Here is a 121,896-nt window from a genome sequence, read left to right on the forward strand (position 1 = left end):
CTTCCCTACGTCCGCACTTACCGTTCTGTCGACAAAGGAGTTATTCCTCGTAGAATGAGGTTTACCACCATCGACAAAACTGCCGCGTTCCGTCGACTTACTGGATAGGTATAGTTTCCTCAACAAACGTCAACTGTTGTCGACAAAACCCTCTAATCGAGACACACCCTGAGTCAGACTGTGGTGAAGAACCCTGCAGGAGCTAACATGGGGTGGAATCCTGGAAGCCAGAGTCCTGTGTTTCCAAAGAGGAAGAAAGAAGGTAGACAATAAGGACATAGTTAATAAAACATGTAGGAGGCTTTTCTTCAGTGTAGGCAATTAATGAAGTGAAGCCCCGCTAGCTGTGTAAAAGCACTGGATGTAGTAAGAGTGGCTGTGACAACGAGGACTTTTCTTTCCTCTTTCTGTGGAAGGATTGCTCACCACAGACTGAAGTCATCATTTTCATGACACAAAAAAGGTGGCGAGCACAATTCTATACCAGATTTCTCACTTAACCATCCCTTGTTGCTCAGAAAATAATTCTAGATTGGAACAAAGGATCGTTAGTTCTCCAAGGGTTCTGAAGATCTGATTGCAAACCTAGATGATCAGATGCTGTCTCCTAAAATGAACCACCATGTCTTAAACATCAGGGACTTGGGTTTTATTGTTGTTGGGGGCTTTTTTGTTTTGTTTTGTTTTGTTTTGTTTTTTGGAAAAAAAATGCTTAGATTCAAAGGCAAATTTTCATCTCCCGGGTAGGTACTGAAATAAGTTACCGCATTTAAAAATCTCAGCACGTTGAACTGGGCATGTGTTGGGTGCAAAGGTCTTTTGAAAATCTGCCCATAAATATCACAATAGGAGCTGATGAGTGCTGAATTCCCTTGAAAATCTGTCCCCAGTTGTGGGTGCTGAGCCCTTGAAAAAATAGCCTTGAGCCATGTTTGTCTTGAAAATCTGGCCTTGAGGGGGTTTATTCAGGAATCTCCTCTAGTAGGTACAGACAACCCTTTGGGTATGTCTACACTAGAAAGTTAGTTCGAACTAACGGACGTTAGTTCGAACTAACTTTCCTATGCGCTACACTAGCGCTCCGTTAGTTCGAACTTAATTCGAACTAACGGAGCGCTTAGTTCGAACTAGGTAAACCTCATTTTACGAGGACTAACGCCTAGTTCGAACTAGCTAGTTCGAACTAAGGGCTGTGTAGCCCTTTAGTTCGAACTAGTGGGAGGCTAAGGCTTCCCAGGTTTCCCTGGTGGCCACTCTGGCCAACACCAGGGAAACTCTATTGCCCCCCTCCCGGCCCCGGAGCCCTTAAAGGGCCACGGGCTGGCTACTCACTTTGTGCCAGTTGCAAGGCTGCAAGCACCCGTGCCTGCACAGCCTGCACCTGCCACACAATGAGCCAGCCATCCGAGGGCTCCCAGCCCTCCACTGCTCCCCAGGACCAGCCTGGCGGCTCCCAGGAGCCTGCCCGGGGGCGCAAAAGGCGGGCGCCCGCCTGGTCAAGTGCGGAGATCGTGGACCTCATCGAGGTTTGGGGGGAAGCCTCCAATGTCCACGATCTCCGCACTAGCCACCGGAATGCGGCCGTCTATGGACGCATGGCTGCCAGCCTGGCCGCCAGGGGCCACCAGCGCAGCCGGGAGCAGGTGCGCTGCAAGATTAAAGACTTGCGGCAGTCCTACTCCCGGGCCTGCCTGCCAGGGGCTGACCCGGAGGCCTGCCCCCACTTCCATGCCCTGGACCGCCTCCTGGGGGCTCATGCCGTCCCTGCCCCCCGGGACGTGATTGACCCCGGGGCAGAGGGACCGCTCCTGGACACCGAGGAGGAGGAAGAGGGCTCTGAGAGCCAGGAGCCTGCCGCCAGCCTGCCCAGGACCCGGGACCCCCGAGGCACCCCACAGAGCCGCTCGCCTGCATCATCAGAGGCCGGGGAGGCGTCCACCTGTGAGTACCCTCGTGTTCCCCTTATGTGTACGGGGGGCTGGGGCGAGAGGGAGCCCCGGGACCGTGCGCCTGGGCCTTGCCCACCACGGAGCAGCAGCTGGGGATCCTGCAGGGGCCCTGGCCTTGCAGAGGGGAGCTGGGTTTCACACACCTGGGCCCCTGGGGTAATTGACCGCTGGTCTTCTTGCACCACAGCTGCAGCACCGGGGACTGCAGGGCGCACCACACCGCCTGCAGCAGCCGCCCGCGCCCGGGCAAGCAGGACAGCCAGGAACCAGGAGGACTACCAGAGGCGGCATCTCCGGTTCCTGGACCGACAGCTCCGTCTCCAGGACCACTGGGTCCAGGAGGACCTCAGGCTGCGCCAGAGGAGTCTGGAGGCCCTGGAGGAGCAGGGCCGTGCCCTGCGAGGCCACCTCCAGAGCCTGCTAGACCGCTTTCCATTTCCTCCTCCCCCTGCTCCCCCTCTTGCTCCCCCTCTTGCTCCCCCTGCTCCCCCTCTTGCTCCCCCTCTTGCTCCCCCTGCTCCCCCTCTTGCTCCCCCTCTTGCTCCCCCTGCTCCCCCTCTTGCTCCCCCTCTTGCTCCCCCTGCTCCCCCTCTTGCTCCTCCTGCTCCCCCTCTTGCTCCCCCTCTTGCTCCCCCTGCTCCCCCTCTTGCTCCTCCTGCTCCCCCTCTTGCTCCTCCTGCTCCTCCTGCTCCTCCTGCTTCCGCTCCTGCTTCCTCCACACCCCCTGTCCTCTCTGCCCCCCCCTCCACAACCATTCCCCACCGACGCCCCCGGACCCGCAGTGTGGCGAGACGGGAGAGGCACCCAGACTCCCACCCCTGAGCTTTCCTTTCCCTTCCTCCCTTCCCTCCCCTCCCCTTCCAGCTCCCTCGTCCCAGGTTTCCCCCTCCCTTCTCCCACCTTCATTCCTCCCTCCCCCACCCCAGTTCTGTGAAATAAACAGACGTTTTTGTTGGAAAAACAGGTGTCTTTATTTGACAGTAGGTAGGGAGGGGAAAGGGGAAGGGGGGGGTAGGGTGGAAGAAGGCCCCGGTGGGGCATGCAGGGAGAGGTCAGTCCTCCTCCTCCTCCACCTGGAAGCTCTCCCGCAGGGCTTCCCGGATCCGGATGGCCCCCCGCTGGGCTTCCCGGACGGCGGCGGTGCGGGGCTGACCGTAGTGTCCAGCCATGCGGTCAGCCTCAGCCATCCAGGCTGGCAAGAAAGCCTCCCCCTTCCGCTCACACAAATTGTGGAGCACACAACATGCCGCCACCACGGGAGGGATGTTGTGCTCGGCCAGGTCCAGACGGGTGAGGAGGCATCGAAAGCGGGCTTTCAGTCGCCCGAAGGCCCCCTCCACCACGATGCGGGCCCTGCTCAGCCTGTTATTGAAGGCCTGGCGGGAGGGATTGAGGTGTCCCGTGTAGGGCTTCATGAGCCAGGGCTGCAGTGGGTAGGCGGCATCCCCCACCAGGCAGACGGGCATGTCCACGTCCCCGACCCTGATGTGGCGGTCGGGGAAGAAGGTCCCGTCCTGCAGCCGCTGGCACACGGAGGAGTTCCGGTACACCCGGGCGTCGTGTGCTTTGCCGGACCAGCCCACATTTATGTCCGTCAACTGTCCCCGGTGGTCACATACGGCCTGCAGGATGACGGAGAAGTACCCCTTGCGGTTCACGTACCGGGACGCCTGGTGTTCCGGGGCACGGATGGGGATGTGCGTCCCGTCGATGGCCCCCCCGCAGTTGGGGAAGCCGAGGGCGCCGAATCCCCGGATGACGGCATCCGGGTCGGCGAGGCGGACCACCCTGCGGAGCAGCACCCGGTTGATGGCCTTGACCACCTGCGGAGAGAGACACAGCAAAGCGTCAATCAGTGGGGCGCCCGGGTGGCTGGGAGCGTGCGTGCCCTGGCAGTGCCCCGCGCCCCACTCCCGGAAGCAACCCCCCTGGCGGCGTGTAGTACGGCCGGGACAGCCCGACCCCTCCGGTGCGGGGCGCTTTCGCCTCCTCCCGCCCCCCCCTTTGTCCCTGGGGCGGCCCATCCCCTCCTCGCAGCCCCCCTCCCCCCCGGCTCGGTGGCCGACGAGCGCCGTACCTGCATGAGCACTGCTCCGACAGTGGATCTCCCCACGCCGAACTGGTTCCCGACGGATCGGTAGCTGTCCGGCGTGGAGAGCTTCCAGAGGGCGATGGCCACCCGCTTCTGGAGGGGGATGGCGGGCCTCATGCGAGTGTCCCTTCTTTGCAGGGCAGGGGCGAGCCACTCGCAGAGCTCCAGGAAGGTGTCCCTCCTCATCCTAAAGTTCTGGGTCCACTGTCGGTCGTCCCAGCGCTCCAGGACGATGCGGTCCCACCAGTCGCTGCTGGTGTCCAGACGCCAGATGCGGCGGGGCACGCCGGTGCCGGGGCGCCGCCGCGGCTCCTCCACGGCCCCCAGGGCGGCCAGGCGGAGAGGCAGGGGGCTGACGTTCCCCAGGTGGTGCCAGGCAGCCTCGAGCCATTGCTGGCAGGCTTGCAGCAGCAAGTCCAGAACGTGCACCAGAAGGTGCAGGGCGAGCCGTGGCTCCATGTTGCCACCTGCGGCGGTCCCCCCCGAAGGGAAGCACCGACACAGACGGGCACAGAGACCGACGCTTTGCTGTCCCTCGGCGAGGTTGGCAAGCAAGCAGGAAAAGCTGAGAACCGGCTGTCCAGGGGGGGTCCCTTTAAGCACGAGCCTCAGATAGCCTCAGACAGCAGCCACACAAAGCAACTGCTGACCTGATGCCCTGCCAGAACCGGTTTCAGCTGCCCTTAAATGCCCCCCTGCGTCCAATCAGTGTGGACGCGCTAGTTCGAACTAGCAAAACGCTAGTTCGAACTAGTTTTTAGTTCTAGATGCGCTAGTTCGAACTAGCTTAGTTCGAATTAACTAATTCGAACTAAGTTAGTTCGAACTAGCGCTGTAGTGTAGACGTACCCTACCTGAGCTGCACAGCTGCCTCTCCTTTGCATGTTTGGTCTCTGCATATAGGCAGAACAAAGAGGAAATAGATATTTAAATAATTTTCATAAAGTCCCTGGGATAGTCCCTGAAACATCCAGATTGTTCTGCTGTGTTAACCAGAATATTTGACATGTTTCTATTGAACACGGAGTAGTTCCTTATTTCTTTGGCCCACAGGAAGGAAAACCCCAACCCTGATACTTAGGCTGGAAACCGACAGGAAGCAAAGCCTTGGAAAGTTGTAGGTTCTGTCCACGCCACCTCCTGACATGAGCTATACAGTGAGAAGAGCCACGCTGACGTTCAACATACCTCAGATTGGTTCTGGATTGCAGCACCACTTTCTCCAGAAAAGGAAGTGCTGTCAGAATCACATCTACTACAGACTGCTGCTGTAAAACTCTGTTTGGTGCTCCCGTCAAATCAAAGCGCCTAGAAGTAGCCACCCTTAATCTGCCACAGACAGTCAAGTCACATCACTGACAGGCCCGACGCCTTCTGAGTCTCACCTTCTGAACAGAACTTCTTTGGGAAAGCTGCTGGCTGGAATATGTGGAATGAATCTGTCGAAGAGTTTTCACTTCCTCCCCCTTCCCACCATACTGCAGCAATTCATGGTAACACATTTTCCCTATTATGAGCAACACAGCACAGCAATAAATTATTATTGGATCTCTCATTTTCCCTGTTCCATGTGAACACCTGTCCCCCTACACACCAGAGTCACTAACCTTTCGGGAAAGGACTACCTGGAGTGTCCCCCAGAGCTCCTCAAGGTCACTCAGTCTGGCCACATGCTTGCTCTTGAATCTTCTCAGCATTCTGGGCCCTGGAAGTTGAGGGATGAAACACCAGAACTGATCATGCGAGCCAGGGTTCCTTCATCGCAGCGCACAGCACCACTGTCACACAGCAAGAAAGAGAGCTGAGATCCTTCATGCTTGAAATCTATCATCTCCCCTTGGGGGTCCCATCCTACACACAGACCTGGTCCTTCTAGATCCCACAGCTTCTGAATCTTTAATTGGATTGAGCTGACATTGCATACAGCATCAGTATCATGCCCAGCCCCTGGGAAAAATCATACTCCGCTCTCCTACATGGCAGTGAGTATCTCTGTCACCGGAGTACAAAACTGGCCCTTGTTCTAGTTTTTCCCCTTAAATTAGTTCGTTACAAGAGAATAAAATAGATAATGTTTTTCCAAGCTTTTATAGTTTAAAGCATTTGCAAACAATGTACCTGTGCATACAAGAGATTCAGCAGCGCAAACAAGCCCAGCCTGCATCACTAGGGAGGCACGAGGAAATTTCCATTAGGCTGCACTGTAGTGGAATGATTCCGAATGCTAAGCCATGTGCAGGCCCCGCTTCCCCTTCCTGGTGCTGACTTGTTAACACTCACTACCACTATCTTGATGGAAAAGCCCCTTTCCATTCCTGCCGGGCACTTTCCAACTCTCTCAAGACAAGAAGAGATGCTGATCAGCTCCTTGTAAAGCAGGGCTGGGCAATCATCTCTGATGGGGGGCCCATCCCAAGACTGTGGGAAACAGTCAGGGGCCGCACTCTTCTATCAATGGAGGTGCTGTGAGCTCATTAACAGACGCTGGGTGCAGAAGGGACCTCAAGGTAGGAGACTGGAGTGCAGGAAGGTGGGCGGGGTCTGCGAGGGAGTTTGGTTGAAGGAGGGGTTGTGACCTGGGCCAGGGGATTGGCATGCAGGGTCCAGGAGGGGAGGTGGGTGCGGGAGGGGGGCAAGAGGGGCAATGTATATCATACGTGGGGGAAGGCATTGCCTTCCCAAACCACCAGGCATGGCCCTGCCCACACTCCCCCCAGAACACCCACTGTAGACATACCGCCCCCAGCACCCACCCTCCCTGTGCTCCAGGCCAGGAGATTGAGGTGGGGTGCTTCCTCCTTCCCTGGTGTTCCAGGGCCAGGGAGGTGGGGCTGCATGCTGCCTGCCCTCCCCTGTGCTCTGTGGCTGGAGAGGTGGGGCCACATGCCCTCCTCCCTCCCTGTGGTGCTGGAGCAGGGGGAAGCTGGAGCTGCACACCACTCCACCTCTTTGTGGTACTGGGGGTGGGGCCTGGGCAGAAGGTGTGGGGTTGGGGGCAGAACTGGGGGCTTGCCTCCCCCCAGCCCTACCTTCCACCACTGCCCATAGGTGTGGGAAGGAGTTCAGGGTCTGGAGTGGGTTGTGGCCTGGGACAGGGGTGCAGGGGTTTGGGTTGTGACCTAGGGCAGGAGGGGGTTATAACTTGAGGCAGGGGATTGGGTGCATGGTCTGGGAGAGGTATGGGTGCAGAAGTGGGGGGTGCAAAGGGTTTGGTTTGTGACCTGTGGAAGGGAGTGGCATGCCACATGCAGACTCGGGCTGGGAGGCACTTACTTTAGGCAGCTTCCAGCCAGCAGCCCAGCAGGACCCCTGTGCCTCTCAAAGCAGCCAGCTGCGAGGGCCTTGTTCATCTCTGCGTGCCATGTGCGGGGAGGGGAACTCCGCACATTGCCTGCACAGAAAGCATGATTCAGGCAGCTCCCATTGACCAATTTCCAACCAATGGGCACTGAGAGATTGTGCTGGGGGTAGGGGCAGCATGCTAAGCCACTCCCAGGTGTGCACTGTGCAGACACACATGGTCTCTGCAGCCAGCCACTTTGAGAGGTGTGTGAGAGCACAGCACACGGGGAGCCTGTACGAGGCACCCTCTGGGTGGCAGGACAGATCTGACCCGAAGGCCATATTTTGCCTTCCTCAGTTTTAAAGGACGTTACAGGTTTAACATCATTCTCCTAAGAATATTCAACAATAAATTGGGTGGTTTGAAGGCAAAAACAAAACAGCCAACTCCTGAGAGTGAAATGTAGGTCCCAGCTTGAACTCCAAAACTGCATCTGCCTATGTCTAGCTTTTGCACTTGTCAATTCAAATGTCTATGTTTTTCACCCACAAGTAAAGTTTTTGTGAATGCAGAAGCCAAGTGTTGTCCAAGCATGTCAAATCTGCCTGTGCAAATCGACTAGACACCGAGAGGCCTGATTTGCATACATACCTTTGTGATGTCAAGTGTGAAGCCTTTATATTGAATCCTATACGATACCATGCATAGCCCCACTGAAATCAGTGGGGAAGTACTTGTGAAGGTAGGCACTGTTCAATGTCAGAGAGCCGATCACAGGCTGGTCAAGAATAGAGCCTCTAGTGAATGCAGAAGCTGGAAAAACTAAGTGGAGTTTGAGACGCTGAGTGGAGAAAGCTCTCTGTAAATCTGGCTCTTTTCAGATAAAAGGTGAGTGCACTAAATACTGAAACCACTAAAGAATTAAACGTGCTCCTACTTGTAAACAAAGCCATGTGGCATAGTGGATAGAGCACCGGACTGGGCCTGCTCTGCCATTGGAGTCCTGTCTGACTTTGGGCAAGGCTCTTCATCATTCAATGCCTCAGTTTCCCCTCCTGTAAAATACTTTGCAAGCCGCTATGTGTTACCACTGAGGCTCTGATTTAACTATGTGTATTTCCTTTTCTTTTGCAATTGTGACTCTAGCACTAATGCAGCACAATAACTTGGGCTGTCAACAAAAGAGCTGATCAGAAAGTAAAATTTCCAGTTCATGAGAAATTCTGACGTTTTAAAGTGTGTTTTTGTCCCAAATCAGGACAAAAAGCCAAAATCTGGAAATATTTGCTGAATAAAAATTGTCAAATATTTTGAATCAGAAACATCCACATGACTTTATCAAACCAAAATGTTTACATTGCATCAAAATATTTTGCTTTGATTATAGTATACTAGCTGAAATAAAATGGGAAAGTCAAAGTGCAAAACTCCATTTCAAATGTGAATCATTTTAAAAATTATCTTTTGGAAAGGTCCTAAAAATAGACATGTTCCACTAAACATGTTGTTTTTGGTGAAATATTTTCCAATGAACATTTTTAGAACAGCTCTAGTCAACTGTTATGTTTGCCTTCCAAAAAGTTTAGCAGCTAAGGACCATACCATTAAAGGTACTTAAGAGCCTAATCCCCATTGAAATTAATGCAAATGAGGAGTCTAAATACCTTTAGCAATCGGAACCTAAGTCACAGCCTGGAATCCATATCTGGAGTAACTCTGAAATAGTCAACAAATTATATTTCATTGCAATGAGAAACTGGGAAAGTTTAGAGCAATAGGGTCTTTTTCTATATGCTGTATTGAATTCATGTCACTAAAGTTTAGCAATATATAAAGTAGCTATACAATTGTTTGATTTTGGAATGGTTTTCCACAAGACCCCTTGGAAGTCCCCTAACTTAGTTCATTTAAAGACATACAACAATCTCATGTGCGATGACATGGTAATGAAGAACTCTGCCTTGGCAAGGAGATGGGCAATATGACAATGGTTTTTTTCCCTATGATTCAAGGTTTCTGGAAGATTTTATTCTTTTGGAAAACACCTAATTGAAACTGCATTTAGTTCACCTTTGTCTGTCTGTCACAGCTAATAGCATGAGAGCAGACTGGTTGCCTCATTTTCTTGGCCAGAAGTCTTTGGGTAGCCAGTGACATTATCAGAGGTGAGAAGAGGAGAATGAAGGCCCTAAAAAACCAGAAGTGGGCTAGTGGTGCCAAAAGAGGGAAGGGAAAGCGTCAACAAAAGTCCCTACAGACCAGTAGCATCAGCTCATAAGGCCGGATCCAAAACCTATTAAAGTCAATAGGAAAACTCCCATTGCTTTCTAATCTAAATCTTTACAGTCCCATTTTCCAGTTTAATCAAGACAATGCTTCATTAAGGTCCAGAGATTCGCTATGGTATGGCCCTCGTCCAGTAAAGTACATCCAGTGGTACCCACGTTCTGAAAGCTAGGCATGAGCTGAAGGACCTTGTTACAACTCCATTACAGGCTGGTGTGAATTCTACCTCCCTCAGTGTCTAACCATAACCCTCCACTTTGCCAATGCTGTTATATATGACACTTGACATTTGAACACTGAACAAATATTAACAAATGAATCTTCATTATAGGCAACTAACAAATCTAACTATGACAGAAAATCAATGATTTACTGTTACCCTTGCTACTAAAAAACCCTCATGCATAGAAGAAAGAAAATACACCGAACATAATACACAGGACCACTGCTTTTCTTCAAGGGCAAAATACGAGAAGTTTGATTTTGTACATGAACAAATTTGGCAGCTGTTTACAGATCCATACATAGTTTAGATACAGGGAAACCTGTATTAAATATCAGTCCAAAGACTGGCATAAACTGCATCTTAAAAGAATCCAGAATTGTACTCAATCTGTTCTCAGGGAATCCCAGGAAGGAGATTTCATGCTGATTTAATGCAGCAATATTTTATTCTTTGTGCAGCACTTAAAATACAGCACCTAATGAAAATGGTATTAAACCTCAACCATGTCACATGCTAACAAAGTGTGTTCGAGTGAGAGGTTCAATATTCCCATGTAGCGTTGTAGTTCTGGCATCCCAGGCCACATTGTTCACTTGCAAAAGCAACACACCAAGACCCTGCAGATCTGAGCATTGTGGTTCTGCAGGATGGCTGCTCCAGATTGTACTCCCCTGCAAGGAGACCACAAAAGCTGCTGACACTTGCACACAGAACAGCTTCAAAAGTGCCAGAGGGACCATTTTAGGTAGCTGCTGGTCAGGTCAGTAAAGCAATTTCCTATTAATTGTTAGCTTGCATTGAATGTGCTCTGGGACACTCTGGGATGGTCACTTAGGATAGGCAATGGCCGAGGATGGCCACTATAGGTTACATTACACCTGGTAGCTGTGCTGAGTACCACTGTGCCCTGGGAGTCTAGCCCTAACAGAATGAAGTCAGTCCAGTGTCCCTGTGACAGAGCAGGTGCTGCCATTTGGCCAGCTGGAAGGAGCGGGGGCTGCACCTGAGAGCTAGAAGGGACTAGATGGAGTCCCAGTGAGTCAGAACAGACTGATTCCATTGGCGGCAGGCAAGAGCCACTGGAGACCAGGGGACTGGAGGAGTCCAGGAAGGAAGCAGGAGAGCAGCATGAGGAGTTTGCTGGCTGGCATCCCCATGCCAGAGAGCCAGAGCTGGAGAGGGCAGGAGACTTGAGGAGCAGTGGAGGGGAGGTGCCTGGAGCCAGAAGGCGGGCGATAGGCAGGGGGAGCAGTAGAGAAGCTTATCCACTGACATCACCTGGGTGGAGATCTGGGCCCACAGGGAGGGCGTAGGGGAGTGAAGGGTGTTCCCAGCAGAGAGGCTGTGAGAGTTCCTTCCTGGGGCGAGCCAGCCTACACTCCGTTAGGAAGGGCTGGGGTGGTCACCCAGATACAGGGACAGGAGAGGACTGTCTGAGAATCAAGGCATGTGTGAAGGTGCCAGTGCATGGCTGGTAGGGCAGTGAGGGTGCGTCTACACTGCAGGGCTTAACCCGAAATAAACTACACAAATTGAGCTATGTCAATTGTGTAACTTATTTTGAAATAGCTTATTTCAAAATTGGGAGTGTCTACACCGCATAACTGAAGTGTAGGAGCATAAGCTTTCGTGGGCAAAGACCCACTTCGTCAGATGCATGTAGTGGAAATTTCCAGAGGCAGGAATAAATATGCAGGCCAGGATCAGGCTGGAGATGACCAGGTGGATCCAATCAAGGAGGATGAGGCCCACTTCTAGCAGCTGATCTGGTGGTGTGAATTCCAAGAGAGCAGAAGCTGCTTTTGTAGTTAGCAAGCCATTCACAGTCTTTGTTTAATCCAGAGTTGATTGTGTCAAACTTAAAGATGAACTGTAGCTCAGCAGTTTCTCTTTGAAGTCTGGTCCTGAAGTTTTTTTGCTGCAGGATGGCTACTTTTAGATCTGCAATTGTGTGTCCAGGAAGATTGAAGTGTTCCCCTACAGGTTTTTGTATGTTGCCATTCCTAATATCAGATTTGTGTCCATTGATTCTTTTACGTAGGGACTGTCCTGTTTGGCCGATGTATATAGCAGTGGAGCATTGTTGGCACATGATGGCATATATTACGTTGGTGGATGTGCAGGAGAATGTACCAGTGACAGTATGGCTGATCTGGTTAGGTCCTGTGATGGTGTTGCTGGTGTATATATGTGGGCAGAGTTGGCACCGAGGTTTGTTGCAAGGATTGGTTCCTGAGTTCGAGTTATTATGGTGCGGTGTATAGTTGCTGGTGAGAATATGCTTCAGGTTGGCGGGTTGTCTGTGGGCAAGGACCAGCCTACCTCCCAAGGCCTGTGAGAGCGAGGGATCATTGTCCAGGATGGGCTGAAGATCACTAATGATGCGTTGGAGAGGTTTTAGCTGGGGACTGTAGGTGATGGCCAGTGGTGTTCTGTTGGTTTCTTTCTTGGGCTTGTCCCGTAGCAGGAGGCTTCTGGGTACACGTCTGGCTCTGTCAATCTGTCTCCTCACTTCCTCGTGTGGGTATTGCAGTTTACAGAATGCTTGTTGAAGATCTTGTAGGTGTAGGTCTCTGTCTGAGGGGTTGGAGCATATGCGGTTGTACCTCAGTGCTTGGCTGTAAACAATGGATCGTGTGGTGTGTCCGGGATGGAAACTGGAGGCATGCAGGTAAGTATAGCGGTCGGTAGGTTTTCGGTATAGGGTGGTATTGATATGACCGTCACTTATTTGTATCGTGGTGTCCAGGAAATGGACCTCCCGTGTAGATTGGTCCATGCTGAGGTTGATGGTGGGGTGGAAGCTGTTGAAATCATGGTGAAATTCTTCCAGAGTCTCCTTCCCATGGGTCCAGATGATGAAGATGTCATCGATGTAGCGAGGTAGAGAAGGGGTGTAAGTGGACGAGAGCTGAGGAAGCGTTGTTCCAGGTCAGCCATAAAAATGTTGGCGTATTGTGGGGCCATGCGGGTGCCCATAGCAGTGCCACTGGTCTGGAGGTATATGTCTGTGGACCCAGAACTTCAGGATGAAGAAGGACACCTTCCTGGAGCTCTGCAAGTGGCTCGCCCCTGCTCTGTGGCAACGGGACACACACATGAGGCCCGCCAGTCCCCTCCACAAGCGGGTGCCCATTGCCCTCTGGAAGCTCTGGAAGCCGCAAGGAGGACATTGGCTGCCCCAGGGAAAACGGGGGGGAGGTGGTGTAAGTGCCCTCCCCGGGAGGGTTTGGTCTGTCCTGGCCACGCTACAGATCGCCCGCGGCAGCCAGGATCGCAGCGGGGGCTGCTCCTGGGAGTGGGGCGCGGGGCAGTGCCAGGGAACGAACACTCCCAGCCACCCGGGTGCCCCAGTGAATTTGCGGTTTTGTGTGTCTCTCTGCAGGTGGTGAAGGCCATCAACAGGGTGCTGCTCCGCAGAGTCATCCGCCTCACCGACCTGGACGCGGTCATCCAGGGATTTGGCGCCCTGGGCTTCCCCAAATGTAGGGGGGAAATCGATGGGACGCACATCCCCATACACGCCCCAGACCACCAGGCCTCTCTCTTCATCAACAGGCAGGGGTACTTCTCCGTGATCCTGTAGGCCGTGTCTGACCACCGGGGCCAGTTCATAGACATTAAAGTGGGCTGGTCCGGCAAGTGTGCTGCATGCCGGGACTTTCTTCCCCGACCACCACATCAGGGTTGGGGACATGGACATGCCCGTGTGCCTGCTGGGAGATGCGGCCTACCCCCTACAGCCCTGGCTGATGAAGCCCTACATGGGGCACCTCAGCCCCTCCCAACAGACCTTCAATGCAAGCTCTCCTGCTGCAGCTGCAGGTCCTCTTACACCCACTGCTTCTGGCTGTGAACCTGCCATCCTTGCAACCGCAGCTGCTGCCTCTGGAACTCCTCCAGGTTGCGGATGCGCCGGCTGGCCCAGGTGCGGGTGCATGTTCCAGGTGGGGTGGTGCGCCTTGCACTCGTAGGTGCTGAGGCTGTGGTGAAAAAAGAGCAGTGGTCAGTTCTCCTTGGGGACACAGTGGGTGAAACCCAGCCCCCTTCTGCAAGGCGAGAACGGCAGGTCTCTGCACCATCACATCCTGCTATCCCCGGGAGTGTGAGCTGGCCCAGAACTGCACCCCAGCCCCTGTGCTGCCTACAGTGTGGTGTGTGGCGGGGGAGGGGAGATGCTCTGCCTCTGTGTAGCAGGGGCATCTGGAGGGAGGGCAGTGTGCAGTGTCTCTCCCCGGGATCAGGAGTGTGTCATGTGCCTTCGTGCATAGACACGTGTGGGGAACAGGCCAGGGACCCTGCATGGCACCCAGCTGGGGCCACATGTCCCGGATGGCTCGGCAGATGCACAGGTTGTCACCTGCTCCGTGGTCATCAAAGCCAATGTGCAAGGTCCCTGGGCTTCCCCTCCCTCCCCGCCCCTGCATAAGGGGACCGTGATATCACTCACATGTGAAGGCTCCCTGGCCTCAGATGAAGCTGCTGACGGGCTCTCCGGTTTGGCTCGGGGGGTTCTGGGTGCAGGGTATGCTCCCACGCTCCTGGCTGCCGTCCTCCTGCTCTTCCCCTCTGTCAGGGGAGGGCCCTCTGCCCCGGGGGCAATGATGAGGAGTGGGGCACAGACCATCTGACCCCCCAGGATGCGGTCCAGGGCCTCATACTGCGAGCAGGCCTCCGGGTCAGCCCCTGTTTGGGAGGCCCTGGCATAGGCCTGCCACAGTTCTTTAATTTTGCTGTGCACCTGCTCCTGGCTGTGCATATGGCCTCTGCTGGCCAGGCTGGCAGCCATGCGGCTGTAGACGGCTGCATTCCTGTGCCTAGTGTAGAGATCGTGGGCATTGGAGGCCTCCCCCCAAGGCTCAATGAGGCCCATGATCTCCGCACTAGACCAGGAAGGCGCCTGCCTTTTGCGGCCCCTGGCGGGCTCCTGAGAGCTGCTGTTATTTCGAATCAACTTTGCAGTGTAGACATACCCTATGTAATGGACCTCGGGTACACATCTGTGTTCTTTCAAGACCCTGGCATGCCATCCGTTGTCAGAGCTGTTCTACTGACAGCTCCTTGTCAGAAGCTGTATAAATCTTCATTCCTGTCTGTTTTCCGGATATTCCTGAGCAAAGCAGAATATTTCAATCTTAACTCTGGAGACAAGACTATGTGACACCACACTCTTTGAGTCACAACCTTGTCTTCCATTCTTATGGCTGGGGATGTGGGAGCTGCCCAACCCACAGTGTAATTCAGAACCATCTCAGGGCTGCTGTAATTTATGCTTTGCTTTCCACATCCCCCTAAGGGTCTAAGGCAGGGTGGGGATCCTAAGGCCTGGTGGCCTGATGTGGCCCCTGGCTTTCCTGGATCTGGCCCCCCGAGGCTCAGGCCCCCCAGCATTAGGGAGCTTTGCATTTGTGTGCAGCCCCTGACTGATTTTTCTGTGGGTCAGTGGCCCCCCGACCCAAAAAAGGTTCCCCACCTATAGTCCAAGGAGGAAAGAGAACAACCAGAAAGCCATGAATGTCCTTGCCATACCCCCAATCTCTCTCCCACATGGAAGAATTGGAGCAAGCCTGATGTAAGACACTCGAGCCAGCTGTGTGCTAGGGGGAAGCCCGTGACAGAGAGAGATCTCAGAATGTTTAAACCCATTGACCATGTTTAAACAACATTCCGGGGACTCTCTCTGTGCACACAGGCACTGTAGGTTTGCCAGAGCAGTTGAAAAGCTGCAAGTGAGAATCAGGCCCTGTATTGCGATGTAGGGATGATAACTGATAAGAGAGGCCACTTTCACTGAAATCAGAGAGATTTGGAAGTGAGGAGGGGTGAAATTCTGTGTTGACATACAGTTTGGCATCCATGGTATTAAAGTAATTGCAGTAAGTCCCCAAATCTGCCTCAGCAGCTCATTCAGCCAGTTACACTCTTCTATTTCAGTTTTGTGTGGTGGAAATGCTACGTCCAATTCTTGGATAATTGGGATAATGAATGGAGCTGCAGCTTTTCTTGGCAATAAATCCAAATGGGTTCTCTGTCTAATCATCTCCAACTGACTGTTCCATCCTCACAACATGAACAAAGTGGGCTGATTTCCTCTGAATCGGTAATCGTCACCATTGAATTAATCACCATCTCCTTGTTTTAAAGCAATTTTATATGAAAAAATGTAATAACCAAAAGATTAACCAAATGGAATGGTTACAGTTGGGTAATAAATCCCCACTCTGAAACCCTCTGCTGTCACTAAGAAGTAGCCCGATGTTCTGGATTTATTGTAATATTAATGTCAGAATAATTGGCTTGATTTAGCCAGGGCTTCTGTTGCAGCAGGTGGCACAGGCTGGGGAGAGGTGAGTTCATCATGCACAGAATCCAGCCCCCAGTCAGCCTCCTATGCAGCCCTGTCTGACACAGAGACCTGCTCTCCCCTGGTGGCAACCCTAAGGGATGGCAGCAGTATAAACACCACCTGGAGTGAATGCACAATGGTGCAGCAAGCAGCAAATTACAGCTGTGAATCAAGCCTATGGATTAGCACAGAGGGCCTGGTTCAGAGCCCACTGAACTCAGTCTAAGTCTTTCTGTTAATGTCTGTGGGCATGAGCAACTTTCATCCAGGAGGCTACCTAGGCATTTGTCTAATGTGCACATATGTGGTGTTAATACCCAGGGTATGTCTACACTACAGCGCTTATTCGAACTAACTTATTTTGAATTAGTTAACTCAAATTCATATTAGTCTAGACTTGCTTTCACTTTCAAAAGAAGATATGCAAATTCAGCATGAATTTGCATATCTTCTTCCGATCGCTTTTTTGAAAGAGGTTCTAGACGCAGTTCTTTCGAGAAAAACTCCCTTTTTTGAAAGAACCATGTAAACCTCATTTTTTTAGGCAGAACGGTTCTTTTGAAAAAGGGGTTTTTTCTCGAAAGAACTGCATCTAGACTACTTTCTTTTTTGAAAAAACCTCCTTCAAAAAAGCGATCGGAAGAAGATATGTAAATTCGCATCCAATTCGCATATCTTCTTTCAAAAGTGAAAGCAAGTCTAGACACGCCCAAAGTGCTTGGTCGTTCACTGAGGGCTTTTTACTGAAACTCACTAAAGCCAATAGAAAGACTCCCATTGACTTCGCTGGGATTTGGATGAGACCCTAAAATTAGACTGGGATTTTTTAAGACATTCAGCATTGGCCTAACTCTGCCCTATTTCACTTCAGAGGAGCTCGGTTAGGCCAACATGGTGTGCTTTGAAATTCCCACCCTACGTCTATGTGTATAGGTATGTATGTTTAGACAAGCATTACTTATGGCTAGAAAATTTTCCCCATTGACATATGACTTGGAATTTCAAAAATATAAGAGCGTTTCCTTTGACGCTAACTCTCTACAAAGGAGCCAAGCACTTATATGTCCAGAAATGTCCATTGCTTGCCTCCAGGGAATCCACCCCAACCAACCAGCGTGCCCTCTGTGGGTCTGGCGATATGTTTGACCTCTGAGGAGGTGAGCTGTAGAATCATAGAATCATAGAATAATAGGACTGGAAGGGACCTCGAGAGGTCATCGAGTCCAGCCCCCCGCCCTCAAGGCAGGACCAAGCTCCGTCTACACCATCCCTGACAGATGTCTATCTAACCTGTTCTTAAATATCTCCAGAGAGGGAGATTCCACCACCTCCCTTGGCAATTTATTCCAGTGACAGTTAGGAATTTTTTCCTAATGTCCAATCTAAACCTCCCCTGCTGCACTTTAAGCCCATTACTCCTTGTCCTGTCCTCAGAAACCAAGAGGAACAAATTTTCGCCTTCTTCCTTGTGACACCCTTTTAGATATTTGAAAACCGCTATCATGTCCCCCCCCCCTTAATCTTCTTTTTTCCAAACTTGGGATGTGAACGTTTAACTGGTGTATTGGAGCCTCCCCCTGCCTATGGCGGCTTGGGAGCTGCTCCAGTCCTGTGGGGCACACTGTGGGCAGGAGATGCTCCAGCCCAGCTGCAGTTGGCTGGGGGGGGCTTTCCAGCTAAGCCTTTTAACTGTTAACTGATTAGCCAGGATTTTACATCCCTACTCCTCACATGAGTATTCTCGGTTAGCCATGAAAGAGAATTCTTCTCATGTATTTAACAATTCTATTGACCTAAATCAGAGGTTTGTTATGGAAATTAATAAATATTTAGTTGGGACTGGTCCTGCCTTGGGCAGGGGGCTGGACTTGATGATCTCCTGAGATCTCTTCCAGTCCTAGGATTCTATGATTCTAAGTGCTTTGGCTCTTTGGATGAAAAGGTCTATAGAAGTACAAAAGTATTATTAATGTTAGGCAAAGGGAGTTGTGGTAGATTCTCAGCTGGGTAAATCAGTATAGCTCTCTTGACTTCCAAATTCTGCTTACTTATGCCAGTTGAGGACCTGGCTCAATGGAAAAATAAAAGAGTAAGGGCTAAATTCAGCTCTGGCATAAACAATTGTAACTGTTTGGACTTCAGTAGGGTTACAGGGCTCAGGGCTCTAAGACTTGTCTTGCATTCTGGGGATGATTCCATATATATAAATATTTACATTTTAAAGTCGGTTACTGTGGGAACCTCAATTTTCTGACTTCCAGAATCTCATACTTAGCCTTTGGTATGTCAGGTAGATGGGATGCTGTTTAGACGGAATGAGATGCTAATGGTTTGGCTTTTCAAAAGCATCCCAATGTCTCTGATGTCAATAAGTGTTTTAATATGGACTTCAATGGGAGCAGAGTTAGGCCAACTTTAGGAGCTTTTGAAAAATCCCATCCATGATGCTCAAATACAGATGGTATCAGGGTCCAAGGACAACTCTGAGATCTTATTGTGAATCATGGGAAAGGTATTTTTCCTATGACAAAAGAAAAACTCCAAAACTAAGAGTCTTTTATTTAGAAATAGCAAATAACATTTATTCTGTCATTTATTCAGAAATAACAAATTAGGCCCTGATCTTGCAAACACTTACTAATGTGCTTCATTTTAAATCTGGGAACAGTTCCATTTACTTCAAAGGAGCTACACACATGCTGAAAGTTAAGCCTGTGTGTGTTTGCAGGATCACTGCCTTCTGTTGTAAAGGTCTCACTTTAATAGCTGAATATTAGTCACATCAGAAATGATGACTTGCCAAGCTAACGTTTTCTTATGTTGGCACCTTACCTGGTTTTGTGCTACTTGTTCATGGAAATAGTAACAATGGGACTCCTTCAAAGTCTACTAATAAATTCAAAACAACAGTTTCCAAAAGCTCAGGAGACATGTGTCTTTCCACATCACTGGGTACTGGCACACTTGACCTTGAAAGTAGCATGGAGGTTATCAGTGGTGTGGGGTTTTTCTGAATTGACTAAGCTGAGCTGTTCTCTGTAAAAAGAGAAGACAATGGGCTAAAGCACTGAATGAAACAAACATCTATTCCAAAGATCTTCTGAAATGCTCTTCTGTTCTTTTCATTTTCTTTGTAGAAAACATTTGCCTTGCACAGCAGTAGCAACAGAAGCCCCTCATGCACATTAGTAATTAGATGCTTTGCTTGATTTGAATTCTTTCCAGCAGGCTCCTGTTCTGACATGACTCTCATAATTAATTGTCTTCTCGCTGGGCTACGGGAAACTGAAGTCTGACCAAAGTACAGCTTCTCTTCCCACACAGATGTCCTAGTTACTCCACAAAAGGTTAATAATCATAAGAGGTGCTTGAGAGCACAAGGTGCTAGAAGAAACTCAGAATGGGCTGCTGGTAATATGGAGTAGCTGGTAATTACACACACAGGCAGTAAAACAGAAGCAAATTTTAGATAGAGAGTTTACCCCCACAAAACAACAGAGATTGGCAGCTTTTGTCCTCTTTCATCTCCTAGATTTCATCTGGTTTGCAGAATTATTCACTAGTAGGATCTAATCTGAAAGAATCGGTAGTTTTTGTTTGGCTTTTCCCTTGACTCACTATGTCCCTAGAAAGCACACAGGTTCCATTAGATCAAGGAAGGGTTGGTTGGTTGTTTTTTCAGACACAGATGTTTATTAGCCCGGTCCTATAAACTCTCAACTTGCAAGGAAACCCCCGAGATGGGGCTAGGCAGTCTTTGCACAGAGAGCTTGCAGAAGTGCAGTTGTGAAGGCTGCCCTCTTGGCTGCTACACCTATGGTGGAACTGAGACCCTCCAGCGCTGAGGGCTGGGGCTGCGCAGGTTGTACTAAAGCTTTGTAGTCCATAGCCTCTGTGGATAGGGGTTGAGGGGGACTTGTAACGTGTATACACCACTGAGTTACTCCTGTCCCTGTTTATTTCAGTGCTGCACAAGGGGAATCCACCAGGAGCAGTTGCCATTGACTGTAACAGCAATAGGGTTGAGCACTATTTAACTTGGAAATCCTCTATTGCTCAGTGGCAGGTGACTCTGGGACATGCACATTCTGCAAATATTGATGGTGTTTTTCAAGTTTTCTCTCTAGCTAAGCACTAATGTTGCCCTCATTGCCCCAGTATCAAAGCTCCTCCCAGTCACTGGTGAACTTTCTCCTCTCGGACAATCCTGTTGGGGAATGGAAGATGGAGAACCAGAGCACAGGGTAGATGAATGCTCAAGGTCACACAGGGACCCTGTGTGGGGATAGGAATGGAAACCATGTCATAGAATACTAGGACTGGAAGGGACCTCGAAAGGTGTCGAGTCCAGTCCCCTGCCCTCACGGCAGGACCAAGCACCGTCTAGCCCATCCCTGATAGACATCTATCTAACCTGCTCTTAAATATCTCCAGAGAGGGAGATTCCACAACCTCCCTAGGCAACGTATTCCAGTGTTTAACCACCCTGACAGTTAGGAAGTTTTCTCTAATACCCAACCTAAACCTCCCTTGCTGCAGTTTACACCCACTGCTTCTTGTCCTGTCATCAGAGGCCAAGGAGAACAATTTTTCTCCCTCTTCCTTGTAACATCTTTTTAGATACCTGAAAACCACTATCATGTCCCCTCTCAATCCTCTCTTTTCTAAACTAAACAAGCCCAGTTCTTTCAGTCTTCCCTCATGGCTTATGTTTTCTAGACCTTTAATCTTTCTTGTTGCTCTTCTCTGGACCTTCTCCAGTTTCTCCACATCTTTGTTGAAATGTAGTGCCTAGAATTGGACACAATACTCCAGTTGAGGCCTTATCAACACAGAGTAGAGCAGAAGAATAACTCCTCGTGCCTTGCTCACAACACTCCTGTTAATGCAGCCCAGTATCGGGTTTGCTTTTTTTTGCAACACTGTTGACTCATGTTTAACTTGTCGTCCACTGTGGCCCTCTGAGTCTTTGTCCACTCTCCTTGCACCCAGACCCTCCATTACTTGAGACGTTGCTGATGACCAAAATCTTATTTTGAGAATTAAAGCTTGAGGCTTATTTTCCTGGCCTGGAGCAACTTCTGCCAGGATTTTACTCTTTGCGGGAATCTCTGGCGCCAGCTTTTGGCCTCAGCAAAACACCTGTTGTAACATTTTCAAAATTGGCTTCCTAGAATTAGGAGCCTAAATCCAGATTCAGGCACTGTCTGATTTTCAGAGGGACAGGGCAAATCTAGCTCCCACTGATGTGAGTGTGACCTGTGGGCACACAGCATCTTTGAAAATTAGGCCACTAATGGAGATGCCTAATGTATGAAGTAAGCTTGAACATGGTGGCCTGGAACTCCTAAAAAGAGAAAATGTTATCTTAATTGAACAAAACTGGAGAATTGGAAGGGACAGCTTGATCTAGCAGTTTCAGTCACTTGGCATGAATCTCTAACAAAGAAGCTACTTGAATGAGTTTTGTTGTAGCAGGATCTGGTAGCATGGCTGGATGCTCCTTGTAACCTCATCCTTTTCTTTGAAAGGAATGCACATGGCATAGTTATTTAATTTTGTGACTACAAAACAGCCTGGTTGCCTTGTACTTGGATCTCTATATCTGATTTTTACAGCCAAACTTCATTGCAGGACAGAAGGAAATTAGGAAAGGCATTTTTATTACTACTGGCAATACACACTTTGTCTACCTTTGGGCATTTGCCTGCACTTCTTGTTCAAACATATTACCTAGATGTGTCATATTTGCCAGGACGGGATAGTAATGTAGTTTCTCAAAATGCCTGTGGCATTTGTACAAAATTAGGCAATAGAGGGAAAATATTTCAGCAATTATATGAAGGGATAATGACAAGCCAAAAGCAAAACATATGCAAAAGGTAGGCTCTTTTGCCAACTAATTAGGTTTAAATTACAGAGTTGGGGAGTTTTCAAATAAGTTAAAATTGTATGCCAAATTTAGTTTCAATTAGTAAATTCAATAGGAGAACAGCCTAGACACTGAATTGCTCTGAGGCATGGCAAGGCAGAGTACAGCAGACGACCTTTTGTCTTAGTTAAATGGTATGGGGGGATGTTAAACAGTTTGCCTTCCCCCTCTAAAAATGTTTTCTGGCAATTCCCCTGGAGGACCAGGCTTGCCCAACCGCGCTCCCCACTCTGCTGTGCAGTCTCCACTTTCACATGCACATGCTTATACACCAGCCACATGCAGTAGGAGAAGCTGGACTAAAGCCCCCAGGCAAGGATGCACTTCCGCAAGTGCTTAACTTGGATATCAAGGAGGACTCCAGCAGATGCTTAAAATTTTGCACATGCTTAAGTGCTTTGCTGACCTTGTGCCCCAATCCCAATCATTCCCTTGCTGAAATCAATGATCAAATGCAGGCTGCCTTCAATGGGAGGGTGTGGAGACCCAAGTTATTGTGTCTCTGGCAATATTTTTAATTCAAGTGGATTCTTCATGCAGCCTTTATTTTCTTCCCTGTGTAGGTCCTCCACTCCCTGCACCTGTGTTCCCTGTAAGCTTAGTGCTTAGGTGGCTTCACAGGAGAGATTCGAGTGCCACCCAGCTGATTGGCAGAGCACCCACAAATGGCAGCATATGTTTCTACTGGTGGTGCACATCCACGCATAACAAAATTTATTTCACACATGGATGGAAAAAATTAGAGGGAACTTTGCCCAACATGCATGTCGAGGCAGGGCTAAGGAAAAGAGGGCTCAGGTGGGGCTGATGAATTTGCTTTCCATGGATAAAAAGCAAATGCTTGGACTTCCCCACAACATCCAGTATAGTCAATTGCAAGGCACTGCTCTATGGGCTGGGAGGGTTGGTAATGGTGGGTGGTTATATATCAGCCTCTAGCACGAGTGTGACACAGAGTTCTAGTCTCCCTGCACTCTGAGTATATCCTGCCACTAAAACAAACAGGGATACTTCATGGACTCATGCTATATGCAGCTGACACAGTTTTCTCTCTTCCTCTGCTCAGCGTTCTGGGGCCAAGAGCAGCACAAAGACAAGGCTGAAGTTAAGCTCTAGCAAGAGGGAGATTAGGCAGGAAGAAACAAATTAAAATGCCTTCTGCCACAGAGCGCCACCCAAAAATGGGTGTCTGCAAATTGCAATGGGCGGAGGGGCGGTGTTTGGCTTCTCTCTGCCACTGGATCCTCATGCACTTGCTGTGATGGCGTGTCGGGGAGCCCCCTGACCCTGCACCCCCGTCCGCAGCAAGACGTGACTCTGCCAGCCAGTAGAATAGAGGGGGTTTATTGCTGCTCCAAGATACAGCATAGAACCAATGCAGGCATAAAAGGATAGGCCGACAGCCCTAGTTCCCTTGGGGGAAGGGGTTACAGGCCCCTACACCGGTTAGTCTGCTTCCTCCATGCTTCCCCATGCTCTCCCTGCCTCCTCGCCAAGCTACACCCTTCCTTTGTTCAAACCCTTCCCTGGTTAGGTGAGAATCGGTTGGCCCATTGTCTACTTGATATGAGGGCCCTCAGGGCGAACGGTCCCACTGGGTGGTGCTTACAGACAGAGGCCAGTAGGGGTCATCCACAGCCCACGCATAGTGACCAGTGAATGCCCAACCAGCGTGGGCCTAGCGCCACTAGAGTAGACAGCCTCCCAACTATGTCACACTTGCATCCTCAGGAAAAGTGCATCTGCCACTTGCAACTGCCTAGGATAGTGAGCCCCGTCCTTGCTGCTTCTGATCTGTTCTCAGTCATGCAGCCTTCATTACCTTCCACCTGGTGCAAGGTGATTGGTGTAGGCCTGAAAGCATCAGTCCTGAAGACACTGCAAACAGTTGCAGGAAGCAGCAGCATGCCTCAGCCACATGGATTACCGAGAGCACATCCTTCCCAGGCTCGGCTGCTTCTGCTCATCCCTAAAGAACAGTGCTTCAGGTTTGAAAGCCTGGGCCAGAATTCTTCAAGCCAGCTAGAGGATTTTGGGAGGGAACTTCCAAGGTGAAAATGGGAATTAGATCCCTAAGTCTCATTAACTTCCAATAGGAATTAGGCTCCTAAATGCCCTTTGTGCCCGTGACACTCCCCTTTAATCACACAACTGCCATCACAGTTAATGGGAGCTGTTTCCCCTAACTGCATTTGGAAATCTCAAAGGGTCTTGCCTCTACACCTGCAAAGAGCGCAGCATGGCAGCGAGGCCTGGAGCCCAGGGCCACAGACCCAAGATCGCTGGCTTTGCGCTACGATGCTAAAAATAGCTCTGAAGCCTGGCACAGTGGTGTGAGTCTCCGAACTCAAAATCCAGCCTGAGAGAAATGTGGGATTAAGCCCAGCTTTACCTCTGAAACACAGCCAGGCCCCAGTTCGGCACTGTGCTATCAGAGAGGCAGCGCCGTCTAGTAAATAGAGCTGGGACTTATTCCTTCTTGGGTTAGACATTTCTCCTGCCTGTGTGTTCAGTTTCATCTCTGTCTTGTTTAGATAGTAGGTTCTTAGGGGAAGAGCTGTCTACTCTGCATGCCTCGCACAGCAGCTCTCACACTGTGGGTCATGACCCAGTTGAATGGGGTCACCAGGGCTGGTGTTCGACTTGCTGGGGCTCAGAGCTGATGCCTGAGCCCCAGGGGCTTCAGGCCTGGATGGCAGGGCTCACATTATAGGTGCTCTGCCTGGGCTGAAATGCTTTGGCTTTGGCTTTGGCCAGTGACATTTGAGAACCCTTGGCCTAGCACAACGGCATCCTGATCTCAATCGGGCCACCCCTGGCCGGATTGCACAATCGCTCCGGCATGGGGTGGCCTGGGGGCTGGGAGCTTGATACCCCCCTGATCGAGGCACTGCTAGAACAACATTCAGAAACACATCTCAGCATATGTTCTGTGCTTCCTTCAATGGCCTGGACTAAATCTAAGCATCAGAGAGGATCAGAGAGGATCTCATTTCTTTTTCAAGCTCTTTCTGATTTTCATAACTGTGTGCAACCTGTATTTTCTCCTGGTCTTCTGCTGTCAATATTTGACTCCTGACATCTGTTCATCATTCCATTTCCTGGTGGTGAATGAGTGAATAGCAATCAACAATCCTGTTAAAAGTTTAGCTAATTACAATGATGGGAAGTGTACTACAGTCATTATATCAGTCATGCTGTGTTTGTTGTGATACCGCTAATCACACTGAATTTTCTGGTATTCATGTAAATTATACATACTAGCCAACAGACATTTGATATTAATATGTCATTATGTTAATAGACACTTCAAATGTCACACAAAGAAAAAACAGTCAAATGATCTATGGAAAAGTATCCAAAGAATTCCCTCGACATTTCAGCTTTCATTTAAGAAATTATGGTTTCTAGCCCTTTTTGCTGCAGACAGAGCCTTCCAAATCTGAGCTGAATGCTGGGAGTGACTTGGACAGATTAGAGGATTGGGCCAAAGAAATCCGATGAGGTTCAAAAAGGACAAGTGCAGAGTCCTGCCCTTGGGATGGAAGAATCCCAGGCACAGTTACAGGCTGGGGACCAGTGTTCCCTCTGAGCTGCACAGCTTCCCAGGTGATTAGTCAGCCCCGCCTAGGCAGTCAGCTCCCTGCCCTGGGAAGATGTGCTGCCGCACTGTTTAGAGGGAGCACTGCTGGGGACCGACTGGTTAAACAGCAGTTCTGCAGAAAAGGACCTTGAGATTACAGTGGATGAGACGCTGTATTTGACTCAAGAGAGTGGCCTTGTTGCCAAGAAGGCTGCATCAGGAGGAGTATTGACAGCAGATTGCAGGAAGTGATTATTTCCTGTATTTGGCACTGGTGAGGCCAGTCTGGAGTATTGTGGGCACTTTTGGGCGCCCACTACAGAAGGATGTGGACAAATTTGAGAGTTCAGTGGAGGGCAACAAAAAATGATTAGGAGGTTGGGGAACATAGGGGGAGTTGCCCTGGGGCCCCATGATTCAAAGGGCCCTAGAGCTCCCATCCACCTCTGGCCTAAGCACAGGGGGGACACACTGCACTCCAGGAGATGTGGAGGACTGGATCCCCTGCCCCACCATTTCCTGCCCCTTCCAGGAGCATGGAGGCTATTGGTGCCCCTGGGGGCACGTGACTTAAGAGGAGAGACTGCAGAAGAGAAGAGTGGGGGGGATTTGATAGCAGCCTTACGCTACCTGAAGGAGGGTTCCAGAGAGCATGGAGCCAGGCTATTCCCAGTGGTGGCAGATGACAGAACAAGAAGCAGTGGAGAGGGAAAGTTGCAGTGTGGCAAAGCCCTGGCTGGAGTGATTTAGTGGGGTTTGCTCCTAATGTCTCTTCCAAACCCAGGATTCTATGATTTCCATCCTGTAGCCTGCACTGCACTCGCAGGATGTGATTTCAGCTTGTGTGACCTGTTTTCAAGTACTTAAAAGGTTGTTATAAGGAGAGAGAAAAATGTCTTAACCTAGGCAATTGCCCTGGGGCCTATCAATTCAAAGGGCCCAGGACTCCTCACCTCTGCCGCCACTACTTCTGCAGCAATGGTGGCCAGAGCCCTGGGCCCTTTAAATCACCCCTGGAACACCACGCTGTGTGCTCCAGGTGGTGCTAATTGCTGTGGGTGGGGCCGTGCTGCTGCTTCTCCCCCCACCTGGCTGGTGTCCCTGGTCTGATGATAGAACAAGACACCGTGGGCTCAAATTGCAGCAAAGAAGTTAGGAAGGACATTTCGAAAAACTTCCAAACTGTCATGATGGGTAAGCACTGGAGTAAATTGCCTAGGGAGGTTGTGGAATGTCCATCACTGGAGATAGTGAAGAATACCTGTCAAGAATGGCCTAGATGGTGCTTGTTCTTGGCATGTGTACAGAGGACTGAGGTTCATTCCAGTTCTATGAGTCTATCTAGATGTAGGCATGTTTTCCTCTCAAGTAGTCATAGAATCATAGAATCCTAGGGCTGGAAGAGACCTCAGGGGGTCATCGAGTCCAGCCCCCTGCTCTTCCTAATGCAACCCAATCCCAACTAAATCAACCTAGCCTTAAAAACCTCTAGTGATGGAGATTCTACCATCTCCCTAGGGAAGCCATTCCAGTGCTTCACTGCCCTCCTCGGGAAATAGTTTTTCCTAATATTCAACCTAGACCTCCCCCACTGCAACTAGAGACCATTGCTCCTTGTTCTGCCACCCGTCACTACCGAGAACAGCCTCTCTCCATCCTCTTTGGAACCTCCCTGCAGGAAGCTGAAGGCTGCTATCAAATCCCCCTCCCCCAGCCCCACTATTCTCTTCTGCAGACTAAATAAGCCCAAATCCCCCAGTCTCTCCTTATAGGTCATGTGCTTCAGCCCCCTAATCATTTTGGTTGCCTCTCCAATGCATCTACATCCTTTCTATAGTGGGGGGCCCAGAACTGGATGTAATACTCCAGACATGGCCCTACCAGAGCCAAATAAAGGGGAATAGTCACCTCTCTGGATCTGCTGGCAACGTTCTTCCTAATGCACCCTAATATGCCATTAGCCTTCTTGGCTACAAGGACACACTGTAGACTCATATCCAGCCTCTCATCCACTGTAACCCCCAGGTCCTTTTCTGCTGAATTGCTACTTAGCCATTCAGTCCCCAGCCTGTAACAATGCTTGGGATTCTTCCGTCCCAAGTGCAGGACTCTACACTTGTCCTTGTTGAACCTCATCAGATTTCTTTTGGCCCAATCCTCTAATCTGTCTAGGTCACTCTGGACCCTATCTCTGCCCTCCAGCGTATCTGCCTCTCCCCCTAGCTTAGTGTCATCCGCAAACTTTCTGAGGGTGCAATCCATCCCTAAATCCAGGTCATTAATAAAGATGTTGAACAAAACCGGTCCTAGAACAGCTCTTTGGGGCACTCCACTAGAAACCGACTGCCCATCTGAAATCGAGCCGTTAATCACTACCCGTTGGACCCGACAGTCTAGCCAGCTTTCTATCCATCTTACAGTCCATTTATCCAGTCCATACTTCCCTAACTTGCTGGCAAGAATATTGTGGGAGACTGTATCAAAAGCTTTGCTAAAGTCAAGGTATATCACATCCGCCAACTTTCCCATGTCCATAGAGCCAGTTATCTCATCATAGAAGCTAATCAGATTGGTCAGGCATGAATTACTCTGAGTAAGTCCATGTTGACTATTTCTGATCATTTTCCCCTCTTCCAAGTGCTTCAAAATGGATTCCTTGAGGATCCCCTCCATGATTTTTCTTGGGACGGAGGTAAGGCTGACTGGTCTATAGTTCGCTGGGTTGTCCTTCTTCCCTTTTGTAAAGATGGGCACTACATTTGCCTTTTTCCAATTATCCGAGATTGCTCCCTATCTCCACGAGTTTTCAAAGATAATGGCCAAAGGCTCTGCAATGACATTTACCAACACCCTCAGTACCCTCGGATGCATTAAATCCAGACCCATGGATTTGTGTATGTCTAGCTTTTCTAAATACTGTAGTTCCTAATCTGTTCTTTCTCCACTGAGGGCTGCCCACCTCCTTCCCATACTGCTCTGCCTAGTGCAGTAGTCTGGGAGCTGATCTTGTTTGTGAAGACAGATGCAAAGAAAGCATTGAGTACTTCAGCTTTTCCCACAAATGAGTCACTGGGTTACCTCACTCATCCAGTAAGGGCCCCACACCCTCTCTGATCACCCTGTTATTGCTAGCATGCCTGCAGAAACCTTTCTTGTTATCCTTCACAAGGGTGCTACTGCAATTCCAACTGCGCTTTCGCCTTCCTGATAACTCCCCTGCACTCTCGAGCAATAGATTTATACTCCTCCCTAGTCATTTGTCCAAGTTTCCACTTCTTGTAAGCTTCCTTTTCGTGTTTAAGCTCACCAAGAATTTCCCCGGTAAGCCAATCTGGTCGCCTACCATATTTGCTTTTCTTACTGAGCATCAGGATGGTTTTTTTCCTGTGCTTTTAATAAGGCTTCTCTAAAATACTGTCATCTCTCTTGGACTCCTTTCCCCTTCATGTTGTCTTATGTCTCATAATTTCTGTTGCCCCATGCAATTAATTAATACTGTAACAAAATAGTGTTGTGCTATTTTATTGCTTATTTTTCCCAGACTTACCACCTGCACAGGCCAATATCAAGGCCCAAAAAAACACTGGTGAAGGACCCTTAATTTGATGTCCTATGTCTAACATGCTTGCCTGCCTTGGTGCCATGCTTTCAGGGATCAAGTTCCTATTGGTCAGATATGGGATGGAGTATTCCCTCCTACAATGTTTCCACGAACAATCCATTTCTGGCTACCATTTTTATTACTTTACAACACAGTTTTTCCTCAAATTTTATGGCATTTCATTAAAGCTGCCAGAAGGTGATACTGGCCCCTTTCCTGAAGTGAAATAAATTCAAGTTTTATCGCTTCTGGAAATGCGGGAGCAACTGTCAGGACATTTGATGGATTTCCTCAATTACAGGACTTGTGGAGCGTTTTATACTTACATCTGCACTGAAGTCTAATATACTGGAGCAGACATTTGATCACTTTCTCTCTTTCCATTATTTCTTTGCATCTTCCTTTATAGTGACCAACTTGTTTTTCCTTTTAATTCATCTTTCCATGTAGCCCATTTTCCCTTTCCTGAGAATTATCTAGATCCCCCCCCCCCCCCCTGTAATTTTGGAATTCAGTGTTTCAGAGAAAAGGAATACACAGAATTAAAAACAAATGGGAAAAACCTTACTGTTCATATTGGGATTGAATTCCAACATGTTACATAGTTTGCAGAGTCAATTTATTAACAGAGGCCTAGATTTACAAGAGGTTAGATTCTGAGTGGTTCAGTTTTTGAGAGGCCAATTTTACCCACAGTAAAGGGGCCAGAATTTCAGAAAAAGACAGGTTTCCATGCTCTGAGTATCTAGCCCAGAGCATGCGGCTCTTCTCCCCCAAAAGTGCGGCTCGTGAAGCCACTCCTGCATCCCCTCCCCAGCTCTCCCCCGCCCCTGTGCTCATGGGGGCAGCGATTCAAAATGGCGGCCGGGGAGCCTGATATGGCCAAAAAAAGCCTCCTTTTTTTTTTTTTTTTTTTTTGGTTCAACAATTCTGGTGCGGCTCTTCGCATGTTTTCCGCCGATGTTTCAGCTCTCTTTGGGTTGGCCACCCCTGATTTAGCCCCTTAAAGGTGTTTGCAATGAGGAACCCCTAGTTAATTCTGAAAATCTTGACCACAGTGTAGCATATGCTCAGATGGGAGAGAGTTCAAGCTGTGTTACCCTTCATACTGATAATGCTGTTTCTATGATTTGTTGTTATTGATATTACATAGCACTTGCGGACCCCAAATGAAATCAGGGCACCATTATACAAGGTGCTGCACAAACACATAGTTTGAGCTGGTTAGAAATTTGCATTTTTTATTCTGTGGAAAATGTTTTTTTTCTTTGAAAACCAAAAACATCGGCATTTTTTGCCAAAACTGGAAACTTTTCAGTTGTTGGATCCTCAGCAAAATAACCAATATTTTCAAGCAATGCAGCCATTTTCAGTGAATATTTTCATTTAGCTGACAACCCAAATTTTGCTGACCTTTTTTGACCAGCACTGCTAGTTAATGACAGTCCCCGCCCTAAAGTACTTACAGTATAAACAGACATGAGAAATGCAATAAACCCCACTTTGTACAGGGGAAAAATAAGGCACAGATTTATTAAGAGAGATGCCCAAGGTCACATAAGTATTCTGTGGCAGAGATGGGAACTAACCACCAGCCCCCTGATTTTCTTATTCTGAGGCTGCTGCATTTAGCCAGAGGAATATCCTTGCCATCCTATTAGAAGCTTTTAGTTTATAGGAGACAAGATTTACTAAAATAGCAAGATTAACAGAAAGTGTTGCATCTCTGGTGTGAACAAACATTGAGAATATTGACTGCTCCAAATGGCCTCAGCATTGTCCAGACAAGAAAAGCTTATTAAGAGTTAGCAAATATCTTGCTGACTTCATTGAATTGTAAGCATTGCCACTGAGTGCCATATAAACTAATAACCTGTGGCTGAAGGAGCTGTAATAAGTAAACAGAGCTGGCACAAATGGATTGAACCTGTCTTAAGGCTTGATTGTGTCCTGCCTTTGTGGCTGTGTGGAAGAGGTAGGAAGGGTCTGCAGCCTCTTTCATTACACAGAGTAGTCCCTGTGCTCAGGGGAGCACCTTCAACTACTGTCCCTGTCTTTCCTCCCCTCCCTCACCATACGTACCTGTTACAACACAGCATGGGGCTTCTTGTCTGTGGAGCTGGGTCCAGACTTTGTAGCCAGGCCAGAGGTGACAGCCAGAGAGGCCAGTGCAAAGTGGAGAACTGTGCTGCAGGCAATCATCCTTTGAGCAGCATTCGTTGGCAGGAATGTGCAGCGCTTGGAGAGGCTCATGTCGGGTTCTCTGTTACACCTGCCATTCTCGTCCTGACCCCAGAGGTGAAAGTAAAGTGGTGCACCCAGGTGGGACACTCCGTCAAGAAGCCAGCCAGCTGGTGCTCTCGGCAGCGGCGGGAGGGGCAGGATGCTCCCAGCCTGGCTCCTGGCTTCCTGCAGGCTGCCATGTTCAGCGGCAGGCAGCCAAGCCGGTTAGAGGGACTAGCCAGGTGTGCAGCCCCCGAGCTGCTCGCACATTCCAGGTCACTGTCACTTTTCCTGCTTCCTGTGACTAGGGAGTGAGGGGAAGTGCAGAGCTTGCTGCGTTGCTCCTCTGCTCCTCCCCTGGGCAGCCAGGAGCCAGAGGAACCCAGCAGGCTCTGCACTTTCCCTCACTCCCTAGTCAGAGGAAGCAGGAAAAGCAAAAGCGACCTGGTAAGTGCAGCTGCAGTCCCCCCGATCCCACCCCTAGACACACCCAGCACCCTGCCCTGAATCCTGCACCCCACACCTCTCTGCTGTGAGTCCCCACACTCCCAGCCTCCTGACCTGACTCCCCACCACCAACCCCCTGTCTTGAGCCCTTCCTCATACCTCCCAACCTTGACTCCTGCACCCCCCAGCTGCCTGCCCTGAGCCCCTATTGTAACCCTGATTCCTGCATCCCCCCACATCCCTAACTCATGCACCCCCACACTGCTACCCTGAGCCCCCTGCAATCCACTCCACACTTAAATTTCTTACAGGTACTGTTGTATCACAACCCCCCACACACACACATACCCTATGTCCCCCAGGAGGGGTGGGTTGTGATAGGACAGTACCTGTAAGAAATGTAAGTTACTTTCACCTCTTGCCTGTCACATCCCCTTTTCTTCTCCCCTCAAGACATGGGGAGGCCCAGCCGCACAGTGTCATTGCATGGGGCTTCCATAAGCTAAGTGGAAGAGGAACTCACTACCCTGCATCCGAGCCCCCTTACCTACATGCACCGGGCTCATCTGCCTGGTATTTGTATGCATGGCAGCGATTTCACATCATCTGACTGCAGGCCAACCTGCTCCGGTAGCTATATTTAACTCTCCAATTAAAATCCAGTTGTTCCCTCCTCCCCATAATCTTTTTCATGGGCTTTCTGAGGAGAGTTTCTGTTGCTTTGCTACATTTAAAACCCCACCATGCTCCCTGGCTCTCGGGGATAACCTCAGTGCCAGAGCCAGAGCCAGGAGAGGGATGGTGCAGAGCCAGCATAAGAATTCCTCAGATAGAGGGCTGAATCCACTGGCAAGCTGGCTGCTTTACACCTCCAAAGCAGCACGAAGCTTCTACAGAGCCCCCAGGATCTGGCTCTAAATCTTTGATAGAATTTTCTACAAAATAGCTAGTTTCCCTGCCACTGTGGAGTCTTTCTGTGTCGATTTATGTCTCCTATTCACCCTGCAAGGAGACTCAGTACTGGTTATTGTACAAAATGGTTCTTTTGAGTTGTTTCCCAATTTCCAACTAGCAATCTAAAATCCAGCCGCTCACATTGAGGTTTTCTGATGCAGTGCTGAAGGGCATTCACGGCTTTTCCGTTACATCGGCTGCAGAGACGAATATGTTTGGACACACCAAACATGACTGCAGAGACTAACATTTCGGTGGCCCCCAAAATGCATTGTTTCTTGTGAAATAAATCCCATGGTCTCTATTTCCTGCCCCATTCTCATTTACCTAGTTACCATACACTCGCTTACGTGGACAGCCAGTGGCATTTCAAAGGCAGGGATTCAGCTCCATACACGCTGTCACTCCAGCATTGCAAGAGAGCAAAGAAGATAGTCCACAGTAGTTTAAAACCTTTTTTTTTTTAAGATCCCAGATTTCAGAGAGTTCCCAAGGGAGCCGTTCTAGTCCAAATTGCTCCAGGGTCCATTTTCAAACAGGTCTATATGAAACCATTTCTCAGACTCTTCCTCGTGTTGTCACATCCCTGACAGGCTGCATCAGCTCATGTGAGGTAATGAAAATGTTTCTGTATTTAAAGAAGTATTTCTCTGTGGGACAACCTTTGGCAGGAATACCCTACAGATGCCTAGGAATTGAAGGACATATTTTAACATGTCTAAGTTGTCTTGGCATCCCAATAAAAAATACTGGGACACCAAATTGCACTTTCCCTTCTTTCTCTTGGCTTTAATCTGAAAAGGAGAGGTAGTTAGTTTTATGACTCTCCATGTTATTGACTAGCTCAAGCCCTGAAAATAAGAGATCTCTGATGACACATTACTGTATTATTCCTGCAAGCTCCATCTCTGAAGGTTTTGTGCATTCAAGGAAGATCTCTTTGGAAGATTAACAGCATGTGGAAACAGGCTTTTTGAAGACATTTTCTGATGCTTTGCTATATTTAAAACAACCAGACCAATGCTCCTTCTGTCAGCTACCTCCGTATACAGAGCATAAGGAAGAGCCTAGTACTGGATTTCAGAAAAGCTGCCATTTTTAGATGGTGTCCAGTCACATTTGGAGTGGGCACAAAAGCCTGTCAGAGCTGCAGGTGTTGTGGCCAGTTGCTATCCTGACCATAGGATGGATGGCAAGTCAAACAATACTGGGGAAAAATGATCTTTCCTCTGATTTTTGTGTCCCCACCATAGTCTGTCCAGTACACAACTTGGCTGTGTCTAGACTGGCATGGTTTTCCGGAAATGCTTTTAACGGAAAAGTTTTCCATTAAAAGCATTTTCGGAACACGGTGTCTAGATTGGCACGGATGCTTTTCCGCAAAAGCACTTTTTGTGGAAAAGCGTCCGTGCCAATCTAGACGCGCTTTTCCGCAAAAAAGCCCCGATCACCATTTTCGCTTTTTTGCGGAAAACGAATCTCAGCTGTCTACACTGGCCCTTTTGTGCAAAAGTGTAGCACAAAAGGACTTCTGCCCGAACGGGAGCAGCACAGTATTTCCGCAAGAACACTGACAATCTTACATGAGATCGTCAGTGCTTTTGCGGAAATTCAAGCAGCCAGTGTAGACAGCTGGCAAGTTTTTCCAGAATAGCGGCTGATTTTCTGGAAAAACTGGCCAGTCTAGACACAGCCCTTCATTCTCCATTGGAACATATGACAGGGTCAGCTTACTATACATGTATAACTAATGTCTATATACTTGATAATTAAGGCCCATAGAAACTGGCATGACTTATTTAATCTTTGTGTTCATGGTACAATACCTTGGATTGCTTTTCTTCATTTTAGTAACCTATCAGGACTTTGTATCGTTTAGATCTGGAGCCATCCTGCAATGCAAAGAATTCCAGTCACTTCAAGAATACTCGCCCACTGTTCCTTGGAAAGTGCCAGTGGACACTTGTTCAAAAGGTAGCAATAGCACACTGGCAATTACTGCTGTATAAGTGTGGCACCTGGCCAGAGTTTAAACCACATCATGGTTTAAACCCTATGCCATTCATCCACAGAGCAATACTGGATGCAGCAATAAAAGGAAAATAATCTTCTCCCCATCAAAGAACAGTAATAATTGCTCACATTTGTATAGGCCAGTTAATTTCCAAGTGTTTTTACAAACTGGTATAGAGATTATACAAGGGTCATTTCCTCCATCACTGACTTTTTTTCACTTCCCATTTCCCCTCCCCTTCTCCTTCATGGAGTGTGTGCTGTGAGTGGCAGGTGGAAACTCTTGGCTTCTAATTAAAGTTTGAATTCTAGAAGCCTCTGCTGATTGGCTGAGCCTTGGTAGGGGGAGGGACTTTCAGGCAGTCCAGGGCTTTATAAAGCAGTGAGTAAGCGACCAAGGAGCTTGCGAACAGGTGAGTGCTAACAGGCAGTGTTTAATCTTGCAAGCACAGCAGGCAGAAGAGCCAGAGAGGGCAGTACGGGACCAGGAAGAGAACTGGCAGCATGTAACTTCTAGACGTGGAAAAAGGCCAGCACGGGAATCCCCCAATGCTATAGAGGTAAGTAATTGCTTTCAGGCTCTCTCCACAGGCTCTGCAGTGGTGAATTCTTTGGAAGGGACCTCAAAAGGATGAAACTGCAAGGGAACACTATCTACTGGAAGGCATGGGATGCGTAGTCCTAAGAATGGATGTTCCCATCCATTCTATGACCAGCACCCCCAAAAGAAGACGACGGGTGGTGGTGGTCGGGGACTTCCCTCCTAAGAGGGACTGAGCCATCCATCTGCCATCCAGACCTGGAATCTCGAGAGGTGTGCTGCTTACTGGGAGCTCGAATTCAGAATGACTGAGAGGTTTACCAAACTGATCAAACTTTTCGATCACTACCTCTTCCTGCTTCTTCATGTGGGAACTAACGATAGGGCCAAGAATGACCTTCAGCGGGTTACTGCGGATTATGTAGCGCTGGAAAGAAGGATCCAAGAACTCGGAGCGCAAGTGGTGTTCTCCTCCATCCTCCCTGTTGAAGGGAAAGGACTGGGCAGGGATCGTCGAATTGAGGACGTAAATGCATGGTTGCGCAGGTGGTGTCGCAGAGAGGGCTTTGGTTTCTTCAACCATGGGACTCTGTTCCAGGCACAAGGATTGTTAGGAAGAGATGGGATCCACCTAACCAAGAGAGGAAGGAGCATCTTCGCGGGCAGGCTTGCAAACCTAGTGAGGAGGGCTTTAAACTAGGTTCGTTGGGGGATGGTGACCAAAACCCTGAGGGGAGTGGGAAAGTCGGATACCGGGAAGAAATGCAGAGAGAAAAGAGCAAGAAAGGAAGACCCCTGATTTGAATGGAGAAGATAGAGCGATCAATAGGTTACCTGAGGTGTTTGTACTCTAATGCGAGAAGCCTGGGCAACAAACAGGAAGAACTGGAGGCCCTGGCCCAGACCAAGAAATATGATTTAATTGGGATAACAGAGATTTGGTGGGATGACTCGCAAGACTGGAGCGCTGTCATGGAAGGGTATAGACTGTTCAGGAAGAACAGTCGGGAGAAAAGGAGGAGGAGTTGCACTATACGTAAGAGAGCACTACGATTGCTCTGAACTCCAGTATAAAGAGGAAGAAAAACCTGTTGAGAGTTTATGGGTTAAGTTTAGAGGTGCAAACAACAGCAGTGATGTTGTGGTTGGTGTCTATTACAGGCCACCAAAACAGGTGAATGAGGTAGATGAGGCTTTCTTCGGACAACTGAGAGAAGCTTCCAGATTGCAGGCCCTGGTTCTCGTGGGGGACTTTAATCACCCTGACATCTGTTGGGAAACCAATACGGCAGTACACAGGCAATCCAGGAAGTTTTTGGAGAATGTTGGGGATAACTTCTTGGTACAAGTGCTGAAGGATCCGACCAGGGGCCATGCACAGCTTGACCTTCTGCTCACAAACAGGGAGGAACTAATAGGGGAAGTAGAGGTGGGTGACTACCTGGGAAGCAGTGATCATGAGATGGTAGATTTCAGGATCCTGACCAAAGGAAGAAAAGAGAGCAGTAAAATACACACCTCGGACTTCAGAAAAGCACATTTTGACTCCCTCCGAGATCTGATGGGCAGAATCCACTGGGATGCTAACATGAAGGGGAAAGGAGTCCAGGACAGCTGGCAGTATTTTAAAGAAGCCTTATTGAAGGCACAGAAAGAAACCATCCCGACGTGTAGCAAGAGAGGCAAACATGGTAGGACACTGGATTGGCTTACAGGGGAAATCCTTGGTGAACTTAAGCACAAAAAGGAAGCTTACAAAAATTGGAAACTTGGACAAATGACCAGGGAGGAGTTTAAATGTATAGCTCGAGAATGCCGGGGGGTTATCAGGAAGGCGAAAGCGCAAATGGAATTGCGACTGGCTAAGGATGTGAAGGATACAAGAAAGGTTTCTACAGGCATGTTAACAAGAAGAAGGTGATCAGAGGGTGTGGGGCCCCTACTGGATGAAGGCGGTAACCTAGTGACATATGATGTGGGGAAAGCTGAAATACTCAATGCTTTCTTTGTCTCTGTATTCACGGACAAGGTTGGCTCCCAGACTAATGCACTAAGTGACACAAGGTGGGATGAAGATCAACAGCCTTTGGTGGGTACAGAACAGGTTAGGAACTATTTAGAAAAGCTAAACGTACACAAATCCATGGGTCCGGACTGAATACATCTGAAGGTACTGAGGGAGTTGGCAAATGTCATTGAGGAGCCTTTGGCCATTATCTTTGAAAAGTCGTGGAGGTTGGGAGAGATCTCAGATGATTGGAAAAAGGCAAATGTAGTGCCCATCTTCAAAAAAGGGAAGAAGGATGATCCAGGGAACTATAGGCTGGTCAGTCTTACCTCACTTCCTGGAAAAATCATGGAAGGGATCCTTAAGGAATCCATTTTGAGGCACTTGGAAGAGAGGAAAGTGATTAAGAATAGTCAGTATGGATTCACAAAGGGCAAGTCGTGCCTGACCAATCTAAATTAGCTTGTATGATGAAGTAACTGGCTCTGTGGACATGGGAAAGTCAGTGGATGTGATAGACCTTGACAATATTCTTGCCAGCAAGTTAAGGGAATGTGGATTGGATAAATGGACGGTAAGATGGATAGAAAGATGGCTAGTAGGCCAGGCCCAGCGGGTAGTGATCAACAGCTCGATGTCAGAATGTCAGTCGGTTTCTAGCGGAGTGCCCTAAGGTTCGGTTTTAGGACCAGTTTTGTTCAATATCTTTATTAATGACCTGGATGAGGGGATGGATTGCACCCTCAGCAACTTTGCGGATGACACTAAGCTACGGGGAGAGGTAGATACGCTTGAGGGCAGAGATAGGGTCCAGAGTGACTTAGACAGATTGGAGGATTAGGCCACAAGAAATCTGATGAGGTTCAACAAGGACAAGTGTAGAGTCCTGCACTTGGGACGGAAGAATCCCAAGCATTGTTATAGGCTGGGGACCAACCAGTTAAGTAGTAGTTCAGCAGAAAAGGACCTGGGGGTTACAGTGGATGAGACGCGGGATATGAGTCAACAGTGTGCCCCTGTAGCCAAGAAGGCTAATGGCATATTAGGTTGCATTAAGAGGAGCATTGCCAGCAGATCCAGAGATGTCATTATTCCCCTTTATTCGGCTCTGGTGAGGCCACATCTGGAGTACTGTGTCCAGTTCTGGGACCCCCCCCCTACAAAAAGGATGTGGACTCACTGGAGAGGGCCCATTGGAGGGCGACCAAAATGATTAGGGGGCTGGAGCATATGACCTATGAGCAGGGCTCGCCGAGCTGCGGAGAGCCCCGCTCACCAGCTGCGCTGTCCAGTGTTCTGCGCATGTGCAGATTGTTCTGTGAATGTGCAGATCACCCGAACCCAGCTCTTCCAGCCACGGGCGAGTAGATTACATAGACTGTCGAACCCTGCCTATGAAGAGAGGCTGAGGGACTTGGGTCTGTTTAGTCTGCAGAAGCGAAGAGTGAGGGGGGATTTGAGAGCAGCCTTCAACTTCCTGAAGGGAGGTTCCAAAGAGGATGGAGAGAGGCTGTTCTCAGTAATACAGATGGCAGAACAAGGAGCAATAGTCTCAAGTTGTGGTGGGAGAGGTCCAGGTTGGATATTAGAAAAAACTATTTCACTAGGAGAGTGGTGAAGCACTGGAATGGGTTACCTAGGGTATGTCTACACTAGCTCGTTAATTTGAGCTAGGTATGTAAATCAGGCAACTGGAGTTACAAATGAAGACTGGGATTTAAATATCTCAGGCTTTATTTGCATGTTCCCATCCCGCCACCATTTTTAAATCCCCCTTAGATTGACTGAATTGCCCGTGGCTACATGCGGCAGTTTAAAGTTAATCCGAGCTAAGTCCTTAGTTCATGCAAATGCCGCCGGGGATATTTAAATCCCCCACGGCATTTGCAATTCCGACTTGTCTCATTAGCAGCCCTTTTCCGGAAAAGGATGCCAGTGTAGACACAGCCCAGATGTACCCATAATATGTGTCCCGCTGAGGAAAAAAATCACTTTGGACATAAAAAAGAAGCCAAGGTGATATTTAACAAAACCAATCTTCTCTATTGCTTTAATCACCTATGAATGTTTTTCCTGTTTATTTCCTTTTATCAGTGTAAGACCAACTTCATTTCCAGATCTGAGCCAAAAGTGACTTGGGTTTCTTGCCAGCCACCCGTGGGCTTTTAACAATGGTGATTGCTCTGGAATATAAATGTTTGCTTAAGACAGTTCTGTAGCTAATATATATATTCATGAGTCAGGCTTCAGATACTATGAACATAAAACTTGATGGTAAGATTTTTTTTAAATGTACAGCTGGTTAGCTACTTAGGCCTTGTATCTGATTCTGTTCTCTCATATGCCCTGTAAATCAGAAAGAAACTCCTTTGAAGCCAATGGGGTTATGCTTGTGCAACTGAGGACAGAGTCAAGCCCAGATCTCATGGTGCAATGAATGACTAGAGTAGGTAGTAAGAAAAATAGTTATCTCCTGCTCCTCCTTACGTATAAGAAGAACAGAAACCAGCCTGCAAAAGAAGAGTCAGAATCCAAGGAACTGAGTGTATGGGGCAGTGGAGTGAGAGTGGCAATATTTCCAACAGCATGGCCTGACACAGAATTTGTAATGGTCTGGCTAATGCTAGGACACCTGAGTGAGTTGCTGATTTAAAACTTTTTACTAATGTGGAAAACAAAGTTTCATTAAAGCTTTTCCCCTCCCATAAAAGTTGGATAACGTAATTGACAAAGAGCTTATCTGGGGATTGTTCCACATAGCCATCAACATGAACATAGGGATTAATATGAATGATCAATATTGGTAATATTAATCATAATAATTAATGGCACTCATATTTTATACAGTAGCTTTCATCCTGAAAAAACAATGCGGAGTCCTGCAGTACCTTAAGGGCTAACAAATGTATTTGGGCATCAGCTTTCATAGGCTGGGCATCCGATGCATGAAGTGAAAACTTCAGTGTGGCATACAAAGCTGGGTTTGTTACATTATTATGCAGAAGACGAGTGCTAAGGCGGTCAGGTCAGTCAGCGTGGGTTTGGCCCACTCCAACAGTTGATGAGAAGGTAAGAATACCAAAAGAGGGAACATTCCAGAGTGCATTGTTCCAAATTAGAACTCATTCAAGAGAGGAGCTCACGCGTAGAACTGGATGAGGATAATGTACCATTCCCACCCCCAACGTATCTACTATATATTTGGGAAAGTTTGTCTCTTTGTTCAAGAACTCCTCCTAAACGTAAGAGCTAAAATCACCAGATTCTCCCCGGGGCTGTCCTCTCTCTCTGGAGCAGACTGTATACTGACCCCTCGTCCCCAGCCCCAGCCCAGAGCAATGGTTTAAATGAAGCATGGACATTTTCATTTTAATTTCCAAAAAACAAAAATTAACTGAGTTATGGTCCCGAGCGATGCAGGGTAAATCTTCTAGTAAATTTAACAAAGTTCATATATGTCCATGAATACATTAACCACGTAGATCTACAAAATGGGTAAATAACCCATCATTCTTACCCCCATAATACTATACAATCTCAATAAATTACTCAGTCCTTATGTGATCTGTTCTACTAACCTCCCATAGCCAGATTAAAAGAGCCTTGGATGTTTTGATAACCACAAATGCTAGAAGGCGAACTACTTTATGTCTCCTTGAATACCCTTACGGACATGACAGGAAGTTGGAAAGATGCAATAATGGCAGCTTGCATCACTTCTGCGCTGGTCTGTTGCTATGATTCGTTTTGAGTCAGTGCATCAGCTCTTCAATTTTAGGCTCCTCACCTATTACATTGAGGTGCCTTCTTTCCCATTGCTACTCAGAGATAGCGTACTTTGAAATACTGCAGGAATGTTAAGAAAATGTGTCCATGAAAATGAATTATGTTGGCATTATGCATTATATTCTTAGTTATCTTAATATTGAGTGTATTTGATTCCATGATGCAATCCATTTGAGCAAAGTTAGACCCATAATATTAAACCCCGATGCTTTCTTATGTTTTCTAAACAATACAGCATGGGCCTGTTCCAAAGCCCTCTGAAGTCAATGGGAATCTGACCACTGACTTCCGTGAGTTTGGAATCAGACTGTAAGAGAGCAAGTTAGCTATTTGTGGCGGGGGGGAAGGCTTTCAACTAATGTTGGCAGTCAGACAGCTCAGCAATATTAGCAGAGTTCATATCCTGATAGCAAATTCTGCACCATCCCATGTCAGTCCTAAATGCATACTTCATCTCTGATATGAGTACAATTTCACCATAATCTCAGAATTCATGATTGGCTTGACTGGTGCATGCTATTTTGGGCTGGCAGCAAGGGAAGGCGAACCCGTCTGTTAGTTATTAGTATACAAATCAGTTTGGGTCAGAAATGTATTCAGTTGTCTTTCTAAGAGTAACTAGTTCCAGATCCCAGAGAATCCAGAAGAGGGGCAGAAATAAGCTTGCAGGGGAAGGGGGAGAAGGGCAGAGTGTCCTCCTCCTAGCCATAGATCATAGAAATTGAGTTACTGTTAGATCATCTCAAATTGAGGGACAAAAAGCCAGTTATAGATCTATTTTGCAATGCTGACTGACATGGCTTCCATTTGTGTCTCAGTGAGTGACGTTACTTACCCTGAGTGCTTCTCTGACAATGTAAGCATTAATGTGAAGATGTGTCAAATTATAGCACCATGGATAAAACCCAGGAATGTTTTTCTAAGGAACCTCTCAATTTCTCTCTCCTAACCTTAAGAACAGGGTGACTAGTCCACTGCCAGTGCCTTTCCTAGTGAGGGTTCTTTTCTCTTCTTATGCATGTAAGCAACTCTTATTAACACAGCGTGCACTGATGAGTGACTAGAGCCCTACATTTATGAGACAAATACTCAGGCACTTAAACAGCTATACCAAGGTATCCCATGCATCTGTCTTCCAAATGCAATGCACTTACGGAAATCACATTTGCTCTGTGCAATTTGCCTGAAAGCAAACATTACAGATGACATATGAACCTGATTTTTCAAACAGATGAGGTCGGCGAGATTAAGGAAACATCTATAAATTATGGCATAGAATAAAGTTCCTTCTGCCTTCTTCGCTCTCCCTCATTGGTGTGAGTGTCAGTCACACTCACATATTTGGCAGACTATCAAGGATCCTTTTCTTGCATTGCAATCTAAAGCAGAACAGGGCTTCTGCTATCTCCAGCTCCGCACTCTAGCCAACCAGACTAAAGTTTTAAAAGAGGCATTTTACTGGTTTATAACTAAAACGTAGACAATGCCCCATGAATGCCTCAAGCTGGTCACCTCCTGCAGGGAGCAATACTAATAAGCCTAGCCAGATTTCACTGCCAACTGGAAGGGCCAGATGTGGGGAACAGATGTGTTGGGAAGGTGAGGTCTTAGCCATCAGCAGGGGATAGGATGGATGCTGCTCTCACTGGTCTTCCAAATCAGCACCCCTACTGGTCACTTGATATCTCAGCATTAATGCCAGCTGCCGGCATCAGTGCTCCTGACCACCAGGAAAAGAAGTAATCAGTAAAGAGGCTGGAGGTGCCGGGGGGGGGGGGGGGGGGGGGGGGAGGGGCAGGATGTAACCCTGGTATATTAACAAAAATATTGTTTTGAACCTGCTGTGAATGCACTGACTTTGCAGTGCAGAGTAGTCTCCCTTTGGTTATCTTATCCACTGCTATGGGGGAGCTATCTACAGGCACCCAGGGTCCAGCCAGGCCCCTGCCTCCCATGGCAGTCATTGACTATCTGGTGCCTGGCTCTCAAGTTCCCTGTGCCTTTATGTCGTTGGGATTCATGCCTTGTGACCTGCAGCAGACTCAGCACAGCTAAAGCCCTATGCATTGGACCCATGGCAGCTTTGAGCTACTGAATATTATGCAATCGATACACCTCTGTTAGCAACGTGCAGGAGAGATCCAAAGCTTATAGACATTGTAAGAAGTACCTCTCTGTCTACCATTTCCTTAATCAATCGCTTTGTTATTGTTTGCATTATCTGCCTATACATTCAGTCAATACGTCTAGCTAATGGGCAACGTGAGACAGGATAGGATTTCAGTGTCCCTGAGGTGTGCAACAGCAGAAGGGCAGTCTGTATCCATGCATATAGCACAAAACACTACATATCTGATGCAACACACTGTGTGCCTAGTATCAAGCTGTATCATGATATCTCACATAATATACATTATAGTACGGGGAAAATGCTGACTCAGATGCAGGAGGTAACAAAACACCAGCTTTATTGGAAATTCTCCACTGTACCCCATCATGCTCTCTGCACTCCCTATGTGAATAGCAGGGCCATTCAGCCATATTCCCTGTTCATTACAATTAGCCCATATTAAACAATATTCTGATCCACTTGCTGAACTTTAAAATATTTACTGGGTTTTTTTGGTTTTGGGAAGGAGGGGGATTTAGATTCAGATACGTTGACAAACTTGCACAAAGCATACACACATCAGGGAATAACTGAATTACTCACTTGTGAGTGATCACCCTGAGATCATTCCCTTTCTCCTTGAAGTCTTCATCATCCTGCCTTCAGTCATTAGGTATGCTTTCATCGATGTACATCGGTTGATATGTATAATCAATATGATACACACACAGAGCACACACACACAGAGCCCTCACAAAGACACAATTCAGGTTATTGCTAAACAAGCTAAATCTTGGCTTTAATGTGTGCAGATGCAATAGAACTGTTTGTTGCTTTGTATAGTGTGTCTCACAAACACCAAATAAATTTCCACAATTAAAAACAAAGTATAAAGTCTCCATTTCACTTCATGAGTGTTGGAATGCAGCCATCTCTGGGGTGGACAGAGCTGCTGTTACCTATTTGTGTTTGTAGTGTACATTCAGTTACAGGAGGTCACTATAGCCTTTGTAGTTTTCCCAAAAGATAATCTCTTGTATTAAATTCAAATGCCACATAGAGATTTCTGGTTTTGTTAAATATTCTTGTGTGTGAAACAGAGTTAAATGTGAGAGAAGGAAGTTTGCCTTTCCTACCAATGACCTCAGGAATGATTTAATTAAGCCCATATTCCAATCCTAATTTATATTCTGAAATAGTGTCCTCATGACAGCTGCTCCTATGTGCTATGTTTTCCAACAAGCAGAAATGCAGTAAGTTAAATTAAAATGCCATTCTAGTTTCTGCTGCCACCCAGAGATTATCTCTGACAATGCATTTGTCTCTGAATCGTTACTAGTGGGGAGGGTGGAATCTTTAAAAGTGTCTAAAAACCCTTCTGAAAGCTGACGCCATCCTTCTATTTCCTCAAGATCTGATCTGACTAGCTGACTTCCACATTTCTCTTGTGTCTTGGAATTCTTCAGTGCTCCAAAAGCCTGATCCAAACCCCACTGAAGTCATTCACATCCAGGGGCTTTGACAGAGATGCCAGTTATGAAAGAAATAGAGCTATGCAGTGTGATGCCAAATATCCCAAAGGCTATCCCACTGAAGAAAGAAGAAGCCTTGGAAACGAAGGATGGAGTAAAATTAAGCCTGTGACTCAAAAATATGCAAGCCCTCAAAATAGCTGTCCCAGGAAATGGGGTGTCAGGCTGTCTGGAATGGCTCGTGAGAGTGCCAACCCCAAAGCTGACTGTCAAGAAGCAGGGCAAAAAAACCTCAGTGGCTGTAGGTTCTATAATTAGATTTCATCAGCCAAGTAGCAAGTGTGAACTCCTTGGGCCTTGATGTGGAGTCAAACACAGTCTCCCTTGGACATTCAGGCAAGCTAGCTTTGACTCAGTGATTGCTGAGAGTCCTGGGTTTCTGCATGGGAGACTGCTCCCACCTTTGGATCTGAGCCTCATGGTGAGATGCAGCAGTAAGTCAGAGGTAAAGTGGGAGATAGGCAAAAGTCCATTTGGACTAGGGCATGGAAAACTACCTTGGGGAAGGTGACCTGGATAAAAGAGAGGTTTTTTTAAGAGAAGGGAGAAAGACAGAGTGGCTACGTCTAGACTGGCATGATTTTCCGCAAATGCTTGTAATGGAAACGTTTTTCCGTTAAAAGCATTTGTGGAAAAGAGCATCTAGATTGGCACAGACGCTTTTGCGCAAAAGCACTTTTTGCGGAAAAGCGTCTGTGCCAATCTAGACACGGTTTTGCGCAAGAAAGCCCCGATCGCCATTTTTGCCATCAGGGCTTTTTTGCGCAAAACAGTTTTTAGCTGTCTACACTGGCCCTCTTGTGCAAATGCTTTTGCGCAAGAGGACTTTTTCCAAAGTGGGAGCAGCATAGTATTTGCACAAGAACACTGACAATCTTACATTAGCTCATCAGTGTTCTTGCACAAATTCAAGCGGCCAGTGTAGACAGCTGGCAAGTTTTTCCGCAAAAAAAAGCGGCTGCTTTTGCGGAAAATTTGCCAGTCTAGACGCAGCCACTTAGTTTTGTGCTCCCGCCCTAAAAAAAAAAAGCTTACCTGGGTCCTGTATATACCTCTAATGCAGGACATAGATCACTGCATCTGTTTGCTATACTATAAGCCACTGCGAGATGGATTGAGAATATGACGTTTCAATCAGTTTTCTCGGTGTTCAGGGATTTATTTATTATTTAGGTTCAGACCCAGGTCTTCTAACAACTTCACAGCAGCAGAGCAGCATATATAGTTACATGAATGAGTTAAACATATGTGCTAAGGAGTAGTGTAGCAAACAAAAAATTCCTCCTTGTTTTCTTTAATAAATGTAGAATAGGAACCCAGCTGTACTGTGCAGAGAAAGAAGGGCTGGCTTTTCACAAGTCTATATTGCTTCAGAACTGAGCAGTGCCTGGCACTAGAGAGCTTCCTAACTGCCTTTCTGTTGTTTGTATATGCATAGCCTGCCCTTTAGTGTTCATCAGCTAGAACTGCATGAAATCCAGGGTCTGTCTCCTCTCTTATTTACTTGAACCAGTTTTGCATTGCTTTAAGGCCGCCTGACTGCACTGGAGATATTTACTCCTGATTTCCCGTGCTGTAAGAGAGAGGATAATTCAACTCATTCTTTTCTGTCTGCCAGCCTCCGCTTACCAAAATCACAGCAGTTAGAAATGGAAACAACCCAGCCCTGTGATACTGAGTCCATAGTCTGGCATGTGCAGATTCTAGCTACTGATAAAGATAAGGAACAGATAATACGCCAATCAATTAAATCTATGTGAAATATGTATCAAAATCCCCAGTTTGTTCCTAGAATCCCAACATGAAATTGGCAAGCATAAACATTCACAGTGGCAATATAAATTGGGCCAAGTTCTGCAGTCCTTACGTCTTCCTTTTAATTACATTGTACTATAATTATTTTTATCACTGGGACAACAAGTGGTGCCAACTGAGAGGCCCCATTGTCCTAGGTGTTGTACAGTCACATAGTTAGACACAATCCCTGCTCCAAAGAACTTAAAAACTAAATAGACATGACTGACAAAGGGTGGGAGTAGAAACAGAGTGACATGAGGCAATGAAAGAGCCCCCAAATTCCGGACCAGTGCTCTGGCCACTGGATCCATCTGTCTAGTTAAAACCAACCAATACGATTGGAGTAAGAATTCCAGGAGTTTATCCCTTTTGGTTACCTTTTGTATTGTTTCTCACCAAATGTCAAATTGGACAGAAAACGGAAAATATACTTCTGGGCATATGGCTTACATCGTGAGAAGAATGGCCAATGACTTGATTGGGAAAGGAGGCTTTTTGTGTGGAAGAGTGGGATAAATGTAGAACTTCTGCACCCTTTCAAGGCAATCCTCTAAGGCTGATATGGAAAAACAACAAGTGAAGATGCTTAAAATATTAATGTTTATTCCATTGCAGAAAACAGGCAGCTGCTACTTTTAAGTGCAATCTTCCTGCACGGATGAAACCCTTTTGAAACATTACAGTCATTTATCTGCCATTAAACAAATGTACCAACAATCTCTCTCTTCTCTATTTGTTTCAGCCTGAGTTTTTTTGCTTAGGTTACACAGAAGTTTTTTGGTTTGGTGTGCAGGAAATAAAGTTAGAGGAACCTGCCTTGGAAACCAAGAAAGTGATAGTTCCTGTAAATTATTTGTGATTATGAAAACGTCTGGCTGACAGCGATGAATCCTAGATACCTGCTGAACAAGATATAACATGCAGCATCAGTGCTAGTCACGGTACCTCTAACTAGACCTGTGTGACCACTTGTAGAAGTGGGACTGGAGCTCATTCTCCATGCCTCTTCAGGCCTTAGCCCCTTTTATGAATTGAATGGCTATCTAATGTGCATTGAACGGATAGTGCCATCACATTGTATGTAGAACAGCCATCATCATATGGCAAAAAATGAAAAAATTACTGGGTTGCAGAACAGCACTAGAGAGTTTCCATTTCAGTGGGAAAGCTGCAACCAAAAGGATGAAAAGGGCTGATCCAAAATGCAATGAAGTCCATGGAAAAACTTGTATTGACTTCGGTGAGTTTCAGATCAGGACTTAGGAGCTTCTGCTTAGCACTTATGAAGTTTTTGAATTTAAAACAGCAAAAAAAAATTAGTGCAGAAGTAAGGATGAAAAGAACATAACAGTTCCAGGAGATGTCTAGACTACAATGATGTATTGGAAGGAGGTATGCAAATTGCGCGCCACAATTTGCATACCTTTTTCCAATAGTTTTTTCCAGAAGAGGCTTTTCTGAAATTTGCCATCTACACTGGACCAAATTTTGGAAAAACCTCCTCTTTCGGAAGAGCCCTTCTTCCTCATGGAAGACAGGGCTTCCGAATGAGCGGGATTGCTCTTCTGTAAAAGGAAGCGAAAGATCAGATGCGTTCCCTCGATGTGGCAGAGTTAACTATCCCGCTAGTGTAGACATAGTTAGATGATTAGTGTCATTGGGGCTATCTTATTCGTTAGGTAGCACCCATCACCATGTACAGTATACTGGGTGTGACAAAGCTCCTACTCAACCTTGGTGGGCCTGTGCTTTGTGGCAGATTGCTTGCCTCAATCTAGCCACCATTCCTAGGCATCAGCTTGCTGTTTGTTGAGCTACTCTCATCATTGGCCAGCATGAGGAACAGAGGGAAAGCAACCCCCACAGTCTCGGTGAACCCTCCGAAAGCTTTAGGGCTGGATAATCCCTTTCTTTTCCCCAGCCAGATTTTTCCTGAGTGGAAATGGGGAGTGGTGGGAACCCAGGCCCAACCTCTACTCTGGGTTCCAGCCCAGGCTCCTGTAAATGCAACTGTCTGTAAATGTCTCCAGCACCTGGTGCGTGACACCTACAAACCCCTGGGCTATTTCCCCACACCTTCCTCAGCACCTTCCCTATCACAGGCTCTTCCTCTTGGTACCCACCTGTGTTTGCTCCCCCTAGAGCCTCTATAGCTCCTCCTGTCTCCTCAACTCCTCACATGCTAAACTAGCTATAGAGAGGTTCTTTTTAACCCAACTCAACTGGTTCTTAATTGGTCCCAGCAGTTCCAACTAGCCTTGGCTCATTTGACTCTTGAAGTTCACTTAATTGACTCCAGGTGCTTAATTGCCCTGATTGATTTTGGCAAGTTCCTGTTGGTTCTGGACTACACCTTGTTAGTTTACCCTGGGAACAACGACTTACTCAATCTAAGACTGATATACTTCCCTTCTATCCAGTGCCGTAAATAGCTAATTTTGCGCATGAGGCAAGAATACAAAATTGTGCCCCCTCATGTGTATATATTCATAGTAGTTATTTCATAGAAAAAGGGAAAATACATAAACAACAACAACAATAATAATAATACAATGTTTATTTATTATAGTTATGAGATCTGCATAAATAATCAATTAATACATATATACAGGGCTTGACAAATCATGTAATCTACTTGCCCGTGGTGAGTAGATTTCAAGCCAGCACAGCCGGCACCATGTGAACTGCACGGCTGGCGAGCCGGGCTGTAACTGCAGAGAATTCACCCAGAGAGACAAAAAGGGAGAAAGGAAAAAACCCAAATTCCTTTGTCCCAGGTTGAAAGTCCCACCTACATTCCTACTGGTCACTCTACCTGGCCAGGTGTAGTTAACCCCTTAATCCCCAGGCTGCTGGCTAACCCTCATAATCATGACAGACCTCTGCCCACTTACCCAGCCAAGTAACTGGTTAACCGGTAACATCACCCCTTCTTGCAGTGGGAAGATACTGGAAAAACCATTTCTACTTTTTTACTTCATTTCAAGTTTTCTATGTATTTAGAGCTATTTAAGTAATAAAGTGCTGGGGAAATCTGGTGACTCTTACTCTCAATGGGAGACACTAATTCTGTGGGTTTTGTTCTCATCTTGATGACAGAGAATCAAGAAAACGTGGCTACAGAATACCCTTCTCTGGAGACTACTGAAGTTAATTCTCCACCTTCTCAGAATCAGAGACCAAAATGGAGCATGAACCCTTTGGGGACATTGGCTTATGGAAATACGCCTTTGACTTGTTTGTTTTCTCCCCAGAAAGTCATGATCTAGGATTAGCTGCACTACAAAACTGCCATGTTTATCATGGGGATCCCAGACATAGCAGCCCCGTTGCTTCTTCTTCATTGGTATCAGCATCGGTTGTCCCACTTGTGTGACATGGTCACCTGAATCCAACACTTACTGCAGACTCACAATGAAGGATCATTATGGCAAGACCCTTCATTCTACTAAGTGCCTATCCTTGGCATAGCAGCAATTGAGCTTAATTGCCTCTGTCCACACTAATTATAACTTGTCGGGAAGGCAGGGACTGCTGTATTTCATGCCCACTGGTTCTGTAATGTAATCACATTCTTATGGCAGGAGGCACTCTGTGCTTGAGTTCAATGGAGCTACACTGACATACATCAGCCAAGGATCTGGTCACGTTAACTGAATGCAGTATGAAAATGAATCATGCAGTCATGATTTTCTTGTAATATCTTTTGATGCTAGGTTCAATTTTATGTTGCTTCTGAATTTTCAATAGGCTGCATTTTTTTGTATTGATAACATAGGCTGTATTGTAGAAGGTGGCAGTAAGGGCCTGGTATAGGCTTTTTGGTAACCTGAACAGTGCAGAAGGTAATTCGGCAATGTGGGATAAACAGAGAAGTTGAATGTTTCTGCTGAAATGATCACCAGTGATGTAGTTAACAATGTTGAAATCTGAGTTATTAGAATCCAATAAGATGAGTTCAGAGCTATTGCTACAAATCTTCCACAGGCTTTGCCCTGATTTACAGTCAGCTCATCTTTGGAACAGTTTATGTGGAGCCATCGGAGATAAAATCTTAAGGTCTAGGAGAGTTTAGATTCTGGAGCACACTTGTGCAGCAAAGACTGGATTCTGTAGCCACAGAATCACAGCATCTACTGGGATCCTGACAGCTGGGTTCCAAGGGCCAAGATGTGTTCATTACTTATGCCTGGCGCAGGGGTTCTGGGGGTTTGGCCTGCAGGTGTTGAGTCATTGTAAGAGATTCAGTTTTAGATGCAGACTCTACCTGAGAGAAAGGTCCAGTACCCTACTTGTGCACCAGAAGGAACCCTTCCTTCTTTCCAGGTTCCCTAGTGGCAGTGCCAAGAATGGCCCACACAATTGCAGCACTCTTTCTCTGCTTGGGAGAATAATGAATAATTAGTGCAGCAGGAAATCCACAGGAGTAACGGTAGATCGAATTAGAGCGCCTAATTCGAACTACCTACTCCGTGCCGTGTGTAGCCGCGGGCACGGACTCCGCACTAATGGGGATTTTAAAAATGGCGGCGCCCAGCAAGATGCAAATGAAGCCCGGGATATTTAAATCCCAGGCTTCATTTGCAACTTCGATTGCCTACATTAGCCACCCTAGTTCGAACGAGGGTGGCAGTGTAGACATACCCCCTGATATGACTGTGTCTGACTGAATTTTAGTTGTACAGAGTACCTTTATTTTTCTTTTTCAGGAGCCCTGATTTCATTTCAGGTATATACCTGCATGTGTATATGCTTATTTTAGCCATGTTATGTTGTTGTGCACTACCTGTGTTAGGTGTGAGTAAAGAACAAGCCATCCAGAATATAATTTATGAACAGAGGATCTGCCACATATTGCAAGTACCTATGATCTTGCCTTGATCAATTGTCTGCCACTAGCCTGGAGGTACCTTAGGCAGCAAACGATAGACAATTAGTGCTATACACAAGGAGCCAGCTCCCCAGGGGAAACTGACTTGAATTCTACCAAGCTAATTAATTTGCCTTTAAAGCTTGGTTGGGAAGAAAACTAATTAATCTTGCTGGGTTTCACTCAGCACCAAGTAAAGCAACCCTCTGTAAGGGTGAAGATGACTGATGAGCATTGTAATCCATTTCCCGCACCGTCCCTGCCTTGCACAATATTTGACACTGAATATTCATTATGACACATTTTTACATGGGGCACTGCTCCATACCCCTGAGAGTGCAGTAAAAATGACCAGGTAGACATTTGGGAAACATCTCTTTGGTTCTGGGTAAGAGTGACTGCACCCTACTGTCCCAGCTTTGCCTAACTTCAATGCTTCACTCAGATTTGACTGGGGTAGGTGAGGGTGCTGTGGAAGGCCTGGGTGGGTAGGGCCCAAAGTGAGATGGCAAAATAGCTGGCATGGCTACTACACAAACACATGTACACAACTCTGACACAGCTCTATTCCTCTTCCTGCAGAGGCAACTTCACACTGAGCTTCAGTGCAGAGATGGCCTGTGCCACTATATGTAGGGTAGGAAAGTCAAAGACCCTGGGATACAACTCACAACCCTGCTCAACCAAGAAGTTGTGAATCACTTTGGAGTGGGGAAGTCTACCTGTACTGCTGTGAATGCGCAGGGCAATTAATTGTATCCCGCTACAACGGACCATGACTCTGGGAAATGCGCATGGCACAGTGACGTATCTTCTTTGCTGTATCTTGGCCTCTTCCTTACCTGCTAGAGCTGGTCTGGAGGGATGTGCAGTGCGCACCTCAAGGACTTGGCTGCTGTGGACAATGCAGAGAAGAAAGAGAGTTCAATTCAGCATTGAATCATTTCACTTACAAGCCTTTGCAACATAAGAATCACTTTCTCACTGACCCTTGCCATGTCTGCAAGCATCCAAAGCATGATGCATGTTGGGATTGAGAGTGTGCATATGGACAAAAGAAAATACAGTATTTGCAGGACTTGCAGTGCAGCTTTGCAGCAAACTCGTTTTAAAATTATCCCACACTTCTCCATAGGCAAATATAATTCTAGCAGACATCACACTACTGAGGGTAAGCAAGGAAACTAAAGTACAACTTACAACTACTGCATGCTTGTGGCTTTTGCCCTGTTCCATATACAGCTCACCTCTGTGCTGCTTTACACCTGCACCAGGGAAGCAACTCCAAAACAGGTATATGTTAGTGCCCCTCATTCTCAAAGTGCTTCCTCAAATCTTCTCTGATGTTAATAGCGTCATTCTGGGCTCCTTTGACAGCCCTACTATCTGGCTGTTTAAACTCTGCAGTCAAGTGCTCTGCCTCAGTGCTCCACTCCTATGCAAACATTTCACCTTCGAATTCACACAGATTATGCAAAATGCAGTCTAGGGTATGCCCGCCCCAGTTCCTTTATCTTTGCTCTGCACTGCAGAGTCCTGATCCTGGCACTTTTCACACAAGCCTCAAGAAATTTGCCCATGTGCGTCCTTAGACCCTATAGGTCACTCTCAGCTAGGACTGAACATGCTCCTCTCCCCATATACTGATCAGATCCAACACCTCTATGATGGCCCAAGTGGGAGAGCGTTTGGTGTGATAGCCAAAAGTGGTTGCAGAATGGAGTGGGACGGTGGGCTACAGTGGGGGAAGGAACACAGCTGCACTGCCAGGGAACCTGCAGCAGAGGATTAACAAGTACCTGCAGGAAACTTTCCAGAATCTCTCTCTGTGGCTATGACATGCCCTGAAGGATTCCACTGAGATCTTAGTGTCCATCCACCCCCTATTTGGCCATACTGATTAGCTACTCAGAGCAATATCCAGCTTACAGCAACACAACCAGCTTTCCAAGTTTCAACGCCCTACACCTACCTTTGCACTTCACAAGATACAGCGACTTATTCTGCATCTCATCTCCTGATTCCTGCTCCCAAGGGAGCAGCTTCTGAGACTAGCTATGCACCTCAGGAGTGGAGAATAGTTCCTGGCTGCCTGGACCACCTGGAGACCCCACTGTGGATAGGGTTGCCAAGTGTCTGGTATTCACCCGGACAGTCCAGTATTTTCGCCTCCTGTCTAGTAAAAAAATGCAGAGAATACCGGACACCTAAAATGTCTAATACTTTCTGATTTTTTCCCCAGTCAGGAGGCGAAAATGCTGGGCACCTGGCAACCTACAAACACTCAGGGCCCAGCCTCCCCCCCTCCCTGAGCCCCCCCTGGCTCCCAACTTGTTCTTGTTGCTCAACAACTTTGGTCTCCCCCCACCTTCTTTTTTTCCTTCAACAGAATTTTTTCCAGGTGTTTGGTTTTTTTTTGGGGGGGGGGAGGGGGTTTCGATATTTTTGTTTCAACCATCTGGCAACCCTAACTGTGGGTTAAGTCCTCTTTCCACCACCTCCAGTTCCTCCAAAGTATTCACAATAGGGTTGCCAGGTGTCCAGTTTTGAACCGGTCAGTGCAGTATTTGAGCTTTCTGTTTGGGAAATAAATTGAGAAAATATCAATGAGAAAATAGAAATGTCCGGTATTTTCTAAATAAGATGTAATGTAGATTGTGATGTAATGTCAAGCGTGTCCGGTACTTTTGTTGACACCATCTGGCAACCCTAATCCACAGAAGAAATTGTGCTGATGTGTATTTTTAGTTGAATGTGATTCCATTCTCTTGCAGGATTTTCTTAACTGGAGTTTACCAAGAAGCCTAAGAAAGTTAAGCTGAGTTGCAGTCTAGACTTTACATAGACATTATAGCAATCCAACCTGAATGCAAAATGAATTACTGTGACAGCTGGCCAAACATTTTCCATTTAATCTCTTTTAAAGGGGGGTGGAAAGTTGTGTTTCCAATTCTATGGCTGTTTTCATGAAAAAGGCTTGGGCAGTGGGTAGAGGAGGCTGGGGGAAGCTATGCCTCTCCAATCAGCCAGGCATAGGCCCGTCCACACTGAACCCTTAGGCTCCCACTTTGGCTGAGCTTCTGGGCTCTAGGTCTGGTGTCATGCTACCCACCCACCTAGGGCTGCATGGGACAGGGGCTGCAGCAACACTGTGCATACTCCCAGCCTGGAGCAGAAGCTGGAAAATGTGGGGCGGGCAGGACTTGAGTTCCAGGGTCACAGAAGGGACAGGGTCTTATGTGGAAGGGCTAGAGCTGGGGGCTAGCCTCCCTTAGCCAGCAGTTCAGTTGTCACTCATGGAAAAGTGTCTGCTTTCCACAGGAAATGTCAAGCTTTTCATGAAAAATCAAAACCCAAAAATGTTTTCCCGGGGGCAATAAGGTACTGCTTCCTCTCACTAACATGGGCATTTTACAGTGCAACATGGGAAATGTAGCCCAACCAGAAAGCCTGACCTATTGAGGAGAATGGGACAATAAGTATGGTGACCATATTTTCTGAACCAAAATTAGGGACACATTAGCCACACGCCCTGACCCCTGTTAACCACACCTCTGACCCCCATTAGCCAGGCCTCTGGAGGTAACACTCGGGGTCAAGATGGACACATGACCAGGAGTAAAGGGTGCCGTGTGACCCCTCTAAGAACTCCTCCCACCATCCTCGTACCAATAGGAACAAGTTCGGCCTCCACAGGACCCCCACATGCAACTATCCTGCAATGGCACTAACCCAGTTTGCATTGGATTCACTCGGGGGAGAAGCTAAGAGAAGTGTTCCCTCTAAGAGTTTCCTCCCATGAGCAGAGTGAATTTTGTCTTGTGCACCAGCACTGAGTTCATGTGGCTTGTTCAGATGTGCCACGGTGGCACCCAAGTTATTAATAAATATCGTATAAACCTCTCCCTTTTCCCTCTGCTGCCATGCCTCCTACCCTCCCCCCACATCTGCTCCCCTGGTGCTGCTGCCCCCCACCCCTCACTCTCCTCTGCTGTCCTGGCTCCTGCCCTTCTCACCCCCCTCAGCCTTCCTGCGACCTGCCCCTCTCCCCTGCACTAGCCCTTCTCTTCCCCTTGTGCCCACTCCTCCTCTAGCCCCACTCTGATCATCTCTAACTACCCCTCCTCATCCCCTCTCCTAACACTTCCTCTACCCACCTGCCCTGCCTCTCTCTTCTCTCCTCTGGTGCCCGACCCTCCCCTCCAGTATCTGCCCTTCTGCTTCATCCCCAGAATCCCCTGGCACCTGCACCTTCCCTTACCCCTGCACCCTCCCGGGTGACCTTCCCTCACTGACCCTGCCCTCCTTGGCCTCTTTCTCCCTGGGGACCATGCCCCCACCACCCTTTGCCCCAGTTCTCCTCACACCCCGTGCCCTCACACGACTTGCTTCATCCCGACTGCCTCATGCCCACGCCTTTCAACTCCTTCTCCTAGCACCCACTCCTGCCCTCTCCATACTCCTTCTTGCCCCCATTGTCCTACCCCTCTCCCAGAATCACTCTGTCCCATCCCTTCTTCCACCCTCACTGACACCTTCCCTCCCACCCTTTTCCTCATTGTCTCCTCTTGGCCCCCTGGCATTTGTCTCTCCTCCACCCTGCCTCTTGGTGCCTGCCCCTTTCTTCTCCGTCCCTGACCCCTTCCTCTCCTCACTCCCACCTTCCCCTTAGTCTCCCCCAGCCCCTCTCCTCACCTGCCTTCCATGTGGAAAGCAGTTTGCGGGGCTGGAGTGCTATTTTTATTACCGCGGGCCCTCCCCCAGCCGGAGTCAAGCGACAGCTGAATAAGGCCCGTTCTGGTGAGGCTGCCCCAGCTGGAACATGCCTCATGCGGCTGCCACTTGATTGCAGATGGAGCCCGGGCTGCCTGCAGGGACCCAGACCGCAGTACTAAAAATAGCATGGTAGGCAGCCTCCGCTCCAGTCCTGAAACCTGCCGGGCCTGAGTGCGCCCTGCCCCAAAGAGCCCCAGCAGGGCTCCGCACAGGGCTCCAAGGCAGTCCAGAAGAGAAGGCGGTGGGGCCACCAGGCCAGGGCTCCAAGGCAGTCCAGAAGAGAAGGCGGTGGGGCCACCAGACCAGGGCTCCAAGGCAGTCCAGAAGAGAAGGCGGTGGGGCCACCAGACCAGGACTCCAAGGCAGTCCAGAAGAGAAGGCGGTGGGGCCACCAGGCCAGGACTCCAAGGCAGTCCAGAAGAGAAGGCGGTGGGGCCACCAGACCAGGACTCCAAGGCAGTCCAGAAGAGAAGGCGGTGGGGCCACCAGACCAGGGCTCCAAGGCAGTCCAGAAGAGAAGGCGGTGGGGCCACCAGGCCAGGACTCCAAGGCAGTCCAGAAGAGAAGGCGGTGGGGCCACCAGACCAGGACTCCAAGGCAGTCCAGAAGAGAAGGCGGTGGGGCCACCAGACCAGGACTCCAAGGCAGTCCAGAAGAGAAGGCGGTGGGGCCACCAGGCCAGGACTCCAAGGCAGTCCAGAAGAGAAGGCGGTGGGGCCACCAGGCCAGGACTCCAAGTTGTAGAGGCGGTTGTGCGTGGGGAGGGAGGGCAGCGAGGGAGGGGCCTCCCATTCCTGGAAGCTGGCCCAGCTGCCCTACGGCCCTGTTGGGGGAAGGGGAAGGAGGCTGCGGTGCGCGTGAGGAGCAATGGGAGGGGGCAGAGCTTCTTCCCGCAAGCTGGTGTCCCACCGAGTAGTGAAATGTCTGGCAGGGCTTTCCAGGGCATTTCACTACTTCATGGGGAGCCGGGGCAGAGCATTTAAATTTGGGATTGTCTTGGAAAAATCGGGACAATGGTCCGCACGTCTATAGCTCAGGAGTGTGGGGTTAGCAACTCTAAGTGGTACAGCTCCATCCATCTCCATTGCCGGCATTTATCACCAGTCCGAGGAGAAGCTGCCAAGGACACTCCTCCGAGAGGGGGGCTTGCACCGGCAAACCCATCACACACCCGAATCTGCCATTCGCCCTCTTGGCTACAGGGCACTGACTCATCTCCAGCCTCTCATCCGCTGGAACCGCCCGGTCGGCGGTTCGGCCTTTTCCGCTCCCGCTCGGCCCTTTCCGTGCCCGCCGCGTGTTCGGCCTTTTCCGCTGCCGCTCGGCTGTTTCCGTGCCCGCCGCGTGTTCGGCCTTGTCCGCTCCCGCTCGGCTGTTTCCGTGCCTGGTCGGGCACCCCCGCAGCCGGTCGGCGGTTCGGCCTTTTCCGCTGCCGCTCGGCTGTTTCCGTGCCCGCCGCGTGTTCGGCCTTTTCCGCTGCCGCTCGGCTGTTTCCGTGCCTGGTCGGGCACCCCCGCAGCCGGTCGGCGGTTCGGTCTTTTCCGCTGCCGCTCGGCTGTTTCCGTGCCTGGTCGGGCACCCCCGCAGCCGGTCGGCGGTTCGGTCTTTTCCGCTGCCGCTCGGCTGTTTCCGCGCGGGGCCGCGGCGCGCTCGCGCTCGCTCCCCGGCTGGCGCTCAGTCGGCCGCTGCCTGTCGCCGGGCTGGGGGAGCCGTGTGAGTGACGCGGCCGAGGTGTAGTTTGACGCGGTGTGTTACGTGGGGGAGAGAATAAAACTGCGGCGAGAGCCTAGGCGCAGCGAGAGCAGTGACGGAGCAGCCCGTAACCGGTAAGAGGAGGACGGCGCCCAGCCGGGGGGGGATGGAGCCGGCGGGGCGCAGGGAGCAACAGGCGGCCCGGCCTGCACCGCCAGCGGGAGGGGCGCCCGCTTTAAAGATGGAGCCGCGCCGAGCCCTGCAACATCCCCGCCGCCGCCGCTCCGAGCGCGGCGAACAAAGAGCAATGGCGGCGGGACCGCTCTGGCTGCCAGCGCTCAGCGCGCCGGGGCCCCGGCCTGGGCAGCCCCGCTCCTGGCCGCGGCACGAGGTCTGGCCCGCAGGGACCCTCCGGAGAGCCCGGGAGCCGCTGTCCGGGCAGCGGTGTCTGGTGCCCCCTGGGCCCCCCACCTCAGGCTGATCCTTCCCTTCCCCGCCACGGAGCGTCCCCCTCGGCCGCCGCACAGCCCGCTCCGGCCCCTCACCACCTCTGAAACCCGGGCCGGCCCCGCCGCGGCTCGGTGCCCTCCCAGTCCGGGTCGGGTCCGCCCCGCCGCGAATCGCGCTTCCTCTCCATTCCCGCCCCGATGGCCAGCTGGCCCGCAGCGGTTCTCTCCCCCTGCCCTCCAGAGTGGGCCGCCCCCGCAGGCACAGCTCCCGGAGCGGGGCGATGTTTTAATTCGTGTCAGACAGACCTCTCGAAAGGTGTATCTTTGTTCCTTGAAGCATACCAAGTGCTGCGGCAGACAGCCCTGTCTTAAGGGTCAGCTCTGTTAACACACACTGTCATGTATTGCACAAGTATCTTGGATTAAAACTGAATTTGAAAAGCTCTTTCTCTTTATGCTTATTCCATTCTATTTGGATAATACACAGCCTACCTAGTTTCACTCATTTATCGTCGATTTCATTTTCTGACTGATATGGTACTGGTCCGGTAATATCTGGTTAAAGGAATTGTAACTAAACTATGTAGAAACGTATGTAGTATTTTAGTTTGTTACAGGACTAGTGGGGGGGTTTTCCAATAAAAGCTTTTCAAGAGTTTATTCTGGGGCAGACTTGATTTGATGGGCTCTTTTTAAAATGGGGTATGCACATGTTCAGAAGAAACTGTCCAGGTCTCCCAAAGCATTGCTTTTCATGGCAGTTCAATTGAAATAGTGCAGAGAAGCTAATAATCAAGATACAGATCTCTGCACCCTACTCCTGGTATGTAGCAGTAGGAAGATGTAATCTTGTTAATACTTCACAATACTAAAAAATGAATTTCCCCATAAGTGTAACTGTAGTAAATTTTGATACAGTGGTCAGTCTTGCAACTAACCTGCAGGTTTCTTAAATGGGAATGCTGCAGGCACAATGATAGTTGGGTTGCACCTGTACTAAAACTGTATTATTCCATTATCCTGTTTTATATTTGATATATATACCACATTACACAATTCTGAAAAATATTTTAGGTATCTTACCCCGATCATTGCCATTCTAGTTTTTTATTCCCTGCAGCTTCAGTATCCATACTAGAAATTCTTAATTTTTGTTTTGTTTTTCCACTTGCTGTTGTACACTTCCTTCCTTCAACTTCTAGGATTCTGCATCTTGCACAGTCTTTTCATCTAATTTAAAGGCACAATGTTTTCAATTTTTTAGGATTAATGATACATACAGTGGTGCTGGAGCCAGGAATGGGAGTGAGGGGAGGCAGTTGGTGGGAACATGGCCCTCCCGATTTATCAGCTTCCATCCTGGAGCTGCTTTTCCAATGCCCCAGAACTAGTTTGGAGGCCCATGCCCATGTTAAAAAGTAGAGTAGGATTCCAGCACCTTTGTGGATCCTATAGTAGGTTTAAAACTTTAAAAATTATGTGGTTTTTATGAAGTTTGTGTGGCTTATCTCTTCCCTCCAAAACATTTTTTTTAAAATATATAAACTCATGCTAGCAACCCGGTGTGTCTGGGTCGATGGCTAGATTCGCCCAGTATAAGAAATTAAAATTTCAGTGGGGGGGGGGGGGGGAAATCAGTTTAACTTAACCAGTGGTTCTTGTGTCTATAAAGCTGGAAATAACCTAGATTGAGTGTCCTCCGTTCCTGTAGAGAGAGAACTGAAAAAGGGTTAGAGTACCATGTGTTGATGGTGGGTTTGTTTTGTTTTGTTTTGTTTTTTTAATCTGAAATAGGCAAATGAGAACCTTTTCATTCCCCTTTTGGTTAGCTGATTTGTGGGGGGGGTTTGGAGAAACTTTAGGCCCCAGGCCTCTATTCAGGTCTACCTGCTCCAATCAAAATGCAAGATTGGGGCTGTTAAATTACATCTGTAAAACTGTAATATCCCAAAATTAATTACTTTTTAAAATTAATTTTTAAAGATCGTTTTGCAATCACACAAATGTTGGGCTCTAAGTACCGTATTTTCCGGTGTATAAGACGACTTTTTATACTAAAAAACATCCCCCAAAAATCGGGGGTCGTCTTATACGCCGGGTATAAACATACTGTAGCTTCGGCTACATACAGAACGTCCCTATTACCTTTTAGCCCGCTGGATGTGCCCTAATACAGTACTGTAGCTTCGGCTACATACAGAACGTCCCTGTGCTGATACTGTATGTACCACGCTGAGCCAATCACGGCAAGCGGTGTCATCTATTAATGCATACAAAGCCTGCTCGGATTGGCTGAGTCAGAGAGGCGGGCTATTACGACCTTTGCCAATCTGAGCAGGCTTTGTATGAACATGATGAGGATTTTGAAGGATTTTAAGTACCGGTAAGTCAAAACCATTTTCATTAAAATTATTTAAATCAAATCTGATGTTATTAAATGGTGTTGCCTCGGAAGGGGGGGTAGTCTTATACGGCGAGTATAGGCCAAAGCCTATGTTTTAACTGGAAAATTAGGGGGTCGTCTTATACGCCCAGTCGCCTTATACGCCGGAAAATACGGTAAGCTTTCTAACCACCCCACAGTGCCTTTCTTATTTGCACTGGAAACCACATCCTCTTCTTGATTCCTTCATTGAGAAGTATAAACTTGACAATAGAGGAGTGCTTGAAAATCTTAAGAAACTGGAGGGCTGATTCACTGATTTCAATGGTGCTGTATCTTCCCATTGATTTCAGGAAGCAATGGACTTGATCATGAGGGTGCTGAGGGCTAGTGATTAAATATAACATGCTTTTGTTTTGTGTAATTAATTTTTAGTGGATAAATGTTTCTCAACCTTTTTTATAAAGTACCCCTTTTAAAAAAAAATGTAAGTACCGCCTTTTTCTAAAAAAATACCCCCAATACCTACAGTTTTCAGACACACCATCCATTTTTCTTCTACAATTGCAACACATTTGTTTAAACATCTTAATCCTAGCCGGGCAGATGAAGAAATTTTTGTGTGTAAAAAGTTCAAAAATAATAAAAGTGCTGTAAAACTTAACACAAATTCAGTTTTCTCCAAATTTCAGTTGTTGAGGTACCCTTCCCTCCCCACCCCCAAACTTCCCTCGAGTACCCCTAAGGGTATTGGTACCACTGGTTGAGAAACATTGATTTAGGGGATAAATCCCTTCTCCTCCCCCCCCCCCCACCTTCAGAAGCCTGGATGGATATGAGGAACCTAGCTGTCCCTTGTCAAAAGCCATGGTTGGAAGGAAGATCCCTGCAAGAGGCAAGGTGCAAGAACACTTCAGGTGGTCCTCCTTTTTCCAAGTAGCTAGGCACTTTGATAATACAGATAATATGAATGGTGAAGCCCCCATACTGGTTCCGGGGCAGCAACTTGGTGGGGATCTGAGCAGTCCTTTCCATTATATTTTTCAGAGGATGATGCTTCCTACTCTGCAGGACAGAGGTAAATTTGGCCTTAGTACGGTCTTTGTCTAATGATATGCAATTTGGCTATTTTCTCTTTTTTTTTTTTTTAAGTTAAGAATGGTGCTAAAACTGGATTAGCATGAATGTTCTTAACTAGGATCAAGGTGCTTTGTAGAGCTGTTGACCTTTCTTTAGGTCAGTGAAAGCAAGGAAGAATGTTACCCATTGCTAATAAACAATCAATGCTTTTTTCAGAGAAGTAACTAAGAAAAACATAAAAATTAAACAGTTACAAAGTAACTAAGCTATCCCTCTGAAGCTTAAGAAAAATGTAATTACCTACCCAGTCCTCAAAGTCCGCACTGAATAGAGCAAATCTTTCCAGTTACCATTAGGGATGTCAGCATGTAGAAAACTACATGATTAACTGATAGGCCTGGGCTTATCGGTTAATCTTTTTGGCTACACGCTCCCCCCCTCCCCCCCCCCCCGCTCCTGCCTGCAGCCTTCTCTTCCCTCCTCTCCTGTCTGCACTGAGGCAGCAACTTGGGGGGCAGGGGAGGTGCTGAAGTGCAGCCTCTGCCTATGGAAAGCTGAGACCCTCGCCCCCCGCGGACAGGGACTGGGGCTGCTAGGGATGTGTTCAATATTGGGTAATTGAATAGTCTTGTATAACCGCATGAATTCTTATTTGTTACCCGACTATTCGATAGTCCCCAGCGGTGGGGGCAGCAGCAAGTGCGCTCTGGCCCCACTCCTGGGAAGCCCCCTGCCACGCTGTGGTTTTGCATATCAGAGGTAACAGTGTGGGGTACCAGGCAAGAGCCAGTCCATGAGGGGAGCTGGTTTTTAAAAACCAGCTCCCCACATGCACCTGCTGCCTGCCACCTTATACTGCTGCCTCTGATACAGAGGCAGCAGCCTCTGTCAGTGGGTGTCCGAGCTCCCCCTGGACAGAGGCTGAGGGGGAGGTAACTGGGGAGGCTGCCACAAAGCAGCCTATGTCTGCGGTGGCCCGGGCTGGCCACAGAGAGAGGTTGGTCTGGAAGCAGCCCCTGTTTGCAGGGGGTCCGAGATCTCCACAGACAGGGCTGTTCCTTGGGAGGCTCAGACCCCTTGCAGACAATCTGCTTCACTGCAGTGTCTCCTACTGCTCTCTTCCCCTGCATTGCTGCCTCTGATAGAGGCAGCAGGGTGGAGGAGGGCAGGCAGCACCCCTGAGCTGGTGCTGAGGGGAACTTGCTTTTAAGCTGACTCCCGCTTCCCCTCCTCTCCTCTGCTGCCTCTGATACAGAGGCAGCAAGAGGGGGACAAAATGCGTGTAGTCAACAAGATTAACCCATAAGTCTAGACTTATGGGTTAATCTTATAATAGAATACACATTGGCATGCCTAAATGCTAGCCCACGCTGCTTCCTCTGATAGGCAGTAGTGCGGGCTGGCAGGGGGCTCCCTGGGAGTGGAGCTGGGTGTGCACTGGCGGCCGGGCCCACCCCCCTCCAGGGGCAAAATAATAGTCATGTACTACTAAAATTTGATGTAGTTACACAACTATTCAATTACACACTATCTAACATCCTTAGTATCATCCCATCTCCAAACTCCCAGTCATAGGCAAAATCATTTCTTAAAACAGTGACAATCAAGCTTTAATTTGTGATTCCCCTCCTCTTCAATATCTACATGACCAGGGTTCAACCTGGAAGAGCCATTGCAGAACGATCTGCGCATGCGCAGAACGGCTCGAAACCACGTGGCTGGTGAGTGGGGCTCGCCACCGTTTGGCGAGCCCTGTACATGACTATATATGGTAAGACATCTAGGGCCATGATGCCAAGGGTGCACCATTAACACCTACCTGTCTGTTTTATGTCACGCAAAGGCAATGGACAGCTTCATGAGTATGTACCAATGTGTGTATGAAATAAATATCTATGAAGAGCAACTGGCTCAAGTTTTGTCCAATAAAGACAGAAGCGATGCTGATTGGAAGCAGGGAAATACACTCAAGAGCTAAGTTGGGCATTGTGCTCCTTTTCCATTGCAGTCATGTTTGATTAAAAGCTAAAATACCAACCCAGCCAGAAACAAAAAAGCCTTTTATTGTAGCTTGTTAAGAAACTCCATCTATCTCTCTTGGGTAAGGATGTGGGCACAATTATCCATGCACTTGTTGTTTTTGTATTGAATCACTAATTCTTTGTAGCAGGGGCTGAATGTAGAAGCAAAGTGGTGGAGTCTCCAGTTTTGTGCAGGAAGAGGCTTCCCACTACCTCAGCAAGATAAACAGCTGTAGATATCTCACCCATGTGTTCTACTCCCTCTTCTGACTCCTAGTCTGATTCCAGTGCCAGTTCAAGATCTTTAGTTTTGATTTCAAAATCATCAATACCTCAGAATCACTTGTCCATCCTGTACCTACCACGACAGCTGTGCTGCTCTGGGGCAATGCAGTTCTTAAATCCAAGATGAAGCATTAGTGTTCTAGCTCAGAGGTTTATAAACTCTGGGTTGTGGCTTATAAGGGCAAGGCTCTAGTTGGGCCCCAAGACACTTTGTTTACCTATGCCTTTGAAGATATGGATGATCGCAGGTCCCATTGGCCGTGGATTGCCATTCCCAGCCAATGGAAGCTGCAGGAAGCAGTGCAAATCGAGACACCGCCTCCTGCAGCTCCCATTGGCCAAGAATGGCAATCCACAGCCAACAGAAGCTGTGATCACCCATACTTGCAGATGCACCGGTAAAATAAAGTGTCTTGGGGCCAACTAGAGGCTTGCCTTTAACAAGCTGCAACCCAGAGTTTAAAAATCCCTGTTCTGGTTTAGGGAAATTTGAGTGTGTAGATCAGAGCAGGCTGAACTACGATCACCTACACGGCATATTGCAAGCCCCTCTTTTGAGAAGGGTCAGACAGATTACAAGTACAGTAATTACTCATTTAACACGTGTCCGCTTAACACATGTTCACGATAACACGATTTTTTTGGGGAGGAACGTTTTTTGAATAACATGACCGTCCCCGAAATAACACTTTTTCCCCAGCCGGCCTGTCACCGGTGTCTGTATGGGGCTTCCCCTGCCTCCCTGCAAAGCCGTGGAGGGTTCGCTGCTCACCACACCATTCCCCGGAGACCCCCCCTTCGCTGGACGCCTCACTCCCTCTCCTCTGCCCTCGCTTGCAGGCCAGTGGCTGGGTTTCCCCAGCGGGCATGTTGCCAGCGGCTGCACAGGGCTTCCCCCGCCTCCCTGCAAAGCGGTGGAGGGTTCAACCGCTTGCCACACTGTTCCCTGGCGACCTGCCCCCCCTCGCCGGACACAGTGTGGGTCCCAGCAGACCCGTCACAGGAGCATACTGTACTCCCGACCGAATCCCTCCACCCCTCTCCTCCCCTTCCCATCCGCAGAGCCAAACACCTCCCCTTCCTGCTGTAACCTAGTCCTCTTTCTCCCCCAACCTTATGTCCCGGTCCCGGTGCTATCATGTGCAGGCTGGAGCCATGAGCGCACATGCGGCTCTCAGTAGCCCTACTGAGAGAGCGGCTGATCAGACCACTTCTGGGTTCCAGCTGATGCCCTGTTGGGTGTTTTACTGTACTATACAGTACATCGTCTAATGTTGACGTTGACGACTCATCACCAACAGAAAATTGACTTTGACACCACCGCTTGAAACGCAACCCCCCCTTTTCCATTATTTTCAATGGGAAAATTGACCCTGCGTAACACGTTTTCACTTAACACCATCATTTTCTGAAATGTATCTACCGTGTTAAATGAGGAATTACTGTACGTGGAAGAAACTTAATCACTGGGTGATTTGCTTAAGGCAGAGTAATTTTGGCTTAAATTTAGAAAGTTTAAGGTTTTGCTGTTTTTAGGGGTGCTGCCAAAAATGGCTTACAAGTTATATTGTTTTAGTACTTAGGACAAGTAGTATAGAGTCAAGTCTCCTTGTTTGGCTTCAGAATAGTTTACTGGAGTAGTGACATTGAGTTAAATGGTGTAGCTCAGTTAAAGCAGGATGACATTTGACAATTTTGTTTCAAAATTAGTGGAGCCTGAAAGCCAAAGTAGTTTCAGAGAATGTAGTGATGTGTATAATTTAAGGGGTGACCCTGAGTGCTCATGCAAGTCTCGTCAGTGTTCACCATGTGACAAACTTTTATATGCTTCGGATTGAATTTTTGAACTATCATTTATATTCCAGACATCAAACAGCAAGTCATTCTTTAAAGGAAATTAACATTTCAGAGTAACTTTGATTTTAATTTAACCCAAGTGTCAAGGATTGAATGATCAGAGTCTGTGACTGTCTGCACTATAAAAAGAAAACCAAGTCTGTGCAGAGACTGTCCTAATTAAACATACTGATATCTTAAGCCAGCTGCAAACTATCCCCCCAAATATTAGTGCAATTCTACTTCACCTTTCTTAGGAAACCACCTCTACTGAACAATCAGTCTGTGTTCCCTAACAGGTTGTTTAAACAAATTTTCCCTGTATTACTAATCTACCCTTCACTACCCACTTCTTGGCAGTAATTAGTTATTTTCCTTATAGAAAACCATACACTTATCGTGCAGCCTAAGTGGTGGGGATACGTGCAAGTTTTTCATTACGGGAGAATCCCCCACCACCATCAGGCCACAGAGGTTTAGGGCTATGATAGCCCTCTCAGCTGGTGGATCCAAGCCATTATATGCACTGATGCTTACCCAGCAAACTGAGATATATGAATCTGGTGTGGCACTTGGATCAAGATCCTTAAATCTATTCATCTTACTTTTTCCTAAAGTGGTTACTTTATGTGTAACTGGATTGGTCTTCAGCAATTAGAATATGCTTGGAATTTTTTTCTATTTAAATGGAAATGACATGTCAGACAGCAATTCCAAATCCAGATAAACACCACATAGTGAGAAAAAGGTGCATGTTTGCCTCTTCAAGTGGAGCTTCATCTGCTTCTGCTTCTTTCCTGGGTCTCTTGGCTTCTTTATTTCCTGGCTGTTAATTTTCATATTGTTCACACAGACGTTATCCTGCGTTCTATTCTCTTTACTTTCTCTCAGGGGGTCTGCTTTCAGAATCAGTTCTTGCCTCTCTGTTATTCTGAGCAGAGGTCTTTCAGCTAAATGACCATCAGATGCGAACATTCCTCACCTTCTAAAGGGCACGCCTCCAAATATTGCACATGCTATAAAATAGCAAAAGAGAAGAGAATCTCTGTGTTCTACCCCCTACAGTAGTGAGCTTGACATTAGGGAGTTGCAGTATTTGAGATCAGCGGTACAGGGCTCCCATTTGAGATCATAAACTAAATGCCACATATCTTAGTACTGATATGATTGTAGCTTTGTTTTTTTAACTGCCAATTGAAATGGAAACTGTTTTACAGTTTTACATGGAACTCAAGTGCCAATGTTACAAGCGTTGTGTTTGACTTGCTATAATCATTGACTTCAAGGTAAGTTGTCAAGAAGTGTAAACGCTCATACAGTCTTTTTGTTCTCCCATCCTCAGTTCTATAACCAGCATAATTCTGTCCAAAAATAAAGAGAATGATTGACTAGAACCATAATTTAAACATTATTAAACAGAGTATTGTTGAGCCCGACTGCTAGTTCAACAGGCCTACATCACCTGTTAAGAACTTGTAGAAGCAGTAGTTGTTTTATACAGTATGAGCACTAGGTCCTAGATACTGCCATCAAAAAAAAATCTAACACCTACACTTTACATGGAGCTGTGTTTAAGTCCTATTTGCCAAGTCTAGTACAGTGATTATGTTAGTAGGCTATCATGCTGTTATAGTAAGCCTGAGAGCAACTTGTACAGCCGCTCTCCGAGTTGCGAACAGTCGAGTTACGACCAAAGCTCCCATGGAGTGGTCGTAAAGCTGGTCCCCGAGTTACGAACGCAGCCTGCGCTTATGAACAGCGCGGTCGCGTGTAACTCAATGGGGTCCGAGTTACGGCCAAGTGTTTGGTCCGTAACTCGGAGAGAGGCTATAGCTTCAATATTTTGATCTTTGATAGCACCAAATTAAAGAGGTATGCTCTTAGATTTTATTGACATTTCATTTTTGTAAGAGGAAAATAACGTGTGTACTATTAAGGAGAACCTCTAAAAATAAGGAGCTTCAAGTTTTTAAACAAATAAAAGGGAAAGATACCAAGCTTCAGGGGAAGCATAATTAATTGGCATATAGAAGTGAACAGAGCACATGAGAGTTGTACTTAATTTTCTTCTTAATAAGATGGGAGGTATGTTTATTGAAGTCTCTGGAAGTTGGTCACATACTTTTTAGGGCAGTGGTCGCGAACCAGTAGATTATGATCTACTGGTAGATCTTGGAGCTTCTAAGAGGTGATCTTGACTGATTTTGCCAGGAAGCTCTCACTTCAGTTGTCCTTCCACCCACTATCATGCTACTCCTGCCCTTTGCCTGGAGCTGCAACCCTGGGAGCCTCCTGCTTGTTGTGCAGGGTGTGGGAGGGAGAAGAGGAGGGAAGCTGATGTCAGGGTGTTCCTTCTCCCCCCACTTCTGCACTTTGTTGCCAGATAGAGAGAAGGGGATGGAGGGAGCTTGGCAATCCAAATCTCTGTCACTCTTACACATGGTGTGTCTGTCATTCTTACAAACACACAGTTTTTCCCTCTCATTTCCCGACCCAACACATGCGTGTGGGGGGGGGGGGAGGGTTGTTACTTCTTTTAGTGCTTGCAAAGTGTTGCAGGAATAAATTGCAGGAAATATGCTAATGAGATAGCAACTTATGCTAATGAGTCCTCTAGCATATTTTCTGCTGCAAAAATGTGTAGTGTAGATGTAGCCATAGTGTTAAGAATGCTTGGGCAACGTTAACTCAGATATCTTGTGTGTATATTTCTCTTTATCATTTTTCCTGTTAAAGGAAAATTTTATTGTATTACTGTTAGTGTGTGCCAAAAATTACACAGAAATTTCCTGATTTGGGTGCTATACATCTTTGCTGTTACATTTTGTACTCATAATCAACTCAAACATAAACATCCTTTGTTGTGAGATTTAAATTGAGGATGAAAATACTTGTAACTTAATTTTTGGAATTTGTCATATAGATAGCTATGTTCCTGATGTCTCAGAGACCTAAATTCTGCCCTCAATTATTTGAATCTAAAAATGAAGGTCCAGTTAAGGTCACATTGAAAATTTGACTCATGCTCTGTGAAAACATGTTTCTGTTGGCTCTTAAAAGATTCTCTTTACAATATTCCATCATAAATATTTATTATACACAGAATTATGCAATCAAGGTGCCCCATTCTTTCATTTCTTAGCTGTGATCTCTTTTAAAATACTAAACTTGTCACATCACTTTCCCCATGTATGGTAGGCTAAACACAATTAACTGTGGCTGCAAAGTATACTCAGATGATTTTGAATGAATTATGCTAATATAGATAAAAATAAGTGTGACTAAAAGTACAATTCTGATCTGCAAAGTGACTGATAAAATGACATCTTCTTAGATCTATTCCTTTTGTGTGACAAAAAGTAGTTTGATGTTCATCTGTTTGCACTTGGAAAGAAGTTTTTTCCCAAAAAGAAGTTTGTACTGCTGTTTATTCCTGTTTGCCCTGAAGTGCTAACACATTTAAAAGGAAACGATGAGGATTCTTTTCCAGCTCAAGAATCATCAGCAGAATTGTTTACAATGTGCCAGTAATTTACACCTGTGCAAACCCACTGATGACCACTATTACTGAAGTGATTGCTATGAATAAATCAGAGTAAAGGCATAGCCCCACTACAAAAGCACTGCATGAGAGAGAAACAAAATAGTATAGCCTGCTTTTGGTAAAGCTGTTCTATTCCCAAAATGAAATAGTGAAATGATTTATGAGAGCTATATGAAATGTATTTAGATGCTGCAGTAGAGAAGTACTGTAATGCTAGATTATTTCCTACATAAACATGCTTGAACCAGTGTACTACCAAAGACAGCCAGTAATCTGTTTGCACACAAGTGACAGAAGGGATCAAAATGGAATGCCCCTCTGTACTCTCCTTATTGCTAGTGTCTGGCTGTTCATAATTAGCAGCTAGGCAATCTGCATTGACCACCCACTGTGCCAGAAACTTTTCCCCCTTTCACAGATATTATGGGGTGCATAGCGAGTAGCCACACCAATGGGAATGTTGCTTTCACCAAGGTCTAACCTAGTCAATAAACTCCTAAAGCATGCTTTCAAATGGCTAAAAGCACATTCTACCACCATTCTGCACTTGCTCAGCCTGTAGTTGAACTGCTCCTTACTGTGGTCCAGGTTGCCTATGTATGGCCTTATGAGCCATGGGAGCAAGGTGTAGACTGGTCTCCAAAGATCACTCTTAGTATCACCACATCTCTGATAGTAATTTTCTACTTTGGGAAGAAAATTCCATCTAGCAGCTTTCTGAAGAGACAAGTTCCTAAAGATGTGCGCCTCATGCACCTTTCCCATGCTGATGTCGGTGAAATGATGTCGGTGAAATGACCCTTGTGACCCTGCAACACCTTAAGAAGTACCCCTTGTGATTTATGTACTCTGCAAAGTGGCCTGGTGCCAAGATAGGGATGTGTGGTCTGTTTATTGCCCCACAACAGTTAGAGAACATTATCACAGCAAAGCCCTCCACTGTGTCTTGCATGTATCCCAGAGTCACAACCCTTCCAGCAAAAAGGTATTGATTGCCTTGGCTACTTGGATCATAGCAGCCCCAACTGCTGCTGATTTACCCACTCAGAATTGATTCCCACCTGTATCAGTCTGGCGTTGCAAGGTTCCACAGGACTGGGGAGCGCACATTGGAGATCAAGGTATGTGGTCCCACAGGGAGTTATCACTGCACCTAAATGTCAGGGAACTAAGGGCATTACATCTCACATGTCAGATGTTCTAGCCCATCTGTGAGGCAAGTGTGTCTCAGTCCTCATGGACAATATGGCAGCGATGTTTTATATAAACAGAGAAGGTGGTGCTCATTCCTCTGTCAGGAAGCGCTTAGTCTGTGGCAGTTTTGAATCCAGCATTCCATACAGCTGGAAGCCACATACTTCCTTGGAATTCAGAACATGCTGGCAGATGGGATCAGTCTTTCCATACGCACAATTGGTCCCTCAGAGTGGATATAGCCCAAAGCATTTTCTTCAGCTGGGAGTATCCCTACCTAGACCTCTTCACAATGAAAGGGAACAGGAAGTGTCAGACTTTTTTCTCTTTCCTAAACCACAGCCTGGGCTCCATAGGGGATGCATTTGAGGTACCCTGGATATCTTACCTCCTGTACGCAGTCCCTCTTTTTACCCTTTCTCCTTATGGTGAGGCAATGCCAGCGTGGGCCCACCAACATTGGTTCACCGTTCTTCTGGAGTTTGCAATGGAACAGCCTATAGCCTTTCCCTTGTACCCAGACCTAATCACTCAGGACTACAGCAGATTGTGCCACCCCAACTTCAAATCTCTCCACCTTCAAATCTCTCATTCTGCAGTTTTCCTTAACTCATCTCCATAGCAGAAGGGTGAAGTGTCCACTGATCTCAGCCCAGTGTATATCTTCATGGATTATGGCTTGTATCAGGACCTGTTATGACCTCACTTTCACAGCCCACTTTACTAGAGCACAGGCTTCTGCTGCCTTTGTGGTACAGGTACCCTCCTGAATATTTGCAGAATGGCTTTCTGGATTTCCATTCATACATTCACTAATCATTATGCCATCTCCCAGCAGAGTAGGGATGACGCATTCAGTAGGGCAGTTTTTCAGTCCATTTCTAATTAGTCTCCAAGCCCACTTCTGGTTACCACAACTTGTGATTCACCTAAAGGGAATGGGCATGAGCAGTCACTTGAAGAAGGAAAAAATGGTTACCCACCTTTCATATCTGTTGTTCTTCGAGATGTGTTGGTCATGCCCATTCCAAACCCTGCCCACATCCCCTTTATCAGAGAGTTCCAGCAAGAAGGAACTGAACGGGTGGAGGGCCAGCAGAGGTATGTGCGCTGCCATAGCGGTGCCACTTTAGAGTGCTTCCCTACTGACCCAATGGGTACTGCTATTGGAAGCTTTTTCTAACAGTTCCAGCGCACATTCACGTAAAGGGAATGGGTATGAGCAACACATCTCAAAGAACAACAGTTATGAAAGTAGGTATCCAGGGTTTTTGGCAACCACTGGTCACATCCCATAGCCACATAACTATGTGGTCCCATTAGTCTGTGCTTGTCTCACAGGAGCAGAATCAGCATTCCACTGTGTCAACAGGAGTGACTGCTACTAGCATATTCCTATTGCTCCACTCAATGGGTTCCTGCATGTCTGTGTTCATGGCCCCCTCACATTCTTCCTCGCTCCGGGGGCTCCTGGGTAGACTCTTGACACACTGCAGCATAATACGTGAAGTGTTTGCAATACTTGCCATAGCAGCCTAGAGCTGAGCAGGGCCCATGCTTGTCTTGCTATAGCATCTGCATGGATAACGAGGGGGAAAGGGGCATGAAAAATTGTTTGCCGTTCCTTTCAAGCAGTGGGGGAGGGAAGAGATGAGTGTGTTATGGGATGCTGACATGTATCCACAACCATCTGCTGCAATGTTTTGGTCCTATCAAGCAATGGGAGTCTAACTTGGAATGCAAGGGGCGGCAGGAACTGTGGGATGGCTACCTGTAGTGCATCACTGTCAGACTGAAGATAGCCACTCTGCTAGGGACATACTCTCTCAACCTCATGTGCACAGTGAGGACATGTACCTTTTACTTCACAAAATTGTGTTCTTAAAAATCAACCTTTATAAATTCAACCTAATCTCATAGGGTACCTTTAGATTTAAACACTTCCCATTTCAATTAATCAGGTTTCACTTCCTTGTCAAGTGGTGTCAAAATCATACTGTATACATCAGGGCTACTCAACTTTGGAAACCCTGGGTGCCACAATGATACTCCCAGCACATGCCGAGGGCCACAACTTAAGTGTGGTTGCATATATGCAAATAGCTTCTTTCACACTGACGGGCATGAATACAGAGTTTAAGGCAAGACTATACAACACACAGGCCCCATTTAAGTCAGTTCTGCCGATATTAATAAAATGCAATATTTACCCGATTTCCATGCATATGACAGCACTTTTAATGAGCAATGACAGTCCAGGAATTTAACTACTAAAACGCATATCAACAGAAGACCATTATATTGACTATTTTTTTTGTTTTGGCTCCCACCAGCGAGCTGTGTGTTGAGCTCCATGTAAACCCCAACTGCAACATGGGCTGCAAACAAATGGGCTGCGGGCCACATGTGGCCCGTGGACCACGTGTTGAGTAGCCCTGGTATACAGTATTCTGGGGGGACAAGACTTCAAGTTCTAATGCATAAAAACAAACATTTGAAATCTTTTTTGAACATCAAAAAAAGCAAAAAACCACAATTCTGTCCCTTTTCTAGATCTGCTGGCAATGTTCCTCCTAATGCAACCTAATATGCCATTAGCCTTCTTGGCTACAAGGGCACACTGTCGACTCATATCCAGCTTCTCATCCACTGTAATCCCCAGGTCCATTTCTGCAGAACTGCTTAACCAGTCGGTCCCCAGGCTGTAACAGTGCTAGGGATTCTTCCATCCCAAGTGCAGGACTCTGCATTTGCCCTTGTTGAACCTCTGGATCCTATCCCTGCCCTCCAGCATATCTACCTCTCCCCATAGCTTAGTGTCATCTGCAAACTTGCTGAGGGTGCAATCCATCCCCTTTCATAATGATGATGAGAAACCCTTGAAAAGATGAAGCTCCTGTAAATTGATAAGCAACATCTGTCTTCCTACAGCCGGAAACAACTCTCAGAATTGTAAAGTGCACCATATCCTCTCAATGAGATGTTAACTTGTATGTCTAACTGTGATCATTAAAAGTCAAACAATAATTATTTCTCTGCTACAAAAGCACGTTAGACTGTGTCGACATTGGCAATGGAGTGACAAAGCTTTTGTCATTAATATGTGCTCAAAACCTGCTCCTCTGGAACTACAAAAGCTTTGCTGCAGCAAGTACTAGTAGAGAGTGGAATTTTTGTGTTGACAAAAGTGCGGACAAGCAGGGTTTACACTGCCTGACTTTTAGTGACAGGGCTGTGTTGACATCACCATGTAATTAAAAACTGTGTAGTACAGACATTCCCTAAGAAAGGAAGAGGATTGTAGATCTTTGTATTCCATTATGAGTGGTATTTCATTTGGGTGTCATGACTGGATGGTCTTAGGAAGAACACTGCCACTTTTTTTCCCCCTTCAGTCTGTCATATGGAGCCAAATGAGGAATGAGGGGAGAAATAAAGGCCTGGGATTCCTGCAAGACTTACTAAGAGGAATCCACCAAGCCCAGCAGGGCATCTTATGTCTTTTCTGTAAAGTTTACTGAGAATGTACTGTTCATCCCTATTTTTCTGGTTTATCTTAGTTCAGTCTCTTTCAGCATTCACTCTGTGTCATGTCAATTTTGAGGACTCTGAGTACTTGATTTGGTGATCATGATGATTCTGTCTCTTTTCTATATGGTTTTGTGAGAAGCAATCCCATTCCAGGCACATCCCGTTTTCCTGGCACAACCAAGCCCTTACCTTGCTTTAAGATATAAGAAGAAGCTCTCTCTATAGATAGATAGATTTTATATCTATTTATCACACACAAACCCAAATTCTTCTACAGATATCCTTTCTGATTCTGTTTTTCTATGAAGACTCTGTGGACAAGGGGACTTAGAGGAACAATACCAATAGAGTTTAAGAAGAAAATAGACCAGTAACCACTACTGTTTTAAAAGTCTCATGCAATTTATCACTAGTGCATTAAGGTGCAAACTTACAGTTTCATTTTGAAGTCTTTTGATTGCTATGGTAACTAAGGATGTAAGTGACTAGTTGAATAGTCGACTGCGTGATAAGCAAGGTCAGGGAGTTCCAAGCCTCTTTAATCCTGATAGCACCAACATGGCCTTATCAACATTGGTTCCCAACCCTGCACAACCTCTCGATGAAGTGCTTTTTGACCTTCCCTCTGTATCCAGACCTGATCTCTCAGGATTTTGGCAGGGTGTGCCACCTGAACCTCTGGTCTCTACACCACATGGCATGGAAGCTCTGTGGCTGACTGCTTCAAAGAGGCAGAGTTCGGAGCATATCCAAAGGGTCTTACTGGGGAGTGGTAAAACCTCCACTGGTGAAATGATGTGGTTGGAAGGGAAAGGCTATTCCCCTATAGAAGTCCCTGTTTCTGCCTTTTTAGATTACCTGCTGGACCTCAGACTCCAGAGCCTTGCCCTTTCCTCGGTCAGGGTACACCTGGCCACCATCTTGACTTTCCATTCTTGGTCCCAGGGTGAGTTTGTCTTCTCAGATCCTATGGTGCACCGCTTCCTTCAGGGGTTGAATACGGTATACCCTCAAGTGTGTCAGCCCCTGCCCACCTGGACCTTAACTTGATGCCCACTAAGCTGATGGCTCCCACTTTTGACTCTTTCACTCCTGCACCTCTCCTGGTATTTTCTTCTGAATTTTTAAAGTTTAAAAGTTACTTCATAGTTTGATGCAGAATTTAACATTCAGTAAAGTCTCCTTGTATGCTTGCTTTTAGGAATTATGCAATTTCTTTGTGTAGAATTTTGTGTGTTCTACTAAGACATGCTTACTAAATTAACACTTCAAAATAAGTGTTAGAGCTGCCTTGGGTAACTTAGCCAAGCAAAACCAACATTGTATACAAACCAGGATATAGCCTTTTCTCTTTCCTATAACAGTAATTCCAAATATATTTCAAAATATTACAGGTTGATAATTGTAAATCATGCCAAAAAAGCTTATGCTAATGTTGGTCCATTCTAGTGCGGACTTCAAATATTATCTGTGTTTAATTTCTTTGGCAGGTCAGTTTTATCCCCAGAGCAGCAGCTGTAGGGAACATCCTGCTCAGTCCCTGGAACAGTTGCTCCCATGCACAGTGTGATCACAGATAGGATTTGAGAGGGATGGAGCATGAATAGTGCATATAGAATCGTCACAGGATTTAGCTGACAAACTTGAGTTGCTAGGCATGTGCGAACTACAGGTCTTTTCAAGTTTTGCCAGATTTGGACAGGTTTTCATGGGGGTGGCAAAGGCATATCACTGACAACAGGGAAGCCCCATAATTCTGAGTTCCTGCTTCAAAGCATGGAAGTGCTAGAGTGTCTCAAGAAAATGGCTGTAAGAATTTTTCATCATGTACCAAACTATGTATATACTCCTCCAGTCTTGCTATTAAAAACTGCTAAACTATTTTTGCTAACACTTTAGCAGAACATTCAGTCTGATAGACACACCTGTCACAGAAAATTTCTTCCTGGATGGTTAAAAGCAAAATTATAAGCAACTGAAAACTGGGTCTTATAATATTGTGTTAACTGTATGCATAGCTAAAGCTTCACCAATAATAATGGAATCACATGGATATGTATGCTATGAAAGAGGCAAATATATACTCATGACACACATCATTGTAATTGTAGGTAACTAAATGACCATGGAATCAGGTGCAGAGACACAGCAGAGTGGAGATGCAGCTGTTACAGAGGCAGAAACCCAACAGATGACTGTACAGGCACAACCGCAGATTGCAACATTAGCCCAGGTATAATGATTTGGTTTAATGTTTTCACAGCATTGTTTCCCAATTGCATAAGGTTTAAAGGGGAAAATATTTTTTAAGAGGATTAGAGAATGCTCTATTTTGTGTGAGTCTAGAACTGGTAATATGTATTTTTCATTTAATTTTGTAATCAGAATTGTACATTATCATTTGTTGGTTTAACTTTAATATCACATTGGACTGTGTTAGGCCTGATATATTTTTAAAGTATAATCAATTTATAAGGGGACTACAGACACAGACTTTTGAATTACTTCTTTTCACTTGTAGCATTCCTTCCCACCCTGGAAGATACTTCAAAACTTTACAATCTTGTGTTTTTGTACTAAGTGGTATAAACAGGGTGTTGCTTGTTAGAGTTAGGAACTTTGTTATGACAGTAGACTTGATTTTTAAGAAAACAAACTGATTTACTTTATATGGTTAAATAATACAGAGAATACATAAATCAACAAAAGGTGTTGATATAATGAACATTATAAATAACAGGAGCAAAATTCCATTCCCTCTTTGCTCATTATCAGAAATCCAAATTCTTCAGAATTGTCTCCCTTTTACTGAGGCATTGTTAGGCCCTTTATTGTCTCAAAAAGTTATTTTGTAACAACCAAAAATAATGCAAATGTAATTACCTTCTTAATTTCTAGATCCTGTTCAATACTGGGTAACATTGATGTTTGCCAGGAGTAACTCCATCGTGTAAATGAGTGTAGTCCCTTGTTTAACAATTTCATCTTGTACATTATTTGCATCCCCAAAGTATGTAAAATTATGCATCTTTCAACCTCTTTATTGTGTGAATTTCTGAAATCTTTCTTATGGCATGATTACAAAATCATTTAACACTTTCATATTTTTGAAAACCATGACACCTTTTAACAGGCAAGTATTAAACTCTTCACTGGGATTATAGTCTATTGTAATTGGCAATATTGAAACACTGAAAATGTAGCTGTATAGTAGGATCTATATAGCACTCTTTAATCAGGCAAAATTTCCAGTAAAGTCCATGGGGAAATTTTGTCTGCGTAAGAAATATAGGATGATATCCTAGATAATTATAATTAAGAATGGGGTAACTGCAAATAATCATAGAATCATAGGGTTGGAAGAGACCTCAGGAGGTCATTGAATCCAATCCCTTGCCCAAAGCAGGACCAATCCCAACTAAATCATCCCAACCAGAATTTTGTCAAGCTGGGACTTAAAAACCTCTAGGGATGGAGATTCTACCACCTACCTAGGTAACTCATTCCAGTGCTTCAGCGTCCTTCTAGTAAAATAGTTTTTCCTAATATCCAACCTAAACTTCCCCCGCTGCAGCTTGAAACCATTGCTCCTCATTTTGTCATCTGTCTCTACTGAGAACAACTTCTCTCCTTCCTCTTTGGAACCCCCCTTTCAGGTCGTTAAAGGCTGCTATCAAATCCCCCCTCACTCTTCTCCTCTGTAGACTAAATAAGCCCAAATCCCTCAGTCGCTCCTCGTAGGTCATGTGCTCCAGCCCCCCAATCATTTTTGTTGCCCTCCGCTGGCCTTTCTCCAATGAGTCCACATCCCTTCTGTAATGGAGGGCCCAGAATTGGATGCAGTACTCCAGATGTGGCCTCACCAGTGCCTAATAAAGGGAAATAATCAGTTCCCTAGATCTGCTATCAATGCTCCTCCTAATGCACCCTGTGACAGGGTTTGTATAGCCCACACTAACCCCTCCTGGTTCAAAACCCTGTGGGCAGAGGAAGTCCCACCCCTCCACCCATACTGGGCATGCTCCAAATGCTGGAGCAGTATAAAACAGAGTAGCTCAGCTTATTGTGGGTTGGCCACTGGAGAAGAAGGACCTCTAGCAGGAGCTCCAGAGACACACCAGTCAGGGACCCAGATGATGGGAATCAGAGACACAGGAGACCACCTCAAGGTATCCATGCCGGAAGAGGTCCAGGAAGAGGTGGCTTCAGGGGAACTGGAGGACCCAGAGATCACATGGGATGTTCCTGTACCAATGCTGATAGGAAGTGACCCAGGGAAGGTGCGGAAGTAGTATCTCCCATCTGGGTGAGCTCGGTGTGTTGCGGTCAGATTCCCCGCTGAACGAGTGGTAGAGCTTCCTGCCATTCACAGGGTCCTGGGTTGGCCTGATGGAGTAGGGTGGGCCCGGGTCCCCCTTCCATGGCTGTTGGCCCCCAACTATTGATGCTGCCCTGAACTGGTACTGGTCATAAGTTGAAATCACATGGTACCACCAGATAATTAAAAAAGATCTTGGTGGTACCCAGTACTCACAGATACAGACCCCAGTTCAGGAAAGGGTCTAAAATGCAGCATGATGGATAGAGATGATCTAATCAAACCATGAGGCACAGGGTGATGGGAGGTATTTAAGTAGTGTCAGAGGGTGGTAACCTGACAACATCAGAAGATGGCAACCTGATATGTCAGCAGTGAGGTGTGATTTGTTTAGATCTGTATAGAAGGAGGTGTCTTTCCTTTTCTTTCCACTCTACTCCACTGTTCCTTTCTATTCTGCCTCTGTCCTTTTCTATATTGTCTCACTGTTGTCTTAGCTAACTCCTCTGCCTGTTTGGTCCAACATCACCACCACTTACACACAGAACAACAACAATCTTATCCAGTTTGTGTCTTTCTTTTGTTACTTTTTAGTCTGCTGAGAAACCGAAACTGAAAGCTCCGAACTTCAAAAAGCAAGAGCTAATAGTTAAGCTGAACAGACTAGAGCCATTAATTCATTTTTATGAGATTGTAGATGGACTCTACTTTTGGCACTGTCCATGCTGCCGGAAGTCAAACAGAGAACATTCTTCCTTTGACTTCCCTTACTCCTCGTGAAATGAGGATTACAAGAGTTGGAGTAAGAAGTCCGTTATTTCAAAATAACATTGCTGTGTAGACATTCCCTTAAAGAATAAAGGTGTATGTGTAGCATGTTTGTGTTTAGATTTTATTGTAACTGTTATTTTTAAATGAGAATTTCAGTATTTCATTGATGATTTAAAAAAAAAATCCAATTTAAATGTTTAAAATCCATTTTGCATTTTTTTAAATAATACATTGTTATCCACCCTGATTTAAAATGACCTAGACAAATTAGAGAATTCGTCTGACATAAACATGGTGATATTCAATAAAGAGAAGTGCAGAGTTTTTCATTTAGAAAGGAAAAATCAAATGTGTAAATACAAAATGGGAAATAACTGTTTAGGTGGTTGTCCTGCTAGAAAATATTTGGGGATTATAAATTGAATATAAATTGACACGGTGATGCAATTGCATTCTGGGATATATTAACAGGTATGTAATATGTAAGACACTGCAGGTAATTGTTCTATACTACTTGGTCTGATCTAGAGTACCGTGTCCAGTTCTGGATGTCACATTTTAGGGAAGATAGGGATGAATTAGGGATCCAGAGAAGAGCAACAAACATGGTAAAACCTAAAAAGTTGACCTATGAGTAAAGGTTAAAAAACTGGGCATGTTTAGACTTGAGAAAAGAAGGGGGGGAGAGGAGATGGGGCTGATAACAGTATTCGTGTTTGTCTGTTTTAAAGGGGACAATGATCAATTGTTCTGCTTGTCCACTGAAAGAAGGACAAGAAGTAATCTGCAGCAAGGGAGATTTAGGTTAGATATTAGGGTAAACTTTCTATTGTAAGGATACTTGGAATAGGCTTCAAAAGTATGTTGTGGAATCTCCGTCATTGGAGGTTTATAAGAACAGCTTGGACAAACATCTGCTAGGGTTAGTCTAGGTTCACTTGATGTCCCCAGAGGTCGTTTCAAGCCCTTTATTTCTATGAAACTATGATTTTATTCTTGCATTTTTACAGAGCTAGTAAAGCAAAAAGTTATACCTATTTTGAATAAGGTAAACTGATTCCATAAGGTATGAGTTAGGAGTTATGTGTCTATAATACAGGATGAAGAGTTATGCGTTATGGAGTTATGTCTATACTATGGGATAAAGAGTTATGAGTTATAGCTATATTACAGGATAAAGTTGAATTAAGATATGCAACTTCAGCTACGTTAATTGCGTAACTGAAGTCCAAGTCTGCTGAAGTCATCATCAGTTGTTGGCTTAGCTTAACAGCAGAACAACGTTCAGTTGACCAATTTTGCTTTCATTGGCAAGAACTGTTTTAGTCCGTTGGATTCATTATTAACAAAGCCACATAACTTATGGTTTTTTTAATAATTAAAAAGAGGATTTTCTGCAAATTTATATCCTCCTGCCCGAGAAGCGTGACACCCAAAAAGTTTTTTTACTTTCTCCAACCACCTGACATGGGAAAAGTGCCCCTCAGTTGCCAAATGATACTGAAGCTCCTAGTTTCAACTGCAGATCGCACATGTGAAATTGTGCAGGAATTCAGTACATCTGTGCAGCAGCCATTTTCACAGGCACACATTTAGGATACGTCTACACTACAGAGAAGATCAAAGCTGCCACTGTTGATCTGCCAGGGTTTGAATGAGCAGGTCTGGTTAAGACAGCTAATTTGAACTGAGAGGGGCACTGCAGTTGATTCCGGTAGTCCTGCTTCCATGGGGAGTAAGGGAAGTCGAAAGAAGAGTGTTCTCCCTTTGGCTTCCTGCAGCGTGGACAGCGCCAAAAGCTGAGTTAAGCTACTTCGACTTCACTTACACAATTAACATAGCTGAAGTTGCATATCTTAATTCGACTTTATCCCGTAGTATAGACCTACTTAAGAGTAATTGCGCAGCTGAAGTCGAAGTAGCTTAACTACTTTTGGCACTGTCCATTCTGTAAGGATCCCTTCAGGGCCGGATTGCCCACAGGGAGCTGACAGTGGGGCTGCCCAGGGAGTCCTGACGTGTGGCTGCTCATGGAGTCACACTGTGCACAGCTGTCTGGAGCCCCAGCGCCAGGCTGCCAAGTGGAGCCATGGCAGCAATGGTTGCCCAGCAGGGTCAGCAGGAGGTGGGGAGCCAGCTGGGACCTCCTTGGTCTGGCAAAATCCCTCAACGGGGACTAGTCAGGCCCCGAGGGTACTGGACCAGGGAGGTTCAACCTGTAGTTAAATAATGAGATGTTGCAATAATCTAATAATATATATTCCCTCTCTTTTTTGTAGGTATCTATGCCAGCAGCTCATGCAACATCTTCTGCTCCAACAGTGACCTTAGTACAATTGCCTAATGGGCAGACAGTTCAAGTTCATGGAGTTATTCAAGCAGCCCAGCCATCAGTTATTCAGTCTCCACAGGTCCAGACTGTTCAAGTATGTATTAAAGAATATCAGACTCTTTAACTCATGCATTCTATATGGCCTTATCAGTCCACCTTTCTCAAATGTATTTGTGTCTCTGTGTGTGTTCTGTGTCATGTCAGCTTTGAAATGTTTGTGGGAAAATCTGTACTATGCTTGTTATCTCATGACTTTTGTTGTCTTTATGGTTTATCTGCTTTTCGTTTCCATACATTTCCCCCCTTACTCTACTCCAGGGCTACTCAACTTTGGAAGCCCCAGGGGCCACAAGGATACCCACAGCACATGCCGAGAGCACAGCTGCATATATATGCAAATAGCTTCTTTCATACTGACTGGCATGTATAAAGATTAAGTTAAAACTTACATTTTCAGGAAATTATGGAGGGTTAGACAGCTATTTAATTACTAGCCAATTAGCCCGTCATAAGAAGGGATTTTCAGGTCTTCTTTCCTGAGCTCGCTCGCTCTCTCTCTCTCCCTCCCTCTCTCCCTACAGCCTCCCCCCTCTCTTTCAGCTCTCCTCCGCCTCCTGCCTCTCTCTCCGTCACTTTCTTTCTCTTCTCCCCCTCCTGCCTCTCACTCTCCCTTTCTCTTCTCCTCCTCCTCCTGCTTCTCTCTCCCCTCCGTCTCTCCCCGTCCCCCTTCCCCTTCCCCTTCCCTCCCGCCGGGGCGCTTGGCTGAGTGCTGCCTGCTCAGACGGGCTGCCGCGAGGGAGGGGGGCAGGGTGGTGACGTACACGGCCAGGGGGCGTGTACATCACTGCCCTCCCTTTCACTCCCACCCCGGGGGAGCCCAATCAGCTGAGTGCCACAGCGGGAGGGGAACGGGGTGGTGACGTAACTGTTCAATTTCTCAATTTGTTCCAAAACCTTCTCCAATGACACCTCAATCTGAGACAAATTCTCAGATGTGTCTCCTAAAAAGAATGACTCAGGTTTGAGAATCTTCCTCACATCCTCATCTATGAAGTCCGTTGCAAAAAATCATTTAGATTCTCTGCAATGACCCTGTCGTCTTTGAGTGCTCCCTAGCATCAAGTGAGAGGCGTTAAACACCAAGTATACTACCATGAAACTAGGAAAGGCTCCTGCAGGACCTCCATACCCCTATAAAGATTTATAATTAGTTCTGTCACAATTGCGCTCCTCACTCCCTTTGTCCTCAAACCCTTCTGCTTCAATCCTATGTTGCTTCTAGTTATTGTGTCTCCAGACCTGACTGCCTACCTTGCTTTGTTTCTGTGGGTTGGAAGGAAGCAGGATTGAAAGAAGGAGTTATGGAAAGAAAAAAGTGGGTGAAGCCATTATTTATAATAATTTGCCCATAATGTATTTTCATATGTTAGTGTCTTGTTAAATACATTTCTGAAGCTAGATGGCTGATTCTGATTGTATCATGTATTCACTAACAAGTGATCGTCTATTACTTTTGATTTTCTCAGTCTACGCTCTACATGCACTTTATATTGGTAATCTCTTTCGCATACTGTGAAAATGTGCTTATAATGGTAGATTTATTACAGTACAATTAGCTTGTTAAATTTGTTTTCAGCGGTAAATTTATTTCATTCTTATTTATAGATCTCCACTATTGCAGAAAGTGAAGATTCACAGGAGTCAGTGGATAGTGTCACAGACTCACAGAAACGCAGAGAGATCCTTTCCAGACGACCCTCCTACAGGTATGGATGGTAAAAGCTGAAGCGTTTTGATTGATGCATTTATTCAGCAAATGAGTAGACAAATAGTTTTGGTAGTTAATGTGAGATCTACCTTTTTTTATTAAAATATTCCTCCAGTGACACTTTTCCATAACTAATGTTGGATGGGATGCCAGAAAATAAGCAAAATAAGACATGGAGGGGAAAAAAGTCTGCCCTTGTGAGGAGATAGTTTATTCTCAATGATTTTCTTTACTAAGTGCTAAATAAATCTATATGTGTAATATTTAGATACTATTACAATAAGTGCTTTTGAAGTTGCTTAAACAGCTATTTAATACTTGGTGCACCACTGAAACAAGCCAGCAAGTTGCTACTATATATTCCGTTGTCTCCATAGAATCAACATTTCAGTTTGTTGTAATGCAGAAACATGAGCAATAGTCAGATTTAATTCTTTTTTTCACCTTAGACTTTCAGTGGAAACATAACATTGTGTGCCTCATTAAAACGGCTGTAGATAGAACTTCTTAAAATTTGTCATGCTTCTTAGGGAAAATAGCATATAACCAAATTAGCTGCAGGTGCCCAACAGAGAGGGAAGCGGCCTAGCCAAGTTAGTTTACATGTAGTATTGTCTCCAAAATGCTGAAAATCAGGAAAGTCTTGGATTTGAGTTAGAGCTAGCCCTAGGTATCTCTAGTTTGGGTGGCAAGTACTTATGTAGCAAAACCAGCTAGTGTTTTTTCCTTAAATCAGACACTTGTATCTTCCTTTCATTAAATGCCCATACAAAAAACATTCTGGCAGGATTGAATTTTCTTTTGTAATTGAGGAATGAATTAATTTTAAAAATTCAGTACCATGAAGTAATTGTAATTCCATTCAGTAATACTTCTTTGTGTACGGAAACTGATGTTTATCCTTATTTTGTCATGTGAAGGTCTAGATTGAGCCTTACACCTTCAGAAAATGTGCAGGGACAACATCAGCAGCACATGGAATCACTTTTTTGGATCAGAATTGGCCTTGGGACTCATAATCATGTGCACATTAAATCTCTGATTTGGAGGTCTAAAAATGAGATTCCTACCTTTCATTTTAAAACATAAAACTATGCTTGAAAACCGGTTTCTCATTTTTCCTAAAGTATGCAAATTATCCTGTGTCATCATATATTGCCATTCAGGGCTAGCCTTTGCAGGTGCATTAAAGCCATGACTGCAGATCTCTACAGTCCCAGGTGTGTTTGCAGCTGTAGACGGCAGCACTACTGGTGTTAAGCCTGCCTTAGACTTCTGAGTAGTCAGCGTGCCTGCAGCTGAGCTTTCTCCTGTTGTGACTCTGACCACCACAAGGAAAGATTAGTTGAATGAAATGAGGCAACAGAACAAGGGACAGTACCAAGAACAGGGGACTGATGCATTCTAATCCCAGATTTAACACTGACTCCATCTGTAACCTTGGTGGAGTCATTTAGGACCAGATTCTGTCACCTGTGTTCCATTTAGGCCTGGGGAAACTCAACTGACATAGATCTCATGTACCTGGCTTTCCTATGCCAGCCAACCTTCCAATCCCACATGGGATATCATGTTGGAACAGGAAAGATTGGGACCAGAGTACAATGGTATCCTGCCAGTTCTCAGCTAATATAATCCAGGATGCTATTATTTACATCTGGGCTAGGTCTGATAGATATCAGCCTACAGAATTAGGAAGATATAACTGGATCCTTGATGATGCCACCTTCATCTTGCTTGTTCATTTTTTCCTCAGTTATCTTTTTGCATGCCACCTCATGTGCATGAGAGAAACTCCCCATCTACATTTATAAAGCCACTACCTAATCGTCTTTGAAATTCTTCCTTAAAACTTTACTTCTGCCATAGTACCTACAAATCACACTTTTCTAGCATTAGCGGTGAGATTTACTTTCTACTTTTCTGTTAACTGCTTTTAACTGTTTTATTGTTACTTCCATCTTGTTTGTTCATTTTATCCACTTGTCATTACTGTCTCATCAGCCATCCGATGCCTATATTTTAAGCTGTCCAGGAAAATGACTGTCATCTTTGTTACTTGTCTGCAGCGCCTAGCAAAATGGAGAGCTGATCATCAGTCGGGGTTCCTAGGTGCTAACAAAATCTAATTAATAACAACAAAGCCCTGTTTCTGTTTGTCTTTTTGGTAAATGATCAGCCTCTGTGGAATAGAGCAATACATAGGTGTGACTACCAGAGCCATACAGAAATATTCAGTGTAGTCTGGACCTGGGTTCTTCAGCTGTTTTTTATGAGAACTAGAGGAGCAGTCCACAAGAGAATAGACATGTCATATGAAAACAAAAAAAATATCCACACTTTCCTTGCTGCCTAAACAAGTCTTTTGTGGTTGCATATAGTGGAGTATGTAGTCAATAAAAGAGAATTTGCCAGTCCTCCATATTCTTGGTAGAAAATGTTATCAGTCAAATTGCGGTTTTATTGAGCAGCTATCCCAATCAGGTCTAGCCATAGAATCATAGAATACTAGAACTGGAAGGGACATCGAGAGATCATCGAGTCCAGTCCCCTGCCCTTGTGGCAGAACCAGGCACCGTCTCAACTATCCCTGATAAATGTCTATCTAACCTGCTCTTAAATATCTCCAAAGATGGAGATTCCACAACCTCCCTAGGCAATTTATTCCAGTGTTTAACCGCCCTGACAGTTAGGAAGTTTTTCCTTATGTCCAGCCTAAACCTCCCTTGCTGCAGTTTAAGCCCATTGCTTCTTGTCCTATCGTCAGAGAATAGTTTTTCTCCCTCCTCCTTCTGACAACTTTTTAGATACTTAAAAACTACTATCGTGTCCCCTCAGTCTTCTTTCCAAACTAAACAAGCCCAATTCTTTCAGTCATCTCTCAGAGCTCATGTTCTCTAGACCTTTCATCATCCTTGTTGCTCTTCTCTGGACCTTCTCCAATTTCTCCACATCTTTTTTGAAATGTGGTGCCCAAAACTGGACACAGTACTCCAATAGGGGCCTAATCATCACAGAGCAGACCAGAAAAATGACTACTTGTGTCTTGCTTACAACACTCCTGTTAATGCATCCCAGAATCATGTTTCCTTTATTTGCTACAGTGTCACACTGCTAACTCATATTTAGCTTGTGGTCCACTATGACCCCTAGATCCCTTTCTGTAGTACTCCTTCCTAGACAGTCACTTCCCATTCTGTATGTGTGAAATGGATTGTTCCTTCCTAAATGGAGTATTTTGTATTTTTCCTTATTAAACTTCATCCTATTTACCTCAGATCATTTCTCCAGTTTCTCCAGATCATTTTGAATTATGACCCCTAAAAGAAGAGAGGGCTTTCTGTGCAATCGGTAATCCTCATTCTATGAGGAACAAGCCTTTTTGCGAAAGAGCTCTTTCGCAAAAAGGCGTGTGTGCTCGGGGAGGAGGGAGTTTTTTCGGAAGAAGAGGGAAGAGGAAAAAGCACAGATGCCCTGATGGCCATTCTGTCCATAGCAATCACTGCTTACATGCGAGATAGCATCCAGGCAGTCTGGACGCTATCTTTCGAAAAAGCGCATCACTTTTTCAATGTACTTTTGCGGTGTGGATGCTCTCTTTCACAAGAAGTTTTTTCGGGAGATCTCTTCCAAAAAAGACTTCTTGCACAAGAAGCCTGTAGTCTAGATGTAGTCTCAGATGCCTCTTCTATCAGCTCCTTGAGTGTTCTAGGATGCATTTCACCAGGCCCTGGTGACTTGCATACATCTAATTTTTCTAAGTAATTTTTAACTTGTTCTTTTTTTATTTTTTCTTCTAAACCTACCTCATTTCCACTAGCATTCACTATGTTAGGCATTCCTTCATCATCAGACTTCTTGGTGAAGACCGAAACAAAGAAGTCAGTCATTAAGCACCTCTGCCATTTCGAAGTTTCCTGTTATTGTTCTCCCTCTTTTCTGAGCAATGGGCCTATCCTGTCCTTGGTCTTCCTCTTGTTTCTTATATATGTATAGAATGTCTTCTTGTTATCCTTTATGTCTTTAGCTAGTTTGAGCTCTTTTTGTGCCTTTACCTTTCTAATCTTTCCCCTGCATTCCTGTATTATTTGCTTATATTCATCCTTTGTAATTTGTCCTAGTTTCTACTTTTTTATATGATTCCTTTTTGATTTTTAGATAATGCAAGATCTTGTTAAGCAAAGGCAGTCTTTTGCCATAATTTCTACACCGCGGAATAGCCTGCTTTTGGGCCCTTAATAATGTCCCTTTGAAAAGCTGCCAATTCTCTTCAGTTGTTTTTCCTCTTAGTCTTGCTTTCCATGGGACCTTACCCACCAGCTCTCTGAGTTTACTAAAATCGGCCTTCCTGAAATCCATTGTCTTTATTTTATTGTTCTCCCTTCTACCATTCCTTAGAATCACAAACTTTATGATTTCATGATCACTTTCACCCAAGCTGCCTTCTCCCTTGAAATTCTCAACCAGTTCCTCCCTGTTTGTTAAAATCAAATCTAGAACAGCTTCCCCCCCCCCCCAGTAGCTTTTTCAACCTTTTGAAATAAAAAATTGTCTCCAGTGCAGTCCAAGAACTTATTGGATAGTCTGTGCCCCGCTGTGTTAGTTTCCCAACATATGTCTGGATAGTTGAAGTCCCCCATCACCACCAAATCCTGCACTTTGGTGTTTTTGTTAGTTGTTTAAAAAAAGCCTCATCCAAATCTTCTGCCTGTGTAGGTGGTCTTTAGTAGACCCCTAGCATGACATCATCCATGCTTTTTACCCCTTTTAACCTAATCCAGAGATTCTCAACAGGTCTGTCTTCTATGCCCATCTCCACCTCAGTCCAGTTCTGTTGATTTTTAATATATAAGGCAACACATCCTCCCTGTTTTCCCTGCCTATCCTTCCTTAGTAAGCTGTACCCTTCTGTACCAGTATTCCAATCGTGTGTATTATCCCACCAAGTCTTTGTGATACCAACCAACTATGTCATGTTTGTCAGTTATGTTTCTTTATTAGCACTTCAAGTTCTTCCTGTTTATTACCCATACACCTTGCATTTGTATATAGGCATCTAAGATACTGATTTAATTTTGCCTTCCACTTCTGCCTTGTCCCTCCTTTTTCTGTGCTATTATAGCCCATGCTTCCTTCCATTTCCAACCCAACTTCCAGTTCTTCACGTACCTGTGGGCTTTGTTCACCTGCCCCCATTGAACCTAGTTTAAAGCCCTCCTCAGTAGGTTAGCCAGTCTGCATCCAAATATGGTTTTCCCCTTCCTCAAAAGATGAACCTCATCCCTGCTTAGCAGTCCTTCTTCTTGGAATAGCATTCTGTGGTCGAGGAAGCCAAAGCCCTCCTAGTGACACCATCTTTGCAGCCAGGCATTCACCTCCAGGATGCACCCGTCTCTGCCTGGGCCCCTACCTTTGACAGGAAGGACTGGAGAGAATACCACTTGTACTCCAGACTCCTTCACCCGTACTCCCAGAGCCCTGTAGTCACTCTTGATCTGCTCAAGGCCACACCTTGCAGTATCATTAGTGTCCACATGGATGAGTAACATGGGGTAGTAGTTAGAGAACTGAATAATCCTCGATAATGCCTCCGTAACATCTCGGCTATGGGCCCCTGGCAAGCAGCATACCTCCCAAGATGACATGTCAGAGCGACAGATGGGTGCCTCCACCCTCTCAGAAGAGAGTCTCTGACCACCACTACCCAACGTTTCCTCCTCACAGTGGTGGCAACAGACCTTCCAGCACTGGGGGTACAAGGCTTCTCCTCTTCTGACGTAGGGGGTGATCCTTATCTCCCATATCCAGAACAGCATAACAGTACCCCAGGACCACGGTGGAAGGTTTGGGAGCAGGGAAAGACTACTGCCTGCTACCAGAAGTGACCAGCTGCCAGTGTTCCCCCGAGCCATCTCCTCCTCCACCAGTGGTGTGTCAGAAGTTTTGTGTATTGGGACAGCTTCCTCAGTCTCAGCTGTCTCCACATAAATACTCTCCAGGAATTCCTCATAGATTCAGATTCTCCTGAGCCTGGCCACCTCCTCCTGTAGCTCTCCTACTGCTGCCTGAGCAATTCCACCAGCAGGCACCTTTCACATTGGACAGTTCCCCCAGCCTGGAGATCAGTCAGTGGGAATTGCAAGCCACAGTCCCTGCAAAACCACCCCAGGATCTGGGTAGAGGCATCCATGGGTAGGTGATCTGTCTGGATACAGGGGTAGGCATAGGAGACAGAAGCAGAGCTGGCAGAAGTGTTGCGGGTCTTCCTAACTATAGTAGGACTCTCTCTGTCAGACTCCCTCTTAAACTTCCCTGTCTGCAGCCCCCTGTCTGCTTTGCTCCCCTGGTCACTCTGCCTCAGGCTTTAAAAGCCAGCTCACCCAGGTCAAGCCTGCCCTCCGTCCCCACCCCACCCCCTTAGCCACACAGGGGAAGGCTGATCCTGAGGCTGATCAAAGGCAATCAAAGGATCAAACACTCCCAGACACACAATCCCAACTGCCATAGTCACTGAAATCAAAATGTAAATAGTTGAGCAAACTCATTCACCCCAAAAGCTAGTACGCTCACCTAGCAGCCTGTTCAACGGCGGGATCTCTTGCTTTCCCTCTTAAACTCCCCTGCCAGTGAGGGTAGGTTTGAGCTTCCCATGGACAGAGGCTGATTGGCTGGATGTGGAGCAGCTTCCGTCTGCAAGGAGCTTGGACCCCCTGCGGACAGGGGGTGTTGCCACGAAGCAGCCTCTGCCTATGGCAGGCCAAGCCTCTGTCCGCGGGGAGCTGTCAGTGAGAGCCATGGCTTTTATGATTGTGTCCTGTTTTGTTCATTTTGGCATTGAGTAATTGAGCCAAATCAGTAATTAAACCAAAACTGCTCCTTCCCCCCTTTACTGTTGCGAGTCCCACAGCTTTCTCAAGCAGGAGAGTTATGGAACCTGTGAACTTAGTTGTGTGATTTCCATTCAGATACCCAGTGCTGTCTCCTGAAGAGATGATAGGTCATGCACAGATGGCACTTCACAAATATTTCTGCTAAGTTTTTAAAACTTGAGTCCCTTGCTGAAGTAGGCCTTGATGGCCTCTGAGGCAAAAGGACATCCTTTGCTTGTGGGTGGTGGCAACAAGGAGGTTTAGTTTAATGCTCTTGCTTTCTTTTTCCACTTCTTTCTGTGTCTCAGAGCAGGGAACTAGGGATGTAAACAAGTAGTCGAGTATACAAATAACTGATACGCCTAAGCTTATCAGTTAATCTTGTCGACTACTCACATTCCTTTTCCCCCTTGCTGCCTTTGTGTCAGCTCCTCACAGACAGAGGCTGGGCCCGCTGCGGACAGAGGCTGCTTCATGGTAGCAGCCCCTGTCTGTGGGAGGTCCAAGCTCCCCACGGACAGGTGGCTCCACAACCCGTGGAGCAGCCTCTGTGCAGGGAGAGTATGGATCTCCCACCCTCGCAGACAGGGGCTGCTGCCAGACCAGCCTCTGTTCAGGCCTGCCTGGGCTGCTGTGGACAGAGGCTGCTTTGCAGCAGCCTCCTTCCTCTCCCCCCCCTCCTGCAGCAGAGTCTGTCCATGGGGAGCTCAGACCCCTGTGGACTGGGCTGCTGCCACCTCATGCTGCTGCCTCTGTATGAGAGATAGTAGCACAGGGTGACAGGCAGCCGGTCTGTGTGGGGGGCTGGTTTTTAAACTGGCTCCCACCTGGCACCCTGCGCTGCTGCCTCCAAGAAAGAAGTAGCAGTGCGGAGTGGCAGGGGACTGCTTGGGAGTGGGGCCGGAGTGCACTGGCTGCCTGCCTCACCCCTGTGGACCAGAGGATAGTCAAGTAAGTGATAAGAATTCATGCAGTTATTCTGAAGTTTTTGAAAAAAAGGCAAAATAAGAATTCTTGATCCAAGATGTAGGGTGTTCTAAGTTGATTCCACAGCACCCGCTCCGTATGACATTTTTAACATGTAAAATAGTTAAAGGTGTACTTTTTTTTTCCTATCCCATGTATTTTATTTCCTCATTTGCTCCACTTTTCAGTTTTCACTAGCACCAAGTAGCCAGTAGAATTGATTTTACTTTCACTTTTTGTTAAAATTTCTACAACACACTGTCTTTGCCAGAAAAATTTTGAATGACTTGTCCTCAGACGCCCCAGGAGTGCCAAGAATTGAAGAAGAAAAGTCTGAAGAGGAGACATCAGCACCTGCCATCACCACTGTAACAGTGCCAACTCCAATTTACCAAACCAGCAGTGGGCAGTACAGTATGTAGTTGTGTTTATTATTGGTGTTGATAATTGGAGAGGAAGAGAAAAAGCTGTTAAACTCTACTTGCATGACTGTTTGGGCTGGGGTAATACAAAAAAGATGATACAACATTAGTTGAAACTGACTCTTGTGCGATGACTGTCAAAAGCCTTATTAATCTGTTCCATGTAGGGATGTGATAGTGTAAACGGTTACATGTAGGCCCGCTCCCTCCTACGCTGCTGCCTCTATCAGAGCAGTGTGGCAGGGGCAGGCAGGAGTCAGTGCTCACCGGGCACTGAGGGGATCTGTAAGATATTCTCCCACTGCAACCTGAATCCTGGGTTGGAAAGTAGTGGATTGGGGGAGCGAAAGGAAAGAGGAAACAAAATTATTAAATAGAATGAGGGACTGGATATGTGTTTGTGGAAACAATGCCTGGAAAGAATGGAGAGATAGTGGAGAAAGGGATTAAATCAGGAGAAAAAGCTGGAGACCAAGGTGAAAGTGGAGGAGAAAAGCATGAAGAGGAGAGGAATTGGAGAAACAAGAGGGAGCAAAAAATTGAAGACAGCAGGTAGCTAGCCAACAAGAAAATAATCAACTTAGTAAATACTAGAGTTGGTTCTACACTGGGAAGGATTTAGCTCGTCCCAAGATACGTTTGCACTATGAGATTAGGTTGAATTTATTACGGTCGATTTTTAGCACCCAATTTTGTCAAGTGCATGTCCTCACTGTGTGCCTGAGGTTGATGGAGCGTATCCCCAAGCTACCTTCACATCTGACAGCAGTGTACCATGAGTGGCCATCCCACAGTCCCTGCCACCCCTTTGCATTCTAGGTTAAGGTGATGAGACCAAATCATTGCAATGTGTGATTCTGGGTATGTGTCGTCAGCATCCCATAATGCACTTACCTTCCTCCTCCCCTCCTGCTTGAAAGCAATGGCAATATTTTTGCATCTTTTTTTCCCTGGTTATTCATGCAGATGCTGTAGCAGGGCAAGCATGGATCCTACTCAGGTTTGAACTGCTGTGACAAGCTTTGCAAACACCTCATGCATTATTCTTCAGCATGTCCATAGCCTAGCCAGGAGCCACCAGAGTGAGGATGAGGGGGCCATGAATACAGACATGCAGGAACCCATTGATTGGAACAATTGGCAAATGTTGGCAGCAGTCAATACTTTTGACAGAGTGGGACCAGTTCAGGTCCTGTGAGACAAGTACAGACTGATGGGATCAGATAGTTATGCAGCTATCAGACAATCAGTAGTGGCTGCAAAACTTCTGTATGAATAAGGCCATTTTCATGGAACTTTGCGAATTGCTTTCCCCTGCCCTGAAGCGCAGCAATGCCAGAATGAGACTTGCTCTGACAGTTGAGAAGTGAATGGCATTAGTCCTGTGGAATCTTGCAATGCCATACTACTACCGGTCAGTTGGGAATCAATTCAGAGTGGGTAAATCTGCTGTAAATATCCTGCTGTGGAGGTAGGGACTCTGGGAAACGTGGAGGACATAGTGGAGAGCTTTGCCGCAATGGGGTTCCCTGACCATGGTGGAGTGATAGACAGAATGCTCATCCTTGTCTTGCAACTGACCACCTTGCCAAAAAAGTACATTACTCACAAGGGGTACTTCTCAATGGTGTTGCAGGCACTGATGGATCATGAGGGCAGTTTCACCAACATCAGCGTGGGATGGTCAGAAAAGGTCCATGATATAGGAACTCCTGGCTCTGCAGAGAGCTGCGCGCTGGACCTTTCTTCCCAGACACGGGGCTCGAACTAGGTAGTTCGGACTAGGCTTCCTCGAGGTGTACCGGTAGTTCGGAATAGGAAGCCTAGTCCGAACTACCTAGTTCGAGCCCCATGTAGCCGCGCTGCACGGGGTTCGAACCAGCGGGGTTTTAAAAATGGCGGCTCCCCGCTTATGCAAATAAAGCCCGGGAAATTCAAATCCCGGGCTTCATTTGCAAGTGCGGTATGCCTACATTACCCTCCTAGTTCGAACTAGCGGGGTAGTGTAGACATACCCTGAGAGTCTTTGATAACCGGCTTTGTGAATGACCATACAGCGACATGACAGTCATTTATGTTGCTCTTAACAACATGCCTCCTTTATTAAGTGTATTAGCCTGTACTTCCCCTCCTGCCCAGTGCATATGATACTAACAATAAAGACCCTGTTTTCAGAAATCACGCATTTTTATTTAGCGAACACTGGGAGCAGAGACAGAAAAGGGGTTCAGGGCATGAGCTTGGGGGGGTGGCGTACAAGGCCAAGAAGTGTATAACAACCTCCTTGCTCAGCAATCAAAGCTGTGGGAATGACAGCCTTCTCTTCCAAGAGACATCTCTGGGAGTTGAGTGCAAGGCTGCCCTTGATTTCCGCCCTCCCCTTCCCTCCCCTCCTCTGCATTGTAGGGCACTTGGGAGAGGAGGCTGTGGAACATGGTGAGGAGGACAGGTGCCTCATCCAGGTGCCTCAGCCTCTTTGTCTGCTCCCCCATGATCCTCAACACCTCATCCTGGGTCTTGCATTCATGTTCCCTGCACGCTCTCCTCTCATGCTCCATTCATATCACCTTTAATATCATTCTCCTCCATGCATTTAAATGCGCCCTGGTGGTGCGTGTGGATTACATTTGCTCATTAAACGTGATCATCCCGAGTGTGGTTTTTTTCGCCTTCTGATCTGTGATAGCCAAAGCACTGGAGGAGCCAGGGAGTGAGCACCAGATTGACTGTTGCACACGCTATAATGAAAAAGTGAAGGACAGACTTAAGAGAGGATACATTGCAGAATGCAGACTCAAACCTTTTACCACAAAAAGCCATCTGTTCTACACAATAGGCATGTGTTACATGCAAGGCCTACTAGGCAGAAACAAGACACAGATCACCATGGTGGAACTGGACTCTGGTTGCAGGCATGGTAAGCAACAAATTGGTTGCTTGCCTCTGCTTTGAAAGCATGTGTGGCTCAGTGGCTGCAAACTACAGCTCTGATGGCTAGGTGTCCATCAAAGGAGGGCCACTGTCACAAGGGACTCTGCCAGGGAGAAGGAGCTGGTTGTGCTTGGCGGGACTCATGCAGTCAGCAAGTGTTCGCCACCCTTGTTTGCCAGGAGAATGCAACTTTCCCTTCTGACCAGGGCCTGCCAGGGGGAGGGACATGCCAGGCACACTTGCAGGGACTCCCGTGGTCAGCAAACTTGAGCTCATGCTTTGTTTGGGATTAGCAAATGGAGCTGTACTGCCTGAGTGCTATTAGTTACATAGGGTATGTCTAGACTACATGCCTCTGCTGACAGAGGCATGTAAAGTAGACTACACAACATAGTCAATGAAGCAGGGATTTAAATATCCCCCACTTCATTAAAATAAAAATTTCCGCCGCGCTGTGCCGGCTCAGCTGATCGTCAGCACAGCACGGCAGTCAAGATGCAGATCGGTCGACAGGGACTGGATGCTCTGCTCCCCTGTGAGCATTCTTCTCCTCCTCCTCTTCATCTACAATGTCCTCATTGTTGCCCAAGGCTGCCTGAAGAGTCTTTAGGGAGGAATCCATGGAAGCTTTGGGACACCGGTCAAGTCCCTCCCTAGAATCCCATGCAACTGCTCATAGAAGTGGCATGTCTGCAGCTGTGACCCTGACCATTTGTTTGCCTCCTTTGTCTTCTAGTATGCCCCTCTGAGCTACTTTGCATAAATATCAGCATTTCTTCTGCAGCTTCGGAGTTCTGCCTCTACAGATTCCTTGCCACACACAGCATCACCTACATGCTCCATGCTGGTGCTCATTTGCAACCCTGGGCATTCATGGTCAGGTGTGCTGGTGAAATGTGCTGCTGTGCTTGCCACATTAGCCAAACATGAGATTATATTAAAATTTTCCCAGAGCTTTTCCTGTGCACCTGGGAGAGCAGCAGAGTTGAAAGTGTTCACCAGTGCGGTCACATTGGAGCACTCTGGAACACCTCTCAGAGTCCAAGAACATCAACTTTCACAACGTTGTGTCTTGCATTGCTCCAAAGTTGACCACTCAAGGTTGAATTTAGCATTACTCCTCTCATCAAGGAGGAGTACAGAAATTGAGTTTTAACAGTCTTTAACATTGGTGGAACAAGCTTGGTGATATAGACGCATTGTTAAGAAAATTGACCTAATACAGCTAAGTTCAACCTAAACTTGTAGTGTAGACCAGGCCTTAGGGGTGTGATTGGTAGGAGAAGCAAAGTTTGGTCTTTATTTTTGTCTATCAGAAAGATGGCAACCATAATGATACTGAATTATAGTAGGACATTGGTGAAGCCTGGTTACTTCTAAAATACAGTTACACTGACATATCTGATGTTAAAGTGTGTAGTTGTGCAACGGATTTAAACTGTTCTTCTGTAGCTCAATTGTAAACTGTAAGTAGCCATTGTAGGATATTGAATAAATCTTTTGACCTTTGTATAAAATATACTTGTCTTCAGTTGCCATCACCCAAGGAGGAGCAATACAACTGGCTAACAATGGCACAGACGGAGTCCAGGGACTCCAAACATTGACCATGACGAATGCAGCTGCAACCCAGCCTGGTACCACTATTTTACAATACGCACAGACCACTGATGGACAACAAATTCTGGTACCGAGCAATCAAGTTGTTGTACAAGGTACACAATTTCATAATCATATTATATTCTGTTAATTCTAGGGCAATTTAACTTACCAATAATTCCCTCAAATATGTCAGTTTTGGCACAGATCAGTTTCTGAAACAGGTAAAATAAATTCAAACAAAACCATAAATCTCACTTTTTTGGAACCATTTACTATCACTCAGAATAGAATTAAGATATTTTTGGACATAGAAAATTCTTCTGTTTTGGTTCCTGAAAGGTAGTTCACTTCTGCTTTGTCTATACTGTATTTCCTTTAGCTCGTTTAAGAGAATATTTACTATTTGTTTCTCAAAACCAGTGACACAATTTTCTTGAGAGTTCTTGATTTCTGTCAAGTGGTTTTCTACAATGATGATAAATTAGAAGTTAAATTTAAGGAGTATTTTTCAGTTCTTAGGGCAGAGAGCTGTTCATAATGTTCTTTCCATAAGGGAACTTTCCTTTACTAGTAATTTATTGCCCTTTCCAGTTAGAAGTCACTGTTTCTTTTTAATACTGTTCCCTGCACTACAAAAGAGTCCTTTTTTTTTTAAAGATGCTTCTGATTTTTCTCTTTGTTCAGGTCATTGAAGGAAGAGACTTAATTAATGTATACATATGAAAAATACATCTTTTTTTCTTTTCTGTCTTGTATGTGGTTTTTTTTTTTTTTTTTTTTAAAGCCATTTCTTCAAATAATAGGATTTATTCTAGAGAAAATGCAATAGACTTCCAAGTAAATAAAAGCTGAAGGTTGTGGGCTCTGTTTCAAAGGTTAGTGCATAAATTCCACGTGTGTTTGTTGTGGATACAAATTTTACATTCCTGCAAATCCTCCCACAGTCACCCCTGCAGATCCATATGCATGGAATTACCAGTTCACATGTGCATTACCAGTTCACTGGCGTGCACCTAGAAAGTACTGTTTGCCTAGGAATATCCCAAAAGCTATTTCCTGCTTACCTTGCTAGATTTATGGTTGCTTAGCAGGTTCACAAAATAGAACAGTCAAAACTCCATTGGAAGAAAATTTACAGTGGCACCAGCAGCTGCAGGATAAATCTTGTCAGACACAAGTTAAGCCCTCTTCAGCGAGAATTACTGCAGCCAAAACTAGAAATGAACTACCATTGATAACCCAGATAATCCCTTCTGCATTGTAGCCCAGTCGTTGCCTCATTTTTTCTGGTTATGTTTAGATTGGTGACTAGGTGTTATTCGCACAGTATTTTAACAGTGGATTCTCACAGTGCTGTGTAACCTAATATGATACTTCCCTTTCAGCTGCCTCAGGAGATGTGCAGACCTACCAGATTCGCACAGCACCTACCAGCACCATTGCACCTGGCGTGGTCATGGCCTCCTCCCCAGCACTTCCTACGCAGCCAGCAGAGGAAGCTGCACGAAAGAGAGAAGTGCGCCTAATGAAGAACAGGTGTGTGCAGTGTTAATTTTGCTTTGTTTGTGCATAGAATTAGAGTTCTCAGTGTTAAACTGGTGTGATATACACCTTGCATTTCTAACAGGTCTAGAGAAGAGTGGGTTGTGCAATGTTTATGCAATAGATTCCTGGCTAGTCTCATCCCCTTTATGAAACATTATATGAAGAAGGTCAAAATGTCTTTAAAGATGCCAACTAAGACAAGCAGCATCTGATAACTCAATATATTGTGGCTATGAAGCCATAAGGTTTGGTTGTCAGTTCATTCTGCAAGTGCTGAGTTACCCTTTCAGCTAGCATTTGTGGCCAGAAGTAAATATTTCACTGGTAACAGGCAAATTTCACAGTCTCTTTTGATTACAGAACAAGTTCTTTTAGAGTTAAACATTGCATTTTAAAGTTCAGCTTCTTAAAGTAAATGAATTCTTGCCATCACCTTTTCTGTGTTCTTTAGCTTAGTCTTCTATTAATTCCCCTTATCATTAGTCCCTGTGCCCTCCTCCCACTTTGGTAAATTCTCTCTCTCATCTCACCCATCCCCTTTTAGCCACTTGTCCCTTGGATGCTATTCTCAGAAGGCAGCAGCATCAAAGATAAGGGGCAGAGAAGCAGCTGAACCTCTGAGTTTGGTGTCAGGACTCAGCAATGGCAGCAGTTAGGGTGAGGGAGAGAGAAAAAATAATTCTACCCTGTGAGGTGGGGATGTTTGGAGAAGCAGGAACTGGCTTCGGGAAGAGAAAGAGCCACTCCCCCAAGCCTGTTAATTTGTGTGGGAACAAGGAATATGAAGTTAGAGAGAAGCTGGGAAGGAGTCTGCTCAAGCCTGGATGTTGCAAAGGTGAAAGTGGCTGCCTAGGAGTGGGAGAAGGACAAAGGGGGTTAGCTGATTATATCCCAACCAGCTTGAGCTGCACGACAGGCTCCGTGTTTGACACTCTGCATTAAACAGTATTATCTAAGAAAATGACAGCATTTTCTGTGATGGGCAAAAAAATTCTGGGGGTTATGAGGGCCCTGATTGACTGACTTGCTATTCCAAAAAGCTGAGTGTGTTATCTAGATGAGTTTAACTTGGTAAGCTGTGGATACGCAGCAAGAGGACATCACATGAACCAAGTGCTGTGTACTATGTGAGTGGTATGAATGAAGAAAGAACTAGTGCTGAACTTTCCAAAAGGTCTTTAACTAAAAGGTTTCAGATATTAGTAAATAGTTGGTGTTACTGTTTCCCCTCTAAAGCCTCTTCTGTGGTTAAAATTGTGAGGTCTCTCAGCAGGTCAGGAATCCTATCCACAGTCAAGGAAAGCTTTGCAGTTTGGAAAATATCAGAAAAACAAGGGAAATCAATTCTGTCCATCTTATACTAGTGTCTTCTGCATGAGCCACATTGCCTTTGTTTAGCCTGCCTAACTAATGGATGTTTCAGAAGTGAAATTACATTAGAGAAGGAGGGAATGCCCAATATATATGGGAAGACAATATATACTGAAGGATTACATAAAATATTTATAGACAGTATTGAATCTGCCAAGATTAATCTCTCAAAAACAATTTCTGGCTGGATAGACAAGTTCTTCAAGTGCTTGCTCATGTCCATTCCATGATGCATGTATCGTCAGAAATGTTTCCCTTAGCAGAACCCATCAGGCCAGCAGGGGAGCCCCCTGATGTGGTGCTGTTATACTGGCCAATATATGCCCTGGCTGGCCCTCCACACTGTCAGTTCCTTCTTACCGCCTGTGAGGTCATTGGAATGTGATCTTACTCTCAACTGGCAAGCGCCCTTTAGCAGTCAACTCGTTTTCAAGTTATTTGTTCTTCGTTTGTTGTTCTAGTTTTTATCAGTTCTCTAATTAGTTGCTAAGTATTGTTTCTTAGTGCTAAGTACTGTTTGGTAGTGCTAAGAGCCCGGTGCGTACAGCAAGGCATGCCTGGCCCCCAGGGCTTCAGACCCCGCCAACGGTGCCAAAGGCCTATGCCCTGCGGAGACCCACTCTGCCTGTCTTAAGCGCAGGGGAGAGGCTCAGTTATCCAAGGTCTGCCAGACATTCAAACCACGGACGAAGCAGGGGAAAGAGTTGTGCCTGAAAATCATTCTGCTGGAAGCAGCTCTGTGACCGGCCTTGGACCCAGCACTGGTGACACAGAGCGCACCGGCCTCGGTGCAGGAGGCGTTGAACCACAGAAGCACCCTCCCGGCATCATGTAGACCTTGGCACCGTTCCCAGTCCCCAGTGCCTCAGAGGAGGAGGAGGTCTATCAGGGGCAGGTCTCCCCCATGGCGCGTGCCCTGCATGCACCCATAGCCCAGGCTCGCAGGGTCGGGCAGGAGGCCGAGCCCGCGCCGGGACGTGAGTCCAGTGGGCGACTTCCTGGAGCCCTCAACTCCAGAGGTGTTTGAAGTGGCCAGGGACCTAATCGAGCAGTACCCTCCTTTTCACCAGTACCGGCTGCCGGAAGGGATTGGGACCTCAGCCGGCACTGGCACCAGACCCCAAGAGGCACCACTCTGCAGCGTCTTCCCAGGCCGCCCAAAGCCCGTGCATGGCACTGTCTGCAGGGCTGGCACCAGCGGCGACCTCTACCCCAGCCTGTCCCTCTGCACCAGATTCGACACTGGGGCAGGTGTCTCATCTGGCACTGAGCATGGCACCGACCACCGTGACCTCTGGCGCCGCTCGGGGCCCAAGTCCGAGCCAGACCATACCTCCTCCTGTTCCCGTCGGCACCGGGGAAAACCGGAGTGGATGGCTTGGCATGTCCCAGCAGCATCAAGGTCCCCGACTGCATCTGCTTCCACTCTGCCATGGTCGGCGCTGGAGTACTCAACAGACTCAGAGGTGGAGTCCATCTGGTCGTCGGGGGGATCCAGATCCAGGTCACGGCATTGGTCTTATTCCCACCGATCACAGCACCAGAGTATCTTGGCCCACCAACAGCAATGGGCGCAACTGGTCCCGGTACTGGCAGTGCAGCAGGCCTGGCCCCCTCAGGCCCCAGGATCCTCTTAGTGGCCTTTTTGGACCCCATGGGCCTATCATTAAGCCCAGGGTGTGGCCCCTTCCAAGCCAGAGTCAGCCTTCTCCCTGTGCAGGGGACCCCCCTTAGCAACCGCCCTGACCTCTTCGCTCACATTGGGGCAGTCGCTCCCCCTGCGCCGAATGTCTCCCAGGCCCTCGGAGTCCAGGGTTCAGGCGGGTCAGCCCCTTGCAGGGCCATCAGCAGCAGCCTCCCAGGGATCCTTACAGGCTGAGTGCCCTGTCGAGATGGTGATGAAGGAGTCCTCATCTTCCTCCCCCAATGAGGCCCTGAGTGACACTCTCCTTTCCTGCCCTCCATGGTCTTGAGGGCTCACCAGGACTCCCTTAGACGCCTGGCCTAGAGTCTGGGGGTCCAGGCTGAAAGGGTGTCGGAGGACCCCAACCCAACTGTTGACATCTTGCAGTCGGATGCCCCCAACAGAGTGGCCCTTCCCATGAATAAAACAGTGGCTAAAATATCAAAGTCCCTCTGGTAGACTCCGGCCTCTATCCTGCCAATGGACAAGAGAGCCGAGTGCCGGTATTTTGTGTTCCAGGAAGGGAACGAATACCTTTTCTCCCCTCTGCCCCTGGGGTCCCGAGTCGTTCAGGTGGTGAATCAGAGGGAGAGACAGGTTCAGCCTGGTGCCACCCCTAAGAACAAGGAAGCCAAGCACATGGACCTGTTAGGCAGGAAGGCCTACAATTTCATATAGCAAACCAGCAAGTTCTGCTGTCTCGCTATGCGTATAATACCTGGGTCTCCCTGGATAAGTTCACAGAGTTGCTCCCCAGAGACTCTCGGCCCAAGTTTAGAGCCCTCTCTAAGGAAGGCAAGGAGATATCTACGGCCGCTCTCCAGGCTGCCCTCAATGCAGCTGATGCGGCCGCATGGGCCATGGCCACCAGGCTGGTTATGCGCTGCAGCTCTTGGTTGCAAGGGTCAGGGGTGCCCCCCGAACTGCAGAATACTATCCAGGACCTCCCTTTTGAAGGTCCAGCATCTGCACCGTCTCAAGGACACTCAAGCCACCCTGAAGTCCTTGGGGATTCATACCCCGGCCACCCAGAAGTGCTCCTTCTCAGGGAGGAACATCCCAGGCCTTCCCAGCAGGGTGTGCGACCTGACTTCCGTTGCCGGAATAGAAACGGCAATGGAAGGAATGGTAGGCACCGCCCCAGGTCGGGCCATGACCAGAGTCAAGGACCCCTCAATAAACCCGTGGGACCCTGCCAAGGGTTTTGAAGGTATGCCTGAGGCCAGTGTACCAACCTTGTCCCTCCCCTTCCGGGACCATTTAGTTCCTTTCCACTGGGCCTGGGAATCTATCACCTTGGACCGCTGAGTCCAGAAAACAGTGGGAAGGGGGTATTCGATCCCCTTCCGCTCTCCCCCTCCCTCCCATTCCCTTACACCGTCCCTCTTCAGGGACCCCTCTCACAAGTCTCTCCTGCGGGAGGTGCTCCAGCTCCTCTCCCTAGGGGCTGCAGAACCGGTGCCCCTGCGGGCAGTCCTCAACACCTTCCTCGTCAAGAAAATATTCAAGATGGTGACTCTGGCAGCCATAATCCCATCACTAGCCCCCAGAGACTGGTACGCTGCCCTTGATTTGAAAGATGCTTACTTTCACATTTCTATTGTGCCCCATCACCAACGGTTCTTCCGTGTCATGGTGAGTAGGGACCACTTTCAATTCACAGCCCTCCCATTTGGGCTATCTACAGCACCCAGGGTTTTCACAAAGTACATAGCCGCTGCACTCAGAAAACAGGGCGTCCAGTGTTCCTGTACTTAGACGATTGGCTCCTAAGGGGGACTCCGCCGACCAGGTACAGGCTCACATCACCCTGGCCCAAGAGCTCTTTGAGGAACTGGGCCTACTGTTGAATGTGCCCAAGTCAACATTAGTGCCTTCCCCGGTGATAGAGTTCATGGGCACCAATCTGGACTCAACAACGGCCAAGGCCTTTCTCCCCAGATCCCGCTTCCTGGTGATCAGGTCAGTGGTTTGGGACATGCAGAGCTTCCTGCTAACAACCTGCATGCGCCTCCTGGGCCTAATGGCCGTGTGCACTTAACGTGGTACAGAATACCAGGCTTCGCATGTGCCCACTACAGATGTGGTTGGCTCAAGCTCACAACCCATCCTTTCATGCATGGGACAGAGTAGTCACAGTCCCCTCCGATGTCCTTCGCTCTTTGGACTGGTGGACCCAGGTGGAGGAGGTTTGTGCCAGAGTGCCATTCTCCAGGCCACTACCAACTTTTTGACTTGTGACAGACACGTCAGACACTGGTTGGGGGCCCATCTCAGGGACATGCAAACGCAAGGTATGTGGTCAAGGGACAATCTCTCCCTGCACATCAATGTCAGGGAGCTGTGGGCAGTTTGCCTCGCGTGTATGGCCTTCCTCCCTCAGCTCAGGAGGAATTTGGCCCTTATTCTGTCTGGGTATGTCTACACTACAAAGTTAATTCGAACTAACAGCCATTAGTTCGAATTAACTTTCATAGGTTCTACACAGGCAAACTGCTAGTTCGAACTTAATTCGAACTAGCGGAGCGCTTAATTCGAACTAGGTAAACCTCATTCTATGAGGACTAAGCCTAGTTCGAATTAAGTAGTTCGAATTAAGGGCTGTGTAGCCACTTAATTCGAACTAGTGGGAGGCTAGCCCTTCCCAGTTTATCCTGGTGGCCACTCTGGGCCAAACCAGGGAAACTCATCTGCCCCCCTGCCCTTAAAGGGGCATGGTCTGGCTACGGTGCCCGTGCCAGGTGCAAGCCTGCCAGCACCCAGCCAGCAGACCCTGCACCTGGCACGGCACGAGCCAGTCACCCGCTGCCACCCAGCCCTCCGCCTCTTCCCAGGACCAGGCTGGAGGTTCCCAGGAGCCTGCCCGGGGCCGCAAGAGGCGGGTGCCCGTCTGGTCTAGTGCAAAGATCGTGGACCTCATCCAGGTTTGGGGGGAGGCCTCCAACGTCCACGACCTCTGCACTAGGCACAGGAAAGTGGCCGTCTAGGGCAGGATAGCTGCCAGCCTGGCCACCAAAGGCCACATGCGAACCCAGGAGCAGGTTTGCATGAAAATCAAGGTGGTCCAGTGAGACCTCCAACCCTGAGCCCTGAGCTTAGAACATAAGAACGGCCGTACTGGGTCAGACCAAAGGTCCATCTAGCCCAGTAGCCTGTCTGCCGACAGCGGCCAACACCAGGTACCCTGGAGGGGATGGACCGAAGACAATGACCAAGCTATTTGTCTCATGCCATCCTTCTCCTGCCTTCCACAAACAGAGACCAGGGACACCGTTCCTACCCCCTGGCTAATAGCACTCCATGAACCTAACCTCCATGATTTTATCTAACTTCTCTTTAAACTCTGTTCTAGTTCTAGCCTTCACAGCCTCCTGCAGCAAGGAGTTCCACAGGTTGACTCTTTGCTTTGTGAAGAAGAACTTTCTGTTATTAGTTTGAAGCCTGCTACCCATTCATTTCATTTGGTGTCCTCTAGTCCTCCTATTATGGGAACTAATGAAGAACTTTTCTTTATGCACCCTCTCCACACCACTCATGCTTTTATAGACCTCTATCCTATCCCCCCTCAGTCTCCTCTTTTCTAAGCTGAAAAGTCCCAGTCTCTTTAGCCTTTCTTCATATGGGACCTGTTCCAAACCCCTGATCATTTTAGTTGCCCTTTTTGGAACCCTTTCCAAGGCCAAAATATCTTTTCTGGGGTGAGGAGATCACATCTGTACACAGTACTGAAGATATGGCGTACCGTAGTTTGATACTTTCCCTTCTCCTTCTTCCCCTGGCTTCTCCCTTCCAGCTCCCTCCTCCCAGGTTTCCTCCTTCCCTCTCCCACCCTCTCTCTTCCCCTCTCCCACCTCCTTTTCCCAGTCTCCCCAGAGGTTAATCCCTCTCCCCCCCCCCCCCCAGTTTTGTTAACTAAAGAGAGTTTCTGTTTTTGAACACACGTGTCCTTTATTTTTTACATCAGGAAGGGGGACTAGGGAGGGGTAAGTGGAAGGAGGTGAGGAAGGAATCGGGTACGAGCCCCCGATGGGGAGGACTGGGGTGGCTCTGTGGGCTCCTCGGGGTGGAAACTCTCCTGCAGTCCCCCGATTGACCCCCGCGGATGGCAGCCTGCAGCAAGTGGGGGCTGATGGCTGAATGCTGTGATGTGCCAAGTGTGGGCATTCAGGGCACTCCAAGCCAGGACTGCTTTGCTGTCCCTCATCGAGTTAGACAAGCGAGCGGGGAACCCTGAGAACTGTCTGTCTGGGGTGGGGGTCGGGTCCCTTTAAGCACAGCCCTCGGCTAGCCTGAGACAGCAGCTCCACGCTCTAAGTCCTAACCTGATGCCCTGCCGGCACTGCTTCCGGCCATCCTTAACCTCGGTTCAGGGTCCACTCAATGTGGACATGCTAGTTCGAATTAGCAAAATGCTCATTCGAACTAGTTTTTAGGTCTAGATGCACTAGTTCGAATTAGCTTAGTTCGAATTAACTAATTCGAATTAAGTTAGTTCGAATTTGTGCTGTAGTGTAGACATACCCCCTGACAACACGTCAGTGGCCACATACATCAACAGGAAGGGCGGGGCCCGCTCTCCTCACCTGTGTTGGGAATCCTTTCACCTGTGGGATCTCTGCATCAGAGCAGGTATCACCCGATTGCCTCATATCTTCTGGGTTCCCAGAACATTCTGGCCGACCATCTGAGCAGATTGTTATCCACTCACAAGTGGGCCCTCAGGGGGGATGTAGCCCTAGATATCTTCCGCAGGTGGGGGTTTCCCTGTCTGGACCGGTTCGCCACACGTCAGAACAGGAAATGCCCTGGGTTCTGCTCCCTCATGGGCCTGGGAAAGGGCTCCCGGGGGGGGTGCACTGTTAACCCCTTAGCTCAGGGGTTTACTATACGCGTTTCCCCCATTCCTGCTGATTCATGGAGTATTCCTACAGGTACAGGAGTTCAGGCCATCCCTGATCCTCATCACACCAGCATGGTCCAGGCAGCATTGGTTCTCCAACCCCCTGAGCCTATCGTGCTCCTGCTGGTCCCTGACCTAATCATGCAGGACTTTGGCAGGCTTCGCCACCCCGACCTGTGGTCCCTGCATCTGATGGCGTGAAGGCTCCATGGCTGACAATGGTGGAACCTCAGTGCTCAACGCGCATACAGGAGGTGTTGCTGGGGAGTTGGAAGCCCTCCACAAGGGCAACATATTTGGCCAAGTGGAAACGGTTCTACTATTGGGCTACCCAGAGAGGGGTATCCCCTATGGAGGCCCCAGTCTACCTACTTCTGGACTATCTTTTGGACCTTAGGCTTCAGGGTTTCTCCTCCTCCTCACTTAAAGGGCACCTGGCGGCTATCTCCGCCTTTCAACTGGGTACCAGGGGTAAAACTGTCTTTGCTGACCCGATGGTAAACAGGTTCCTGAAGGGCCTGGACAGGCTTTACCCATATGTTTGGCAGCCTGTTTCCCACTGGGATCTTTATCTGGTCCTGGCCAAACTCATGGGGCCCCCGTTTGAGCCACTGGCAATGTGCTCATTTCTCCACCTGTCTTACAAAGTATCCCTGCTAATGGCCATCATGTTGGCCAGATTTTCTTCAAAGACAAGGTTAGGCTACGCCCCCATCCCGCCTTTCTGCCTAAGATGGTGTCAAATTTCCATGTGTCTCAGGACTTCTTCTTGCTCATCTTCTATCCCCATGCATCGAGTAAAGAGCAGGCATTATACACTCTAGATGTTAGGAGGGCTGTAGCTTTTTATTTGGAAAGGATGAAACCATTTTGCAAATCGCCCCAGCTCTTTGTAACTGTTATGGAACAGCTGAAGGGTCAGCCGGTCTCACAGAGGATCTCATCTTGGATCACAGCATATATCAGGGCTGGCTGGCTGGGGTTCTAGCCTCTCCTCTCACGGCCCACTCTACTAGAGTTCAGGCCTCCTCTGCAGCTCTCGTGGCCCAGGTCCCCATCCTGGACATTGTAGGGCCACCACATGGTCCTCTGTTCACACCTTTGCTAACCACTATGCACTGGTGCATCAAGCAGAGGAGGACGCCTGCTTGGGTAGGGCTATCTTCCACTCAGTGGAAGGTTAGAACTCCGATCCCTCTTCCTGGGTTTCTTCTTTGGAGTCACCTTCATGGAATGGACATAAGCAAGCGCTCGAAGAAATAACAGTTACTTACTTCGTAACTGTTGTTCTTCAAGATGTGTTGCTCGTGTCCTTTCCAAATCCCACCTGCCTCCCCTTCCTCGGAGTAGTAAAAAAAGGAACTGAGAGGGTGGAGGGCCAACAGGCCAGTATTGGCCAGTATATCAGTGCCACTCCAGGGGGCTCCCTTGCTGTCCTGACGGGTTCTGCTAAGGGAAAAATTTCCAACGATACGTACATGCTGCTCACACACACCTTCATGGAAAGGAGATGAGCAACACATCTCGAAGAACAACAGGTACGAAGTAAGTATCCGTTCTTTTTTCTTTGTAAATTATCAGGTGACAAAAAGAGACCACATTGACAAATTTCAGCCACACTGCCCATTTCAGACAATTCCTGTTAAAATGAATGAAAAGAAATTAAAAACTGCATAGCAGGGCATAAAACCAATGAAATTTCAGACCAAAAAAATCGCCATTATATGGAGAAAAATAGCTTTATAAAGGAGTGAGTCAGAGACCAGGGAACTTGCGAACAGGTGATTGCAAACAGGGAATTTAGAGAGAGCGTTTGGAAGGGGAGAGGGAAGAGGGCGAGGTACTCTTGTCTTCCCTTTAAACCCTTTTTTAGGACAGCAGGTATGGATGGTGATAGTTCTGCTCTTGTTACCTGAACAGCATGTGCCATGTTTGTCTTCCTCATGGAAGAAAGAAGGGATTTCATCTGCACTAAGTGCAAGCTGGTCGCCATTTTGGAGGAAAAAATTAGGACTGGAGGCCCAAGTGTAGACCCTACGCTCGATCAGAGAGGATGAAGATTTCTTCGATAGAAGGCAGCATTTAATCCTGCAAGCAAGGCAGGTGGAAGAGCCAGAGAGGGCAGTACAGCACAACAAAGAGAACTGGCAGCATGTAACTTCTAGAAGGAAAAAAAAGCCAGCACGGGAATCGCCCATTCCTACAGAGGTAAGTAATCACTTTCAGGCTCTCTCCACAGGCTCTGAGATGGAGAATGCTTTGGAAGGGACCTTACAAGGAAGAAATCGAAAGGGAAACACTTCGAAATAGAAAGGGAAATCGAAAGGGAACCACTGGAAGGCATGGGATGCATAGTCCTAGGGATGGGCGTTTCACGACCACCACCCCCAAAAGAAGAAGGCGGGTAGTGGTGGTCGGGGACTTCCTCCTAAGAGGGACTGAGCCATCCATCTGCCGTGTGGACCTGGAATCTCAAGAGGTGTGCTGCTTACCGGGAGCTCGAATTCAGAATGACTGAGAGGTTTACCAACCTGATCAAACCTTCGGATTGCTACCCCTTCCTGCTTCTCCACGTGGGAACTAATGATACAGCCAAGAATGACCTTCAGCGGGTTACTGCAGATTACGTAGAGTTGGGAAGAAGGATCAAAGAATTTGGAGCGCAAGTGGTGTTCTTGTCCATCCTCCCTGTTGAAGGGAAAGGACTGGGCAGGGATCGTCGAATTGAGGACGTAAATGCGTGGTTGCGCAGGTGGTGTCGCAGAGAGGGCTTTTGTTTCTTCGACCATGGGACTCTGTTCCGGGCACAAGGATTGTTAGGAAGAGATGGGATCCACCTAACCAAGAGAGGAAGGAGCATCTTTGTGGGCAGGCTTGCAAATGTAGTGAGGAGGGCTTTAAACTAGGTTCGTTGGGGGACGGTGACCAAAACCCTGAGTGGAGTGGAGAGGTCAGATACCAGGAAGAAATGCAAAGAGGAATGAGCAACAAAGGTGGACCCCTGATTCAAATGCAGAAGGTAGGGCGATCAACTGGTTATCTAAGGTGTTTGTACACCAATGCGAGAAGCCTGGGTAACAAACAGGAAGAATTGCAGGCCCTGGACCAGTCCAAGAACTAGGATTTGATTGGGATAACAGAGACTTGGTGGGATGACGCGCATGACTGGAGTGCTGTCATTGAAGGTATAAACTGTTCAGGAAGAACAGCCAGGGGAGAAAAGGAAGAGGAGTTGCACTGTATGTAAGAGAGCACTATGACTATTCAGTATTCTAGTATATAGAGGAAGAAAAGCCTGTTGAGAGTCTATGGCTCAAGTTTAGAGGTGTAAGCAACAGCAGTGATGTTGTGGTTGGTGTCTGCTGCAGGTCACCGAATCAGGTGCATGAGGTAGACGAGGCTTTCTTTGGACAACTGAGAGAAGTTTCCAGATCACAGGCCCTGGTTCTCGTGGGGGACTTTAATCACCCTGATATCTGTTGGGAAACCAATACGGCAGTACACAGGCAATCCAGGAAGTTTTTGAAGAATGTTGGGGATAACTTCTTGGTACAAGTGCTGCAGGACCAGGGGCCGTGCGCAGCTTGACCTGCTGCTCACAAACAGGGAGGAACTAATAGGGGAAGTAGAGGTAGGTGACAACCTGGGAAGCAGTGATCATGAGATGGTAGAGCTCAGGATCCTGACCAAAGGAAGAAAAGAGAGTAGTAAAATACACATCTTGGACTTCAGAAAAGCAAGACTTCGACTCCCTCAGAGACCTGATGGGCAGGATTCCCTGGGACACTTACATGAAGGAAAAAGGAGTCCAGTAGAGCTGGCAGTATTTTAAAGAAGCCTTATTGAAAGCATGGAAAGAAACCATTCCAATGCATAGCAAGAGAGGTAAATATGGTAGGAGACCAGATTGGCTTACTGGGGAAATCCTTGGTGAACTTACGCACAAAAAGGGAGCTTACAAAATGTGGAAACTTTGACAGATGACTAAAGAGGGGTATAAATGTATAGCTCGAGAATGCAGGGGAGTTATCAGGAAGGCGAAAGTGTAATTGGAATTGCAACCCACAAGGGATGTGAAGGAGAACAAGAAAGATTTCTACAGGCATGTTAGTAAGAAGGTGGTGATCAGAGAGGCTGTGGGGCCCCTACTGGATGGGGGCGGTAACTTAGTGACAGATGATGCGGGGAAAGCTGAGGTACTCAAGGCTTTGTTTGTCTCTGTATTCACGGACAAGGTCAGCTCCAGACTGATGTGCTAAGTGACGCAACATGGGACGAAGATGGATAGTCCTTCCTGGGGAAAGAACAAGTTAGGAACTATTTAGAAAAGCTAAACGAACATAAATCCATGGGTCCGGACTGAATACATCTGAAGGTACTGAGGGAGTTGGCAGATGTTATTGAGGAGCCTTTAGCCATTATCTGTGAAAAGTCATGGAGATCAGGAGAGATCCCGGATGATTGGAAATAGGCAAATGTAGTGCCCATCTTTAAGAAAGGGAAGAAGGATGATCCAGGGAACTATAGGCCAGTCAGTCTTACCTCACTTCCTGGAAAAATCATGGAGGGGATCCTCAAGGAATCCATTTTGAAGCACTTGTAAGAGGGGATGGTGGTCAGGAACAGCATGGATTCATGAAGGGCAAGTTGTGCCTGACCAATCTGATTAGCTTCTATGATGAGGTAACTGGCTCTGTGGATATGGGGAAGTCAGTGGATGTTATATACCTTGACTTTAGCACGGCTTTTGACATGGTCTCCCACAATATTCTTGCCAGCAAGTTAAGGGAATGTGGATTGGATAAATGGACGGTAAGATGGATAGAAAGCTGGCTAGAAGGTCGGGCCCAGCGGGTAATAATCAACGGCTCAGTGTCAGGATGGCGGTCGGTTTCTAGTGGAGTGACCCAAGGTTTGGTTGTGGGACCGGTTTTGTTCAACGTCTTTACTAATGACCTGGATGAGGGGATGGATTGCACCCTCAGCAAGTTTGCAGATGACACTAAGCTAGGGGGAGAGAGAGAGATGCTGGAGGACAGGGATAAAGTCTAGAGTGACTTAGACAAATTGCATCTGACGAAGTGGGTCTTTGCCCACGAAAGCTTATGCTCCTACACTGCAATTAGTCTATAAGGTGCCACAGGACTCCTCGCCGCTTTTTTAGACAAATTGGAGGATTGGGCCACAAGAAATCTGATGAGGTTCAATGAGGACAAGTGTAGAGTCCTGCACTTGGGACGGAAGAATCCCAAACATTGTTACAGGCTGGGGACCAACTGGCTAAGTAGCAGTTCTGTAGAAAAGGAATTGGGTTACAGTGGATGAGAAGCTGGATATGAGTCAACAGTGTGCCCTTGTAGCCAAGAAGGCTAATGGCATATTAGGGTGCATTAAGAAGAGCATTGCCAGTAGATCCAGAGGTGGGATTATTCCTATTTATTCGGCTCTGGTGAAGCCACATCTGGAGTATTGTGTCCAGTTCTGGGCCCCCCGCTATAGAAAGGATGTGGACGCCCTAGAGAGGGTCCAGTGGAGGGCAACCAAAATGATTAGGGGGTTGGAGCCTATGACCTACAAGGAGCAGCTGAGAGAGTTGGGTCTATTTAGTCTGCAGAAGAGAAGAGTGAGGGGGGATTTGATAGCAGCCTTCAACTTCCTGGAGGGACGTTCCAAAGAGGATGGAGAGAGGCTGTTCTCAGTAGTGACAGATGGTAGAACATAGAGCAATGGTCTCAATTTGCGGTGGGGAGAGGTCCAGGTTGGATATTAGGAAAAACTATTTCCCTAGGAGGGTGGTGAAGCACTGGGATGGGTTACCTAGGGAAGTAGTGGAGTCTCCATCCCTAGAGGTGTTTAAGTCTCGGGTTGACAACGCCCCGGCCGGGTTGATTTAATTGGGATTGGCCCTGCCTTGAGCAGGGGGCTGGACTTGATGGCCTTCTAAAGTCTCTCCCAGCTCTATGATTGTAATATAGGAATGTGTCCTATTTTCAAGCCCATTTCAGACAGAACAGGTGACTAAAAGCCCAGTTTCTCCTTTTGGAGATCCTTACCTCTCTGCTGCTACTAACCTAGTCACAGTTTGTCTCTTCCTGCTTCTCCTGCCCCTGAAACCTTACCTCAACAGGGGAGGAGTTTAAAAAGTTCTGAGGCAGCCCTTTATTGGATTCAGCTGATCCTACTTGGCTTGTGGTGACTCCTCCTCAGCTGATAGAGAAGAGGGCCTTTAGTGTTCTAGAACTTTGCATACCCTCTTGCAGCTGACTGGCCTAGCTTTTGTCACAATATATATACACACATACAATGTCACCTTACCTATCCGAGCACACCTTTCCCAAAGATTGTGCTGGCTAGTGTAACGTGTATTCAGTAGAAACCTTACATCAGGGCTACTCAACTTTGGAAGCCTTCGCAACTTAAGTGTGGTTGCATATACATGCAAATATATATACAAATCCACGCAAATAGCTTATTTCATACTGATGGGCATGAATAAGTGTTCCACCTGCAGGCTGCCCGTTGAGTCTCATGTAAACCCAAACTGCATTGCAAACAAACGGGCTGCGGGCTGCATGTTGAGTAGCCCTGCCATACAAGATGCTCTTTGGTGAACTAGAATGTAAATATCAGACCCAGGGAATCCCTATAACTAAGGCTACATTTATGTCACAGAGCTCACAAAAATCATGGAATGCATGACCTCTGATGTTTTCTGCATGGGGCTGCTGTTGGCAGTCAGAGGGGTGGCAGGCAACACCCTTGCATGGGGAGGAGGGGATGAGGGCTCAGGTGAGCAGCTTGGGGTGTCCTGTTTTCTCTTTGGGAAATATGGTCTCTTTGCAGCTCCCAATTGCTCTGGGTAGAGCCCAGTTCCCAGCCACCATAGTAGTAGGGGAAACCAGGGAGCCAGAGGTCACAGCTTTCATGAATTTTTGTTGAATGCCTATGGCCCATCCATGATTTTCACTAAAAATGCCCATGACAAAATTCTAGCCTTATCTATAACTCATATGCACTGCAGTGCACTCTGCCAGTTGGCATCAAGAGGGCATGGATCATAGCTGTGAATTGCCTTTAGGACAGTTACACAGCTTCCAAGTGACATGTGGTAGAACAGGGGATTTGGGTTGCTTTCCTGCCTTTGCTACTTTGTATCTTTAGGCCAGTCCCATCACTCATTTATATCAGTGAGGTCTTTCCATTGGTTTTAATAGGAGATTAATCAAGCCCTTTTGGAACTTTAGTAACTCAATTTCCTCAAGTGACTAGTTTCCTCAATTTCCTTATCTGTGAAATGGGCATGATCTTATATATGTATTCAACAGGGGTGGTAGGAGATCTTTCAATGAAAAGCATTACAGAAATAGGAATCGTGCTCCCAACTTCACAATCTCAAGGAGCACCAGGTGATCCAGGCTTTGTGCACAGCGACCCATATCATCATAAGTAGGCTGTTGGAGCTCCCCCAGCGGATGACTGACCCCAGAAATCCCTTTCAAAGAGGGGGCAGAAGAGTAGCTGTAACACCCACTCCTTGTTGCATGTAAATGTTGCTTTCCAGATGTCCCAATTGCTCCAGCTTTTTACCAGATCCCAGTGCCCTCTAGCTTAGCTATCTTGTATGCAGCATTCTAGTCAAGTCCAGTACACATTTATTCATTTTTTTAGGTTCTTGCCTCGGGTTGCTTTCATACCGTATTGTGGCATTTTGATGTCTGTTTTTCCTTTGCACTTTGGTGCTCATAATTTGGAGCTTATTAAAGTTTTTCCTTCAGTGTTATTACTTCAAGGATGCTTAGCACTTAGTTTGGCATTGTATTTTTCATTGATGCTCTTAGCAGGCTGGCATCTGAATTAGGGTGCTTCAGCACCAGTTTTTACAAAGTAGCTCTGTGGCATACTGTGTTGAAGCTTACTTCAATACGTTTTGATTTCTATATTATTGATACAACAGAAGCTGGTAAGATAATCATGTAATATCCATGTGGTTGCTAAGAATAAGTTGTATTCTCGTAAAAGGGGGAAGGGATGATATATTATTTGAAATACTGTACAATTAAGTGTAGTGATATTAATAGTATCAGTAAAACGAGGGCACTGCACTGGTAACAAGGTTTTGTACAGCTAGAGTAATGTTTCTCAACCAGTGGCATGAGTACCCTTAGGGGTACTCGAAAGAAGTCTGGGGAGGAGGGTACGTCAACACAACTGAAATTTGGAGAAAACTGAATTTTTAGTTTAAGTTTTACAGCACTTTACTATTTTTGTACTTTTTACACCCAAAAATGTCATCACCTGCCCAGCCACGATTAAGATGTTAAACAAATGTATTGCAATAGTAGAAAAAAAATGTGTGTCTGACAACTGTAGGTACTGGAGGTACTTTTCATATATATATATATATATATATATATATAATTTTAAAGGGGTACTTTATAAAAATAGGTTGAGAAACCCTGATCTAGAAGACAAATACTTGAGTGCCTTAATTATAGCTTCTGTTGCATTGAGTAAACAAAGCTAACAGTGTTTTATCACTGCTGCCATTGTTCATTTGTACCATAGCAAATGGATGGGTTAACTTGATGAACATTACTCGTACTCAGGTTTTTTATTATATTACAGCCGGTCCCTGAGTTGCGAACGGTCGAGTTATGACCATTCGCATTTACGACCAAAGCTCCCATGGAGTGGTCATAAAGGCAGTCTCCAAGTTACGAACACGACCCACGCTTGTGAACAGTGCGGTCGCTATGTAACTCAATGGGGTTGGAGTTATGAACAGATCGAGTTATGGCCAAGTGTTTGGTCCGTAACTCCTTCATAACTCAGAGAGAGGTTGTATTTCTTATTATAAAACTCATTGAAATGATAACAAAGTGATGTACTCAGCACAGAGGCTGCCATAGTTACAATGCTGTTCAGTCACATTCTAAAATGGGCAGAATTTTGTTAGTGTTTACATGCTGCTACTCATATACTGACGTGATCTTTGTGATTTTGATATGTATGATTTGCGACAAAAATGGTTATATGCTTAATTTCTTCCTGAATTACAAATTCCTCTAATTCTACAGCCAAGTTCTAAAAATGCTGATATTGGTTTGGCAGTTTGACCTGAATAGTCAAGCTCAAAAGCAGCTCATGCTTTCTCATACGCTGAGTTTGAATGGCCTTTTTTGCTTTACAGAGAGGCTGCACGTGAGTGTCGCAGGAAGAAGAAAGAATATGTGAAATGTCTCGAAAACCGAGTGGCTGTGCTTGAAAACCAAAACAAGACACTGATTGAGGAGCTGAAAGCACTTAAGGACCTGTACTGCCACAAATCAGATTAATTTTGGATCCCATTTTTCCTTGTCAAAGTGGGATACAGACTGGTTTTGCCCACAACCAGAAAGACAAAGTAAACTTTTTATTTTCTAAACATTTCTTTTTTTCTATGCGCGAAACTGCCTGAAAGCAACTACAGAATTTAATTCATCTGTGCTTTGCATTAAACTGTGAATGTTCAAACATTTCCTCCACTGCTCCTCCCAAGAGGTTATTTTCATCACCAACCATCCTGATCATGAAGAAGAAGAAGAAAAAGAAGAAGAAGGAAAGGCTTCTTTCTCATGCCCCCCATCATTGTCAAGAAGTAATCATGTTCATTTGTGAAGACTTGGGGAGGGAGACTGGGTTCTTTTGTATGATTTCCAGAGTGTGTGCTGACCTCTTTTGATTGCCTTAGGGACAGAATCACCCTCTTGGCCTGAAGTACTTTGTGGACCACATATATATAAAAGTAGGTATGGTGCAGTGAAGATGCAATGATTGCCAAATTGATACATGGTTTCACATAGTCATTATAAACAGTACAAATACATGGCTGAGTGGCATGCCAAGCGAAGGCAGCGCCATATACAGATTCTTAGTGTGGAGATAATAGAAAAATATTAAACTATCGCAGGTGGATTTTTGGAGTGTCATCTATAATCTCTCTGCCTTCTAGATTGATAAAAGCTTCTCCATACTTCAGAGACCATTTCATTGAAGCTAGGTCCATTATGGGTCACTTGTTGCTTCTTGAAGCAGGTGTATGTGTGTCTGTGTCTGTGTTCAATATTTTGAATACACTCAAATAAATCACTGAGGGTATGTCTACACTACCCCGCTAGTTCGAACTAGCGGGGTAATGTATGCATACCGCACTTGCTAATGAAGCCCGGGATTTGAATTTCCCGGGCTTCATTAGCATAAGCGGGGAGCCGCCATTTTTAAATCCCCGCTGCTTCGAACCCCGTGTAGCGCGGCTACACGGGGCTCGAACTAGGTAGTTCGGACTAGGGTGCCTATTCCGAACTACCGGTACACCTCGTTTCACGAGGAGTACCGGTAGTTCGGAATAGGACCCTAGTCCGAACTACCTAGTTCGAGCCCCGTGTAGCCGCGCTACACGGGGTTCGAAGCAGCGGGGATTTAAAAATGGCGGCTCCCCGCTTATGCTAATGAAGCCCGGGAAATTCAAATCCCGGGCTTCATTAGCAAGTGCGGTATGCATACATTACCCCGCTAGTTCGAACTAGCGGGGTAGTGTAGACATACCCAGAGTGAAGCATCTTAATATTGGATAGGAAATGAACTCAAGTACACAAAGGTACAATAGCGAACAGCTTCTGTTTAGAAGACAGTTATATAGTAAACAAGAGTAATGCTTGGAGCCCTACCTGTTTTTATCCAGCACAACTATATCACCAACTCCATGTATAAATTCATTGATGAACATGGAAATTCCTCTGAATATCTCATCTCTTCTCAGACAAGTAGGTTATCTTCATTGCTTTATGCTGAACACAGGTTTGCTAAATTATTTTTTCAACCCCTGAGGTCTCCCTGTATACTTAAAATTCATCTTTGGAAGACAAGTTCAAATATGAGGAGTATAAATGTTCCCTGCTGAATCCCACTTTTAGGGGATTTTTAGGGTAAGAACTGTGTTTGGGGAAAATATTGACTATGAACCTACCCATCCTAACCATAAATGTACATAATTTATTCAATGGATGGTTTTAATGTAAAGAGCCAGATCCAGCAAACTCTTTACTTATTGAGTAAAATTACTCACATGCATCAAACGTTTGCAGGATCAGGCCCTTGCGTATGCACTGAGGGAATAGCTATTTTCCCCAGAAATACATGACAAGAAATAGTAGATGTAATCATGTTCACAATAATGAACTCTGTACTCAGCATTAGGATTTCCATTGTGTGTCAAAATAATCATGCTTGGTTTGTGTATTGGCCCTTCAAAGCCAGATTGTGATGTTTTAACTTGGTCATTTGATAAAATATGTTTGCTCTGGACCTCAGGTCCTGGTTATTATTTCAAGCTTTGTGTATATACACATACACGCAAGACTATGGTCTGTACTAGTACCTAGGCTAAGTACTAGCTAGTATTTTTTCTTGTTCACTTAATCTGTTTAAAAGTAAAATTTCTAATTTAAGATCATTTTTAATGGTGAGACAGCTGCCAAGGTGGCATTAGAATAAAAAACACTGAGAGGACTGTAAACAATTGACTAAGAAAGCTGTTAGCAGTATTAAAAGTTATGGCTTTCTTATTTGAGACGGCATTTGGTTTCCAAGAGGTTTAAGAAAGGTTTAAGATTAAACTTGTAGCATTATTGTTTAATCTAGGGTCAAGATTAACTTCAGGTCAAGTTTTGTTTGATGTCAAATTAAACAGAATTGTAACATGAGTATCAGGATAATGAAAGAATAAGTTTTCAAATCTAAGATTGTCAAGCAGTTTTTATACATAGCCTATTTTTATCTGCAGTAGAGGATTGATTTTCCTTTTTTATTTTTTTTAATTAAGATGTCACTTTATATGATGAATGATGCAAACTTGAAGAAAGCCCCTAAATTCTCAGATGTGCTTTTATTAAAATTGGCAGATTCTTAAAGATGGAGAATACATACATTGGAGTGAATTTATCCCTTCCCCCACTCAAGACAAATAGTTTACTATAAATGCATGGCATTTTCTCAGAATTCCTGCTAGAAGCAGAATTCCTGCTACTGCAGGAGTGGACTACTGATTTGCCTCATTTAAACAATTATGTGTTAATAAGAGAATTTTAAAAAGCTGTAAATACTCTACATGAAGCAGGATGTTTCTCACTATAGAGCCATCAGTCTGCAAAAACTTGGGTTTTGTGGTGAACCTGCATGAAATTAGTTGATCTCAGTTCTGTTCCTTTTAGATAATTGGCACTGATTAGCACCTTTTGTTGATAGTCTCTCAGCAGAGAGAGACCAAGAACTAAATAGACTGTGGAGACAGATCTGTTAGACCTAGAGGTGCTCCTTCAAGGACAAAGTGGAATCATATTCATTGGGCAAGGTGGAAAACCTCACCTTGCTAATGTCCATGCTGTACAAGTCCTGTGGATAGAATCTTCAGAGTTACCAATCCAGACCCTCATCAGCATTAAAGTCACATACACAAAAATAATTAAAAAATCTTATTCTAAAGTACCCAAAGATGGACAAGAATCTATTTTTGTGCATGCAGCACTGAGGACTTGGGGTTTTTAATAGAAATGAAATAAGTCAGCAATGAAGATTATCGTATTAGAACAAGTACAGGGTTGAATTTACCAGTTCATGCTTTTATTATTCACAATGGCCAAAAAGAGAAAGAAGACAATACCAGAATCCATTCAGATGTCATTAACTTACTGAGAAGCAAATAGCAAGGGGTAGGAGGAAGTCAGCTTTTATAAATTAGGGCCATTTTGCTGTAGAACAGAAATTCTGCTGAAATTAATGGGAGGCTTGTTTTATATCTCTGTTGTAAGCTTTCAAGCATTGATAGCCTGGTTTACCTGAAGAGAGGTTAGAAAGGGCTAGATCCATTATGCTCATAATAAACCAGAATTGATTTCAAATATAATTTTTGTAATGTCATTATTTTGCAAAACAACAGCACCAAGCAGGCAATTAAGTTATTGTCAAAGGTGCTCTCTTAATTTAGATATTCTTGAAAAAAATATGTATAATATGTACATATATATATATATATATATATATTCACACACAGTATATAATCTACAGCTCTGAGAGCTTTTAAGTCAGGAATGCTGAGTATTATAGTATATTAAGAACAGAAACAATTTTTACTTTTGTGTGTGTGGGAGTGTGTGTGCATGTGCGCGCAAGCTTACTCTTTTCAGTAGGTTTGGGCTGCATTATTCAAACACTGATTTTTGTGCTGTTGTTCAGTTATCAATTTTCAAGGATTTTATTTCATTCTTCAAGGCCATTGTGTTTTTCTTAGATGGAGATTTTGAAGTAATTTAAACGATTGTTTAAAAACGTTCTCTCCCCTCCTCAAAATTATTCACTTTTGAGCTTTGTCTCTTTGGCAGCTATATAAAATAGGCAAAAACAATTGGAAGGGTTTTTACTAAGAAACCATTGGTAACACTTCTTTTTTTAACTCATGGGGTAGGGGTTATGCTTTTTATTTGACCATTGATTTCACTAGATTTGGAGAGTTGCCAGTAGCATTGCTAGTTTCTGAAAGCACAATTCCAGCCAGCCATGCTCTTCAGGACAAAGTCATCTGTAGGCGTTTGATTGTTCTATAGTTTGTCTTTGTGTCTCAGACCTACTGGCTTGTCTGGTACTAAATGTTGACCAGAAAGGTGTTCGAATGTTTGGAACTGTATGAAGACTCAGGAAAAAAATAAAGTTGATTTAACAAGGAAAAACCACCCTATACATAATATTTCTGATCTAAATTTGTACTGCCATTTTTTAATCTGGGCTTCCAGTAGACAGCAGCTGCAGGCAGTCATCTGTTAATTAAAACTGGTCTCTGCTTATTTTTAAAAAAGCTAGCCAGTGCTTTTTTCAGGTTAAAGCTAGAACAAGTACACTTTAACATGAGTTCATCATCAGTGGTCACAAACCGTTGGCACTTATAGGAGGGTTTTTCTGTGTTTCTGAGGCCCTGTTTGTATTGCCATTTTTTGCCCTGAGAACAGTAAGTGACATAACATTCGCCAATGACCTAAAGGAAAGGTTGTATATTTATTTTTGTTACATGATATGCTTTGTAAATGTTTGATAAAATGTGCACTTTTACAAAAAGAAATAAACCTTAGAACAATTCTATATTAATTTTGCTGGAGAAGCGCCCTGATATGGTTATTTGTGACTCTCATTCCTCTCCACAAATCCACTGACTCTTTCATGATGAACTTTCAGCATGAAGCATGTTAGCATCTGACTTTTAGCAGGTGCTACTTAAAAATGACAAGGGATCTGAACCGGCAGTACCAACTAGATCATCAGGGTATAGTGTAAGGACTCCATTTTGTCTCTTAGGAACACATATGGGATGCATGTTAAATTCTTTTTAGACAAAACAACTAGTTCAAAGACCTCAAGTGAGAAAGGGGAATTAATTTAGAAGGGAAACCTAAATTTTTTCAGTCCTCTGTTTTAGATCTAGCTGCATACTACAGGTGCTGCATTTTCCCACCTGCTCCCACCCCCCAAAAAAACAAGAACAAATGCAAAAGGATTTATAGATTCTAGGTACCAGGAAATGAAGGCACATCTAATGATAACTCTCCCATTCAGCTACCAAAGAAAGAAAGAAAGTACAACTAACTCTCTCTCACAGTGGCAAGAGGTGAGTTAATGTCTTAGCTCTACACCCTGAGTTGTTGTAATGTACGCTTTTCATTATGTCCTGTAAATTCACAGTTTGTGTGGCCTGTGACTAAGGACTGATTTCCTTGATCTTCTGAATGTGCTAGTTATAAAAAATACTGATCCGAGAAGGACCTGAACATGTAAAGCTTAGCTAGTTTGGGACGATTCAAACTAATATATACAAACATGGTCCTGAAGTTCCACCTGTCATTTGTTCATGGTAGATTGAGCTCAGCTTAAATATTTCTGTATCTTTAGGGAAGAGGGACGAGATTCAGTTTGTAAAAAGAGTTTGTATTTCAGGTGTTCCAGCTTGGAATGCATTTTTAAGTGGATTGGAATCATAGCCTGTGAAGAGAAGTAAACTGGCAAATTTGTCTAGCACAGATTAAAGACCTTGACTTGTCTACATGTCTGGTACTGCAAGTGCAGGTCCCAGCTGCAGTTTTTGGCTTGCTGTATAAGATGGTAACTTTAGATCTCATTCTCACCAGCAAGAAATAAGAAAAGTTAACAGTCCTCAGGAGATGTCCCTTGGGCCGGAAAGAAAGAGTGGGAAAGGAGCTAATGATCCCCGGTTAGCGTGTTTAGCATAAGCTGACCATTTGCTGTACTTCAAGTTGGAAATTATCAGAGTCAATTCATTGAGTCTCAACCTCAGGCAGCATTTCTGTGAAGTTAGGCAAAATCTGGGACCATCTGCAAATGGTCCAGATTAGAATCAGCAACAGCAGGATGCTCTACCGAAGTTGTATTTTATCCAGGAGCCACTCCATTTTGTGTGTATAATGAAATTATTTATATTTAAAAAGAAGCAAAATTATAGAACTGCAAATTTGTATGAAATTTAACATTCTACTTCTTACATGGACTTTCTGGGGTGAAGAAGGGCAGAGGCAGAGAGAGGTGCTAACTAGCAACTGTTCCCACTTGTCCTCTGCAGACTTGTCCACATATCAGTTGTTCATGTCAAAAATAAATCATTTCTAGAACAGATTTATAATTTGAAATATTTTTAGAAAAATGTTTTTCAGGGAGGTTTCTGGAACAAGAATTATTATTAACTAGTGTTATTTTTTTAATTTAAGATGGAGAGGGTAAATCTCAACTCACTCATTTCTGATACTTTACCCAAAACTATCAGCACAAAACAGGGTATTTCAACCTTAACTCCACCATTTGTGTTAAAATGCTAAACAAAGAAACCTTGATGTGGGAAATAAGTTCCTATTACAATTCCCTATATTCTAGAAATGTCCCTGTTTTAATTTTTTTACTTAATCTTTTTGTGCTTTATCTGTGTTTTAAAAAATTGTACTGAGTTATAATGCATTT

The 121,896-nt window shown here is 46.3% G+C and overlaps 1 protein-coding gene across 2 annotated transcripts; it reads left to right on the forward strand.

Annotated features, from left to right (window-relative positions):
* The first annotated feature begins 57,979 nt into the window (after positions 1-57,979).
* CREB1 (cAMP responsive element binding protein 1) lies at positions 57,980-115,990 on the forward strand. Of its 2 annotated transcripts, XM_075934367.2 has the most exons (9): positions 57,980-58,181; positions 61,927-61,957; positions 76,482-76,603; positions 81,739-81,885; positions 83,457-83,557; positions 91,666-91,808; positions 96,280-96,462; positions 97,735-97,885; positions 115,040-115,990. In XM_075934367.2, the coding sequence occupies exons 3-9, from the start codon at positions 76,490-76,492 to the stop codon at positions 115,182-115,184; spliced, it is 984 nt and encodes a 327-aa protein (XP_075790482.1). In that variant the 5' UTR covers positions 57,980-58,181; positions 61,927-61,957; positions 76,482-76,489; the 3' UTR covers positions 115,185-115,990. The 2 variants fall into 2 exon arrangements, with proteins under 2 accessions (XP_075790482.1, XP_075790480.1); XM_075934365.2 differs by lacking the exon at positions 61,927-61,957.
* The last annotated feature ends 5,906 nt before the right edge of the window (positions 115,991-121,896 follow it).

The sequence above is a fragment of the Pelodiscus sinensis genome, chromosome 7 (genome assembly GCF_052426305.1).
Source record: "Pelodiscus sinensis isolate ZL-2025 chromosome 7, ASM5242630v1, whole genome shotgun sequence".
Taxonomy (NCBI): Eukaryota; Metazoa; Chordata; order Testudines; family Trionychidae; genus Pelodiscus; species Pelodiscus sinensis.

Coding starts and splice junctions, on each gene's coding strand:
- CREB1 (XM_075934367.2), top strand. CDS start 76,490: ATGACCATGGAATCAGGTGCAGAGACACAGCAGAGTGGAGATGCAGCT. Junction 81,886..83,456: donor CACAGGTCCAGACTGTTCAA/GTATGTATTAAA, acceptor TCTTATTTATAG/ATCTCCACTATTGCAGAAAG. Junction 83,558..91,665: donor TCCAGACGACCCTCCTACAG/GTATGGATGGTA, acceptor TGTCTTTGCCAG/AAAAATTTTGAATGACTTGT.